At 38.6% G+C, this 144,179-nt stretch overlaps 1 pseudogene; it reads left to right on the top strand.

Moving 5' to 3' along the window:
• The first annotated feature begins 43,010 nt into the window (after positions 1-43,010).
• On the top strand, positions 43,011-103,709 carry LOC122164605 (annotated as a pseudogene).
• Positions 103,710-144,179: the final 40,470 nt, after the last annotated feature.

The following is a 144,179-nucleotide window of genomic DNA, read 5'->3' as shown; positions in this document are numbered from 1 at the left end:
AAGTGCCTTAATTTAGGTGAATGCGGGTTTCCAGGTCTCAACATGTGTGTTGCTGTTGTTTTTTAAAGGGGTGCCTTGGGGTGAAAGGAGGTGTTCAAAGAAGAACAGAACTGTTTCTGTTCATTACGCTGATGTTCACTAGTGAAACAATGGTCTCCATTGACTGTATTTAGCTGCAGTAAAAGCTGCCAAAACCAGCACACATTGCTGTGAACGGACAAGCAAGGAAACAGGACTGGGGCAGGCGTAAAAGCTTTATTTTCCCATAACTGACAAACCAAGAACTGCGGCACTGTGAAGCTGGAACTGTATCAATTGTAAGCAGCTGTCTATTCAATTTTCAAAAACTCTCTGATCAGGTAATTACTGAAGTTTCAAGAAACAAACCGTGCCCTCAGTTAGACCCCAGAAATGTCTCTCAATTCAGTAAGGTCACCCAAGGGTAAGTGAGGGCTTTAGTACTTAAACACTTTTCAGACACAATTCTGGTTGTAAAACACCTTTTTCCTAAATTATTTGAGATTGAAATATTTCCCTTCGAGTATTTTTCTGCAGCAGTATATTGAAAAATGTCACAGTTACTTAAAGGATTTCTTTCAGAGATCAGAAAACCTGTGAAAAACCTTTAGAAATTGAGTATATTTTTCTGTTTCTCAGTGATAATAACACAAAGGTCAGGGTTTGGGGTTTTATTTATTTTGTTTTAATTTGGGTCATTTTTTTTTTATTTTTTATTTTTTTAAGTAGATTCATCTTTCTGCCCACCTTTTCAAATAACATGATATTAGAATTCACTTTGTATGTAATGAGCTGAGGTAAATTAATGTCCTAAGTATGTTTTTCCACAGGTCTGACTTTTGGTGCAGAGTTTTATATCCACATAACATCCTTGACCAACATCTGAGTCACAGCTGTGCTTTGCATGTTGTGATTGGCCAAGACTCTGCCGCAGAGCTAAGAATTTGCATACACCCAAAATAGTACTGTGTGGACTGAGGATGAGGTAAGGCACTTCAGAGGATGGGGAAGTGAGTTAAGCTTGTAATGTAGTTAAAAGTATTTGAAATAAGATGGTTAGTTGTTTGTACATCTTTGATAAGCATCTTGTAGGCATCCTACACAAGCATCACATCAGCCTGAACGTCCTGTTGTGTCTATGAAGCCTGCCCAAGAACATTCAGCAGTAAGAGCCAGACAGTGTCAGCAAACTCAGGCTATGGTATCATTAAGAAGTTTTGACAGCACGTGCTGTGGATGGTGTGTTTCTCTAGGCTTGTGCCATTCAATCTTTGGTCAAGAAACCCTGAGATCTCTGGATAATTACTGTAGGCACCATGAAAGGCAACTGAGGAAAGCATGCTTACTGTCAACAGGCTTCAACTCACTATGTGACTTCCATTAGAAAATTTTCAGGTGTCCATACACTGGAAGAAAAGTTATTTCCACGCATTCATAAAATGGAGAGTGGAACAAGGAAGTTAAACAAAATGACACCATGTTAGCCTTCGGGCACCTAGAAATATTTTATTTTTCTATCACACCGTTAATCTTTTGAAGGAGATGTGGGAGACTCCTTTGGAGCATTTATTGCAGTTTATTAAACTTATGTTCAGGCCTGTGAAGTTTCATGTTGAGATGCAATATGAGAAATAGCAAGATCTGCTATCTTAAATAAATTTATGTTATTTTCCTGTAATAGATGTGGAGATTCACAGGAAGAGGATACTGGGGCAAAAGAGAAGGAGTCTTGCTCTGTGGCTAAGGTGGACATTTTCAGAAGCCTGACTATGCGCCTTGCCATCATTAAAACTTTCTGATCTGAAAGATTAGTGTTTTGTGGGATGAGATAAGTGTTTCTTTCTAGTAAAAAAGATGTGACCTTTACTGAGTTTACCTTCCTCGCTGACTCCATGGGATCAGTCCTTCACCTTAGGAAGCTTGCAGTGAGCACAAGCTTTGTTTCCTCCATACGGCTATCCTGCCAGGAGCACCAATACACCTTGGGATGAGTCCTGGAGCTGCTCATGTGTCTGTGGAAAGAACATCAATTCCCAAAGTAAGGCAGTTGTTTTGTGTATCCCATATATGTCCATGCCATGGATCGTGAGGGGCATTTGACTGGCAGGGTTGCACCCAAGACAGCCCTGGGATTGTTTGGAAGTCCCCCAGAAGATGCACGGGTCCAAGCTGCAGTGTAATTTACATTATCGACTGACATAGCAGGAAAAGTATAGGTAGAATTACAGGTAGCTCACTTGGATAAATGAGAGTTTAACTAACTTAATTTTCTTTTATGGCGAGATCACCCACCTAGCTGGCCAGCTTCACCCACCCAGCTGATGTTATGATTTTGGATTTCAGTAAAGCTTTTGATACTATTTCTCACAGTATTCTTCTGGACATTATGTCCAGCATACAGCTAGTCAAAAACATAATGTGGTGGGTGAACAACTAGCTGATGGGTCAGGCTCAAAGTGTTATTGTAATAAAAGGAGTTATATCAGGGTGACAGTCACTAGTGGGATTTCCCAGGGCTCCAGTTTGGGGCCAGTTCTCCTTAATTTCTTCATAAAAGAATTAGATATAGGAGTAGAAGGTGTTTTGATTAAGTTTACAGATGATATTGAATTGGGAGGAGCTGTTGATTCCATTGAGGGTGGAGAGGCCTTGCAGAGAGATCTAGACAAATTAGAGAGATGGGCAATCACCAACTGCATGAGGTTTAACAAGGGCAAAGGCTGGATTCTGTACCTGGGAAATGGAAAACCTGGCTGTACATACAGACTGGGAGATTTGACACTGGAGAGCAGCCCTACTGAAAGAATTTGGGGGTCTTGGTTGACAGCAAGTTGGCTGTGAGTCAAAAGTGTGCCCAGGTGTCCATGAAGGCCAGCTGTATCCTAAGGTGCATGAAGCATGGTATTCCTAGCTGGCTGAAATAACTGTTCCACTCTGATCTGTGCTGTGCAGCCTCTTGTTGAGTACTGTGTGTAGTTTGGGATACCACAGTACAAAAAGAACACAAAACTATTCCTGAGTGTCCAAAGGAGGGCTACAAAGATGATGATCTAGAGGGAAAGATATGTGAGGAGAGGCTGAGGTTCTTGGTTTTATTCAGCCTGGAGAAGAGAGGGCTGAGGGGAGGCTTCATGGCAGCTGCAGCTCCTCACAGGGAATGGAAGGGCAGCACTGAACTCTACCCCCTGTGACAACGATAGGACCTGCAGGAATGTCATGGAGCTTTGCAAGGAGAAAGACAGGTTGGATATCAGGAAAAGATTCTTTGCAAGATGTTGGTCGGGCATTGGAATTGCCTCCCCAGGATGGTGGTCATGGCATCGAACTTGCTAGAGTTCAAGAAGCATCTGGACAATGTTCTTAGACGTATGGCCTGAGTTCTGGGTCGTTTTGTGTGGAGCCAGGCATTGGACACAATGGTCTGTATGGGCTCCTTCCAATTTAGGCTGTTCTATGTTTCTATGACACTATAAACTCTGTATTCTTGGGAGAGACAGACAGTGAAGATATTCAAACTCACAGCTGACTTTGTAAACCTCACCTCTGGGAGATGCTGGAGTCAAATCACTCTGCCCCAAGAGGGCAGGTGGCATGTGATGGGTCAGCAAAACCTGGAAGCAATGAGCAGGTGTGCATTCTGTAGGGTTTTTTTAGTGATGTTGGACTCAAAAATGACAACAGATTTTTAAAAGGGCTTTATGTCCATCACCAAAGGCTTAGCTGGGAGTCCTCTCAGCACAGTCAATCTGTTAAAAGCTGATTCCCAACCATAATTTTCAAAATAAAATTCTGTAGACCAAAAGAGGGAATAAATAGCTTAGACTTCAGCATTCCTAAACCTTGGTTTCTGTGTGGTCAAATTTAGTAACAGCACTTCTTTGTATGGTCTACATATTTAGCTGATGAGAAGATTAGCAGGTGACTGTAGAACCCTTGGTCTACGCTGATGTTTCTGGATGTTCTTATTAACATGAATAATAAACTATTATTTTATATTATTTTTATTATTATATATATATTTTATTTATAAGTTTATTAAAAACTTAATCCACATTTCTAGAAGAAGTACTTTTGGGGTCCTTCTAAAACAAGTCTGACCAGTGCCTTCTCTACACAGAAACCATCTGACCACATGAAAAGCTGCACCCCTGTTCCTTCAAAATAAAGTATTTTAGCCTGAATAAAGGAATCAAACCTCTTATTAGACAAGCCAAGCTTCCTTGCAAGGAAGTAAAGAATTCCCCCAATTGCTTTAGCTCTTATTACTAGTCTGCTTGGATGTTACTTTACATGTAGAATAATATTGCTTCCTGCAACTTGTCTTTATTAAGTAGAAGGTCTGCCCTGGCTATGAAATTAATATAGGGATATGATTTCCAGTGGTGTCATCACTTCAGCAGTCAGAAGAAGAAATATTCATCTTTGACCTCCAGGGGAAATATTGATGGTCTTGCACCATAACCAGAGGTTATAAACATTGAATCACTAAAATACTGGATTACATTTTAGTGCTGAAGCTGCATCTCCAGAGAGGAACTTGAGGGAGAATGGAGATAACTTGAAGATAACCTGAGCTGACTTACTTAACATGCTTGATACTTACAGCGAAGATGAAAATACATCTAAAAATTTATTACTCAATATATGGATTCTGTACCTGGAAGTGGGGGTGAAATGTTTGATTCATTATAAATGGCTTGCTGCCTCTGCAGTACAGAACTGAACAAACTGAACTCCGTGCCATGGAATGACTGCAGAATAAAGAAAAATTCCCAGAGGTAAGGTTTTACTTACAATTAGTTGACACTCTTTTGATCTACTGTTTCTCACCTTTTATATTAAATTTATTTCCCTCCAGCTCTGTCACTGTTGTTGATGCAGTAATAGAAGAAATATTAATCAGACACAGGAAATATCAAATCATGTGATTGTTACTTTTTCATCACACATTTTTGATCATCGTTCTCTTACCATTTTGAAAGCATGTTCAGAACCAGATTGAATGCCTTCACTCATTTGTAGTAACTCTGCACTGAAATATAGCATAATGAAAAACAATTCTAAAGTAGAGATTCATTGAAAGTCATTAGTGTAAAAAAGCTAAAAAGTTGTACATTTGTCTGGCAAGGTAAGTCACAAGCAACTGGGAACTAACTTCAAACTAGAAAAGCATCCTGCAAATTGGTATTGTGTATTGAAGCTGAATAGGTGTTTCAAGATGCCGTGGTAGTAACTTAATGTTAATACTAAGAGAAATAATAAGTCTGTGTTGTCTCTGTAGGACAAACTCTGTAAGGGCAAGATATCTGTTGATGTTAAAAAAACAAAAAACAAAGAACAAATCTGGAACATGGTTGGTTTACCATTTGCAGAGAACAAGGAAGGCAGAGGGAACACTCTTGTCTGATGCTTCTCCATTATTTCTTGCTGTCAGGAACTGTACACGAGATACCCACATTTGTCAGATAGCCCTTCTGCTGCCATTCACTGCACAACAACTAGAAGTAATGGAATATTGGTGGGAAGGTTCAACCTTTACTGACATACCACTAACATCTGCCTATGACATCATGGGCCAACATAATAAAATAGGAGGCATTACTTTGAAACAGTCCTTGTACCATTAATTTGAGTTGCAAGTTCTGTTGCTGTGTAGCTGTGACCAGGTCTGGCCACTTGATCTCTGTAAGTCATAGAATCATAGTATGGCTTGCGTTGAAAGGTGCTCTAAGTACCATCACGTTCCAAACTCTGCCACTGGCAGGGCTGCCAGCCACTAGATGAAGTACTAGATCAGGTTGCCCAGGGCCCCATCCAGCCTGGCCTTACATCTCCACGGACATGACATCCAAAACCTGTCTGGGCAACCTGTTCCAGCACCTCCCCACTCTCAGTAAAAAGCTTCCCCCTAACATCTAATCAAAGTCTCCCCTCCTTTAGTTTGAAATCATTCTCCATTTCTCTATTATTATCTACTCTTGTAAAAAGTTGATTTATCTCATATTTATAAACTCCATTTAAATACTGGAAGGTTATAATGAGGTCTCCCAATGGCCTTCTCTTTTCCAAGCTCAACAAGCCCAGTTCCTTCAGCCTGTCTTCATGGGAGAAGTGCTCCAGCCCTCTTCAGCTGGGGCCTCATGAGGGCAAAGGGCAATTACCTCCCTCACCCTGCTGGCCACTTCTCTTCGGATGGAACCCAGGATACCATTGGCTTTTTAGGCTGCAAGTGCACACTGCTGGCTCATGTTAAATTTTTCATCAACCAGGAGCCCTAAGTCATCCATCAAATGCAACAATTACATTCATATCAAAACAGGAATACCTGGATAAGGCAAGTAACAAATAATTGGAGTTCAAGCCAAACTGATGTCACAGTGCATTACTTGGCACCTCTGGCTGATGTCTGTAAACAAGTAGTGTTCAAATTCCTTATACTGTTGTCTTCCTGTGTTTATGCTGAGAATGATCTGACTTTTTGATAAGACAATACAAATTAAGAGGCAAAGATAGTAATGTTGGAAGTAGTAGAAGCAGGAATTATGTGTAGATTTAATTTCTGGACCTTTTACTTCTACGTGCAAATGAAATCATTCTTAACACTGAAATTAAAGAGACGGAAGGGTACTGAACACTATCTTTCATTTTCAAAATGAAATGTACTCTTCATTCAAAATTTGCTTTAAAGTATTGATTTCTATTTGAGAGGTTTCCACAGCTTTTATCTTAAACTTTGATTCATTTTTATATTTGGTTGTTTCAATCATGTAAAGAAGTACTTTCTGAATCCTACTTGAGCTTAATTTTCTCCAAAGATAATTCTTTTTTTCTTTCCCATTAGGCTATTCACACTTCAGGTGAAATTTCTGTGTCTATGTGTGTATGCTGCATGGAACCTTACAAAACTCATTATCACATTTTCTAGATCATCTAGACCTGGCTGTTTGAAATCCCTTATTTCCAATCTGAAGGTGTTGTGGTGGTTTTCTCTCAACTCACTTGAAAACTTGATTGCTCCTTCAGTATTTGCAGCGTGTTGACTGTGGCTGGATGCCAGACCCTACCTTGCTCTTCTCCCACTTCCCCTCCTTGGAAGGACAGGAGAGCCTCTGTTTTGAACTCTGACTTTTCCCATGCTTAACTTCAGAACTTTACTCTTGGTTCTGCCATTATGCTGAGCATAAGGAAAGGGAAGGGAAGATGTGGAGCTGGAGCTGTGGTCAGTCCATAGCAGCTCTTCTCTCCACTTCCACAAAGGCACCCACTTGTGGCTGCTGGGCCAAGCGTGGCCCATGGTGGGGCCTCTGAAAACAGCTTGGGGCAGCATGGGGCAGCCCTGGTCCTGCAGCCGCTGTCTACACCTGGTCGGGGTCACCTGGTATTTTTTCCATTTTTCTACATCTGGTCTATTTTTGGGATTAAAAGCAGTGTGGCTGTGCTTTTTCACTTCTGAAAGAAGGCTGAAATGCCCTTATTACTGTATTGCTCAGTAACTGTAGCAGATATTACTTGTGGCACAGCTTTTGCCAAGTTCTTTCTGCTGTTGGCATCCTTGTTGTTTTTTCTGAAAAGTGATTTCTTTCTCTGAATGAAGTCACAGATGAAGTGATGAGCTTTTCAATGTCAGTGCTGGAAAGGGAGGATTATTCCATACAGAAAACATACAGGTATGGGATTTGTGTAGTATTTTTACATGGTGTTCCCAGAAAATCCCGCTTTCTCAGGGGATTAACAAGAATGTCCTTTGAAATACTAGAATATATTCCAGGTATATCCTTGTTATACTGTCTTCTATGTTATGTTTCCAGCTGAAACCTCAAAAGTCTGTGAAGAAAGGGGAAAAAATGATGGTGTAAAAGTCCTAACTGAACTGCAACATTGCCACATACTTCATATGCTTAGGTTACCCTATTTAACTCAGCCCAGACCATGATTCATGTCCTGGGGTATTGGCTAACACAAGAACAATGTCCCCATTCGTAACCAGGACCCCTTTCTCATCAGGAGTCTGAAATGGAGCGTGATGGAGCTGGCTGAAGACAGGGGCTGGGAGCTAGCCTGCTGCTGTGGGATTCCTTCCATAATGAATTTGAAGTAACTTTTCTCCTTATAAACTGCCAAAGCAAGACACATGACAATTTCCTTTGAAAAGGCTCTAGTAACAGTGAGGGAAAATGGCCCAGCAGTTCCTTGAAGTGGAAAACTGGATGTAGGCAGACAATACCGTAGCTGTGCGAATGTGGAGGGAAGAGGCAGTAGAAGGTCTTGTGACTGATTCATTGCATGGAAATGAAGACTATGCAGCGGTATGTAAAGTTTATGCATCAGCTCAACTGATAAATTGCCCCACACTTTTTAGTTTCCATGAAACAGCTGGACTCTTTTCTATTCCTAAGGATAAAGGAATAAGTGAACTTTCTCTTCTAAGTTCTGGCTGACAGCACAGATTCTAATGGCTGCACATGTGTTATCACTGAAGAGAATTTGAGTAATTACTATTCTTCACTTTGTGTACAGTGAATTGAATGCTGACCCAAGCTACAAGAGGCTGTCACTGTATCTTCACACTGTTCCCAGTGATGAGGAAAAATAAGCGGGATCTTGAATTCAACATAAGTCGTGCAGATGCTAGCACAGTCCTTCTGGTGGTTAAGAAGAACAATGATGGAAAGGGTTTTGACCCTTTCAGATTTCTTTTAGCATCCATAAGAGGGAGTTTGCTCTGGTCATGAGGATGTGGAGAGAACATGCAAGCCAAATTCACAGTACTAACTGAGCAGTACCAGAGTAAAAGTAAATTCAGTAGTTTTATCTGGCCAAATACCAGGCATATCTTCTTGATATTCTTCTTGATGGATGTGGGATCGTCTTGTCCCACAACCACAATTTCAGAGCAAAGGGAAGCACACAGATGTGATGCAGCATCCCTGTTACAGACGTTCCTACAGGAGGCACAGGTAGTGGAAAAATGGCACATTGTTTTGGTACAGCTGAAAGTTCGACTTCTGTTAGAGTACCTCAAATATTTCAGGATCTGGGACCTAAATTAGGGTATAGATCACAGTTAGACTTTTCTTAAGCTAACATTCCCATAATGCCTGCCCATTGTGTTAATTCTCATGTCATGAGCTACTCAGACCTTGTGGTACTGCATGCTTGATGAAAATTAGCACAAAAAAATTATTTTGTGTATGTATGTTCTGAAGAATTCCTAATACTTTTCTCCTATTAAGAATGCACAAAATGTTACTTCAGTGGAATTTTGAAAGTTTTACCTTGTGACTGAGATAACAGCTTCATAACTGCATCTTGGAATAGCTAAAATCCTTTACCTTTTCTTGCTGGACTATATTTTAAATTGCAATTCAGTCAGATGTTGGGGTTCATAGGCATACTATGAGATTTCACAAAGCAGAAGGAAGTTCAGGTTCTGGGTACATGCAAAATAAAGAAACTTGCCATCTGAGGGATATAAACCAAGAAAAACACTTTTTATGGTTTTGATTTAAGAACAGCTATAAAGCTCTCACAGTCTTACGGAATTAACATCTTTTTTAAAAAGCTGATGTAGCAAAGCAGTACAACGAACTATAAAAATGTACCATGTAAGACAGTGGCATGTATATTATTATGTCTCCATTTACTGAAAATACTATAGGCATCCTTCCCAAAGATTTGCGAAGCATTGTTATCTCCCAACAGGGAGTTTTTGAACACTCAAGGGGAAGACTTGCTGTTTTATTAATTTGTTTAAACTGAAACATTGTGTTCATTCAAACTCTTCGAATGGCTCTTCTTGAATCACAGTCTTGATTCAAGTATTGTTACTTCAGGAATAAAAATGCTTTTTGTGTAAATTGGATAACAGCTCTCGTAGCAAAAGTGTCATAAAGAGGTGCATTTAATCTACAGGAACATGTAGAAGCCAATAAATAAGAACACAGTTTAAACATTTTCAGAAATATTTCTGAACCAGATAATTTTTCCCTTCTTGAGCAGATTTCATGAATCACAATAAACTAAACTACTACTACTACTACTGAACTTCTACTTCTATTAACATAGAAAAATTAAGGGATGTGTTATTTTACTGTATTTTTGCTTTTGTTTTTGTTTTTTAATTATTATTTTTTGTTTTGCTTCTCCCCCTCTCCCTCCACCACTATGCATTCAGGTAAACTTTCAGTAGTACAAACTTGGGTTGTCAGGTTGTCTGTATTCTAGAAGAAGAGATAAATGAACTATTCTATTCTTGAGGTCTCCCCCCCTTTTTTTTTTTTAATAGACTTTTATGACCTCCTCTCAAGAAACACCATACACAACTTTCTTATGAAAACTGTCAGTGTCTCTTGGGGTAACCTACAAAAATGTCATACCTACTGCTAATCCAACTGATACTGCTTGGCACAGCTGGCAATGGATGCTCAGTAAATACAAGAAACTGAAGGAAGATGGAGATTAAATTCACGCTTCATCACATCCCATAAAAGGCAATTTTTCAAGGTCAGTGCCTAGATTAACAAGTGGAAGAGCATAGGGCAATGTTCCATGCAGCTTATGCACCCTGCAAACAGTTGTTTCCCTGGCATGATGAATGTGGCATTATGTATTTTCCCAGAGATATGAGAACAAAAGTCCCTTCCTCCAAATACACCTCTTGAACTTTACAAAGTCAGACTAGTTTTGACCTGATGCAACACTTTGGATGGAAAGCATTAAAACAGAGCTGATAATGAAGAAGCTAAGAAGAACAGATCTGCTTATCAAGACCTCCCATCAAAAACTGTATAGCAAAGATACATCCAGTGACTGCACCTCTGTATTTCTTGTGCTGAGTTATGGCAATGGTTATAGTGTAAGTCATGTGGAAAACTCTGGGATAGGAAACATCACATCTTCAGGAGAAGCGGATCATTCACTGTAGCTGAAAGACAAACTTTGGGTTCCACCAGAAAGCTGCTTCTAAAATGTGACCAGGCAGTAAATACAGAATAGATACTTCCTTATTTGAAGAAAGGCTAGATAAGTTAACCTTGTAGAGGATAACTTTGTGTTTTGTTAGAGGAGATCTAAAGAGAAAGACTTTATCATAGAGAATTTTAGCTAAAGCAAGCTTTAAGGATGATACAGTGTGATTTTTGGAGGCTTTTAGGAGGAATTTATTTATGTGCTCCAATAATAACTTCTCCAAGTTTTCACTGCCCCAGTTGAATACAAATGATGGGTGAATGTCAGCACTCATTGGATGTTTTGAATACTATCTTGGTAGTTTATGAGATGTGAAATGTAGCTGATCATCCACACTCCATTTGTAGCATGTGTTCAAAGTGAATGCATAAAAACTGGAAATATTACCAGCATAGGAAAGATTAGCAGTTAATTTTAAGAGCAACTTGTGTCAGTAGGTAGAAAGCTATCTCTTCTCATGAATAACATCCAATGGTGTATCCTTAAAGTTTTCCTTTTAAGTGTTAAATTCTGTGGCAAATGCATGCAAAACAGGGCACTGAAATGTAACCTGAGTTTCTGTACCAGAACTTCAAATTTGGGCCAGCCAAGATGGCAGTGTTTTTTAATATATAGGCCTTGTGTCTGAACACACAGCCTCATTCTTTTGATGAATCATTGTATTCCTGCATGCTAAATCACAAAATGCCCTAATATAGATTCTGTCTACTTGTTGTTAAAAATTGCTTTTACTTCTGCCAGACCTGTCCACCCCTTGCTACACTAATCCAGCATTTCCTTACAAGTGATTACTTGCTGATTTTGTGGGAACTAGCTTTATTATCTATTTACCAGAGGCGAACCAAAAGTGCTGATAGAATAGCATTATCAGAAAGATGCTCTTCTTTATCATTCCTTCCATTCCCTAGTCTCCTGTCACTTTCTACTTTAAACCATCTGGCATATCTATGATGAGATTCCCCCAAGTCTGGCCATCAGTTTAGTTACAGCAGCCCGCTCTTTGGTGAAAATGTCTGCCCTGTGCTCTGCTGTTGTTACCATTTCAGAGTGACCTGGAGATCTGAAGCTAAAAACAGATGTCTCAATAAATTTTTTGTCAAAAAGTAATTACCTTGGGAGCAAGAAAACAAATGGTGGGAAGAGGCAGGACCAGATACATGGCTTCAAAATTCACAATAATAATTGTAGGTAAATTCTGGATTACCAACTGGAGAAGCCAGTGACTGCACTAGAAAAAAAATCCTCATCGACTGCATATGATTTTGATTCCAAATGAATCACTGGAATTCAGTTTCTACTAGTGGTACTCAGAGTTTGAGCAGTAAGGACTGAGAAAAGGTATCATCCTTAGTGCATTTTCACGAATAAATCTCAGCCAATATGACACACTACTCTTCCCTCAGGAATCTGGCCAAGCCACTTCTTCCGTTTCAGCAAATAAAGCTTGATGAACTGTGGATTTCACTAGTATCCATAAGGAGTTTGTGTTTCCACTGTGTAGAAAGTTGGCTGTATGTTAATACAGGGTGCCGAGAACACAGGAGTGATTTGGGAAAAAATTCTTGTGTTTCCACTGTATAAAAATAGAGAGAGATTGCTGGTTGCTTTGTCAGCTGAATAGAAGAGTTTCTTCCGAGAGTTTAAAAAGCAATCCAAAACTAAAGGCACGATCCAGATCAGGTTCCAAAGCCTGGGTGATTGGATGCAGAGAACACAGAGTATTCCAAATCTGCAAGATGAATACCATGAGTATTATTTCTAGTATTGATTCTACAAGCAGACTTCTAATTGTTGCTTAAATAGTCATTTATACATTTAGTAATGTAAAGAACTAATTTCCTGTGGTGTAGAATGGAGCCTCTACTTTTTATTATAGGCTGCTTGCCACTACTTTCTGTATCTTAGCAAACACCTTACACTGCTACTTATGGAGTCCTTGTGGTGGCAATCTTGTGGTGCCTGGCCATAGATACCTTTATTTTAGAGAAAGTTATGTTTAGAATTTTGTGTTCGTTTCTCTTTAAAGACTAATTCCATAAATAGTATTCATATATATGTGCTGTTCAGTGCTATGGCAACATCTGCAGTACTGTTTTTGAAAATTCATGGTGAGTAATAAGGAGAGATCATCCTTCTAAAACAGTAGCAAAGAAAATAATTCTACAGGTAGATAGAACTAATCTACTCATCCAGTGTTGAGCAGCAAGAATGAGAAATACCTTTAGTCTTCCTTTGAATCAGACAAGGCTGTTCTACAGCAGCATTTTAAGAAAATGTTGTGGATAATGAAGGAAGCCATTTCTAACTGTTGGAGTGATGTTGCAGTAATTCCAAACTGCTCTCCATCATATTTGAAAAATCAAGGCTGTCAAGTGAAATCCCTGGTGACTGGAAAAAGGGAAACATCACTCCAATTTTTAAGGAAGTGAGAAAGGATGACCTGGGGAACTGTAGTTCAGTGAGCCTCACCTCCGTACCTTTGAATATCATGGGGCAGATCATCCTGGTTATCATCTTATGGCACATATGAGCCGAAAAGGTGATCCTAGGCAGCCATCATGGCTTCACCAAGGGCAGATCTTGTCTCAACAATCTCGTGGCCTTCTGTGATGGAGTGGCAGCATCAGTGGACAGAGGAAAAGTGATAGATGTCATCTACATGGACTTCTACAAAGCCTTTAACATGGTCCCTCACTACATCTTTCTCTCAGTGGAGAAGTATGGATTTGAAAGATGGACTGTTCTATGGATCAGGAATTGGTTGGCTGGTAGCAGCTGAAGGGTTGTGATTAATCATCCTGTGTCTGGGTGGAAGCCGGTCACATGTGGTGTCCCCCGAGGGTTGATCTTGGGACTGGTGCTCTTCAACGTCTTTATCAATGATACAGATGATGCCATCGAGTGCACCCTCAGCAAATTTGCAGATGACACCAAGCTGAGCAGTGCAGTTGATACACCGGGGGGAAAGGAAACCATCCAGAGGGACCTGGGCAGGATGGAGAAGTGGGCCCATGTGAACCTGATGAGGTTCAACAAGGCTGAATGCAAGGTGTTGAACTTGAGCTGGGGCAATCCCAGGTATTTATACAGACTAGGGGAAGATGTCGTTGGGAGCAGACCTGTGAAGAAATACTTGGGATTCCTGGTGGATGAGAAGCTGGACATGAGCCAGCAGTATGTACTTGCAGCCCGACTATATCCAGGGCTGCATTAAAAAAGGGATGGACAGCAGGGAGAGGGAAGTGATCGTCCTCCTCTACTCAGCTCTTGGAAGGCCCCATCTGAAGTACTGCATCCAGGCCTGGGGCGCCTCCAGTACAGGAGGATCTTGAAGCAGGTCCAGAGGAGGGACACTACGATGATAAGAGGACTGGAGCACCTCTCCTATGAAGAAAGGCTGGGGGAACTGGACCTGTTTCACTTGGAGAAGAGGAGGCTCCAGGGAGATCTCATTGTGGCCTTCCAGTACTTGAAGAGAGCATATAAACAGGAGGGGGAACAACTGTTTACATGGGTGGATAGTGATAGGATAAGGGGGAATGGTTTTAAACTAAGACAGGGGAGATTTAGGTTGGATATTAGGAGGAATTTTTTCACACAGAGGGAAAGGTTGCCCAGAGAGGTTGTGGATGCCCCATCCCTGGAAGCATTAAAGGCCAGGCTGGATGTGGCTCTGGGCAGCCTGGTCTGGTGGCTGGCGACTGCCCATGGCAGGGGGACTGAAACTAGATGATATTTGAGGTCCTTTTCAACCCAGGCCATTCTGTGATTGTATGATTCTACGATTCTGTGACATGATAGAAGTTTATTTTAGAGCTCTTGCAAGTCTGTCAGTTTTTTCCTTATGTATGGCCTGTTTGGGAATTAATAGTGAATATTCCCCTCAAAATCTGAAATCTATTTTTGTCATCATGACTACTTTATAAGAGACAAAGGAAGATTATTAAACACTTTGAATGCCTCTCTTCTGCTAATAAACTTCCTTTCCACTTCTTTTTCACCAATATATTTTCAAATATTTCTGGTTACAGAATTACAGAATCGCAGAGATTGAAAGAGACCTCATTGCAGCTGTTCAGTACCTAAAGGAAGCCTATGAACAGAAGGGAAATCAACTCTTTGAAAGGGTAGATTATAGCAAGACAAGGGGAAATGGTTTTAAGTTGAAGGAAGGAAGGTTTAGGTTGGATGTCAGGGGGAAGTTCTTTGTTATGAGAGTGGTGAGGTGCTGGAACAGGCTGCCCAGAGAGGCTATGGATGCCCCGTCACTGGTGGTGTTCAAGGCCAGGCTGGATAGGGCCCTGGGCAGCCTGGTCTAGTATTAAATGTGGAGGTTGTTGGGGGGGTTGGAGATTCATGATCCTTGAGGTCCCTTCCAACTTGGGCCATTTTGTGATTCTGTGAATGCCACTTTGGCAGAAGAAGGATAAAAAAGGGACCAACAACCATGAGGGTAGGTGTCTGAAATCAGATACCTCATGACATGATGCCTGCCTGCTGATGGACTCTCTTGGGCTTGCTCTGTCTGTACCTGCTTGCTACCTAAGGCTGGCCACGCTTCTGCTGCTCTCCCCTGGTCTTTTGCCTCAGACCATTGGAATGGCATGCAATGGGAACACTGGTGGATCTTGGTGGTGACTATCCTCACTTTATGTAATTCTTCATCTTTTCCTATCTTTCTGTGGCCCACTTTCCCTTCTCCATCACCCTAATTCATAATAGTTGCTGGTCTCCCCTTCCCCATCTCCCTGATTAAGATTTGTAATAAACTTTTGAACATTTGAACCATTGTTTCTTACTATCATGTCAGGTAGGCATATATCAAAGAACCTCATCAGGCTCCTCCCTGCCCAACTCTCCAGTCTGTCCAGGTCTAGTTGAATGGCAGCATAGCCTTCCAGTGTGCCAGCCACTCCTTCCAGTTTTGTATCATCAGCAAACTTGCTGAGGATGGACTCTGTCCATTCATCCAGTAATTGACGATGATGCTGAATGTGTCTGGATCCATCACATATGTCTGGGGAATATTGCCAATTACAGGCTCCCACCAGACTTAGTGCTGCTGATGACAACCCGCTGAGCTCTCGCAGTCAGCCAGTTTGATATCCACTTCACTGTCCACTCATCTGTGCCACACATTCTAAATTTCATAATAAAGATGCTGTGGGAGATGGTGTCAAGTGCCTTGCCGGAGTCAAGGAACACAGCATCTACTGCTCTCCTGGTATCTACCCAGACAGTTTTGACATCACAGAACACTACCAGGTTGGACAAGCATGATTTTTCTTTGGTGAGTCTATGTTGTCTACTCCTGGTAACCTTCTTCTCTTCCAACTTCTTGGAGAGGGTATCCAAAACAAGTTATTCCATCACCTTTCTGGAAACAGAGGTAAGGCTGACTGGCATGTAGTTTCCTGGATCTGCCTCCTTGCCCTTTTTGAAGACTGGAGTGACATTGGATATGCTCCAGTCTTTAGACACCTCTCCTGCTCACCAAGATCTTTCAAAGATGACAGGGAGTGGTTCAGCAGTCACCTCTACCATCTCCCTCACTTTTACTGCTGACATACTTAAAAAATACCTTTCTTGTTATCTTTTTATCCCACCTTTGCATGGTGAGCGTCAGCCTTCCTCACTGCATCTCTACAGGCCCTGAAAATATTCCTGTATTCTTCCCAGATGGACATCCCCCATTTTCCCACATTTCATCTTTCCCACACCTCCATCTTTCTTTTTAGTTTATCCATGAGTTCCTTACTCATCCACACAGGCCTCCTAACACCTTTCCCTGATTTCCTACTGTTAGTGATGCACTAATCTTGAGTTTGGAAGAAGGGGTGTTTAAGTGTCAACCAGATTCCATGGTTTCCTCATTGTATTGTATTGTATTGTATTGTATTGTTCCATATTGTATTTATTTTTCCCTATAACAAGCAACAGCCCCAGAAGGCTTGCTTGAAGGCTTGCTTGAAAGGAAACTATTCAAAGATACCTTAGGAAAATGACATTTTGCTCTGCGTTAGACTGAAGCTGAAGATGCATCTGAAAGATCAATCTCAGTTATAAATTTATTCAGCAGAACAAGGCTAGCATTTTCAAAGATGCCTGCAAGACTTAGATACTGGACTTAGTGAATCTATGTCACAACGAACATTTAATCTCAGTCTTAGGGGTAAGTTTATAGAAGTTTTCTTAAGATTCAAGCATGAGCATAAAATAGAGCAAGAAGTTGCTTGAAATCTAAGACACAGGAGAAAAAAAAGGTCAAATGAAATCTTTAATGTGCCTAGCTAGAGCTGCCTCAAGATAGAGCTGCCTCAAGATAGAGCTGCCTCAATCTCCCAGGCAACAAACAGTACCTGAGGAAATGGCCACAAGTTGTGCCAGGAAAGATTTAGATTAGACAAAAGGAAGAACTTCTCTCAGAGAGTGGTCAGACACTGGAATGGCACTTGGAGGTGGTGGAGTCACCGTCCTTGGCAGTGTTCTGGAGGCATCTGGATGAGGTGCTAAAATATGGGTTAGTAGCTTATGTAATCTCAGCATCGATACTAATGCAAAGGCAGACATTAACACAGTGTGGATTTGATACATAATAAAGTAAACACGACATGCTGCCATGTTTTTATTCCTATCCAATAGTAACGTGAGGTATGGAAATCTGGTGTCACACATTATTCTTGTGCCATCCTTTTGTTGTTCACTTGTATGTAATTTCTGATCAGTAAATTAAGTAACATATCTTCTGAAACACCAATCCATGTAATGCTTTAAGTCCACCAGGACAAGTACCAGTTACACTATTTCTAGCAACAGCATTATGGGTAGACCATTCACTCAAGATATAAGAAAATAAAGCTCCTGTACAGTCCAGTTGTGAAGAGTATAGTATATATGAGCTATTTTGTGCCCATTTGAACTCATGATTTCTGCCAGTGTACAAGTAACTCTGTATTTGATCCCTTTGCTTAATGACTTTAGGGAGTACTTGCAGAAATAAAGGGCCATTACGGAGGCAAAAGCAGTGAGTCTAATACTGAGGATACTGTCATCTTCCATCAGTGTCCAACACTGGATGAGTTTTGGCACAGTATGCAATATTTTCGTGTATCAAAATGTGAATTCCTCATACATTTGTTTGTGTAATGTATTAATTTATTAATATCTGGACATAAAAACAAACACATAGTCAGAACATTTTGAAAATCACCAAAAAAATTTTTGTTTATGTGTACAAATTCTTTTGCAAACTGTCAAAATCATTATGCTGATTTTCATGGTGTTTAATATGGTTTTTAACTACACTTAACTACATAACTGCATTTAACTACATTTAACTACTGTATGCAATAGCTCTATGTGTCTACAACTTTATATTGTGTTGTAACTATGATATTAATTAGTAGTGAGTTAAACTAATATTGTTAACATGAGTGTTGGAAGTCTGGATTTAAAGAACTGACAAGTCTATAGTCTGCATCTTATTATTATTATATTTTTTAATGATATCTTATTTCTGAGAGAGTACATCATAGCTTATATACATGCATATATGCAGTTATGCAACATAAAAGACTCTGTAGGAAGTCCTGAGGTCCGCAAAGGCAGAGCATGGTCTTCTTGACCTGTTAAGTGATAATAGTCTCTTCCAGGTATAAAGCAAGACTGTGAAGTTCTGCAGTCTGTTTCAAGGCTGAAAAATGGAAAAACAGAAAGTTTCATAGGTACTGGAAAATAAAGTTAGAATAGAGATCACCATATGTCCTTTATAGCATGCTATTTTAGGTCTGAGTAGAGAAGTTTGTCCATAAGCAAACAGCAAAAAAAAGTCAATAATTTAGCCTCTGAGTTGAAGAAGCATCAAGGACATGCATTACTGAAACTTCTCATTTCCTGATGCTTCAAACATCCTGCTGCCTGCTCAGATAATTTTCTCCATTCTTAATAAAGACTGTTCCCTGCATTGTAGTCTGCTGGTATTCAGATTATGAGTGACACTATCAAACATAAATAACAAGAAAACATCATTGTTTCATGTCATAATATTGGCCATTTTGGGAATGTGTGATGTAGTATTGCCTGTCAAATTTTCTGTGATTAACTTAAAAAAAAGAACTTCTAAGGAAAGGGCTAATATGCAAGACATTTACTTAAATTTTGGCAGTTTAAGATCAAAATGCTCTGGACTGTTTGTCCTTGGGTTATAGTTTTTTAACCAAATAGTGGTTGGTTTAAGCATAAAGGATTCTCACTATGAAAAATCTGTTCATCTAAGCTGACTGAATTATTGTTTTCCATAGTTCCGTTTTAAATTAAAAAAAAAAATAAATTGCAAAAGTGTGGCATAAATAAAAGTGGCCTAACGTAATTTGAGAAAAAAATTCTAAGTGCAATTTTGTTTGCAGTCTCAATAAGATTAGAGCTTAAATAAATTAATAAATAAATCTATTTAGAAATGCACGCTTAGTTCTTTGAAAAACTCATAAATACCTAATTTCACTTTAACTTGCTCTGGATTTTTGCAGCAGCTTTCTTTTGTTCTTCATGCGTTACTGCTCCTTTCAATCCAACCCCCCATACCACATGCTCTGCATTTTCCCCGTTTCCATTTCAACCTTCTAAGAACTGCTCTAAGTACATTGAGAACACTGCAACACGTTCCAAAAACACAAAGTTAACCCCCAAGTGTCCTGCACCATACTACATGAACTCAGAAAAACAGTTATTTCATAATATTATCAATTGATACATGTTTCCCAGCTGTTGCCTCTGCCCTGAAGTTAATAGAATTATGGTAAATTCCTCAGTGGACCAGTGACACACTGCAATGAAGGCATTAATTACCATGATTTTTGTACTCTATTTCATACCATTTCTGCCATCTGCTAACTCTCTCCCTTTCATTTCATCTCAGAACAGTTCATAATAACTGGCATGATAGAAAAACTTGATTAAATGCTTCATATCGAAGCCACCGAAACTATGGATTTATGTGCTTAAGTACATTTAAATCCTTGTCTTTCAAGGCAATGAAGCAGTTAAGATCTCTAAAAGATGAAAAATAGATTCTGGTAGTTCTTTGCTATTTCGTTGTTATAAGGGTTAACTGTAATCCTGCTCCTTGATTTACTTTTCATTTTCATTCCATTGAATCAACCCTGCAGGTTTATAGTTCCACGGCTTATTATATGCATATATGAATGTATGTATGTATGCATTATTCAGAACCTGAAACCATATGGAGAATTCTGCTTTCTTGTTGCTTTTTTTTTTTTTTTCTTTTTTTTTTTTTTTTTTTTTTATTTTTTGAACCAGGAAGTAGTAAGCTGTTTTGAGATGCTATTAAGTCTTTAAGTTACAAAATCTAGATTCCACCTTAAAAATGTTCCATACTGTACGTTACAGAGCCTGTGGTGCTGACTAGCTGCCAAATATCTATCAGGGAATGATTTATGATATATGATACGTTCCTCAGCCCAAGTGGAGACTGTTTAGTTGAAACATGAGAAAGGAGAGGCCTTGTGCTCTCAAAACCATGATGACAAGTTTCTGTTTGGCTTTCTTAGGGAACATACAGTACAAAACATGCCATATTTTACAATGCCAAAACTTATGTAAGGAACAAAACTAAATTCCTTAACTCTTGTTTTAATTAGATTTTAGTTTTTCTTTCTTTTTTCTTCTTTTTGGTGAGGTCTGCTTCTTCATGTAAATGCAGCAGTTTAAATTTTCCTTGCACTTTCCCTTCAACCCTGACTAAAGCCTGTTATGATTTCTGATGCTGTCTGTACTGAAAGGCATTTTTTTCCTGCAGCTGTGAAAAAGTACCTCTTCCATACGGCTTTTGGGAGCTACATTTAACATCCTGTGTTATGCACCATGAACTTCACAGTCATGAACAAGAAAATTCCTGAAGGTCTTGTGATAGTATTCATGGACAGTAACAGCCAGGGAAAATAAATTAAAAAATAAATAATCCCTGCCTGTATTATCCAATGGATGTATCTCTTTTAAACAGACATTAGGATACCACGGTACCTAAATGCCAAAAGCACAGAACAGAAACAAACTCAAAGGCTCATTATCTGAAGTGGACTGTATTTACCTCTTCATATCATTATATTTTCCTTCGTTGCATGTTGTTGTCCTACATTTGTTCTTCATCAGATTTTACTGTGGGAGAATGGCTGGTCTGAAAATCTGTCTTTGCACAGGGCAGTGAAAGTGATAAGCCTATAGCACACTCTGATTTCAAGTAAATCTATCATACCTGCATGGTAAGTACATATCATTTGCATCACTTTGTATCTGGAGGTGAATTCCTGAATTCAGAAGATGTAGCAAGAATATATTAAGAAAGTACATAAGCCGTTGCTCCTCAGTGCCTGGAAAAATATGTCTGATAAAAATCTGGAATCTAAGGTGGTAAACTACAGAAGGGAAGTCATACACAATCTAGTGGATCTAGGGATACTTTCTTCTCCAAGACTGGTCAGGAGCTGGAATGGGCACATCTGGGGATGTGATGGAGTCACCATCCCTGGAGGTGTTTGAGAAATGTTTAGATGAACTGAAGGTCATGGTTTAGTAAGAAATATTGGTTACAGGAGGAAGATTGGACTGATGATCCTGGAGATCTTTTCAAACCTTGGTGATTCTATGATTCTATGATTCTTTGCTGGCCTTGTATAACATTGTCCTAGATCCATATTCAAGTAGACCCAGAAAGGATGGCACTATTGGTTTGGAGGAGAAAAATTACCTCCCATTGTAAGATAAGTAGTTCAGTGCCACTTGGTAAGACTGAATGTGGACAATTCTATGGAACCTGATATGCATCCAAGGGTCCTGAAGGAACTGTCTAATGTGATTGCCAACCCACTCTCCATCAAACGTGAAAAGTTATGGCTGTCAAATGAAGACCCTGTTGACTGGAAAAAAGGTAGAAAAAGAGACCTGGGAAACTACAGGCTTTACCTCTGTGCTAGGGAATATCACAGAACAGACTATTCTGGAATCTGTGTTAAAGCATGTGAAAGAGAAAGAGGTAATCCAAGACAGCCATCATGGATTCACTAAGGGCAGATCTTGCCACACCAACCTGGAGGCCTTCTCCAGTGGAGTGACCACATCAGTAAACAAAGGAGGAGCAGCTGATGTCATCTACCTGAATTTCTGCAAGGCTTTTGACATGATTCCACACCATATACTTATCTCTAATTTGGAGAGATGGATTTGAAGGATGGATTGTTCAGTGGATAAGAAATTGGGTGATGGTCACAGCAAGAAAGTTGTTGTCAGCAGCTCTATTGTCCACATTGATTCCACAATGATTCTATGATGATTCTATAATTCTATATGTGGTGCTACATGACTAAATTCTGTGTGGATTTCTTGGAAAGGTATGATCCCCTAGGATCAGGGAGTACTTTGGCCATTTGCCTGCAGCAGCAGGGAGCACAGAACTGTGGCAAGTGCAATTGTGATCAATCTCCATTCAGCTCAGATATAGCCAGTAAGACAAAGTAATATACTCTATGACATAACAGGAAACTTTTCAGAAAAAAAGAAGCTTTGCCTCTTCTGAATCCCTCTAGGGTCCTTAAACACAATGTCTTATTTTTTATAAGATTAATTGAGAACATAGATAATTTCCACATTTGTGATTAGCACAGTTATATGGAGAAGCTGTAAATCATAATTTAGACATTAGAGGTCACTTTGGCTTCAGTCCGTTGAGGCTGTTGGGCTGAAATTTCAGGCTTTTATGTGAAACACACCGAGAACAGAGACTATAGAGAATTAATAGAGATACCATTAAAGCAGAGAAGAAAGAGAGTGCTGAAGGGTCTGGCTAAATAAACTGCCACACAGATATGTTTACATAGATCATTCTTCTTGGTCAGTCAGAATTAAATCCCTGGGAAGTCAATTTGAGTAATCAATCAATAATGGGGAAAAAAAAAACAGTCAACCCTGGCTATTGAAGATTGTTATCCTTTTAGGTTCTTGGATCAATATGCTGTTGCCTTTGAACTCAATTATTGGCCCATTTCAGGTATGTGCAAGTTGAAAACTGAAGAAAACCTCTCTCTGATGGCATCTTGAAAGCACTGTATTTTCTTTTTCACCCTTGGTAAGTTTGCAGATGATACCAAGTTGGCAGGAAGCGTTGATCTGTCTGGGGGTAGCATGGCCCTACAGAGTGATCTGGACAGGCTGGATCACTGGGCTTCAGCCAATGGGATAAGGTTTCACAAGACTACATGCTGGGTCCTGCAATTTGGCCACAACAACCCCAGGAAATGCCACAGGCTTGGAGCAGAGTGGCTGGAAGACTGTGTAGTAGAAATGGACCTGGCACTACTGGTTGATGCTTGGCCATGAACATGAGCCAGCAGTGTGCCCAGGTAGCCAAGAAGGCCAATGGCATCCTGGCTTGTTTCAGAAACAGTGCTGCCAGCAGGAACAGAAAAGCAATTGTCCCTCTATACTCAGCACTGGTCAAACTGCATCTCGAGTACTGTGTCCAATTTTAGGCCCCTCACTGCAAGAAAGACAGCGAGGCCCTGGAACGTGTTCAGAGAATGGCACTGAAGTTGGTGAGGGGTCTGGAGCACAGACCTTGCGAGGAACAGCTGAGGAGCTGGGATTGTTCAGTTTGAAGAAGAGGAGGCTCAAGGGAGACGTTATTGCTTTCTATGATTACCTGAAAGGAGGTTGTAATGAGCTGGGAGTCAGCCTCTTGTGTAAATGCTTATACGACCAGAGGAAATGGCCTCAAGTTGTGCCAGGGAAGATTTAGGCTGGACATTAGGAAATACTGTTTTTCTGAAGGAGTGGTCAGGTGCTGGAATGGGTTGCCCAGGGAAGAGATGGAGTCCTCAATCCTGGAGGTGTTCAAGGAAATGTTTAGGTGTTGCGTTGAGGAACATGGTTTTGTGGGAATTGTTGGTGGTAGGTGGATGATTGGACTGAATGATCCTGTAGGTCTTTTCCAACCTTGGTGATTCTATGATTCTATGATTCTTGTGTTAATCAGAAGTTCAGTTATAGCAAGTTGCTGTGGAATGATGCAACTGACTGTTGTGATAAAAGATGCAAGGTGGAAACTGGACTAAAAAGTGCTTACATGACTAGGAGATGAGCAAGCATTAGTTTGGGAATGGAGACGCTGCATTTCTAAGATCTGTGCATCTCTGTATCTTCACTGAATATACATCTTCCAAAACTGATATTTAATGTGACTCTTTCTTAAATTAAATAAAATCTTGATGCATTCTGAGATACATCTTCAGGAATGTCTGGCTTTTCATACTTCTGCCTTTTATATCAGCTTAATTGTTCTCAATAATTGCATGTTCATCCTGTCCAAGAAGTCAACACCCACTGCAATACTTGTGAGACATGAGGAGGCACAGAATATGGCAAGGAAAATAAACAGAAACTTCCCAACATTAGAGAATGGGCTGAGAGACGGAGACACGATTCTCTGAGAAGACAAATTCTCTGTCCTGTGATCAGTGTGAACTTTTAGTTATGTTCTGAATTAATCCCCCGTCCTGGATGGCTATATTTTTAATGCATTGGCTTTATCTTAATGCATCTGTGTAATGATATTACACAAAACTTAAGCTCTTGCCAGAATGTTGTATGTTTTGAAATCCTTACTTCTGTCCAGGCAGACACAACTATCATTGTTTTGTGTTAAGTGACCACAGGGATCTAAATAAACCTGAGCTGGTTTTTCTATGGAGTATACAAGAGCAGCTTAACAACAGAATGTGGAGAGGCAGCAGACAAAATGCATAACAAGCTACAGAGATTCATGACAGGCCAATGTGATTGCCTTTCACAATAGGGAATGTTAATATTATTTGTTTCTTTGCAGACAATACTGAGAAGATCTAGTTCTGTTTGAGAAAACATTTTAAGTCACCCGTTCTGCAAAACTTCTAGAAAACTTTTCAAGATTATGGGTTCTCTACAACCTTCCCTCACCTATAATGCTATTTTAGAATACAAATAACTTTATTAATGTTAAAATAATTGTTCAAGATATTTTCTTACACTTCAGTATAAGTAATTGCTGGGATTTGCAGCTTGGCCAGAGGCTGCAGCAAACATCCTGTTGAAGTGCCTGGCACTCTGCGTTCCAGCATGATTGGCAGGAAACAGCATGTTTGGGGAAAGGGAAGATGGACATTACAGGACTATATGTTTGTTTTCCCAAAACAATAGTACAATATGAAACTAAAGCAACCCTTTATTAAACTATTTGCTGCTAGATTAGTGTGTTGAATGAGTAAGTGGGGGTAGGGATAGAGAGAGAGTGTTGATTGCTTATTGCGTAACTGATATACTGATATACTTGACTCATAATATGTATGTTCCCTTTCTTCTAGGATATGCATCATCCACATTTTGTTAAACATGGAACTGAAATGTCAGCATGCATCCACCCTTTTCATTTAAAGTACACCACATTAGCATTAGTTGCTACATTAACTTGATCTGACTAGATCCTTCCTCACTAGCACTGGATAAAGCAGATGTCTGTTTGCTTGTTTCATTATAGCTCACACCACAAGAAGGAACAGGTGTTTCTGTCCATGTAGTTTCACTCTAACATTGTGTGGAATGAGGTTGGCTTTAGTCTCTGTGGAACACTGCATGCAAGACAGCTGGCTAAAGCTGCAATATGGATGCTTTGAACAAACATGTTCCCCAGATGGGCAAAACATTCCAATGTTCATCGTCAAAATCTCAGTGCCATTCTGAATGCTCAAAGGTCCTAAGATGGAAGAAAGTGAGGGAGGTCCTAAGATGGAGGAAAGTGAAGGAGCTCTTTAAAGCCTACTGCTTGTTTCTAATGTCATCCCCCTGAAAAGCTTTCTGAAGCAATTTATGGTGTTTATGCATCTTTGTAGGCAATAATTTTGATGTACACAAGGCAGCCAAGCATATAAGGCTTCTCAGATGGCATACGGAAGGGACTGCTTAATCAGATTCTTTTTCAAGGACATTAAGAACTGGAAATAGGAATGGGGAATTTGCCTTTTTCTTATCTCCTCCCAGTTGGCCTGTCTAGGCACGTGCTTGTTTGTCTGTGATACTCAAAAAGAATTTTTTGTTAACTTCTGAGTGAACTGCAGCTAGATTTCAAAAAAAAAGAAAAATGATGACCAAGAGTTTCATTTGAAGGCGCAAACTAGCTACCTTGCACGGGACAGGCAAAAATCTGCAAAAACTGGTTTGGTGTTGTCTTTGGTCCTGAATTCATTGACTGTAAGTGAAATAAAAGGAATATAAATATTAAAACTTGTATATCTGATTGCTACAAACATTAGATTAAGAAATGGAAAGAAGTTTCCAACAACCTTGGGATGAAAAATAAGCTACCGGTGAATTTGTTGTTTATTGGTCAACTGCAAAAGAATTTCTGCTACTGTGAAAGATTCTTGAACTAAGCAATGTTTATAAAATCAGTGAAACAGCCCTGCATTGGTGTGCAATACCATCTGGCACATTTGCAGCGCCAATTGCTTGGTATTAAGGATGGCTCCAACAGTGAGCATACTCAGTTCTGGCAGCAAATTTGAATATCAGTGAGAAAGTGGATTTTCAGTTTGTTCTTTTTGGTCAGAAATAAGAATATTTGTACTGCCTAACAAGTAGACTCAATGCAAAGCAGAATTTGTAGGAGCATAGGACAGTAGTATCTCTGAAGTTACATTCCTTTCAGCTACTGAATATATGACCATCCATACAAAAGTTATTACACTGCAAAAATGACATAGATTTGTTGAAGTTGAAGAGGTTAAAAGAAAATACTGAGGAAAGCCAACAGTTTGAAATTTATGAAAGTTGCTGGAACACATAATCCCATTGGACATTAGCATGTTGACATAATGTAGTAAAACTTGAAAAGAATTTTCTGGCATATTTCATGTGCAGTCCTTTCTTTCCTGTGTGGATGAAGTGTCTACATGTCTGTAGATCACTGTAGATGACTATTCACTTAACTGTAGGCAGATGTCTGATATATTGTAGGTCAATTACAGGGGATAAGGAGACTCTAAATGGACTCCAGTATGGTGAGTTCTCTCAATAAGTAATACGTCTTCACAGTTATAATCTTAGATGGTGCACAGAAGTCTTGGAGAGCCTTCCATGTCTACAGACTCACTCCTGCAGAAAAGCAGAGCACACATTAAATGGAAAGCTGAAGAGAGGAATATGACAAAACCATGCCAGTATCACTGCATACAGAGGCAATTTTTAATTGGGAAATACCTATGTGTTTTCATTCAATTCTGTGTAAATGGTGTGATTTGCTTTGCATTTATAATGTGAAAGGAAAGAGCCTACTGAGAGATGAAGATACTGTGTGTGTGCATTGCACGCACTGTACTTGAGCCACACTTGCCCACTCCTTCCTAGGAGTTTTTCATGAAACAACAGGGTTCCCTTGAAAACATGTTAAATGAGCAGTTTAAACAAAAGTTACATATATTTCCTGATGATATAAAAATATTTCCCTAGAGTTCTGAACTCAATTTAGACAAAGGGCATATCTTTCCAGCTAGCTACTCTGAAAGTGGAACTCAGTGTATAGTAAAGAAACATGCTACAGGAGGAAAGAGCAGTGTCATTTTTGTTCTGAAAACCTCAGTTGGCATGGTAGTTCTTCCTCCAGCATTGTTGCTCCTTTTTACTGCAGCAGCTAGTGGATGTTTGGACAAGGATGACTTGCTGAGGATAGAGCAGTAAGACTAGCTCAATTCATCTGCAATACTTTGTGGCCATGGTATGGTACAGTGCTGAGTGTGGCAGACCACTGTGCTCTCAGAACATGCTAGTAAGGTTGCAGTAGCCTGGGCTCCAGCTTGCTGTCTAGTGGAGAAACTGAGTCTAATGCAACTGTACAGCTCCATTTGGTTAGAGCTGGCTGAAATTTCTTTACATCATGCTACATAGACTTAGACTTAGATTTTGTTTCTCATTCAAGCTTATAGAGATTTGCAATTCATTCATGGTAAACACCTGGCCTTTGAATTTGCAGCCATTTTGGTTTGTTTTGATCAAATACAGCTTTTTTACAAGCTTTCACCAGCATTAATTAAAAGTCTTGTTTGTAGCTTGAGACCCCCTTCCAGGTGAACTAATTAATTGTCGTATATGTTGAGTGAAAACAAGAAAAGTGGAAGAAAACCAACAGCAAATTATTTTTATATAGGAACAAACATCTGAAGAAATAACTGAATGCAGTTATTGTCAGTCATAATGAAGAGACGTCTCTGTGAGAGGCATTTGATTTAATGATTTCACAAATATGTGGGGGTAACTTCATCAATTTTGACCTGACAGACTTGTTACATCTAAAATAGCTTGAATACGATCCTGAAAACCTTACTCACGAGAAATAAAAATCAAAAATGCTTTGTTTGGTTGTTTTTTTTTTTTAATTCACTTTCAGCAGAATATTTCTGAACTTGATGAAAAAATGCTTGTTTATGTCTAATCTGAAAAAAGGTATAGTTTTTACCATGTATATCTGGAGAAAAAGAAATATGATAATAATAGCAAAACTCACTGGATAAAGAGATCATTAGTTATGCCGTATGGTATTAGAAAGTGATAATGTGAAGATTACACTGTCTTGTTACAAATATTTCAGAAGTCTTGGTTTTATTTTTTTTATTGCCTACTTTTTAGGACAATAGAATAAGACTTAGGCATTATCCTTGAATTAAGTATGTCAGAATTTTTTAAGAATTTAATACCTTCTTTGGTAGATACAGAAGATACAGATGCAATCCCATTGCTAAAGTAGGTTCCGTGCAGTAGGTCTCATGGGTAGGAGTCCAGACAAGTCTTGAAAATCTTCTCAGATGGCATTCCACAACCTCTCTAGGCAACCTGTTCCAGTGCTCTGTCACCTTTAAAGTAAAGAAGTTCTTCCACAAGTCAGTGTGGAGCTTTCCATGTTCAAGTTTTAGGTCATTGCCCCTTGTCCTCTCAGTGCACATCACCGAGAAGAGCTTGGCCTCATCTATTTGCCTCCTACTTTCCTTCACATATTAATGAGCATTAAAGAGATTCCCCCTCAGTCTGCTTTTCCCCAGACTGAATAGACCCAGGTTGCTCAGCCTTTCCTCAGACAAAAAATGCTCCAGGCCCTTTATCATCTTTGTGGCTCTCTGCTGGATTCCTTCTAGAAGATTCTTGTCTTTTTTGGACTGGGGATCCTAGAACTGGACACAGTATTCTAAATGTGGCCTCACTAGAGCAGAGAAGAAGGGGAGGGCCACCTCACTTGACCTGCTGGCCACATTCTTATTAATGCACTCCAGGATCCCATTGGCCTTCTTGGTCACAAGGGCACACTGCCGGCTCATGGCCAACCTGCTGTCCACCAGAATCCCCAAATCCTTCTCTGCAGAGCTCCTCACAGCAGTTCATCGCTAACCTTTACTGATGTATGTGGTTACTCCAACCGAGTTGCAATACTCTACTCTTGCCCTTGTTAAACCTCATCAGGTTCATAATGTAAGCAAAAAGCAGAAACCAACAATAATTTTAATTTCTTCTGAACTAAAGAGCATTTAAAAAAATTTTCATCTTAAAGTAAATAAATTTTTTTTGCTTCACTGAGAATAGGCCTCTACAAAGAGGTTCTAGTTGTAGGAAAATTGAGAAGAAAGGTGGCATAGCCACTCAGATCATCAGTCTTGCTAAAAAGTCCATCAGAATCTTAAATGAAAAATACACCAGTTTCTATATTTTGTACTGAAGACTAGTGGTGAAAAAAATAATGTTACTCTGTGAACCAACAAATGATGTAATATGGAGCATACTGTAGGGTTCCCACTGCCCAATAAAATGCTTTCCTGTCTGCACTCAGTGTAAGAAAGATACACAGCGACAAAGGCTGCCTTCTACAATATTTTATGGGAAATCCTTCTTTACAGAGAGATTAGAAGGGCTGATTTACTTGTAGGAGTTACTTCTACCCCGATTAGCAATCACTTCATCACTTAAAATGCTACAGAAAGGGGGAATTACAAGGGAGGGAATTGCTATCCTAGTAGTCTTTAAAATAAAAGGCATTGGACACCTGGCACTCTATAAATACTGTGACACTGTAACACAGCAAACATGGGCACAATACAGTACTTATTCTCAATTGAAATCCATCTGTACTGTACAGTAGTAAGACAAAAGAGGATTGTTAGCACTTAAAGGCACCTTTACTCAGTCATTCCACTTGACTGTTTTGTTAATTGCTCCATCTGTTAAGTGAGAACTTTCTGGCATAGGTTGGTACATGCTCTTAAACCCCTTGGTCTGCTTCCTATTGGTTCCACATGTGTTTGTATTTGTTCTCAGTAGGCAGAGATTCCAGAGAGAAAATGAACCGCTGCAGATCGATTGCAGTATCAGGCATGCAGAAGATATGGTAAAACATGCCACTGCAGTCTGGTTTACTGTTAACCCTTTAAATACAAAAAAGCAGAGGATGGCAGGGGAAAACAGCTTCTCCTGGATAAAATGGAATTGGTGCCAAATATTTTACTATTGCCAAACCAAACAGTATTAGAATGATAGGGAAGATTACACTGCTGTGCTGCATATTCACACACACAATCACACACATAGAATGGTTGAGACTGGAAGAGACCTCTGGAGAACACCTTAGTTCAGCCCTCATGCTCAAGCAGTATCACTTACAGCAAGTGGCTGCACAGGATTCAGGACCCTTTTGAAAATCTCTAGAGAAGACTCCATAATCTCTCTGGGCAGCCTTTCCAGTACGCTGTCACCTGCACAGTAAAGTTTTTCCTCATGTTCAAAACGAATTTGCTGTGTTCCTGTTACCTCTTATACTGCATCTGGGCACCACCGAAAACTATTCCTTGGACACTTTCCCTTAAATTTTTTGTATACACTGTTAAGATCCCCTCTCAGTTTTTCTCCAGGATAAAGAGACCCTTCTAGAAGACTGGACTGACAGTTTTTCTACCTGTCAGTCCAGTCTTCATGGCCTTTCAAAAATGACGCATAGTGGCCTGGTAATAACATCTGCCAGCTCCATCAGCGTTCATGGGTGCATCCTACTGGGGCCCATGTATTTGTGGGTGTAAGGTTTGCCTAAATGATGTCTACAACAATTCTCAACCAAGAGAGAGTCTATGTTTCTCTCAGACTTTCTCTTTTGTATTCAGGTATGGGATTTCTGAGGACTGGCCTTAACAGTGAAGACTAAAACGAAGAAGACATCCAGTAACTCTGCCTTCTCTGTATCCTTCATTAATAGGGCATCCATCTAATTCAGCAGCAGGCCCATATTCTCCTAAGTCTTCCTTTTGACTCTAATGTATTTGAAGAAGTCCTTGTCTTTGACATCTCCCAAAAGTTTTAATTTCAAATGGGACTTAGACCTTCTCATCACAACTCCGCACACACTCTGACAGCATTCTTATATTCCTCCTGGAAGTGGCCTGCCTCTCTTCCAACATTCTGCGTTTTACTATGAACTCCTTCTGCATCCACATAGGTCTTCGGCTCCTTTTGCTTGACTTCTTACAGGAAAGCGCCAATCTCCAATGGAGGAAGTGATATTTGAAAACTTACCAGCTTTCATGCTCTTCCCACCATAGGGCTCAAAACTGTGGAATTCCTCTAAATAGGTCTTTGAAGAGGTCAGACTTAATTCTCCTGAGGTCCTGAATCTTGCAGTCTTATTTATTGCCCTGTAGCTCAGTACTGGGCTATGCCATTTTGCATGGCCTGGAAATGGGAACTCATATGATAAATAAGCAGAGAGCAAAAGGTTTGTCTATCAAGAATCTAAGAATTTGTTAGCCACAGTGGTTTGATTAACCCATCATCTCTCACCTAGATAATTTTCCATCCCAAAAGAAGTGTCAGGTTACTAGATGTCTTGTAACAAAACCATGGATTTTAAAGACAATCAGATTTTATTTTTGTTTTCCAATGTGTTTTTAGGTTGTGATTTGGCAACTTCAACTTCCAGATGTTATCTGGAATGTCATATAGCAGATATGAAAAAGTTCAGAAAATTTGTAAAGTACATTGAAGATAGACTTTTTATATAGGTAATGAGGGAACAAACAGGGAAAGGTATCTTCCTAGATCTGTTGCCTGTAAATAGAGTCTTGTAAGTGAAGTCATGATTAGTGGCTATCATGGCCACAGCAATCATGAAATATGTAAGTTTTAAATCTTTTGTGACATGCAAAAAACATGCATCTTTCTCTCACTTGAGTCTAATAAAGAGAATGTGGCAGTTTCCTAGCTTTGGAGTTTTGAGTTGTATCACTGTTTTACAATGGTGTAATTTCTTTTCTTTTTGTGTTGAAATTATTTGGCATGATAGCACATGCCATAATGATTTAAAAATGGTTCCATGGGAATTGATTCCTGCCCAGTGTTCTTTTTTATAGCCCCTCAGTTGTAGCTGCAAACCATCTCATTGTATAGCGCTGGATGATAGGCTTCTGGAGGCTGTCATCTTTAGTTTTAGCCTTTTATTTTCAGTTGAGAGAATGAGAGTGGTGAACACTGGCACATATTTAGAAAAGTACTTCTAATATTCTGCTTTCATTTTCCAAGCCTGGAAAAAGTCTTGAGTAATAAAATGTTCATATTTAATTGTATGTAAATTGTTCTTTTCTAAGCTATTACTTTAAAACAGTAATTAATATTAATAAAAAAAAAATAGAAGGATGTGGTCTGTTCTGTTGCTGAGGAAATGAAATGCAGCACAACTACATTTATTATCATTAACCTAAAAAGCAAACTGTGTTCCAACTCTATTAAAAATTGGACACAGTCTTTGAAAAGAAGATACTTATACAAGTAAAGAGAGGTAGCAAGTAGACTTCAGATCTAGAGTATTATATGGTAGTGAGAATTAATATTGTGATCATTTGTGAATCACAATAAGAGTGTGGATTTGGGAATCACAAAAAGAGGCTGTTTGGGAGACATGGAATGTATCTGCACTGTATTAAGCCAGGCACCATATTCTAGCATTCCTAGTTCGTGTTTTTTGCCTCTGTAACCTCATTCTATGAAAACAGAATGTTGTAGGTTTGCAACAGGAGTATGTTGATTAAAAAAATCCTTTATAAACCCTGTATTTCCAGAAAAAATTATTTGACAGAATCACTTATTTGGTAGAGCATTTCAAAATAAGGAGTTAAAGCCCATGGAATAGAATATTGTCACAGGTTAATGGTTTCATGCTACTGCATGAGAGCAGAAGCGTTTATTTTCCAATCAGCAGGCATTGATTCTCTGACAGAATTCTATTACAACAACTTTTTTTTTCTGTTATATAAAATGAGTAGTGTAGATTAACTGTTTTATCTGATGGATGCTTGTGTATCAAAGTGACAAATAATTAATGTACCATGTTTGACCGAGTGCACTTTCAGAGAGTGAAAGTCTTCTATTTAGACCGAAGGTTAATTACTGACTTGGAAGAGACTTTGTTATTTGCTTGGGCTATCTGGAGAGTACTTGTTTTGATATATTTTATTCCATAAAAGTTTCCTCAAGACAAAACAAACAAATGAAACCACCAACACTCCCTTCTACCCTTCTACAGCAAAACTTAAGCCTCTAACAGTTTGTAAGCATTTCAATAAAAACGTTCAGTCTCTTCCTGGAGAGTGTCAGGGAGCAGGAGAGGAAAATAGGAAGTACATCTCTTACAAAGCAAATAGAGATTGATAAAACTATTAGCTACTGGGATTCATTTAAGGGAAAATGTGGTTCCAGCAGCCTGTGTGTGATTTGGGTTGTACTTTAAATCTCAACCTCCTAATGATTCCCAACACTCATCAGTAACACTGTAATTGGAGTCAAGACAGGGAAGTTGACTGTGGACTCCTCTTTTTTTTTTTCTTTTTTTTTTTTTTTTTTGGTATGGTTACATGCCTGGGACTCAAGCATGAGGAAGGAATTGATGAGTGAAAAATATGTTTTTACTCAATAATGAGACTGAGAGGCAGGTTTATATATCTTCTAATCCAAGCCATGTAACCAGCTCCTTCTGTCACCTAGAGCACTCAATTGCCCTGTCTCTCTATTAGGACAGTGGCTGCAGGGTCATTAACATTTGCACAAGGCTTCTAAATGCAAATGTATATTTTTATATATATATTCATTATATATATATTCATAATGTATATATGTATGTACACACACATATATATACACAAGTAGTGAAAGTTCTGAGGGATCTGTTAGAAAAAAAGGAACTGGGTGGTAGCTGTGAAGGATGGAAGTTACCCTTCTTTGACATCTGAGACTGGAAGCTCAACAAGGAAACAAATTATCTCAGAAGGCACATTTGAAAAAAAAGACCACTCATATTTTCTGAATCTCACAGAACAGGAAGCCTGTAAGTATAAACTGACAAGGCAAGTGACTTAAAAAAATTCAGAGCTAATGGACATGCTTTATGTCTTTTAAATGTCAGTGCTGTTGAAGATGCTGCAAAACCCCTTTTGGTAATAAAGAGTTAAACTGAACAGCTGCTGAGTATCCTGTTGATTCTGAAATACTGTCCCTCCCTGTTGAACTCCTTCATTCTTTAGCTCGGCTTCTACTAGTTTCCTTTAGAAGGTATTTCTGAGCATCTTTCTAAATTCTTTATCAAAATATAGGTGATATGCTAGTTTTGTAGTTCAGCACACGATTCAGTCTGCATTAAATTAATTAAAGAAATATTTAGAGCAAGAAAGTTTAAGAAAGCAGGAAATGATATTTACACATCAGTCTCTCCTAGGGAATAATTGAATGCCAAGACTGCTGACCAGGCTGAAGCTATAATGAGTTTTCATTAATTTTTCTACTAGTGTTTCCATTCTTTGTCTACCAAGATCTCCTCCCTACTCTGCATGGCAGCACTCCCAGGTGGATGACAGTGCAGTAAAAAGAGGATTCTGCTCATCTAATAAGTGTGGAAATAAGCAAATGAGAATATGTTTTCCTTAAAGCTTAGCAGCATTGTCTGGTAATGTATCCTTTGTACATAGTAAGTCCAAGTATCTGAGAACAATGCAGAATTCAAGTTTGTGTTACTCAAAGTTTAAGCATGTTTTAGAGATGCAGAAGGACCTAGCCCAATACTATGGGAGTTCACTATTAGTTTTGTTGCAGCACTGTTTGTCTTGGGTAACTGCATCCCCCTCTCCATGTTGTGGGTCTAATGGCTTAGTGAGATCTCATGCCAAAGTTACTCTGGTGCAATAATATTGCTAAAGAGCTACTCCAAATTTAGCTAGCGAAAACATAAGCATGACTGAACGAGGCCTCTAAGTGTAACAACAACTTTCTCTTCCTGAATTTCCATGGAAAATAATTCCACCACTTTATATGGTCTGAAAGGCTGAAGGCAGGAGATAAATTCAGTGAGGGGGTGGGGAAGAACTGATTTGTTCCTGAAAACATAATGAATATTATTTAAGGGTTATTCCAATCGAAGGTATTTTGTCTTTTGTACAGCAAATTGCAGAGAAAAAATATGCATTAAAAATCCTAGGATGCTACCTGGATGTTCTCCGAGGAATAATTACGTAATCATACTTAATGAGAAGATAAGATGAGCCAAAGGGGGTGCAGGCTGCACAAGAGGAAGAGCACGTAGAAATAGAGGGGCCAGTTTAACTGAAAGAAGCTTTCCTGGTGAGATCTCAGCCACATCTCTGGCACTCCCTGAGCAGATAACCTAAGCTGACATTCACCTTGGCTGCATTACAGAAGTAATATTTTCACCAGGACAAACTGTTATTGAACAACAGCCCCATTGAATTACTCATGCTTTCCTTTAACAGGAATGCATGTTTTCTTTTCCATAGCAGGATTTTTTTTATTATTTTTTTTTTCCCCTTCAGTGCATACTAAGAGTTTACCAGTTCATTTTCACTTCTTGGAGTGGCTGGGTTTGCTTCCACAGAGTGTATGTGTGTCATCCTCTATCACTCCTTACTGAAATCTGTTTTCAGAAAGCAAAAATTGGCTTTGATAAATTTTGCAAAGCAGTTTTTAAGCATGTAGAAAGCATTTGCAGGGGAAGAGTTATTTCTCTTAATACCATTGCTTTCTAATTCTTCTACTTTTGTGAAAAATTGAGGCTTTCAAGGCTGAAGATGGAACTCTGATGGACAAGGTTCTGTCCATCATGGCCTACAGTAGACAAGAACCTAACAATAAAGAAGAACTGCAATTTTTTAGTACAATGGGAACTTTACTCAGAATAGCATCAAGATGATTACATTGGATAAATAATCATGCAGCTGCTCAGCTGTCTCTGGAAAAAAAGTTAAGTAGAAAGGGTGGGATGATTTACAGTAACACTTATCCACCCAAGAAACTGTCAGTCAACTATATTTTTCACTCTTCTCCTGAGAAACAGGATTTGTCAGACTTCCTGAGCCAGTGGTGTTTAAAATATAAATCAGTTAAAACCAAAAAGCAATAGGTGTTTTTGGTTTTTTTTTTTTTTCCTTCAAAGGAGCTATTCATTTGTGCTTGGTTTTTCATAAGAACAAGTTTTTACAGAAAGACTAAGTACAAGCCTATCTTAAAAAGACTTTTGTGTAGGGGAACATTTTTTTTTTATTTTTATTTTTTTTCCTTCTGGTCAATATTCATCTTTTTATTAGTATGCCTCTCAGTAATGTTAATAACCAGGGATGTCCTGGTGGACTGGAGACTGGCAAATGTGATACCCATCTTCAGAAAGGGCCAAAAAGATGATTCTGGTAGCTACAGACATATCAGTCTCACCTTGGTGCAGGGGAAGATTATGGAACAGATAATCTCAGGAGCCATCATGGACCAGCTAAAGGTCAACCAGGGGATCAGGCCCAGTCAGCATGGGCTCACAAATAATAGATCCTGTTTGACAAACCTGATTTCATTCTACAACAGGGTGACCCGCTTAGGATGAAGGCAAGACTGTCCATGTGATCTGCCTGGATTTCAGTAAAGCCTTTGACTCTGTCCCCCAGAGCATTCTCATGAAGAAGCTGGCTGCCCACAGTTTGGATGGGCATATGCTCCACTCGCTGAAACACTGGCTTGATGGCCAGGCCCAATGAAGTTAAATCAAGTTGGCAGCTGGTCACAAGCAGTGTCTCCCAGGGCTCGGTACTGGGGCTGCTTCTATTTAATATCTTTATTAACAATCTTGATGAGGGGATTGAGTACACTCAGTGAATTTGCAGACAACACCAAGACGGGAATAATGCTGATCTGCCTGAGTGGAGAAGAATACTACAGAGGGACCTGGATAGACTGGATAGATGGGTCAAGGTTAACTGCTTGAATTTCAATAGGGCCAAGTGTTGGGTCCTGCATTTTGGTCACAACTAGCCCAGGTAATCCTACAGACTTGGGGAAGAGTGGCTGGAAAGCTACATGATGGAAAGTGACCTTGTACTGATGGACAGTCGGATGAATATGAGCCAGCAGTATGCCCAGGTGGCCAACAAGGCGAGTGGCATCCTAGCTTATATCAGGAATGGTGTGGTGAGCAGGACTAGGGAAGTCATCCTGCCCCTGTACTCGGCATTGGTGAGGCCTCACCTCGAGTACTGTGTTCAGTTTTGGGCACCTCAGTACAGAAAGGACATAGAGGTGATGGAGCAGGTCCAAAGAAGGGCAACAAGGCTGGTGAAGGGCCTGGAGAATGTGCCCTGTGAGGAGAGACTGAAGGAACTGGGGCTGTTCAGTCTGGGGAAAAGGAGGCTGATGGGAGACCTTATTGCTCTCTTCACATACCTGAAAGGTGATTGCAGCGAGAGTGGGGTTGGTCTCTTCTCACTGGTGACAAGACGAGGGGAAATGTCCTCAAGCTGCACCAGGGTAGGTTTAGGATGGGTATCAGGAAAAACTTTGTTATAGAAAGGGTTGTTAAGGACTGGAATAGGCTCCCCAGGGAGGTGGATGAGTGACCATCTCTGGATGTGTTTAAAAACCGTTTGGATGTGATGCTCAGGAACATGATTTAGCAGCGAGTTGTTAGAGTTAGGGTAGTATGGTTGGATTGTGGTTGGACTTGATGATCTTTAAGGTGTTTTCCAACCTGAGCGATTCTATGATTCTATTCTATGATTCTGATCAGTAAAATAACATGCTACATAACTGGCTACTTCATTGCACTCCCTGTTTTCTGTGAGACTTCCTGCTTTTGATCAGCATTTTAATATAGGATTAGCCTAAAACTGGGACTTATAACACTTGTTAAGATTTGTTCTCTGTCAGTGCTGTCTGCTGCAGGCAAGCATTGGTTTAACAGTGAACAATGTCTTATCTGAAACATCTTTCCCAAATACAACCATTTGATAACACAGGAACAGAATTGTAACAATCTACACAGCTAATAAGAGGCAATACCAAGAATGATATTGTTCTTGCAAACATAAGATTATGCTCACATCCATCCGAAAGAAGCCCAGTTCTTGTAAACGTTGAAGAATAATGTAATGCACTTCTATTTTCATGCATTAGGGATTATGTGATAAAGCTTGTTCTAGGCTTTGTTTTGCTACTTCTGTTTTATGAGGTCACCTCTTGGTCATTTCAATGATAAATATCCATCATTCTTCCACTAGGTCATAAATGTTAAAAAAAAAAAAAAAAAAAAAAAGCCAAGAAACAAACTAGAGCTAGTCCATGCTTTTGGACTGATGCCTTGAATTTTCATACAGTTAGCAGAAAAAATCATAATACATTTTTCAGTTCTCCTCTTTCTAACAGGAAGCTTGAACCCTGCCAACTTGCTGTGTAGCTTCAGTTCCATGATGTGAGAGGCTGTTAACAGGAAGACAAACAGGTCTTGGTGTATTGCTCTGGAAACAGGGGAAATATCCCCTTGTTTCATATATCATGGACCCTGTGCCAGATGTGTATTTGATCAGTGCTGGCTATGTTGTCTTCCTACTGATTTCCATTTCTAGACAAGGAGCTCTGTCTGTGTGTATGTGTGTGTGGAGTCCCATTGTTGGCCATGGGAGTAGAACTGCTACTCACTGAAAGCATGTTGGGGTGCCAGTAACTGGAATGATGAGGGTGCCTACGTATTGTCTGGGTATGTATATGTCATTGTGTGCAATCAACAGAGAACTTCAAGCCAGAGTAGTAGCAAGGAGGAAAGGGATTCTGAGTGCTACATATAAGAGTGGTCCTAAATCTGGGCTAAACAATTTTGAGACCAAAGGTCTGAGAATTGGCTATTGGAGCAGCTGTAGGTTCAAACCTGCTACTGCAGAGACTAAAGGTGTGAGTTGGCTACAGGTAACTTCCATGCCTCTGGACCAGCTCCCAAATATTTGTTTGTGTGTTTATGTGTATAAAAGTTTGCACATGAAAAGGAACTGGGAAACAATAGAAGATATGTCTAACATCACATACTTGGGGGATACATACTGAACATATATACAAGCATGTTTTACACTAACCCACTTTCACCCTGATTAGCCAGAGAGAGAATAGGATGAGGGTATTGGCGCTGTCTGTATTTACGTGCGCGTCATTTCTTCTGTTTGCATGGATCTATTCAGCTGGCTGTGTGTACTTATATTCATATAGTGTCTGTACATCTCTATGTCTACCTATTGGGTAGGTAGGTTTCATATATTGAGCCTTGGAACTTTATAGTCCTGAAGACATCAACCTACAGCAGCCTTATCACTGTTGGTCTGATGGATTCAGCAGCAACAAGTACATGTAAATGAGACCTTCCATTGTTTAGAACAGTAACACCTGGACCTCGAAACATCATCCTCACTATCTTACCCTTACACTTGGGAAAGCTGAGTCATAGAAAAAAAAGACATCACTGAATTTACTCAGAAGGCCGAAGACAGATCATTGGTGTTTTTTTGCCTGCGAGAAAAGTGAGGATCACTCCTCAAGGGCAGTAAGCAAATCAGAGAAGCATTGAGAAGAGGATATTGTAGGCAAAGAATAGATAGGAACAAAAGCTCCCTAGTTCAACTAGGAAAGTATCTGGGGCAGGGAAAAGTTGTCTCTCATACCTTACCTCAGCAGGCAGAGGTTACTATTTTGAGAAATAATAAAAGTGAAGACATTGCGAGTTTTATAATACTTGTCCTAAATCAAATCAAGGAAATAAACAGAACTAGAATACTGTCGTTTAAGGGAGCATCATATCTTAGACTGGTAAGGTACACATGAAGTGCAGTAACTTCTAAAATAACATGTGCCTTATCATGCCTTATTCTTTAAATAATTGTCACACCAGATAGTTTACAGTTCTGTTCTTTGTTTTGCTCCAAACCACACAGTAAGGAAAACATTTCTCACATTTAGCATTAAAGTCATTATGACAGACCACAATGCAATTAAACTATTGTGCTGCTGGAGGTGCATAACATTTTGGCATGTGGTTTTCTTATGCTTCACACTTGGGTTGTTTCAAGTAACAGTGCCAAGCAACATGTGAAGTCTGTAAATAGTGGCTAAATATATCTTACTGTGGCTAGTCTGCAGATCCCAACTTTTGCTTCAAGCACAGCAAAGAAAGCAGAGACAATGCAAAGGCAGGATGCCTGGCTTGGCTTCCTCTTGGCTGACAGTTCCAGAGAAATCTGCTCCCTGAGTTTCTTGTTGAAGGGAAAATTGTCAAGGCTTTTGAATGGGCACATATGGGGGGCCAATGGAAGAGAAAGGAGATGAAACCTGTAGTTAACCTCTTTATTGTTAAAGAAAAATACTGGAAGTATTTGAAGAGTACCCTGCTGGGCATGTCTGGATTGCTTTATTTTGTATCAAAGCCACCCAGAAAATCTTCTTGATTCAGCTAGAGTATGAAAACAGCTCGCCAAAAGATCAGCTCAAACTCAAATAATTGGAGAACTCACTATTAAACTGCTATTGGGCTGAAGTATCTCTTAGAACCACAGATGAGTGAAGTGAATATGTAAGGAATAGAAAGGCAAGGGAAGAAGATGCTGCCTTCCCTTTCTTTCAAGCCAAAGAGATATTGTCATAACTTACAGTGTTGCAGCTCAGCATGTGTGTATTTGTATATCCACAACAAGATTTGTTATATGTGTATGTATATGACTACATATATGACAAAAGTGCATTCACCTACCTGCACATAAATTTGTATGCGTATGCTATTCATGTGTCTGCATGAGAACTAAATCCTATGAACTGCTCAAAGTCCTTTTCGCAATTGCTTCCATTTTGGAATCATTATGGCGTTCTACAATTCAATCACAACAAAATGCTGTTTGATTTTTTTCTATCACTCATGCCTGCCTTGACGGGTACTGGCTGAAACAGGTATTCTCTGTGGAGGGAGATCTGGCCTATTCCATCTTATGTATCAATATCCAGTGACTTGAAAAAGGGCCATTGATTTGATGGCAGTACACCAGTTTTCTAGTGGATATTTTTAATGATTAAATGGCCAAGGTCTCATTCCATACTTTAGTAATGCCAAAACCAAGTCATCATTACAGGGAGAAAAAATAAAAATAGCTGGACAAGACCCCTAATTGGCAGTGCTGTATTGATCTTAAGTTTTTCTGGTACTGGTTAGGCAGGTCTTTGACAAGCATCCAATAGCTTTGCCAGGATTGTTTCAGAGCAAGTGAATTCTTCCTATCAGGCTATATTGTTTATTGCAGTTATTAAGATCTATGTGTGAAAGTATCTAATTCTCATAAAAGGCTGAGAAGTAATGATCCTCAACTACTAGCAAACCAAGAGTAAAAATTGCAGTACTGAAAATATTACATCAAAAGATTCCTCAGTATTTATTTACACATACATCTTTTTTTTTCTTTCCTTTTTTCTTTTAAACAAACAAACAAACAAACAAAAAAAGATAAAGAGAAATACGATTATGTTGACCTGGGCTATTTCTACCAGCTTATTCCATTTATAATAATTTACTGTGATGTACTATATGGACATATAAATGCACATGCACACACATACACACACAGAGAGTAATTAATTCACTTAGGAAGCATATGCATTTCATTATAACTAAAATGGATTCCTTTCATATCACCTTAAAGTGTTTATCTACAACTTTATTATAAAATGTGAAAAATGGCATTTGGGAGATGGTCAATCAAGATTAATTTAGGATCATTAAATAATACTGTCAAGGATAGAGTGTGAATTAAAAAGAACATCAAGTAAGGCGTGTAAGTAAGAAATTGTATGAACCGTTTTTTGTTTTTTGTTTGTTTGTTTTTGTGAATTTGAGTCAAATTTCAAATTCCATCATAAACCCCATATAAATTCTATTGCCTCTCTTAAAACTACTAGTACCTCCAATTCCTTTTGCAATGGCAGCATCCTTGGGACATATATTTGCCTGAATCTCCACCTGACTGGAGGGGAGTGAGCAAAAGGCAAGAAATGTCAGTCAGAAGCTGCTGGAATTATCAGAAAAACTAAGAGACAATAAAGGGCTATACTGTCTGAAAAAGGGAAGTGTTTCATCTACTGATTGTTAAAGTTTTCTCTGCAGCAATACACACTACAGTAGTAAAGCAAACTTGGTAGTTCCATTAGGACTTTGTCAATGGGTTTATTTGAGATACGCACAACAATAGGTAGGGTACTCCTTTGACATGGGAAGAAGGGAATGAATTCTCTGTAGATGACTACCTTGAGAGATGTCTATAGTCTTGGATTCCTGTGCTGCCAAGAAATTTGTTAGAGTAACCTGCTTTGTGGTACTTCAAGACCTCTGTTCTGAGGCTGGACCAGAGTGAAACTGTTCTTTGAATTTGCTCTAGAGCAGGGAATTTGTAAGATGGAAGCAGCTGGCCATGCACCAGTTGGCTAATCCACAAATATTGATGGTCAGTAGGAAAAATGACTAATGGCTTGCCTACTAGTAGGTCGTAGAGTGTAAGAAAACAGAGCGAAATTTTCCATGAACAGAGTTAAAACTGCTTGATAATAACTGCGCACAGAACAGTGCAGATATGACGGATGCTTTAGAGCATTCCTGTCCCACCGAGTCTACTATATATCATACTGTCTTCGGAAATAACCTTGAACCAGCTTCATGGTTTGGTGTTGTAGTAGGAAAGGAATCGGTGAGTCTTACTGGCAACTTATAAAGCTCAATTGCTTACCAGAGGCCTTTAAATAAAAGTTGTTTTGTATATGCTACTGGCGTACTTTTTTCCTTGCTTCTCTTCTACCACCTGCTCAAAGAAGCACAATTTGTACATGCTCTGAATATAAACACTATCAAAATACTGCAGGTCAGCATATTTACAAGCTTTGGAGTTCTGTTGCTGCATTAAGAAGGAAAAATTCTTATTTGGATAAAAATCCGAAAAGCTAATAGAAAGGACATTTTTTTGCTCAGTGGCAAGCATATTGAAAGTTTGCTATACAAAGAAGATTAGATGTTGAAAATATTACATCTTCTAAAGCAGGACAGTCACAGCACAATGAAGACACATTTTAAAAACAAAAATTGCTACCAACATTCAGGTAGCAGGTAGGGTATGATCATCGTAGCTTAGGAGACTTTTTGGGTTCAGCTATCACACAGTTTTGATACATACAAGGGAATATGATCCTGCATTGGAAGCTTTAAATAAGAAGCGAATGTTTTCATTAAAGAAACCATGAAAACTGATTTATGGCACACTGTTTGCATCTCATACTTGAAAAAGGAAACCCCATAAATGTAATTGCTTAGGGGGAGTACAGTATACATTCCATCAAGCCTTCTAAAAAGTTCTTTCTTTTAAAATAAGTACTGAACAATAAAATATCAAGTCTATTACTCGCTGTCATTCCGTGTTTTAACTGTTTTGTGACTGTATTCCTTTAAGGTTCTCAGAGAACTTTCTGAAGATTCAAACTCACAAGAAAAGAACAGATCCTAAAAGTGATATATCAGATCTCTGAGGAAACACCTAGATGTATGAGGATTGTTTGTATTCAAGTAATGCCTAAAGGCCAGTGCATGACTGAGATCCTATTCTATGATGTTTAAACACTATTTCTCACAACCTTCTTAAAAAAAAAAAAAAAAAAAAAAAAAAAAAGGAAGGAAAAAGAAAGAATGTCTGTGAATCAGTGAATACACTGACATTGTCTTCACTGCACAACACATCTATGGGGAGGAAAAAAGCTGCTACTATGCACAAATTACTTAAAATTTAGTTTTTGTTACTAGTCTTTGGATAGATGCTATTGTATAATTATTATTGAATTATTTAGCTATCTTATAAATAAATGTATTTAAAGATATCTGCTAAATGGCAGTGACTGGCAGAAGAAGTTAAAGTAGTAAAACCATTTATCATGTTCGTCTTTCAGGAAGAGGTCTATCATATCCAAAGACAGGCAATGATAAAGCAACAAATTATGTGTCTTTGGGGAAAGGTTTCTCTCACAAATAAACAAAGTGAACTAGGTTTCACTTCACCTTTATAAATTAGATTTGTAGAACTGTAGATTTGTAGAACCATAAAATCATAGGACAATAGAATAATTTGAAAGGTTTGAGTTGGGTTGCACCCAGAGCCTACTCAGTTCCAACCCCCCTTCCATGGGCAGGGGTATCACCCATCAAATCAAGCTGCCCAAGATCCCACCCACTCTGGACTTGAGCACCTTCAGGGATGGGGCGCCCACAGCTTCCCAGAGCAGCCTGTCCCAGGGCCTCATTATCCTCTGAGTAAAACATTTCCACTTAATATCTGATCTAAGTTGAAGTTGATAATGCAAATAGTAAAGAATGAGAGAGTTGCTTGTGTCAATAAATGTGTCATTCAAAAATACAGATTAATTAAGCAAGGCCTGTAAGCTGTGTTTTCACTTCCTGGGGTAGAACAATTTGATATAAGCTCAGAAGCTTTCTTTAAATTGTGGATGAAGGAAGAGTGTTCAGTGAACAATGGACAGATGATTCCTTTTTGATCAAGACAAACAATATGACATTAAGCTTATAATTGTAAGGAAATCAAGGCAATTTTCAAAGATTATAATTTGAAAAGATAGCATATGCAAAAACATGCTGCCAAATTCAGTGCATATCAAGGTATGCTTTATGAAGACAGAATAGTGGAACTGAAAAAAGTCTGTCATCTCAACAAATGTTTTTTTGAAAAGCTAAAATGCAGACTGCTATAAAAGCTAGTTATGCATTAGTAAATCTGATTGCAAAAAAATCAAAGCCATTTACTGATGGTGAGTTTATAAAATATATATATAAAATATATAAAATAAGTTTTGCTACTTACATACACTGTGTTCAATTTTAGGCACCTCGATACAGAAAAGATATTGAGGTGCTGGAGCAGTCCAAAGAAGGGCAACAAGGCTGGTGAAGGGCTTGGAGAATATATCCGATGAGCAGAGGGTTGTTAGAGTTAGGGTAGTATGGTTAGGTCGTAGTTGGACTTGATAATCTTTAAGATCTTTTCCAAGCTGAGCAATTCTATGATTCTATGATTCTATATTATATTTTATATGTGGCCCAGGACAATTCCTCTTAGTTTACTGTGGCTCAGGCAAGAGAGCAGATTGGACACGCATGTTGTAAATGATCTCCATATTTGAAGAATTTCAGAGATATTATACAAACTCCTCTGCTTTTTTCATCTTTATAATGGACTGAACCATAACATCAAATGTAAACACTTCTGACTTAAATGTGAAGGAAAAATTGAAAGTTCTTAGGGAATGAAATGATCCAGCATTCGATAAAATATCATCTATGGCACATGTCCAGATCCCAGTTAGTAACCACAGATCTAGCTGCAGCTATTTATTGTGCCTGGTTGTGCAGTTTGATAGTGTGTAATCATATTTGCATAAAGATAAAAAGGAAGGTGTTATAGAATATAGTTTAGCCATGGTTTTACTATTATTAAATGTAATTTCAGAGTAATTAGGTGTAATTTTTCATAGAATTCTTCCCAGCTCCTGATGAGTCTGATTTCATAATTACAGGACAAGGCCTACTCTGCCTTTCAAGGCAGGATAAAATAGACTGGAGGGGATAGTGTCCCACACTAGACAAGATCTAATGATGCAATGAAAGACAGGTGTTTCATCAGATTTCAGCCACACACTTTCACACCTGTAATTCATTAACCACAGCAGTGATTTTAATGAAGACCAGGTGTTTCTTCCATACTCTGAAGTGAGGAACTGGCATGTGCGCTATGTAGGAGTATCCCAATTATCTGTGCAAATAGTCTGTGATGCCTGCCAGAAAGTGTTCTTCAAAATTTTTGACGCTGGAAGAAAGTGCAATGGAGCAAACTAAGAACAAAATAGCTACAAAGGTGAGAAAGAACATAATTACCAACAGCTGCCAGTTACAATCCAATCGAAGGGCCCTTATTCCTTTAAAATGTGAAAGTTTGCAGTCTAATCTGGAAATGAGTAATGGATGTCTTGTTTTAGGGATTCTTTTCAATAAAACGCAGAAGTTTAAATTGTGATTGAGCCTACACAGTCTACTTTAATGTTCTGTCATGGAATATGTAAAATTTTTAAAGAAGAATTCCTCTTTATAGAGTAATCTTTCCACCTTCGATTTGCATTTTCATGTGTTAGATTTGAGATTGTGCACTCCCTCCAATTTACAGCAGTTAAGGAAAAATTAATAATGGCCCCGTGAAGTGCGGGAAAGAAACCTACTGAAAGGGAAACAAAGGGGAGAAGATCTGCATTCTCAGCAAGCACCTAGAATTACCTCACCACCTCCCACAGACTTCTGGCACATGACAGTACCTCAGTCAAACAATTAGCCTGTTCATGGTGATGGCTAAAATATCAGGAATATCAGAATGTGTGACCCATTAAAATTCTAATTATGTTAGAATAACACTGCTGTTAAAAGGGTTGTTTTTACTTTGCTTTTCAATATGACATCCTTTAATAGAAAATATAAAGAGAGATGAGGTAGGAAAACTGTAGATAAGGTAGTATTTTAAGAGGCTAAATGGTGGTACAGTATAGGTAATGAAACCAATTATACTGTCCAGTTAATAAACCCTCCCGTGTTGAACCCCTGTACAGCAAATAAGTGGAATCACTTGGTATGTTTTATGTTACCTGTTTAACTCAGAGACTGGGATATCTTTGGAATCTTTTAAAAAAATTACTTGGGCAACAATTCATTTCAACAATCTTCAGGCAAAATATCGATTTGTATACATAATTTGGCCGTACTGCATAACTACCTGTTCTTTATCTCATACAAACCTCATACAGAAGCCACTGTCCTCCCAGCTGCAGAAAAAAATGAATGCAAGATTCGATACTGGCCATGTTATTGAATTTAGGGACAACAGCTTTACCCTGTAATCTTAGGTCTACACAAATGCTGTGTGCATTTGCTAAAGTGGTTTCTCAGTCAAACATTTTTGCTTAGCCTTTGCAACACTTTAAGCACCAGTCTGCATTGCAGCTAATTTAAGTGCAAGTAAAAAAAAAGCAAATTATTAAAGTAATGAATATTAACATTTGTATTATTCACCAATATTTGTGTCCCCTAGCTCATGTTCTCATAAAGCTTTCATAAAGTATTTCAACTGCTGTCTTTTATAAAAAAGAGTTTTCTTTCCCAGTCCATAAGTAAAATTGACATTCCCAGAAGAGATTCAAGAACACACATATCCTAACTTCTGTTTCTAAAAAAATTACAACTTTGGGATGAGTCTGTCTTTCTGGCAAAACATGAAAGTGGACAAGTATTGAAAATCAAATATTTGCCCACATTAATATTAAATAACTGGCATCAAGCTGATTATTGTAAGAAATAAATCAGACAATCACACTGACCACAGTCTGCTTTATTCTATGGTATATAGCAGTTGCAGGAAGAGTGAGCTATATATCTATAAGTGGGATAGCTTAGTGAAATCAGTTATGCTTTGCTGATCATTTTTTTCTGAATTTTCAAGGTATTTTATGATAACAAACTGAAATGTTGTGGTATAGACACTGTTTGGACACAATTTGAAATTAAGAAAATAGTTTATTAATGGGAAAATCGGGACATAGAAATGTTTAAGACTATGTTTTTCTTGATATGATGATGTTTAAACATTTATCTGTGTATTTAGGCAACAAACAGGGTATTTTTGAAATATCTCTGGTTGTCCTAACATTTATTATTGGCATTTACTTACCCTTAAGAATTGATCCATAAGATCTACCCAGAAGATTACATGAGAGGCAGATTACATGATCTGGGAAGAAGACTACCTAACAATTCTTGCAGTTCCTTCTCTCCTATTGCTTCTCAAACTGCCTGTTTGCACCGCTGCCTTAAGAAAGTTCTTTCACAGATCTTTGCAGAAAGCAACAGTGACTTAACATTGGTGACAGTGAAACAAGACCTGTGTAGGTCCATCTTCCCTGTATCATAATTTCTAAGTCCCTCAGTGGATGGCATTCATTATAAGGCACAACATCATGGATCAATTTAATCAAGTCTTTCCCTAATATCAACTGATCATCAGAGTTTTTCCTCAGTCAGAAAGTCTGCTTATTCCAGTTACTGAATGAGGGAGTGTCTTGCCAACACTACTCAGTGTTTGGTGCCTGTGGGACATCTGTTTTATTCTCCACTGGCTGCTAATAGCCCTGGTTTTCTGTCCTGGAGAAGTAGTCTCTGTTATCACGCCTTTCTCCTTCAGCCAAAGCTTAACTCTCCAACATATATAAACAGCATAAAACGTGATTACAGATATTCATGCTGAGCCTAATAGCTGACTTTCATAAGAATCCCAGTTAGGCCCTGAGGTATCCTACGTGATTGCCTTCAAGGATTTCCTTCTAAAACTCAGGGTGCTGTTTTTAAGAATAAGTTCCAGTTGTTCTGAGTGAACTGCACCTTGGAGTTCTCTCTCCTTGCTACATCATACATTTTTTAACTGCCTGTGATCTGTTTGGAAGAAGGGATATATATGTGAAGCCTTTTACCCTTGGGTCTCTGGATACAGTGAAGAGGAATACATCACATTGCACATCTTTGTCTCTCAGTTTTAATCTCCTTGACTAACAATGAAAATATTTCAGTTTGCAATTAGTACCACTCATAAAAGAGATGAGCAATTTTTTTTTTTTTTTTTTTTTTTTTTTTTAGATGGAGTGATAGATCTTTTTTTTCTTTGTGTAGCACTGAAATCTCTGTATAACATTTATTCTATCTCCTGTTTTTTACTACAAGTTTGGTAACTGATTACGTCTAAGGATGTAGCTAGCATTCCTTGTCCTCACATTTTGCTCTCCAACATGTGGTTTTCCTTTGATTACTAACACCATTATTTTGCACTGTTGGTTTTGTATGTCTCTCCAGCTTAAATCAATGTGCAACATTTGCATTTAAAGTGACATTTCAAATGATAATTCCTACTACAGTTTCCATTACTCTTCTGAAAAAAATTATGTTAACTAGTGGTGCTTTCATTAAATTGGTCTACTTTGGCAGTTCTCACAAAATTGTGTAAGGTTTTGCATTTCTTCCCATGTACTAATTATGGTGTTAACTTGTGCTGTTTCCAATAGTGTGTGAAGCTCTATTTCATTAATATGTGGAGTATATAGTATCATATATATTCTGTGATGTGGAGTTCCTAAGGACATTCCCTGTTACAATATTGTTCATTTCCTAAGATGTATTCAGTGCCACTGTTGGCCTTCGCTGAGCTTTGGCCTCAGACAGCTGATTGCTTGCAGGGGTTAACTCCAGTTATTCCAGGAGTTATTTCAGATCTAATTCTCTTTACAATGCACTATTTAACCCTTCAGCTTCATCTACTGCTGCAAAATAGGTTTTTCTCTTCATATCCTCTGGTTGACAGCATCTCTCAAAAACTTCATATAATACTTCTGATATACTTATTTGTTACAGTTTCATGCTTCATCTTCTCATACTTAGTTCTAGCTAAGTCAAATAAAGCCCTAGGCAAAAAATCAGATTAAGAGTCTCAAATATGTACATCAGTTCAAGCTAGCTCTGAATGGATATTGTCAGAAGAGAGATCATATTGCAACCATTCTTGCTTTTACTGGGACTCTCATTTCAGATAAAGACCAGAGCGCTATTTATGTTTATACATACTTGGCAATTCTGGTTCCTTGTAGAATGATCCGAGATACTTGCATGTGATACATTTTATTCTGTGACAGACTTCAACTGTCTGTGAATAACGAAAAGTGCCTTGCAGCGTCTTGATTCTACTTTTTCTGTGAGAAGCCTAATTGTTAGTCTGCATTGCCATTTTGGAAGAGATAAAAACAATTTCCAGTCAAAAAAAAAACTTTACGCAAGAGGGCTTAGCCTGTAAGATCAGAATCCTTGATGTGTGACAGGAACAGATTTAAACACAGATTTGAGACGAATATGCTTAGATTATTTCCCATGTGAGAATAAAAGACTTTCAAAGTGAAAAAAAAGTCAGATTTTATAAAAATAAACAGTAGGGCATTTAACTTTTGAAAGAGAAACACAAAATATCAGAAGGAGACAGAATAGACTTTTTCTTAAGTAATGTTTATACATAGCTTTCCTACTTCCCACTGTGGCCTATTAGGCAGGACTCATTCTTGTTTTCAACTGGTTTCCATAACCTTCAGAGTGTTGGCGGCACTGCAGCCTCATCCAGCCGCCAAGACATTCTTTCTGTCACATCTGGCTTATGTGGCTGCTCACTCAGCCTGTTGCTGGACAAGCTTCTTTCCTCCATAGCCCCCAGCTCTCTCCCTTCTCCCCATCTCTGGGAGGGCTCACCCTAATACATCTGAAAGGAACATGATGCAAACCAAGAGCTAAGCAAAACCAATCTAACATCCACCAGAGGACCACCAACTCTACTTGAGTGAGGAGAGGTGTGAAATCCACAGACATGGTAAATTCCAGCAATGTTTCATTGTGGAATGGCCATCCAGAAACCTGGTGTTGTTTAATCTGCTTTCTACCTGTGCTACTATATTTTATAAATGATTCACTATAGATTTGATGCGGCCTTCAAGCCACGTGCTGGATTAAAAGTGTTATCTTTCCCAGTGTACAACAGTTTTTAATAACCTCACTAACGAAGCTGAACAAATGACAGTCAGGTCACATCCTCCAACACAGCCCATAAGTTTTATGAGTCACATTGCATAGCACAACAACGTGCAACCATCTCTCACAAAACAGCACATTGTAATTCATCCAGATACTACTTTTACACTAGGTAGTTCCAACTACTTGATATCTTTCATGCCTGTGCATATACCTTCAATATCCAGTACTCAAATTGTTGAGAACAAACTTACACTCCTGTTAGCCTGGCTTTGGCTTGAATTTCAAAGAGTTTCTCACACTTTTTACCCTGAGCATACATGCACTGTGTCATTCTGAATGACTTAACACTGTCCATGAAAGAAGTAGTCCAGTCAACATACTGAGGAACCGAGGAAGCATCCCATCCATCTGGCTCCACTCTGAAGGCAATACAGACTTAGGACCTCATATTTTGTTCTCAGTCCTGAGACAGACATTTCACTAGGATGAGTCTCCAATGCTCTTGAAGTTCTCTTTCCTACTCAAAATATTTTCTCCATTTATGTATTTCCATTTTGTCAGGTAAGTTCATAGGTATTTGTTCAGTGCAAACAGCACAGGAGGCGTGTGCTTCCTTGGGTCCCCCAGGCATAATTGATAGTTGAGCTGTCCATAGAAATATATAACTCTCATGAGGAGTGTTTAACCACTACAGGCAAGAAGTGTTGCCAAAGGTCATTACCTTCCTATCCAGATTTCTGTTAGAGAAGTGGTTTCTCAAAGTGTTTATCTGTTTTTCATGTAAGAATTTGTAATAGTGAAATTACTGTTCCATAGCAAACATCCAGCCAGTTAGATCTGGGGAGGAGGGTGAAAATTTTCCAGTTCTGCTTTCTTGAAAAAAAAAAAAAAAAAAAAAAAAAAAGCAGAAAAAAGGAAAAAAAAGGAAAAGAAGGGAGTTTCATTTCCTGCTAATTCTCACAGCAAGTCTGAATATGATTTGATAGTATGATGACAGAGTCCAGAGTCCACTGCTGCTGGGCCTGTCCGAGGAGTGCAGATATGGCAGTGCCAGTCTTCTACAGGGCTCTAGTCTCTCAGTTTAGAAACCAGGCTGCTCTGAGTTCTAATTTAGCTGTCCTGGTTCATACCTGGAGGTGCTGGGAGTCAGCCGGCGTGCACATCCAGTGTCAAGGGGTGAATGATGTCACATCAGCCTCAATCCCAGAGGGCTAGTAAAAATAAAAACAGCATTTCTATTCATGAGACTGATGGGGGAGAAAGGTGTGGAACAGACAGGGAAGAGAGATGCATTGAATTAATTTGCTTTTGGGAGCTTTGCCCAATGTTTATAGAGAAGGTAAGGAAGTTAGGGAAAAAATGCTGTAGAGATCAGCTCAACAGAGAAATCCAGGGGAGTGCAAGTAGAAGGGAATGGGGAAGACAGTCTGAACCATTTTCCAAATCAATAAATGCAGAGGGCAGCAAGATGCTGACCTTCTACTGTAACCAATGTCAGCTGCAAGTTGTAACTTCATGCTATTAATTACGGCTGAGCATACTTCTGGAATGTTTCTGGTGTGCTTCGACTGTTGGCATTAAAATTCCCCTCTTTCCTCTCCCTGCTCCACACCAATCTCCACCTCCTGAAACAAGATCAAGTTTCAAACTACGCTCTGAGATAGAAAAAAAAAAAAAAAAAAAAAAAAAGAAAGAAGAAGAAAGAAAGGGCCTTGTAAGGGAAAAAGTAGTTTGTACATTTTGTGGGTTTTAGGGCCTCTTAAGGAATTCCTAGTGCAGGCCACCTCCAACTGCAAATACTTTATCTATGAAAGCAAACTTTGTAGTATCAGTGCTCATTTTAGGTCTTTGCAGAAAGCACTAAATCACTAATGAGTTGACAAAATACTGGACAATTCCTGCTTGAATAATTTGTACCTCAGAGCAGTAATGAGCCAAAAGTCTTGGATACAATCAGAAGCAACCTGTAGTTTTAACACACTGAATCAAAACCAGAGTTCAGTCTGAGGTTTGGGTTAGACTTGTACCCAAACCACCTCCTTCACTATAAATAACTGCACATTTTAGAGATGTTTGATGTAGGCTTGGATCTGACTTTGGGGTTTGGACTTATTCCAGGTTTGGATATTTATCACGTCAAACATGTTGGTTTGCTGGAAAAGTAGAGAACATTACTTCTGTAAGTGGGCAAGTTTACTTACACCTGCAAGTATATAAATTAGCAGCAGGTATAATTTTTTCTCTGATTCATTCCCAGAGTCAATAACACCGCTGTGATTCTGAGGAGGAGACGAAGGACGCCTGATTGTATTAATGTGAGAACTTCAGAATCAATAACATTTACACATCAGTATAGCATCTTCCAATTAACTCCTACATTCAGTAGTTACTTTACAGGAATAGGATGTAAGCCAGTCTGTTCTACATCCTGCTGAAGTAAAGGAATTCTGATTTTAATGAATATGAAGACTACATATCCGTCAACATAGTTTTACAAGAAATAGGGGAATGTAAGTTTGCATTAATGGAGAGCTAAATCATGGGGAACATGCAACCCTTCATTTTAATATTCAGGTAGAAGAAAAACCCAGGCTGGGGAGGCCTCTGCCGTGTCATATTTCCACCTCAGGTTTGATTCTTACTGATTCTGATACACTCAGTTGAAACATCAAATATTTTTTGATTCTTCACTTTCTAGGCAGAAAATAAAGGTCATTTTGTGAGACTTGAAGATATAACTCTTTCAAAGTGCTTGGTCCTTGCATTTTCATTTGGTCTTTTGCTCCTTAAGCATGTGCGAAGAGTCTGTCCCCAGCTATCCTAAGGAAAGCACTCTTGGGACATGCTAATCTTTCAAACACTTTGTGTTAGAAGAAGTGCATGTTATGTGGAGATGCACTTATTTATAAGGCATTTCCTCAGGTAGCTTGCTTTTTACTGTAGGAAAAGAACCTCTTGAGACTAAAATCCACCACACAGTTTTGTATCTCTGTCTTTCTAGCCACAAGTTGCTACTGTAACAGCTAACAACACAAAAAGTGAAAAAAGTAAATACACATATTTTTTGTCTTTGTGTGAGGCGACCCGAGGAACTGTCTGCACAATCTAAATGACGAGAGAACCCCACAAAGTGTAATATCCCTTCTAAACACTTAACATCTGTTCATTCTGTTTGCTTGTTTGTTTAACACAGAAAAAATAAGCTCTTTTTGCATAAAAAATATCTCTATCAGAAGCTAGCATATAGAAAATCAGTAGCTTCTGAGCTCGCATACCTGCTAGCAGTGCCTCAAAGCTGCTACTCCCAGCAATAGCTGGACAAGCAAAATGCACACACTCCCTTTTTCCAGTCCCATTCCTGCATGGCTGATTTAATATGGAGGATTTCTGGAGGGATGTTTTTAATGGCAGAATTTTGCATGTTAAGAAAGCCATACAGGAAACGAAATTTGGCATGTTGGCGTCTAGTGAACGCCTTCAGCCCATCTTGTTGTGTGAAAGTCTGAAATGACCACAACGATGCTGTCTCTTATAATTTTATCTTAGCAACTTAAACTTGTCTGTTATGAACGTTTCTAGGGATACAAATCTCTTTTCCATGCTCTAAACCAAAGCTGAAAGTGGCAACTAACAATGATGTAAGTGTTCATTTTAGGTAGATCACAGTCCCTCCTGACAACCTAAAATAGTTTTCCTGTACTGAACATCTAAAATAAAATAAAATAAAATAAAATAAAAAACTAAAGGAATTCCAGATCCCAAACCAAACTGTGAAGCTTCCTGCACATGCTTGAAATACTGTATTCAAACTTGTACTGCAAAGACCTGCTTAGAAAAATGCTGTTTGGATTTTAATACATAGTTTATAACTACTGTGTAACTGTTACCAGCATACTAGTTCTTTGTACATATTGTTCTGGGGAGATGTTTTCACTCATGACTACTTTACATGCTAATATTTTTGTTCAACTTTTTAACTGATTTTTGCTTTTTGGGTGTCAAGCAATATCAACAGTGTACATTCAAAGGCAGCCACATATGCATCTTTTGTACTTAGATTGCAATTAGACAGATTTCTGATCAGAAATAAATTCTTCTTTGCCGGTGCAGAATTACAAACTTATATAACCTCTTTTCATTCATTCCATCAGTATTTTTATTGCCTGTTACTGCTGTTGATCTACAGGAGGATAACACACTTCATATAATGTTTCAGTTTTTTGCCTACTGTTACAGAGCAATCTTGAAATTCCAAAATAAGCTTATTGACATGTCTCAGGATAATCACAGATAATGAACTTTAAATCTTCTTTCATTCTTCATGTTGCCATGTTCATTCCTGAAAGGATCTTAGTGTGATCAGCTTGTGTATAAAAGAAAAGCCTTTAAGAAAAGCCCCAAACCTGTTTTATTTTTCTCCATTTCTGAGGAGTGAAATTGGAAAGGCTGAAGTGAACAGGCTGCTTGCAGTGCTAATCTGCTGCTTTCTTCTCAGCTGTAAAGTTGCAATGTTGGTACACCACAGAAAGCAACAGAATTTCTGTACAGTTTCATGGATGCACTGATGTATTCTGCTTTGCCAGCAATCTGCTGTAAAGAGGGATATTTACATGGCTTACATAGTTTCTGTATTACACCCAAACTTGTAGAGGCTGTACAGATGTTGAATCAGGAAATTACTTTAAAATCAGAAAACCTAAAATAAGAAAGTAGAGTGTGTTAAGATACAAGGAAGATGTTGAGATAAAGTATGAAAATGAGAATGCACTTCCATTTTTTTTCCTGTGCTCCATTTCACAAGTTATTAAACGACATTGCTTAAAAGCATTTAAAAGAATAAGAATGTCTCTCTTTACATGTGTTTTATTATTAGTAAAATATATAGCTAAGGCTCAGTTTGTAGCCAGAAAATTATTAGTAAATGCTCACTGCACATATCCTGTCCATATCAATAAACACAAACAGATGAAGTTGAATTTGATCCATTTCCAAAGATTCATTTTGTGTATCCTTTTCACAATGCTAGTAAGGTCGATCAATTAGGTAGGTTGCTTGTAGCAATTCTACAACTGAAAAAAAAACCAACCATTTTTCCTTAATATCAGAAAATTTTCTTGTGATGGAAATTATTAGATTGTTTAGATTCTTAACCAGCTTCAGCTTTTATACAATATTACAACATCTTCAAATCAGGATTGGCTATACTGGAAGACAGATGTTTGGATGTTTCCAAACAGAGAAATTTTAATTTGCACTGCATTTAAAATTATCAATTAATTTTTTGTTCTAATTTGGAATGTGAGTGTATTTAGGCATGTTGGAATTCTAAGTGGTGTGAAACTGCTTTTTTCATTTGTGCTAATGATGCAAACCCTGGATCAGGTCTGGCATCCTCTCACCTTGAGTAGTACTGTCACATCCCTTGGAATGCTTGAACAATCTACTCTTACAAATAACCACTTGGATCTATCACATACAGGTGTCGCCAAGTGGTCTGGCAGCTGCAATGCCACCCCACCCCAATCTCTGATTTGAAGTGCCTTAGGGACATCAAACTAGGATAACTCAGATGTATCCACTTATTTACATACATATAAGTGGATAAGTAATGCATAACCTTTGCTGCTGCCATTTTTTTTTAATATGCTGTAGGCTAACTATATGTAAATGACAAAATATTTGTTGATAGTTGGTGTTGAAGATCTTCAGATATCTATAGCAATACTGCTAACTTTCAGATGATTCTGCTTCCAAGTAAACTGAGTGCTTTGACCATTCTCTGCCTTCTAGGAGGTGGGAATGCTGAAATAAGATGAATCTTTGCTTGAATAGTAGCATGTCTGATAAGTTCAATGCTCTGCTGCAGCTCCTTGAAGGGGGTTTCTGTGATATCCAATTAACTGTTTTATTGATGTGTGTCACATTAGTGAGTTAACAAGAAAGAAACCCAAAACAGCCTAGGAATCAACTGTGACGGTAAGCATTCACCATATGGATAACCCGGATTTTTGGCACGCAGACCTAACCTCCACTGACACCTCAAGTTGCAGATATTCCCAAAGAAAGCCCTACTTGTAATATCACAACTCTATTGTTAGTTCTATTCATCTATCTTGGCATGACGATTTCTAAGATTTCTCTCTATACTTCTGGCAGTTCATTCTGGAAGAGTTACAGAAAACGACGTAGATAATCATCACCATTTGAAGTACGGTCATCAATCAACACTTCCTAGCAAAGAAAAGCTTGGACTCTAACCTCCACATCCATATAAGTTACATAGTTCATACTAACAAATCTTCAGATGGAAGTCTGAGTGTTTTATATGTAACTGAAATAGTGATAGGTAACAATCCAATTCAGTCTTTCTCTCTGTCACTCATAAGTGAAGAGAATTGCCAAAAAGATAAATCAGGAGTTGTAAGTCCTATTACTTCCCAGAACCATGCTTGCTATTCTTAAGTGGTGTTTACTGACACAGATCTTTTAAACATGTAAATCAATTTGGATGACTGTTACAGCACCTGAGTCAGCCACAATTTGGCTTAGATTTGGGATTTCCCCCCACTGTTAAATTCTTAAGTTGTAAGAAATATTTTTATTGCCTACAGCATGGGGTCAGAGAAGAGCTATGGCAGATGGTGAGGTGCAGAAAATTGGTCTGAGAAAATATCCTCTCTGAAAAGAAAAGCAGGAACTGAACTGGAATGCAGTGCAGAAATTGGTGATTTTGGAGGACAGTCTAGATGTAACTTTTTGCACAACAGTGCAAGGCAAGGAAGATCAAACAATTGTGCATGGAAACTGAGAAGCATATTTGCGCAACGGTACTTCTAGTTACAGCAGTTTTTAAGTTTCTAATGTGATTAAAGTGGTAAAACGTATTTGATATAGTGAAAATAAGCCTATTTGAACGTTTTGCGTGAGAACTGAATGACTCACAGAGTTGCCAGAAAGCTTTCCTATCTCTTGAGTGAATATAGGTTAACTTCAGTAACTGGGCAGTACTGAACAGCTGGTTGCAGATATGAAGTTGCATGAGCTCATTTGGTGGGATAATTGAATGCTGTATATTACTGTTTTTTCTACATTTGTTTTTGTTTTTTGTTTTCTTAAAAATTGCCCATTATAAATGAAAATAAAATTACATAGTTAATAATCCTAGAAGAATGTTTTGGCTAAACACTGCAGTAATTTCTCCTAGAAGAAAGAAGTTATGTTGAAATATTTATCTGTGGGAGTTAGCTTGTTCTGCTACAAAGTGGGAAAATGAATTTTAAATTTTTCATTCTCAATTAATTATCTATAAGATAATTGTATTGGGTATCATTTCTTCTACTAATTCTCTGGATGATGATACAAAATATATGAAGCTTTTCTTGGATTTTCTTTCTGTTTTCTAGGAACCACCAATACAGCGTGAGCTTTATTTCTCTGCTAGTTCTGTACTACTGTCTAGGATACTACAATCTAGGAATGGATAATAAATCTTCTTTCTTATACTTGTTTTTGCAAATTTACTTCTGAATTGCATGATTATGTGATCTGGGGGGACTCTCATCTTAGTGGCCTAACTCTTGTAAATGTAAAAACACTGATATAAGCTTGATCACATTTTCATTTTCATCCCTCCAATCCTCATCTCAAATTGAAACACAGTATCAAACTGAAATAAGGACAACCAGGTTTACATCTTTCTTGTTTTCACAGGCAGTTATTGAGTTGTGTAGTTCTGTATGGAGTGTTATGCTAGCCTATGACAACTTACAGATATCTGTAAAAAGACCATGCTGACCAGTCTGCCATTTCTTCTTCATGGATGGACTTTTTGGGCAATCTCAAAAGTTTTCAGAAAAAGGGCTTGGTTTCTTCTATCCTTTCTACTGGCCTGTCTCTTTTCAGTTCCCACTCTGTCTAAACTGTAAACCCCTCAAATTCAACTCACATTTCATTTTTGTGATAAATCTTTCTGATGCATTTTTATTGCAAAAGATGGAAATGGAAACCCACTTCCCAGAGAGTGCCACACAATCTCATCTTGCATTTATATAATGCCTTTTATTCAGAAAGACTTATACTGCTTTTACATTCCAGTCCTCCTTTGGGCAAAAGCCCGTGCCTCTTAAGCCTCATGGATCCCTCGGAGAGGGACTTTTTATAATGGCAGATAGTGACAAGAAGGGGGAAATGGCTTTAAACTGGAAGAGGGTAGATTTAGACTAAATACTCTGAAGAAATTCTTTGCTGTGAGGATGGTGAAACACTGGAACAGGTTGCCCAGAGAGGCTGTGGATGCCCCCTTCCTGGAAGCATTCAAGGCCGGGCTGGATGGGGCTTTGAGCAACCTGGTCTAGAGGGAGGTGTCCCTGTCTATAGAGGGGGCTGGGACTAGGTGATCTTAAAGGTCCCATCCAATTGTAGCCACCTGATGATTCTATGATTCTCATGAACTTAATACTTAACCACCACTAAAACGCAGCAACCATCAGGATGGAATTTCACTGCATTGATCCCACTGCAAGAGGATGATTTCAAATGCACAGTCTGTTACTCTTTCACAAAGCGATGCCAGGTTTTAAATTCATGTGGAAGAAGGCATATCTCTTGCTTTCTTTAACTGTCCATAGAAGGATAACATAAGCTTTTCTAGAATTCAACTAGTTTATCTTGAATTTAATATATTACAAGACATTATAGTAATGTACTAATATCAGTGAACATGTGGAACTATATAGCCTTCAGCATAAACTGTCAGTGAAGGTTCATGGTCACTGAAATATCAGACTGTAAGAGAATGTTGACATTTGTGTATTTTTTTTTTTTTTTTTTTTTGTGCTCCTGCTAATATGATAAATACCCATATGTAGATACAGTCATTTTTCTTTTGCAGTCTAGGCATCTCCTATAGTGCATAAGATTGATTGTTCAGTTTCACTCAGGGACAAAGAGTTGAGGGCCATCAGTACTGCAGTTTTGTTGAAGAGAAGCTGTTCTAACCATTTGCACTCTCAGTTTGTTTTGACACTGTTGCACTGTAGGTTGTACAAGAAATAATTATGGAATTCATATAAATCCAAGATTCTTTTAGCGAAGAAACATCTTTTGCTAAGCATTGTGCATCAAGCTTCAGGGAGCTTGGTATTTACTGATATATGGCCTCCACAAAATTAAAACAACTTTAGCCATCAATTTGTCTTTTTCTGACTATTGTGCAGTTCTCATCTTTCCATGCAAATCCTGACTGTGATACATAAACAGACGATTTTGTCATTCTTCAGCCTTAGAGATTTTGCAAATTGCAGTTGTAACTTGCTTGTAATACGCTTGTAAGTTGCAGTGGGTGTACTTCTAGTCATACAAGAAATCTCTTTGGGTTCCTTGAATGACTGAATTGAAGACTAAACAGATTTTCATGATTTATGCTAGTCCACTTATGAAACAAAGGGGGCATAACATCTATATTTTTTCCCTCATGAGCTGCTAAATGCAACAGTTAATGCTGAACTATATTACCATATGTAGCTGAAATCCACATAATCAGTGTGAATATAATTAAAGAAATCCCTCATCACTGAGGATTCTTAGTGAGTTGGTTTCATTTTACTGACTGATAAGGGTTGTCATATTTGATCTAATATGAAAAGCAAGAAGAGGGAAAGCAAAAAGCACACCAAAACTCTTTTTTGCTTTTTTCAAGTTGAGTAGGAAAGTGTTAAGTTACGTGAGACAAAACAATTGTGCCTTTTCACACTGTACTCATTGAGATGTGGAAGTGTTTTATTCTTGGGGGATTTTGAACAAACAGCTGCCACCATTGAGTTTGATTGCTTCAATGGGTGGCCCAATTCAATGCAAAGCACATAGCCTATAGGTAAAACTGCAAGGAGCAGAAACATTTACTGATTTATCTTAATTACAAGATACATCCGTTTTCCCTGCTTGGCTGTGTTTAACAGTTATTTCTAAGCACAGTAAACAGTACGTCTAGACATTTCTTCGGGAGGCTGCAAAAAGATGTTAGGAGTTTTCCCTCATATACAAATTTTCCCTAATACACAAAAAGGAGAACGTTTATTTGCTTTTTCTTTGGTCAGTCTTTTAAATTGTGGTTAGGGATGAATGTTAGGGGGATAATAACCATTTAAAATATATGGCCCAGATTTTCTCATGGTAGCACTTTGCATTAATTTATCTCAGTACAGGATCTGACTATTATGCTATTAAATTAATTGAAGGTAGAGGAAATATCTAGCCTGATCAAGAGTTTGCACGGTAATTCTTCTGGAAAGAAAGCAAAATACACAAACAGAAGAAGCAAAGAAAATTTTATTACTAGCTTGAGGTAGATGGTCTATCTATATGTAAAACTGCATTGAAAAAAGAGGGTGATTTTAACACAAGACTGGAAAGAAGGGATTCCTAATCTTGGCTGCTGTCTCCTTGCATAAATGTAATAACTTTTTTTATAATGATAGAGCCTATGGATTAAAACAAAAAGAGCTTGTCATAGAATTGCTCTGAAGAGTCTGTTGCAGAGATGGGGAACAACAGGACAGTGAGAGAACTCAAATGCAGAGAGCAATGCAACACGAACCTATACCATACTTGTCCAAATGAATATGGGGAGGGAAAATTTGAGAAGTTGAAGATTAGTTGAAGTAAATGGCATGAAGAAAAGGAAGAATGAAACAGTGAGTCTAAACTAAGGAAAATAAGGAAAGAATAGAAGCACAAGTGTAGTTAAGGTGGACAGAATAGGGGAGCTGTGTCAAGCAGGTCACTTTTTTTTAATTACCGAAAGATCTTGTTTTGGCTACATTTGCAGTCAGTATTCTTAGTTTTTCCCCAATGGGTTCGACAAGAACAAAGAAAACTCTACAAGATATGAAGGCTTCTGGGGGTTGAAGTCAAATCTTGCCTTAACTACTTCCCATTTAATCTTCTTTCCTCCCTTATTTGGCTGTTGCTTCTTGTAACTTGGCAGTTTATCTAATCATGAGTCTCAGTTTCTCCAGGTGTGAAAGTACCTATCAACTGAAGATGAAAAGTGTTATAAAAATTCTCAGTAATTCTTGTTCATGTCAGGGTTTGCAGTGAGACCAGTTTCTAGCTTGTCACCTGTCTGTGCTTGCTTTCCATAATCTTTCTTAATGAATCTGTTATCATCAAACTGCTCTGAGATGAGCTCAGGAATATATATCAATTTTAAAGAACTGGATGTAAGGATCACCGTGCAGATGGAATGTTCTTAACATCTGTTATTTTTGAGGGGCTTTTAAGGCTAATAATGTGGTGAACTAACCACTATGTGGATGCTGCCCTGCCATCTAAGCTTATCTGAAACTGCACAGCTGTTCATCTCAAAAAGGAACTTAGTAATCTTGAGACTGACGCACAGTTCCAAAGACTTTGTAAAGTTTTTAGATAAGTGCTTGTAGTAAAAAAATTTTTTGGTCTTCTCACCCAAAAATAAAATGAGAAATCTTTTTTTTTTTTTTTTAAGGTAAAGACTTGTGGCAAAAATTTAAATTAGCATTTGACCTGTAAGCTGAACCTATGATGAATTTCTAAGCTGACACTTGAAAACTACAAAAGCACAGTCCATCATTAACTTTAAGCAAATCTGCATTTCAAGGCTTTTACCCTGGAAACGTTTGGCAAAGCCTCCATTCTCATTGCAGGATGGTGTGAACACGAGGTCCTCATTAATGAGGTTAAATTTAAAAGCCCAAGACAATGAAAAGTAATAGTGATGGGGGAGCATTTTGACTGCTATGGTTGTTGAAATTCTTTTATTCCTTGAGTATATTTTCCTTCATGAAAATAAATGTCACTGCTTAAAAATCAGCATAAGATTTGACTGTGCTTGCCAACACATGTTTTATTGGTGGTTCCTTTCAATTTTATTGAAAAGAAATTTTATATTATTTTATCATTATTTATATGATTTATTTTATCTATTTTAATTTAGCTCTTTTCTATTTAACTTATACATTTTCATGTAGTGAATAACAAGTTTTATCTGCCAGAAGGGAAACTTCTGGAAAAGCAGCTCTACTGATTATTTTAAAAAGATTCAATATCTTGAAATTTATCAACAATGCACTTTAATATCATTTTAGAAGGATCCCACATAAGCTCAGTTTCACTGTCCTTTTGATCCTTGGCTGCCCTAGAAAGATTATTGGCTAAGCTGGTTATCAATTAAATGTTTTAGTGTGATGTATTAGGAACTGAAGGCACCAGACATTACAAACCGAGGGGATTCTCCACAAAGAGCAATCAGTTGCATGAACTGTGTATGCACACCCCTCCTTTGCACCACAAATGTCTTGTGCTGGCTACACCCCAATATTATAAAAAGATATGAATGAACACTAGTGCTAAACAGCAAAGGCAAAGTGTTCAATGAAACTAGGCTGAAAGCAGCCTGGTACATGGAGTTTGAAGAACCTGCACATCTCACAGAAGTTATATATGCATATAAGATACTTATATAAACATATATGAATTTCATATTAAGTTTGGGTATTATTAAAATCTCAGAATCGCTGAAATACAAAATGGCTGAGGATGGAAGGGACTTCTGGAAGCTGTCTGGCCAAAACTATCCTTAAGCAGGACTACCAGTCCTGCTCAGTTTACCTCCTTCCATTAAAAATCAATTTACCTAATTGCCCTGTCCTCTCCTTTTCTTTTCTTAAGATATTTTTGGTTAAATTTAGTGGTTTTCTAACACCTAGTTTGCATCAGAGTTTAGTAGTCTGAATAATCCCAGACCTTTTCTCCATATATATTTTTCACATTCTAAACGAACTCATAGCAAGTTTTGACAGAAAAAAAACACATGAAAAACTTGAAACTTCTATTATGTTTTATCAATTATGTCTATTTACTTATCTTAAACACACACCCAGCTGACTAAACCCTAAACTGTGGATGCTTCTTACTTAGCATAACTATTTATTCTGACATGGAAACTAGTGATGCTTTAATAGGAAATGCTTTGGTGACTTAGAAAAGAGACAGAGTTAAGCACTCTGCATTATTCAGTTTGTTAGAGATAGTGCCAATAATCTTCAGTTTTCTGGGATAGTGAGGCACATTTATCATCCTCGATCTTCAACGTACAGTCAACAGCTCAGAAATTCAGAAGTTTTAATATTTAAGCCTTTCAAATGTGCCTTCTAGCTGGACCTGTAATACTGTCCAGTTCAGGTCACTGACTCTGAAGCAGCATGAATAGTTTTCTGACACTATAAATAGCAACTCTCCCTCTTCTCCTTTCCATCTTTTTCTGTGCTGGCTGTCTTACTTAGGTGATATAATCCATGCTTTTGATCAAGATACATCATTTTAACTTTTGTAGCACATTTCATATTGACTGGATTTGTATGACTAAGCTTAGTGTTTCACTTCTGCTGTTATTTGAACAGTAGGTCATTCTCTGCTTACAAAGAAGCAAGGAAAACATGATAAACTGCACTCTCTTCACTCTCTTCTAGATGATGCTCATCACCATGTCCTTCAGCCACTTTGCTTTCATTAAACAATGAAATGTGATAGAGCATGAGCATTGGCAGTACTGTGAAATGCTGGAAGCAGAGCAAGACTGGTCCAGGCTTCGAGCACTGTCCCAGCATACAAGCACGACTTATCAGGCTTAGAGCCCTGAAGTGATTTATTGCAGACAGAGAAAGAAGTAACAGCATATTTGATCATCCCTAAATGTATTGTTTTTCAATTTGAACAAAGTTCATGAGCTAAGTCCTAAGGAGGTTTTTTGTTTGTTTGTTGGTTTGTTTTTTAAATTTACTACAGTAAACATAGTTGCCATGTGGAGAAGCAGGTCCATCCATTACTGCACAAACACAAAGAGCATTTCTGAGTTAAGATCTTGCCATGGACTTCAAATATGCAGCTTGACTCTCTTTAGTTTAGAATTTCTTAAGTTAGAATTAGTGATCCTGGCTTGACCTGAAGACTATTTTTGTTCTGTACATGCTGTAAAATACTCTTACTGATCTGTATTTAATGGACAGACTGTTTTGTATTTCAAACTGCTCTGGCTTGTATTTCTGTTGAATAATAGACTGCTGTTAAATGCATGAAAATCTCAGTATCCAGCAACATGATTTCAGCCTAGCGAACTAAAAAGAATCAAAATAACCTTTGAATAGCAGGATTATGTCCCTTTCTCCCCAGAAAATAGCTGGAATCTCCAGGACCATGACTGAGCAGCCTCATACAGATCCAGAGACTTAACCGTATCAGACAGGAAAGTCACAAGATCAAAAATCCATGAAATTATAGAATCATAGAATCGCCAAGATTGGAAAAGACCTCCTATATCATCCAGTCCAACTGTCCAATTACCACCAACATTTCCCCACTAAACAACATCCCTTAGTACAATATCTGAAAATTTTTTCTACACCTACAGAGATGGTGACTTCACCACCTCCCTGGGTGGCCCATTGCAGAGCCTGTGTACTCTATTGGAGACAAAATTTTTCCTAATATCCAATCTGAATCTCCTCTGGTGCAACTTAACGCCATTCCCTCTTGTCCTATCACCAGATAGGACACATGGGAGAAGAGGCTGCTCTCCACCTCACTACAACCTCCTTTCAGGTAATTACAGAAACCTTCCCTCCAGACTAAACACTCCCAGTTCTCTCAGCTAGTCTTCAAAGGACTTACTCTCCAGACCCTTCACTATTCTCCAGACATGCTCCAAGGACTTGGTGACTTTATTATAGTGAGGTTCCAAAATGAACTCAGTACTTGAAATGTGCCCTTACCAGTACAGCAGGATATTCACCTCCCTGCTCCTGCTGGCAGCACTATTTCTGATACAAGCCAGAATGCCACTGGCCTTCTTGGCTAACTGAGCACATTTCTGGCTCATATTCAGACAAGCATTAACCAGCACCCCCATGTCCATTTCTTCTGTAGTTTTCCAGGTGCTCCGCCCCAAGCCTGTAGCAATGCATGGAGTTGTGACCCAGCTCTTGGTCTTGTTGAACTTTGTCCCACTGGCTTCAGCGCAGTGATGCAGGCTGTCCAGGTCCCCCAGGCATATCAGTACTTCCTCTCGCTGTGGTGTCATCTGCAAGCTTACTGGGGGAGCACTCAATCCCCAATCCAGATCACCAGTAAAGATACTGAACAGGACAGCCCCAATACCAAACCACTGGGAACATCTCTTGTGATCTGTCACCAGCTGGGTTTAACTCCATTCACCTCTGCTCTCTGGGCCCAGTCTTCCAGACAGTTCTTTGCTCAACAGAGTGTATCTGCCCAAGCCATGGGCTGCTAGCTTTCCCAAGAGAATACCATGGGTGTCAAAGGCTTTGCTGAAGCCTGGGTAGACTACATCAACAGACTTTCCCTCATCCACCAGGCAAAGCCCTTGATTGTAAAAGGAGATCAGATTGGTCAAGCAGGATCTGCCTTTTGTGAACCCATGCTGTCTGGGCCTAATCCCTGGGTTGTTCTGCACATGCCGCATGATCTTACCCAGTGTGATCTGTTCCGTATCCTTTCCTGGCACTGAGGTCAGGCTGACAGGCCTGTAGCTCCCCAGATCCTCCTTACTACCCTTCTTGTAGATCCAAGTCCCACTGGCAAGCCTCCAATCCTCTGGGACTTCTCTAGTTGGCCAGGAATGCTAATAGATGATGGAAAATGGCTTGACTATTACCTTCATCAGCTCTCTGAGCACCCTGAGGTGGATGCCATTTGGTGCCATGGATTCTGGCAGCCCGAGTGGAGTAGTAGGTCTCTGTTTCCATCTGAATTGAGGGGATTTTATTCCACTCCTTATGCCAGATTTCCATATCAGGGTGTAGAGTACCCTGAGGATAACTGGTCTGATTTTTAAAGACAGATGTAAAAATGCATTGAGAAGACTTTTCCTTACCCTAAATGCTCATGTTCACTTTTTCATCTATTAAAGGATGGAGATTCTCCTTAGCCTTCCTCTAACTGCTAATATATTGGTAAAGAGGTTTTTTGTTCTCTTCTACCACGGTGGCCAGATTATATTCAAGATGGACTTTTGCCTTTCTAATTTTCTCTCTGTTTATCATAAAAACCTCTTTGTATTTTCCCAAAACTGCCTGTCCTTTCTTCCGCAGTTGTTAGACTCTCTTTTTCTGCTGTATCCTCAGAAACAGTTTCCTGTCTATCCATGGTGGTCTTCTTTCCTGCCAGCTCATGACATAGGGTGATAGCCTAGTCCTGTGCCTCTAAGACTTCCTTCTTAAAGAGCATCTAGTGTTCCTGGGCCCCTTTGCCTCCTAGGACTAAATCCCAAAGGACCCTCGCTACCAGTGCCTTGAGTAGTTCAGAATTCCAAATTCCAATCCAAATTAGGATTTAGCTGACACTACCCTCCTGCCCCCCAGCTTCATTAGGAATCGAGAATTGTACCATTTCGTGGTCACTCTGTCCAAGACAGCTCCCAGCTTTCACATCTCCCACCCAGTTTTTTCTCTGTTTATGAATAGCAGATCTAGTAGGGCACCTCCCTTGATAGGCTCTCTTACCAACTGCGTCAGGAATTTATCTTACAGATACTTCAGAAACCTCCTAGACTGCTTCTTCTGCACTGTATTATATTTCCAGTATATATCAGGGAAGATGAAGTTCCCCATGAGGACAAGGACTGGCAATCACACAACTTCTGTGACCTGCTCATACCTCCTTCTTTGCCTATCCCTTCTGAGCCATCCACAGCAGCATTTTTCAGCTATGGGAGTGATCCCACCATGCTTCAGTAATGGCAGTTAAGTCAGTTTGCCTGCAGCATGATGGCTTCCAACTCCCCTTTTTTGTTTCCCATGCTTTAAAAAACTTCTTAAAAAGTTACTCCAGATAAAGTCAAGCTCTACTCCTATCAAATTGATCATGAAAAAACTACAGACTGAACTGTAGTAAATATACTGTATACTAACATTTTATATTTTCCTGACTATTACACTGAGGTTAACCTTTATGAGAATCTGAAGAAAGAAATTAAACATAAATGCCTGCTTAATGTCAGCATTGAAATAAAAATATATGTTACTCTATTTAAAATACCCATCAAGGTGATAGCTGAAGTGGTAATGGTGAATGTGTGTTGGTTCGGAGGACAAGATCAGTACATGAGTCCTCAATTTCAAAGGTTTATTTTCTTGTGTTCCCAGTTTCCCCTTTTTACCAGTTAGTACTTAACTGTCAGACTGATTTTCCATGCCAGGGAGAGAGTTTTGCGCCATTTTTTAGACCAAGGATATTGACTGTATACAGAAAGCTTGCATAAGTTTGTTCAAATAAGTTTGCATCTATTTAAATATTCAAGTTTCTCATCAATACATGATGTATGGTATCTCCAGCCATTAATGCTGAGCTGTAATGTGCCAAAATATATTTACTTTAAAAATAGCTGTAACACTTAGCTGTAGCAGTTCTGCAACAGAACTTTTGGAAGCTGTGTTTCCACATATGAATAAAACTTAATGACCACAGTTCAATTCACTGAGGGTTATTTATACCTCAGAACTTACTGTCCTAAAAGTGCCTGTCCCACTGGAAATATGATTCAGATGCCCTGAACTAAAGAAATATTTTCCATTTTCCTGTATAAAATATGAAACAAAAGACAACTAAAAACACCTCATTAAAACAGTTCCATTGTCCTTCTCTGACAAAGTAAATTGCAAAGAAGCATGGCAATTTCCCTAGGTAGGTGGTCTATTTTATGTACTCACCTCACAGTGACCTTGGAAATACGTTGAAAGATACTTGATGAGTTCTGTAGAAAATCTACATGTTGTGCAATAAGAGATTTCAGGCTTTCAGTCTCTTAGAGGCTAAATTTCCAAATGGAAATATTGCTTGTCTTTGGTCAGTTCCATTTATATCCAGTCTCGGTAAATGTTTTAGCCTGGATGGCTCCTTATTAGACGAGGCTTCTCTACCTGGCTAAATTCCATAATCCTTTAAGGGAGGTGCAAATAGATTTTCACGGTCACTTGCAGGGAATTGAGATCATCAATATGTGCATGCATGATCTTTAATTATACTCCCAGGGTGACTACCACAGGTACTTCTTCTCATGTTTAGTAGACCTGGTGCAGTTTACCATTCTTTTCTAATTTACTGAATATCTGTGAAGATACAGAGACAGTGAGGAAAAATGGATAGTGTGGGCTTCATTCACTGCTGGAATAAATAACATCTGCTCTGCTGAAGCCACTAGAGACATACCAGCTTACTTCATTAGAGGAAAGAGCCATGTGTTCTTTGTGACTTTCTTTTTTAGAAGCTCCTTTATAGAGTTGCAAATGTGTTTCATATCCTTGGTCTTGGAGGAAAGCAAGCCAACACTTGAGTACACTGCAATATTTAAAATGCAGTAGTTTAATGATGCCTGTTAATCAATCAGCTAACTCTGCATGGAAAGTCTTTACAAATGAGAAAATACAACTTTCAGTTGTTACTGTTAAACTGAAATTCATTTGTGTGTTTTTTTCCCCCAATAAATGTAATTGGTCTCATTTTTTTCAGTGCCAAGTAAAAGCAGAGGCATTTGCCGCTCTTTAAATCTTCCAAACTGTCACTACCCATAGTCTGAGACAGTTGTGGGAGAGGAGCTGAACTGCTTCAGGGTTTAATGCCATCTCTGTGAAGAGTTGGGTCTGTCATTCCTCGGTGATGTAATTTCATCAGTTTGTAACAAAATGGTTGGGCAGGGACAGCTTGTTTGTAGACTCTTTATATTCCTATTACTTGTATAAGGAACTAATATTTAACAGCAAGTAGAGTGGAAATGATCTTGCTTTAGCTGGTGATTACATCAGTTCATTTAGGGGTAACCAGTGATACAAGCTCCAAAGGCTTTTGATAGACTGGTATACTTATTGGTGCATAGAAGTACTGCCAAATTAGCAATAAAAGGGAAGAAAAAATATCCCTGAAGGTGTACTTACAAAATTTGTTTTCCTGAGTCTTATTTAAAAGGCCAAAGAGGACAAGTAGGTCATCCTGGCTCACATTCTGAACATCACAGACCAATATCATTTCTGTACATGTAGCCCCAAAGCTGTCAACTGGATTGGATACCTCTGTAATCAGAAAGCAACTAAGATGTTCAGAGAAGGACCAAGAAGAACCATGGCACTGTCAATCTGAGCTCTAAAGTTTGCATGGTACTGCATATGTAAACTTTGTCCAGATGATTACAGATAAACCAAACTCTCTACCATAAATTAGGGTTTAAAAATCCAAGTGAAAATAGATCTGTCGGTCTTTGTGAATCTACCATTACAAGAGCTGACAGTTGTGATGAAGCTATGGATATGATTGAAGATGTTCTAACTGGGTGCCTAAAGGAAAGGACCATACATTATTGATTTTTCATTTGTGCCAGGAAAAGATTGGACTTCTACAATGCACCTGTAATGAAACATGCTTTGGATCATCACTGTGTCTTTGACAAGAGTTAATATAATCTTCATAGTATTTAAGGAAAAGTTCTAGAACATGGCACCCAGTGCACCCAATGCTCCAATGACTGCATGGTTCAAGTCCTGCTGAGGGAGTGATAGATGTTCTGATTTGCACTGGGGAGTGCAGTCAGATTACATGTCTCTGTGTTGGCTCAGTCTTTACTAACATACTCTTTTCATTTATATGTTGTGTTTTTACTCGCCTTTTTTCCCTTTCCTTTCTTCTCCCTGATTTTACAGCCAGGTCCGACTGTTTCCAGCAAGCTACAAGTCATTTGTTTGGAGAGAAAGTACTGGAATAGCGTGGGAGAGATTAGTTCAGGCATCTCCAACACCTGGCCTATGGGCCATGTGCAGCTGGCACAGCTCGCACTGCAGCCACCCCCTGCCCTGTGCCATCATGGGGGACTCTGCCTCAGGTGCACAACTATCATTCAGCAGCAGTCAAACTGTCTGTGTGCCATCAGCACTACCTAGGCTGGAAACTGGGAGATGGTTGGGCACAGCACAGTGCTGACTCTTGACTTTCACATCCATCACACACAGTCAATTGCATCAAACCCCACGTGTACTGCATGTGTGTTGTGCATCCCCACTTGCTGAGAACAGCGCAGTAATTGCCAATACTAATATTTCAACCTACTTCATCATAGTGTGGATGAAGAAAGAGTGTTCAACAAAAAATGGAGAGATGAGTACTTTTTTTATCAAGACAAGCAATATGGCACTTATAAGCTTATAATTGTAAGGAAATCAAAACAATTTTCAAAGAGTACAATTAGAAAAGACATCATATGCGAAAACATGCTGCCAAATTCAGTGCATATCAAGGTATGCTTTATAAAGACAAAATAGTGGAACTGAAAAAAGTCTGTCATCTCAACAAATGTTTTTTTGAAAAGCTTAAATGCAGACTGCTATAAAAGCTAGTTATGCAGTAGTAAATCTGATTGCAAAAAAATCAAAGCCATTTACTGATGGTGAGTTTATTAAGCAATATTTGGAAAGCATGGCAGATATAAATTGCCTTGATTAAAAAAAATAAAAAGGGGGGGAGGGTTCTGAAATCACTTTTTTTCACCATGCTGTAGCCAGGTGAACTGAAGAAACAGGAAGGTCTCTCGAAAGAAGTGTGGAGGGTAAAGCTAGTAATCTCAAATTTTATGCTTTGGCAATAGATGAAAGCACTGATGCTACAGATAGGTCTCAACATGCCATTTTTAGTACAGGTAGGGATAATGAATGTAATGTCACTGAAGAAGTGGCTTCCTTTGGCGGTGCCATTAAAAGACACAACTAAATCTCTAGGTTTGTATGAAGCAGTAACAGCTACATGAAAGCAATGTTTTTTAACTCTTGTCAACATATCTGGTATAGCAAGTGATGGTGCTGCGGTGATGTTGGTTTAACAGAGGGACTTGCTAAATTAATAGAAGACAATGCAGTTGCCACTGGTGGCTCAAATTTGATAACATTTCACTGCATCGTACATCAAGAAAATTTATGTGCAAAAGGTTTAAAAATGATTAATGTGATGCAACTCTTCATCAAAATGGTGAATTTCATAACGTGCCATGGACTGAATCATCACCATTTCCAGGAGTTTCTTCAAAGCGTGGATGCTGACTATGGGGATGACATTTATGTAATTGAAGGAATGTGGCTAAGTTGGGATAAAATGCTAAAAATATTTTATGATTTGTGAAACAAAATCAAGGCATTATAATAGAATCAAAAGGAAAGCTTGTGCCAGATGATGAGGATGAGAAATTAGAAATGGCTCATAGATGTAACATTTTTGGTGGATTTGACCACTCATTTAAATGAGTTAGACATACATATGCAAGGTGAAAATGAACTTCTGTATGCTATGTTTGAGACTGTAACAACATTTGAAATGAAACTTAAGTTATAGCAAGATATGGCAAATACTTTCATGCATTTGGATGTGCTGGCTAACAACAGTGAGAAGTATGAATCTTTTCAATTTTGAGAAAGGAATTAGAGAATTGTTTTCAAGATCTCTGAAATCAACTTTTTTTTATGTTTTTTTTTTTTATATTCACAACTCTGTTTTCAGTTGACATGTGTACATTACCTGCACATTTTCAAATTGGATGAATAGCATTGTGAACATGCATTTCATTCAAAGAAAAATCCGATCATGTCTCCATACTAGAATTCTATAAGATAATACAGAAATACATCTTTTGCTTCATCATGTCTTCTTAATGTCGTCACTTACTGGATGTACAAACATTTGTGAACCACTGTTTTCAAAGATGAATCACAGGACATGTAGTATGTCATCAACTGTATCTGATGAGCACCTTCAGAACTCCTTAAGAATTCCAAGTGCTTCCACTGAACGAGTCAAAAAAAAGATGAAATATCTCATTTGTTTTATGTTTCTGTTTTTTACATTAAAAAAAATATGTTAAAAATAAGTTTTGTTACTTACATATACATATATTATATATATATATGCACCTATAGAAATATATAGATACATTTATATTGTTATTCTATACGTGGAACAAGATAATTCCTCGTAACTCAATGTGACCTTGGCAGCCAAATGTTGGACACCCATGCATTAATTACAGATATGGATATAACAGAAAATAAAATTAAGTAAGTAAGTAAGTAAATAAATAAATAAATAAATAAATAAAGGAGGAATCCCACGCTTTTTCACTTTCAATTACACAATGCCTACATTGCTGGATTTGAGAATGGTTGTGTCCTATGGAAATATAAACAAGTCCTCTGTCTAGGATGGTGTAATGAAACAATGACCACTGCATAAAGAGAAAGAGGTACTACAAAGTATTAGGCTGCTAAAAGATAGCAGGAAAAACACTGAGTATAGTGTGGCACGGTAGAAAGCTGACCAGGATAAAGAAGAGCTCATATGTGATTATCATCTAGTGAACTAAGTGATCCTTATTTGAGAACTTTTTTCAGGCAGCAGTGACTGAGTAGCTGCTTCATAGCTGCTCCACACCCCTTTCATGGATGTGAGGTCAGACTGCCCTTGCTTCCTGTTGTACTGGTCACATAACCACACTTACGACGATGCATGCAGCACCCTACACCTGTGCTCAGCAGAATCAAGTCTACAGCATTACATTTTGGAGTACCAGATGTTGTTTTCAGGATGCTTCACTATTTCATGTCATCTAAATTGGAGCTTTTCCTTGTAAAATGTGTTCCCATGTCAAAAGTTAAAAAAAGATGGAGAAAAAAAGAAAAAATGCGTTTGTTCTATTCCGTGGAATGGGAATGTTATAGCTGTTATGCTAGGCCCAATATGATTCTTCATCCTCTGAAATGGCCAGTGGGCAGTTTTTTTGTTCTCAAAAGAGCATAAAATTTGAGTTAATTAAGATGGCCATTTCTCATAATGCAGATAACTAAATATTATTAAAATATCTCTAATGAGGATAAAACAGATGCATAACATTCAAAGCCATGACAGCACTCTATAAGATTAATGAATAAATGCCAACTGATTACAAAGAACATAATTATAGAGGGTTAACAGCCATGCAATTAATAATGCTTGTTAATCCTTAGGTAAGGTTTAATAATCACTTGATAATTATTTAGCTTACAATAACACTCCATATTAAATCTAAATGAAGGGTTATGTTCCCGATTTGATATTAGTGGCTTTAACCATGCTATTGGGAGTTGGGCAGCTAAAGCCTTGTTCTTGAGACTATATGATATGAATAGGAACGTTAATTAAGTGTTACCAAATATATTTTACTTGGCAGTGGAAGGAGAAAGACAAAGTCTTGGATCTGAACAGAAGCCTCGAATTTATTGGCAAGTGGATGTGTGTGTTCAGGGGGAGGAAGGGCTATTACCCATGCTTCATTTGTTTTGTTGGAATGAGGTACAGCAGCTAAGATTAGCTATCTGTAACTTGGGCCAGATTTTTAAGAAGTTGGGGGATGGGGTAAGGAGAAAGAAACAGAAAGGGAGAGAAAGGAGAGAGAAATGTTAGCAGTTGACTTAAGTGCCGTTTTCTTGCCTCTATCTTGCTTCTTAACCATTCACTATGGCTGGTTTCTGGTTGCACATGGGGTTTCCTTTTTCCACCTATTGAAATACTAAATGCTCAGCAGTGGTATTAAGAGGGTTAATGAACAAACAATGTTCATTTTCAATTGAAGAGTGGAGAGTTTAAAAAAAGAATATAAAATCTAACATCTAACCTAAATATCCTCGTGGTTGGGTATGCTATTTCCTTGCTGTCCTTACCTATTCCATCCTCAGTTTTGGTATAACCAGAAAAGAAAGGGGTCACAATTCAGTGCAATGAAAGTTCTCCTTTACAGTGCCAGAACATTTGAGTACTCCTTTCTCTATCTTAGCACTTCAAGTCCTGCTGCAGTCAAGAGCACAGTATGGAAATAGCAATTGGATTCTCTACTGCTACTTGCCAGCCCATCTCAATCTGATAGTAGAAGAGGTATTTCAAAGTGCAGAACACAAAGTTTGACTTTCTAATCTCGTAAATTCTGTGAAGACTGAAGTTAAGTTTGTAATTTGCAGATAAATACAACACAACTGAAAAGAATGGGTTCCAGTAACCATAGCACACACGTATATTTTCTGCCTTGGCTTTTGTTAAGTATTAAAAACCAAAACCTATCAAAACTGTTGTGTTGCACAGAAGAAGATATGCCAAAAGCAGAAATGTGAAAAGCAGCTGAAATTAGTGAGAAGTTTTAGTAATTAAGAAAAAGTAATAAAAATACCCTACAGTAAATTGTTAAATTATTCTAGGCTAATAAGAAAGGCACACCCTTTTAATTTCATTTCAAAAAACCTCAACATTAATGCCATTAAAATTCTTACAGAATTTTATTGAATAAAATAAAATTTTATTTTAAATTTATTTATTAAATTTAATTAATAAATTAATAAATAAATTAAATTTATTAATTTCAATTTTATTTAAATAAAATTGAATAAGAATTTCATTTGGAAGCTCAGTAACTAAATTTGGAGTACAATATATAGGATAAAAATTTCTTAGAAATTTCTCTTAAATAATATAATTGTTCTTTTAAAGAAATCTTTAAATGCAAAACAAACAAACATGTTTTGCTATTATGATTTTTTTTTTAAGTGGTCTTTACAAAAGCGTACATTTATAATATCTCTCCAGAACTTTTGATCTGAAAATCTTGAAACATTTTGCAGACTAATTGAATCAAATGTCATAGTACTGTAAAACAGGACACAGATACCATTAAACTACTTTATGGATAAGGAAAGTCGTTTAGCTGGGATTGCAGTTTGTACAAGGCAGCTCTGTGTTAAAACTACAGCCATTTTTTAGGTTTTGACCACTTGACAACATTATTCTTAATATCATCATAATGATTCTGGTAGATAAGGTAACAAGCAAATATAGAAAAAGACATAATTTTCCATGTGGAAAGTGATAAGAGCTGTGGTTTGAGGTAAAGAATGTGATAATTGGGTCAAGGAGCATTATTTTCAAACTTTGAAAACAACAGATAAAAAAGCTGTCTGGAAATTTGTATTTAATAATGTTCTTAAGATCTGTGCACAAACACAGTGCTTATTCTGCCAGTCATTGCAGTGGGTTACTTGAGCACATCACAGAAGCTCTGTTTTCACACTGAAGAACTGTTCCCAAACAATTTCAGCAGCATAACATGCTAAAGAAACTCTTCTGCTACTGTTATATTGTCTTTGCATGCTTTTTTCTCTATAGTTGTAGTTATTAAGGAACTATAGAAAAAAATATGTTCTTTAAATGTGTTTGATTTATGCTGTTCATCCTGTAATCACCCAGACTAATAAGCAGCATATGGCAATATCTGAAGAAAGAAAAGATGTTTACAAATGTGACAGTCTTTCTTCCATTTCTTGACTGAAAGAGGACTAGACTGTAAATTAGCTAAATTAATACACCTGCTACATATTCAGTGAGATTTAAAAACAACATCTGAGAAACACGTAACTACTTTTTTTTTTTTTTTTGGTGGAAATATTTTGAATATACTTGACTTCAAGTAGGAAATAATTTTTTCTCTTCTGACATCCAGGATACTATGCAAGACACAACTGTTTATTCAGACATCAGATACAACAGAAATGTGAGAAATGTAGAGTACCCTGAGTAACCTAAGGGTTGATTAACAGTTTTCTCTCTTCAGTTGTTGTGGTTTTTAAAATTTTATTATGTTATTATTATTATTATTGGTACTTTTTGGCATTTACTTAGAAGATTGTTTGTGTCTTGTGAGCTTGTTGGTAACTGTCTTAATTAATTTTTTTTTTTAAGAAATATTTATGCTTGGAGACCAGGGGGTAAGTTAAGTTCGGGCACTATACATGGCAAAGAATGCCAGCTGCCAATTTTTGAATTGGATCTGAACCTCCCAAAGTCTTGGGTTGGTTAGATTTTTCTTATTATAAGGAATATGTCAGGCTGAATCTATGGAAGATTTAAAATTTCTCAGTGTTTTCAGTGATTCTGACATACAGTTTTGTATTCCAGCATACCCATTCATCACAATAAATACATCTTATGCTAACACAGAATGGCTTGAGTTGGAAGGAACCTTAAAGATCACTCAGTTGCCTCCTTGCCCTGGGCAAGGCTGCTCTGTCCCTGGAGATGTGACAGGCTCCGTGGCAAAGCGCTGAGGCAGGGACTGCCCTACTGCAGGACTCTGGTCCTGTGTTGCTGCATTAACCCAGTGGCAGCCATTTCCAAAGTATCATTTGAGATTAGGGTGATTCATGCTAAACCTTTACTCCTTCAGCCTTAGCCGTGCATGTCTTCCCACAGGAGCAATCCCAAGATGAAAGGAAGAGGCGTTCTTCTCTTGGTCTTGCTATAAGCTCTGGGAGTTCATGCGCAAGAGATGTTCTTCCTGTCCTGGCCTGCTTATGAGCTGATATTAACAATAATGCCAGAAAAACAAGGATGATATTATTACTATCATTAAATTAATGTGATTTGTAAAGGAAAGGTTGTCAGCTTTCACATGACAAAAAGAACAGGAAGTATGCAGGATTTTAGGACATGTCTGAACTTTTCTAGGCTGCTCTGTCATCTCACTCATCAGGTGGGAAACAAAAAATTAAAGAGCATTCTTTGTTTCCAAATTCCAGTCTGGCAGCTTGGCTTTTAGGCATGTTTCTATCTCCAGTTGTCTGGAAGTAATTTTTTTTCCCCATTTTAATTTATAATTTTCCATAGCAATGTAAGTAAATGTTTTGTAAGCTCAATGTATACTTCAAATTTTAACTCTGGTGAGGTATTAAAAAAAAATAAAAAAAAAATCCCTGGCTGAAGGAAAAGAAAAAGTTTGAAGTTCACCTTATAATCATAAGCAGCCATCTCTCTCCCTTAACTCTCTCTCCCTCTTTCTTTCTCTATTTTTTTTTTTAATTTGTTCAAGAGGTCAAAATTAAATATCCCCTTTTTCTCTTTCTCTGGATGAGCTGTAATTTCTTAATATGATGGTTTTATCCAGAGCTAACAACTCTGGTTTGGCGTAGAACAATATAATCTTAGAAAATACAAAGTAATAGTTTAAAAGCTCAGACTATGAAAGAAAGGAATATTGCGGCTTAGTAAAAGCATATGTTGCTTGTGAGGACCTCACAACCACATTCAAATTCATCTCTTGCCAAATCACGTTACATTGCTAGAGCTCCTTTAGATTTCCCCAGTGAGGCTCGTATGGCAGGATCTGTGTTCCTGCTATACAGTATTAAGGAGGGTCATGGGTCTCTCTTTATCTTTTTTCCTTTCTTTCTTTTATAAAATGATTATGCTGTGTAGAAAAATCACGAGTTGAATTTTCTTGTTGTATATTTTTTTGTTTTTTCTTTGACAACATGATTCTTGACTATGCAGTTTTTGAAAGACATAAAAACATGGCAGACTGTGTCTCATACACAGATAATTTTCACTTGAAACAGCTCTGCTTTGCTCTGCGAGCTGATGTTTTTGTTTTATAGTGAGGTACATGTGGTGCATCCAAAGAATATTTGACTGCAATGTAGTTTGAAATCTGAGTATGGCTGCTAGAGAGAGCTAGAGCTGTGCAAAAGAACCTAAGCTTAGTTCAGAAAACGTTTGTAAGTTTTGCAAAACACATACTTAAATATTGTTCTGGGGATATTTTTCCACTTTTTTTTTTTTTTTTTTTTTTTTTTTGGCAGATACCAACCAGCTTATTTAAAAACTGAAGGGAAAAGGAATTACAAACTACATCGTTATTGTTTTATTAGGGAAAACCTGCAAAAAGTATAGAAATCCTTGCTTTTTTCAAGGAGCCACAAACAATTCTGAAGAATTTGGTTTTCAGGGATGATTTTATATACATATTTTATTTTTCCCACATTAACAGTAGAGGACATATAAAACAAAATTAACTAACACCTCAGAGACCAAATTTTTTGGTAGAATAATGTTCAAGGGTCATACCAGCAGACTTAGACTAGAGATACATTTGGTTCCATAACTGTTCTTTTTAGACATGGGCTAGCATGGCAGAAGTAAAATGATCATTCCACATGATGAAAGTGAGGTAATTTCAGAGCATGAACCTTTAAAATGTTTAATGCAGCATAAGCTTTTTTGTTCCTGGACTTCCACATCAAAACAGTGGAAAATTACATGCAACAAAACTTCATGCCAGCTTGTGAACACTCCTGAAGGCAATTCCTGCAATATTTTATAAAGTTTGGTAAAATATTGACTAAAGATCTATCTTAGGTCACAATTTCTGCATGTCATCAAGTGATACCTAATGTGCTTTTAGTTGAAGAGCAGATGCTTGTTCAAGTTCTTCTCCTTCACTGCACAGCAGATTAGAAATACCGAAAATGCAAAACTAAATGTTTTCTGCAAACGCATACTGTAAATGCTTTTATTCTTTTCATGAAAAATTAAGAGGGAAAAAACAGACTTTCTGGGCTCATGTTCCAGAGAAGGAATTTAATTTGGTCAATCCAGGAGAAGTCCAAAGTCTTCAAGCTCCATAAATCTGACAACTTGTAAGTGTCCTTGATTTGCTGAGGTAAAAAATACTTTCAAGTTAAAAGTTTCAATCTATCCTATCCTTTGTCTTTTTCTTTATTTAGAAATGCAGATGAACATGTGAATTCACCATTGTGAAATTTGTCAACTTAAAATCTCTTTTTTACAAAGACGTACCAGAAGTGCTGACATTTTATTTTGTGTCTCAGTATCCTGGTAAAACATAGAATGAGGCAAAGCAATGTTCTTGGGAAACAATCAAAAAGAAGGCACATTTGGAAAAGTGGGAGATTCACTGGATCATGCGGATTGGTGATGCATAGGGGAAATTATCTTCAAAATTCACTAACCTCTGGCTGTTACTAAATGTGAACATTACTGCGGGACATTAGGCACAGGACAGGAGTGGGGAAGGCTTTCACTGTTTAAATTCTCTAACACCACAAACAACATCCTTGCCTTTATTCCTATGTGTATGTGTGTTGGCACTTTTGTACATTTTATATTTCTGCAAGTTGAGTTATGATAGTAGTAAGAAATAAATATTCATATAAGAATTAAATTAATTCCCTGAATTAGACTGAGGTAGTCAGAATTTCAGACTTTAAAGTGCTACTTGTATAGATTATCTTAAAATTTAGTCCAATTGTATTCATAAAGTCAGTATATATCATAGTTTCATCTTTACAAGGTCTTCATTCTTCTGAAGTTCCTGCTTTTGCAGCACTTGCCATCTTAAATAAGGTTTTAAGATCTCATATTTCTAAACTGAAATGAAAGATCATCTCTTATGTGCAGCTTTCCAATTCATAAGTAAGTTTCATGATCCTTGTAAGGAAATAGAAATACATAAAAGATCAAGTGCTGGAAAAATATCTAGTTATCAGACAAATTTGTCATATATTGGTGGGATTAACTTCTGACATTTTAGATTTTCACCAAATGTGAATCAGTAGAAGTGCAAAGCACCTCTGAAGACTCACTGAGCTCAATGATCTGTGTTTTTGAAGAGAAGATACCAGATTCACTAAAAATACGTACTATATGCCCTGTATATTCAGCAAGAATGGAAGTGGTGAATTTTTAATGAAAGTTTCCTAGCAATTCTAATATCAACTATGTTCTATTAAAAAAGAATTATGATACTACAAAACAAATTTCAAAATTCTATATTTTGCCCCCTAATTTAATTCTCTGGAAACTCAACCAGGATTCGGAAAGCAAGGCTTTTCTAGTTTACTCTTATATCCCCAGATACAAACTGGTCTGCTGCTTAGTTTAAGTCTAAACACTGTGTTACTGATGTTTTCACTAGAATAAGGTTAATTCTCTCAAATCTAGATGTGAGACATAGCTCACAGAAGTACACTTCTGTTGATACTGATAATGTAATTAATATCAAAGATAGGTGCAGTGTGACAGCAGAATGGTGCACTGCTCCTCATTCAGGGAAGGTGTTCTGGCTGACCTTGAGTCCAAGGAAAGTATTTATCAGAAAATATGAGAAGACAAGACTATGCAGATGCTTTTTCTCTACACATACAAAACAAAACAAACCACAAATCAGACCAGAAAAACAACCATGGTTAAAAAGATTGTTTAACCAGGTAAACATCAGTAAGAGTGCTACAGTGTATTTAGCTACAATTGCTTAGTAAAGAGTAAACTATGATGTAAATAAATATTTCTTACTTTGGATATTTTCAACTGACTTCCAAGTGATAATAGAAATATTCCAAATATGACTTGCTATCAGCAGAGATGCATTCATAGAATCATAGGCCACAGAATCATAGAATCACCAAATCACAGAATGGCTTGGGTTGAAAAGAGCTTAACGATCCCCATTGATCAGGCTGCACAGGGGCCCATCCAACCTGACCTTGAAATGCCTCCAAGAATGGGGCATCCACAACTTCTCCGGGCAACACGTTCCAGCACCTCACCACTCCCAGAGGAAATAATTTCTTCCTAACATCTAATCTAAATCTTCCCTCTTTTAGTTTAAAGCTGTTCCCCCTTGTCCCATCACTATTAGACTATGTAAAATAGTTGATCCCCCTTCTGCTTGTAAGCTCCCTTCAAATACACAGCCTATGTTTTCTACTTGATGACAACATAAAATTCTCATTAATTTTTAAGCTAGTAGGCTGTTTAAAACTGTGACATTTTTATCAGTTTCTAACATAATTTCTTTTGATATATGCCTGTTGCTAAAAATAAAAATGATAAAATTTGAGAAATTGAAAGGGATTTCAAAGGAGATTCAGACCTCACTTCTGATGTCTGGTGCAATTGATGTCTGAGGCTTGTTAGAGACTGTTAGCTTCATAACATTATGAGAAGGGAGAATGTGTTTTCTAATATTCTAGAGACTAAATACTGTTGGAGCATTAGCACACTCTGGGGAAGGTTACCCCATAGTGGATTGGTTCTACTTATTAAAAACCTGTCTAACTGTGTTGTAAAATGATTGTAACAATGAATGACGTTCTTTGCTGGGTGGCAAAACTGATAGCATGAATTCACAACAAATGTCCAAAAGATACTTTTAGTGCTTTGACTTTCTCAGTGGCTATTTTTCCATGAAAAATTGCAGTGCTCTCTACTGAGCTCTTGAAGTTACTGACCACAATGGACTTGGCACTAAGAACCTGCTTAACTTTGTGAGCAGCTCCAAACCACTACTACTCCCATGCACCTCCTGTCTAAGAGATTGGTTGCAGTTCATCTGCAATCTCTTTAACAGGAGATGGTCTGAAGAAATAAGGCAGGATCTGGAACAAAGCCATGGTGACTCTGGATGTTACTACTGATAAGCCATGTACTCCCACCTCCCAACTGGCAGTCAGTTGTAGAGCAAATCAGCTACTCTACACTTGTAGTTATTAACTGCTGCTGTTTAAACACTGCGTATTGATGTGACAGAGAAATAGAAATGAGTCAGTGAATGTCTGCAAATATGGATAAGTATGAATATGAATATGTGAACAACTTGCAAAGATCAGAGGCATGTGAATACTCAGTTGTAGCAAAAAGGATAGGAAAATCTTACAGCTTGTTTTTATATTTTAGCCAGCTACTACAAAAACTACAGCACATGGTAACATTGTAACATTGTGACCCTTATCTTTCTTAATGGGGTGTCTGTTCTTCACTGGGATCTGCTAGGCGTGCAGCCATGGAGTTCTATATTAAAACTGGCTAGTATCAGTGAAACTTGTACAAATAGACTGAATTTTCCAAGCTCACTCTGCTGCAAAGAGACAGATCTGGCACTTCGCAAGCAGTCATCAGAGTAAGCTTTTTAATCTTCAGTACTTAGAAAGATGAATTAAGAGCTAAAACTTCATACTAAAACTGTGGAGAATCTTTAAGGCCAGTTTCATTTGGCTCTAAGAAGATCAATGAACTCTAATGCTTCAAAGAATTGTTATTTCAATTTACAACTGATTTCCTTATCTTTTTTGAAACTAGTCTTATTTCACATACATTAATGTCAAAGCTGTTAACTTAACACCTTAATGACCATAGCTCCATCACTCTTCCTGGGTTTTCTGCAAGAAATTAACTTTCTACTAAGAAAATTGTGCATTGAATCTCAGTAAGGTACAATGTATTTCCATGTGCACCATAGGAATTGAAATAAGCTGAATATTCACTAATTAATTGGTTTAATAAAAAAAGACTTTATTTTTCAGGATTTTGTAGAGAATTCTACCTCAGATAGGGAGCAGGACAAGAAGTGGAACCGAAGACCTCAACCAATGTTACCTATGTCTATGTCCCAGATGGTAAGAGCATAAAACTCCTGGTAGGTCTGGCTATGAAAGTCTATATAGCGCTCCCAAAAGTCCATAATCAAAATTCACAACAAAAAACCTCTCCCAAAAAAATCCCACTCTGTTCCAGTTTTCAGATGCTGAAGACTTCATTTAGCACAAGCACTGTGTTTCTAAAATATCATGCCATTTTGCATTATGTTTTAGTTCAAGTGCATTGAAATGCTAATATTCACACAGATTATTCATAGGCAAAAGTGCTTGTAGCTCTTCCAGAACAGCTCACAGTGCAATTAACTTTGTCCAATTGAGGGCTTCTGAAATCTGGTCACTTATATAGCCCGTATGATATTAAAGTATATTTGATGTGAAACAGTGCATATGAAGGTATAGAAGATTGTGTAAAAATTATTCCTGGTATTATTGGTATCAAAATTTGGTTCTTACACAAGAACATTTGAATTTCTTTGAGAGAATTTATGTCACCGAATTTGCACTGAACAGGAAATGTAGAGCATGCTGAAGACTGCAGGTAATTTTTCATTTGGAAATTACACGGTGGGCAGTTTATGTCTACTGCAGATTGCAAAAGGTAAGAATTTTCAGCTGGAAAATTTCAGTAGTATTTGAGTTGCATACTTTTAATTTGTGAAACTTTACAGTTTCAGAGCAGTGGTTGTTACTTGCTAGCAACTGATATTATCTGCTAGTTTTGCATAGATTTCCCTCCGTTTTCTGCCACAAGCCACGGATGTCTATCCTCTGAACCACACCTGCAGAACTTAAAACAGATCTTTTAAGAGAAGTGGAAGATGTGTTCAAACATGAACATGTAATAGGAATGCTCAAAAAAATATGCCTTTTCTTCTTTTAAAGTTTTGGAAAGTCCTTTTTCACCATCACAGCTGACTAAATGCATATTTTAGTAGTCTTTTCATTATGTTATATTTTTAAGAATTCTCACCTGAGCAATGTGTATAAATACTTTGATTACTTGGCTGTACGCTGTAAACACTACATTTGTATATATGTGTTTATCTATAAATATAATAGTCTGAAAATAAAAAATAAAAAGGCTGAATGCATCTTGTCTACAGTTTCAGTTGCACCCTACTGAGCCTTCTATACCTACTTCTATACCTAGTCTACCCTTCACACTATCATGTGTAAAATTAAGTGCTGCCAAAAAATACCGGTCTGTCTTTAGGAGTGTATAACTGTCTGAAGCATTTTTGAACCCAAATCAATTTTTCTGTCCTCATCTGAACTTAATAAAAAAGAAATGACCATTTTAACTTAGAAATGACAATGTACATATCTATTTTTTTTTTCTTTTTAAAGCAAAATAAAAATATTTATCTTTAATGTAGCCATGGCTACAAAAAAGATGGCCAGGATTTTGAGGTATAGATTTCATTGGTAATAAACATGATTAAATGTGTCTGGTAGCAGAAATTGGATTAAAGATACCACAGGCTTTATATTTTACCTACTCTCTCTCTTCATCTTGATCATATTATGAAGCGGCCTATATGGGTAAAGATGTCCGTCCATGATATGTGGCACACCTGCCTTGATACTCAGCATTTGAATGCAGATGCTCTATTCAGTTGTATTTTAGGAACAACAAATAAGTTAACAACTGCCTGCTTGGCAGGATTGTCTCTCACTTTCATGATGCTTACTTCAAAGATGTATAGATTATCTCAAGCAAGTAATATGATACAATGGATAGAAAACTGAAAATTTCCTGTAAAGAAATATAGCTAAGGTTTGTAAACTTTAAGAAGTACATCTAAGTTAATGTGAGGCTATTTACTCTAATGTAAACTCTGCTGATTATGCTTGGATTTACATTATGCCTTTGAAAAAATTTTTGACAATTAAATTAAGTAGGTACTTGTATTCCATAAAGTGGAGCTCTCGTTACCACAGGGATAAAGTTATGAGTGTAAGAACTCAAAAACAAAGTCTCCAAAGTTCAAGTCTCTTTGGTCGCATCAGTGCAGCCAAGTTACGAATATCTGTATTAAATTCTTCTTTCTCCAGAAATATGTGATACATAAGTGAGAACTGATAATGCTTAAAATGCATGGATTAGGTTAGGCTTGCTCAAACATTTATACTGAGATTTCACTTTAAATTTAATCGTAGGAATTACATTTTCTTGCCATTTTTCTCAACCTTTATTAGGAATTATTCTAATGCATTTTATGCTTCAGGAATTCTATTTGTTGATTTAAAATAAAATAAAATATTGCTACCTGTAAGTCAATTAAACAACAAGATATAGATTAGTAAGCAGTAATTCCCGGTGTGCTCCTCAGCACAAAGCTGAAGGCCAAATTGTGTCACAGTACCTATGCTTATGTTTACTGTGCTGCAATTCCAGTCACAAACTGTCTCATTACAGGGTTTTTTAGACATCATAGATGAAATCTTTAAACTATAATATGCATTGTTTTGTTTGAAAAGCATCTCAGTATAAAATCAAATTAGCACTGAAATGAGAACATACGATTTTATTTGAGTCATCCATATCAGTGTTCTTTATTCAGACTGATGAATTTTGAGACTTTAAGGCCAAAAGCCCACTTTGTGGAGAGCCATGGTAGGTTGTAGCTAGTATGAGGAAAAGCTGCTATTATGCAGGATACCTGTGTGTTTAGACAATGTTCTTTTATTTTTTTCCTAGAATTTTAGAATTTGATATTAGGATCTAAAACAAAACTTAAAAAGAATAAAGATCTCTGTTATGTTTAAGGAGAACATCTTGAATCCTTGGATAAGAACTGCTTATGGATTGTTTAAGCTGATTAGTTACTTCCATGATTTCGGGAATTCAATAAAACTTTCTGAGTAACTGATGCTTAGATATAGCTTCTTTTTAAAATAAGATTTACTGATACATTTCAAAGGCAGTTTAAAAACATGCAACATTTTGATGAATAGTCACTTGTTATCAGTAGTACATGAAGAAACAAGAGACTAGTGAAACAGTCTTGTTTTGTTGTAGCTTGCAAAATAAGGTTGGTCAGAGTTTCTTCAGTCTCTGCAGAAAAGTTGTGCTTTTCTTTCAGAGTACACCCGGCAACTTCAACATCAAGCCAATTTGGTAGTCACTGCAATAAAATAACCAACAGTAGGATTTATTATTGAAGATGGTAGTGAGCTTAAAGGGGAGTAACTTTGACTTCTGCTATCAGTTCTTCTTCTTTAACCTGCAGCTCGGCCTGCAATCACATGAGCAATTCAGAAACCGGAGAGAAGTGAAACCTTGAGAGTTTGCTGGGAAAACTCCAGAATTCGTAAAGTTAAACTGTGCCTCCCTCAATATGACTAACATATGGTCTTAACAAATTCCACCAAACCTGTATAAAGAGAACAGCTCCAGAAAATATTTCTGCAGTTTTTTTCAGTTCCTCTGTTGACTTTCGGCGTGGCACTGACTGCTAGGATTTGGTTCTGTCTGAATTATTGGCATAATGTTTGCAATTATTATTTCTACAAAAAAAGATCTTTTTGATGCATTACTTCACTGCTATATTTGCAGCACTGTTTTCCCACAATTAGCATTGCACCTCTTTTTAGTGATGGTAGGAAATGAAGTTTTCTGTTTGTGGCAAGGAGATACAATACATTATTGGCTTTATTTTTCTTTAAAAAAACATTTTGTAGTAAAAAAATATTATATCAACATTCACTGACAAGGACTAAAATTCTATTTCACCCTAAACTCTGCACAATTCCAAAAGCTCTAATGTACCCTGGCTAAGCCATTTTTGTTTGTTTAGAGAGTTACAGTTCTTACAAAAATGAGTCTAAAATGTTATTATTACACAATTTCTAGATTAAGTTGTTAAATATATAGGATATATTCTCTTGCAGTGTCATCAAAACAAACAAACAAACAAACAAACAACAACAAAAAAACCAACACAGAATTACATCTTTAACTTTACATACCAGTAGTTCATAAAAGCACTTTTGTTCATTAACTTAAATCCTTGCAGACAGCCTCTGGTTTTAAAAGCCATCTGGTGGCTGATAAGAATACAAATTCTTATCTCCTTTCCTAAGGCAAGTGGATCGCAGCCAAATGCAGGATGAAAGCTCCAAAAATGCCACCATCTTGGCTGTAATCTGCAGCTCTATGAGGTCACTAGATCTGAGATTAACAATGCATTGGGTACTGTGGGGGATGGAGATGAGAGAGGAGATGAGCAAACATTTTTTTAAAGCAATTTTTTCCTTTGCCTCTGTTCAGGACGTCATTTAAACCATTTGTTGTACTACTGGATAAAGGTTAATTGTATCTTCAGAATGAATGCAAAGTGTAACAACTTGAGAATTAAACTATTCAGTTACTACAGATGTATTTTCTAACACTGGATTGCAAAATAAGCATAGTTACGCAATCTTCTATCAAAGAAGATTTTGTGATGCCAGAATTTCTTTGTGTCCTGTTTGTTTTCCTGCATCTGTACATATATTGTCACTACTATCAACGCACGTGATACTAGCTGGTGTATCTGAAAGGAGAGATTTCTGAAAACATTTTATTCAGCTGATCTGAGGAAGCCACAGAGTCAGGGCATAAGATTGTCTTCAATCATATACTGTTCTGGAATAAATCTGAACAACAAAAATTGCTCTGTGGAGTGGTGGTAAAACTTGAAATGAAAATGAAAACTGCTTTATGAAAATAACATGTCGGTTTTGTCTTACCAGTAGGTCTCATAACTAGCTGGAACAAAATAATAACCTTTGAAAAAATGAAACTGTCAATGAAAAAGAACACAGCCACTACAGTGTGCTGATATTTACAAAGTCCCTAAGAATAATAAGCTTTCTATATTCTTTGGGCTCGAAAGAAAAGTGCAAGGTGTAGATGCATCCAAATATTTTTATGAACTCTGTATATAAATCCCAGATGTTAACATAATTTCTGGGAAGCCTATGAGTCAGTGCTGGAGAAAAGTGTCTATATGGAACAAACTGATTTTTATTTTTTTTTTTTTCAGAAATCTAGTTTTCACATTGGTATTGAGCATGTGGCATTCCTTTAGAATTTCAATTCCCAGAAATCCCAGTTAAGCCTTAAGCTTTTTTTTTTTTCTCTCTTTTTTTTTTTTTTTTCCTGAAGTTTTTACCTGCAGTCCATTTAATATTAGCTTGTTCCAGGGTTGCTGGAAAGGGATAGGAGACTTCTCACTTTGGTCCCATTTACTATGGGAGGGTTCTTTGGATGAGATCCTCTGCTGTATATCTTCTCCATTTCCATCAACCATATCTGTCGCAGCTTCTAAGTCTCCTCTTACAGTATCTTTCCCTCATTTCCACCTTCCCCTGTAATTTTGAATCCCTACCCTTTGATTTGAGCATAAAATTTTGGGAGTTTTATGTTGTGGGTTTCTCAACTCTGTGCTCTGTTGTATCCAGTTCCATTTCTAATCAAATTGAATCCAGTTGGTAGGTCACATGCAAAAACTGACTGCTGTCTGGTGCTCTTCAGTGTTGGGTTACATAATGAAAAAAAGTTTATAATTCAGTAGTATGAGGTCTAGCCTCTGTTTCTCACAAAACTCTGTACTAGCCTGATGCAAGTAATGAAGAGAAAAAAAAAAAAAAAAAAGCCAAAAAAAAAAAGGAAAACCAACTGTGTTTTACTCGATTTCAGTGAAGGAGAATTTATGTTTTGAATGCAGTAATCCCTCATTCTTCAAACAGCTCCAGTCAGACAGGTTACATGAAGCAAATGCAGTCTAATAATAGAGACAGACATTCCTCACATTAATTGCTTTGGCCACTTGAGAAAACAGTTTCTACCAGCAGTATTTTTACATACATTCTTCCACGAAATCAACACAAATAATTGGAGACCAAGATAGAGCAAAGAGTGTTTTAATCTTTTTACTTTGACCACCACTGTCTTTAGAAAAAACAGCAGCTCATGCCACAGCATCTTGTCCTCCTTCCAGACACTAAGTTCAGAGCCCAGACGTGTTTCTTACATCCCCTCGTCAGTGCCAGTGCTGCCGCTGCGTACCCCACAAGCCACCCTTCTCCCAGCCTCCCTTCACATGGCAAAGCCTTCAGCCCCACCACTCTGGTGCCTCCCCTCTGCTCCTATCAGCTATTTCTACGTCTGAATATCATTTGATTGTTTAAAACAGAGAGGTTTGGATGTGGTGGTGATAAGGGACATATGATGTCCTAGATAGGATGAGAGGAATCTGCAAGACATTCAAGTAGAAGCAATGTCACAGTTATCACACTCTTCATAGTCTCATAGTCCACAAAAGCTTGTTTAATTATACTATATAGAGAAAGAGAGAAAGACGATACATTTCTCCTAAAATCTATTCAGATAGATTTTGTATTTGGCATTTGATAAGACTTTCTTCCTTCTTGTATCAATACTTTTCTTCAAAGTGGCCTAAGTATAAATAAAAACATATATAAAAAAAAGAAAGGAATAACAATGCTGCAGATGAAAGTTTATTTTTTTTGTAACTGGTTCTTATTAGTATGTTTTCTAATTGATCTTGCATGACAACTAATTCCTTATGGTGAGCCACTGACATATCAGCACTCATACGTAATGAAGGCTAGGGCAGCATATGCAGCACACAGGTACAAAACAAACTTTATTTCAGGAGCTTAACTTGAACTTAATAAGTTTGTAGGCATAGTGGCCCTCAACATTTGGGCTAATCTAATCCTTGGTGCATGGGTAGACTCACAAGCACCTCTGAGGACCTTCCTCAGCTGCCTCTCTCTACCTGCTCCACTGTAAAAATTCTCCCAAACCAACTGACAGCCCCTAGCCCTTCCCCTTCTCTCCCACCTACAGACATAATAAACATTAAGACAGGTTTGAGGAGAGATTTGTTTGCACTGACTGTGTGCTTCTCATTAGAAAGAGGAAACACTTTGCCATCTGGGTTTGGGCTCTGCAGTTAGGGTCTGGAGCTTTTCACTGCTGGAGATGAATGGTAAAGTGTAATTCATGTTGGATATTGCAGCTAAAATGCAAACATTTTTCAGCTACATTTTGAGGAATTTGAGTCCAACCACAGACCCAGAGCACAGCAGTGACAAAACTCTTTTCAGCTGTACTACTGTATGCAGTAACTCAACTGCACAGAGCTTTGATGGCCCTGTTACACTTGCTTTCAATCTTGTGCTGGTGCTGGATGTTTGCCACTGGAAATAAAAATGCAACTTTATCACTTAACTCTAGGAAAATTTTTCCCTGTGCCATATGGGTAAAACATCCAGGAAAACCCCCTTTTTGAAGCAAGAAAATGCCTTGATACAGTATGAGGCGGTTGAGGAACAGAAGCTACAACAGGATAAGCAGCAAGAAAATAAGAACAAAGTGGAAGTGTAACATTATTTCTGAGCACAGTGAAGGGAGAAAGAAGAAAAAGAGAATGATATGAAATTAATAGGCATTCTGAAATGTCCAGGTGTAAGTTATCTGACATTAGTTTCTAGAAAGTTTTCTATTTCAAGAATAGAAAGGAATTACAGGAAGAAAATAGAAAATCTCAGTAATAGACCTATAGAAACTGCAGGTTACAGATACTGTAGATATTCCCCAGCCTACTATTCTAGGCATTGGAATAGTTCTTTCTTTATTCAGTCATTCCTTGCAGAAATTAAGTGGATTTAACCCACTCATCCCTTTTCCTTTGCCCTTTCTAAAATCAGGAGGGTGATACATCTGGAGAGTCCTCAGGAAAAGTGGCACAATTCCACCTCATGTTGCTTCTTGTTAAATTTAACGGGGGGTCCCAGGAGCTGTTAATAGATAAATTTGTTCTGGATCTCCTTTTCTCAAGCAGCGCTATTATACTTCCACAGTGTTACGCAGAAATAAAGAGGTGGAAAAAGAGAGGAGCTCTGGAAAAAGGTTAGGGTTTAAGTCCTTCAGGAATACATAATCTCTGAAATGTGATGATATAACAGGCTATCCTGGTGCTATATTCTTTGATTCCTTTCTCTCTGCTCCCAATTTTCAACATTCTTCAAAGTATTCCTTCTGTGCTCGAATACTCCTGCCAGCTGTTTTCATCATCTGCCTCTTATTTGGCTTCCTATGATGAGGCAGATGTTAGCTCCTCTGTGGTTAGGCTCAGCTGGTCCCAGACACACCAAAGCTGAATGCTGAGGAAGCTGGTGCCCATCTCTAGGAAGTGTAACTCTATGACTATTCATGAAGCTGCAAAGTAGAAAGAACATCTTAAATGTGGCCTCATTAACAGCAACAGACCATGGCTGACATTTTGAATAAAGGAAAATTAGGACATGCAAAGTCAATAATTATAGTATCATATCAAACATTAATTAAGAAGAGATATTGCAATATTCATAACAAACCTGTGGGAGGCAAGTCAAGGTTGGTAGGATTAATTCTACCAGCAGCTTATATCCTTCTCAACATAGTAGTTCATTGCAAATGGAGAAGCATAGAACAGGACACATTAGCTTCTGAAGCACTGAGGCTGTGCATAGTAGATTGCTGAGGAATTTTCTGGGCCTGAAAGCTTATTAAGAACTCAATGGTCAAACACTAGATCAAGGAGTTCGTTTGTCTCATTCAGCTTTTATTTTGATTCTGTACATTGGTTTTAGGAGAAATACTCTTGTTTTACAAGAGGTTGAAAGACTGGTAATTCAAACACCTGAATGCTAATTTTCATAGATTTCAGTTTTTTAGTTTCTTCAGGCTCCATTCAGCAGATATTTTTCAGCAAGTTCAAAGTGCTTCACACACAAAAAGATTAAAAATGTATTGGTGTGCTTGCACTGCTGATCATAATGGGTCATGCTTACAGATTTTCACCTATCGACATACAAGAGTATTTGGTTGTATAAACAGAGATTATTCCTAATACAAAGTTTCTGGAATTCACAGTAGCCACTAAAAAAAATTAGCCTACCTAAAGGAATTTGAATAGAAACAATTAATATGAAGGGAAAAAAAAAAAAAAGATAATATTGAGCAGAAATGAATTATAGGCTTACTTAAGGCATATGCACACAATCTAGAGGATGAAACTTTTGTAATTTTTCAGTTTATTTAATCTGAAAGGCCCACATACTGAGTTACATTGCTAGAGTTAACATCTGCAGTTTGGTTGGTACATGCCCTTGGTGCTGGCATTAGCCCTGTGACCACAGTGGCTTCTATTGCTCAGCTCTTTTAGTGGCTTGGCAACTTTCATATTCCCTCAGGCTGTATGGTAGAGTGAGCGGACACCCACACTGGATGCCAGCAGAGTCATCTTAATGAATGACATCTTACGAGCCTTGTGAAAGTAATTTGCTTTGCTCCATGGCGTAGTTGGCTAACTTCCTATTACTAAGAGTTCGGGCTAAATCCAGCACTAAAACAATGCAGATTCTTGCCTTTTGGGCAACATATCACAGAATTCGGTCTTATTCAAAGTAATTCCTACCTTTGTTTGTCTTCTGAAAGGAAACTTAAATGTTACACTGACCTGAGGAGCATTTATCTGCTATCCCATTTTAAGGGTAATGAATTAACATCTAAAGACTTGGCATTTTTACAGCAAGGTATACCTAATGTAAAACATACAACAAAGGTAATGATAAAAATCTCTTGCTGGACTGTGGTTTGATGAGGACTACTATTAGCTGTTGGGTGCTGAAATTAAAAAGTTGAGAGCACAGGGAAGAGAAAGGAAGGGAAAGGGAAGGAAATTGAAAGGAAGGGAAAAGAAAGTGAAAGGAAAGGGAATTTTTTTCTTCCTCAAAACTGCCTATTGCCTTTGCTCCCCAGATTCTGGTTCTTCTGAAAAGATTCATCAACAGAGAGAGCTGCATGTGCATTGGGGAAATTACATTTTTCTGCCACAAACATTTGGCATGAAAACTGTTTCAGTGGAAGGGACAGTGGGGGCTTGAAAAGAAAAATGGTCTTTGATTTGACTGAACTCGGAAGCTCTAAGAATAGCATCCAGCACTGCTGTTTGTACAGATAGTTCCCAGTCAGCTCATACTGTGTGCACGTGGAGAGTGCTGAGCTGTGTGTACATGTGAAGCTAATTTATCTGGATAGTGAAAGTGTGAGGAAGTTCTGTGAGGTGAAGCCAGGTCCTACATCTTGTTCATTCCCAAGGGTATGGTGTGAAAGACTGCTGCACTCTTCAGGCAAAATTGTGCTCAGGTTATGACTTGAAGGCATGATGCAAAATACAATCCTTTTCCTTTACTTTGGAGTAAACTGGTTGTCAAACATAGTATTGCTATCCCACTGCTACAGTCACAGCAGTTATTGCAAGATTGTTGAAGATCATGCACAGTTAAAATTTATTTATTTCCATGGTTGTGAAGATTTTTCAGGGGCACACTTCCCTCTTCCCTGTCCCACAGCAGACTTTCTGAAGCATGTTTATTCAAAATGATGCCAAATAACATGTTCACTCTCTGGAATCCAACTTAATGGGAACAGAACTTATCCTTGAACTTCTGAGCAGAAGTGTACAGAATGAGGAACAAGAAAGGCATAGATTTATCAGCACCCATAGAATAGTATGGGGACACCACATTTCGGCCACTTAGAGATTAGTGTTCTGGAGGAAGCACTGATGTAGGAGTGATGTTGACTGCAAGCTGGACAAAATGATCCTGCCATAGTGCTGTGACACTTCTTAATTACTCAGGTAATTAAAGTAAGAACTCATTTCTGAAGAAGGGAAGTTAGCCAGTTTTCAAGAACAACAGGAAGTGACAGAGACTGTGCCATGACTTTGGTTGCCTGCAAGAATTTCAACACATGAAGTACTACAGAAAGGCATTATATACACTTTAGTAAGATAATTTAATAAAATAACTTGTGTAATCAGTGAGGAACCCAAAAAAAGGATATCAGCAGGTACAAAATTTGTGAACAAGTGCAGGACAGTGAAAGACACTGCTTTTCATGCATTTCAAGAAGTTTATTTTTCTAGTCTGGTTCAGCTTTGACCCACTTTTGAATATGGATACAATAACATTATAAGAGGTTAAAAGTCAAAACAAAGAAAATATTAGCATTTTGTCCTCAGAGCTGCCTGTAGTTTAGCTGTATCACTGATATGTAAGGGTCTGAATGGGGACATATGGTCACCATCAGCTTGGATATTTAATTTTGAGATGACACTTCTATTAATCCATCTGTAAAGGAGGAAGCTACCATGTAACTGGTTACAATTAGTGAACCACAATTTTCTCTAACCACTTCACTCTAAACCAAAAGCCAAAATGGCTTTTTTGAATTACAATATCACTCCCAGATTTGCATGTACTGACGAATTCCCAAGGTTAAGATTCAAGTCATACTGTAAAACCAACCCTCAATTATAAGTTTTTAGAGAGGAAGATTGGTGGCAGTTGGTGCCTGCTATAAAAGCCTCATTAAAGCACCTTCTGTTTGAATATTATGAAAGGGAATCACCAGATGGAGGCACAGATCCATGTGGTAGCCCTACCTTAAATATGAGTTTTACCTGACACTTTGAGGGCAGTAGAGTTGTTTTCTATTTTTTTCTTTTCCTCCCTCTAACTAACAAGTTACTGAGGTTCAAGAGAGGAGATATTAGGTTTAATTGCTCCTGACCACTAATCCACTGTAATGCCATATGCTAAATATGTTGTTCATTGCTAAGCCTAGAGACAGGTTGGGCCTCTCTGGTAATGTAAACCATCTCCCATTTTCCATGCAGCTAATCTAATTTCACCTCCTTACAGACCTCAGATTCCAGTAAAGATACTTAACTCTTCCTGCTTTGTATCCTGATGCATTTCTGAATGGTAGCAAATCTGATATAGTAGCTAATGATGCTGAAACCTGCTGACTAATTGGTAAATTATTTTTTCTGGTGCTGCTTGCTAAAATGAGTAAGATATTGAAGGCGAACTTACTGTATCGTGTGCTCAGCCTATTGGTTTAAAGAGACAGCTCTCTCCTCATCAGCCACAAAGTTTAACTTTTCACACCTCTTCCCCCTGCTAGTCCCAAAGCACATTTGAAGAATATGTGATTTACTAGATGAGAGCTACTGGCAGGCCAAGCCATGTGAGTAAAATTTATGTTTTTCGAGGAGGCGTTGTCACCTTGTGCAGCCTTTGGAGTGCGAGGATTTTTTCGTGGCGTGGCTTTGGGATGGATCCAAACCATTAAGTGCCAAACAGTATAACCAGAGCACTTTTTGTAGTTATGTTGTGTTTTGTGCTAAGCTACTTTAGAAACTGCCACCCACCAAGTCTGTTTCTTAAATCAAAGAGGTCATTCTTACTTAATACAAAATGTGTGCATTTGTGAGAGGCAGGAGGAAGGCAGATAAGATGTATTTTGTGCAGATAAGAGTGAGTACTGAATTGAAACACTTTTTATAAAGTGAAATGTAGCATCTTCACTCACAGGAGAAAAAAAAAAAAAAAACTTCATGGGAAATTGTAGTATCTGTTCAGAGCCAAAATACGTTTTTATACTAATATAATTCAGCAGATGGTCTACTCAAATTAAGAGGATATGAATTGAGTCAGGATATTGATGTATAACATCATGTCTTGGTCTACCTTCTTAAGACTACTCTATAGTTAAAAAATGAATTCTAGTCCAGAGAGGACTCCAGATGTCATGCTAGCCGAATGCACTTAAGGATCCATTCTACCAGCACTGGGATGCACCATCTCTGAGGTGGAACTCAGTGACTCCTCTATTCCAGAAAAAAACAAAACACGGTATTTAGGAGGAGGAAAAGTAACAGCTCCAACTGCAGTTCAAGGGAAATTGTGTTGGCACAGTGTAATTAACTATGTTGAAAGCTGGCCAGGATACCGTAGCTAACATTCTTCATTCCTGGAATAGATGCTAGAGGATTTTAGCAATCAGAGGTGCTCAAAACCTCAAATTTGTATTGAGTTCAGAAATTACAGGATGATGGGTCTTTATTAATGACATCGATGACGATGTCTTTATTAATGACATCGATGAGGGAATTGAGTGCACCCTCAGCAAGTTTGCTGACGACACCAAGCTGAGTGGTGCGGTTGATACGGTGGAAGGAAGGGATGCCATTCAGAGGGACCTCGACAGGCTGGAGGGCTGGGCTCGGGTGAACCTAATGAGGTTCAACACGGCAAAGTGCAAGGTTTTGCATTTGGGCCGGAAGAACCCCAGGCACCCGTACAGGCTGGGAGGAGTGGTCCTTGAGAGCAGCTCGGCAGAGAAGGACCTGGGGGTCCTGATGGACGAGAGACTGAACATGAGCCAGCAGTGTGCTCTGGCAGCTCGAAAGGCAAATGGGATCCTGGGCTCCATCAGGAGAGGGGTGGTCAGCAGGGACAGGGAGGTGATCGTCCCTCTCTACTCGGCTCTTGTGAGGCCCCATCTGGAGTACTGTGTCCAGGTGTGGAGCCCTCAGTACAAGAAAGACATAGAGATTTTGGAAAGGGTCCAGAGGAGGGCGACTAAGATGATCAGGGGGCTGGAGCACCTCCCCTATGAGGACAGGCTGAGGGAGTTGGGCTTGTTCAGCCTGGAGAAGAGAAGGCTGCGGGGTGACCTCATTGCAGCCTATCAATACCTGAAGGGAACCTACACCCACGAGGGGAGTAAACTCTTCAAAAGGGCTGACAACAGCAGGACTAGGGGAAATGGATCGAAGTTGAAGGAGGGAAGATTTAGGTTGGATGTTAGGGGGAAGTTCTATACAAGGAGAGTGGTTAGGCCCTGGAACGGGCTGCCCAGGGAGGTTGTGGATGCCCCGTCCTTGGATGTGTTTAAGGCCAGGTTGGACGGGGTCCTGGGCAACCTGATCTGAATGTGTGTGTTTGGTGGCCCTGCTAGGCAGGGGGGTTGGAACTACATGATCCTTGAGGTCCCTTCCAACCCGGGTGATTCTGTGTGTGATTCTGTGTATGGGTGTGACAAAATATCTTCTCTATTTCAAACAGAACATGAAGTCTTTCTGGTCTTTTGAGCATTATGTATACTACTGTGGTGGTTTCACCCAATGTGCAGCTAAACCACCACACTGCTCTCTTGCTCCTCCTCAAAGAAACATGGAGATAATACAGTGAAAATGGACTGAAAAACTGAGATAAGGACAAAGAGGTCACCTACCATTTATCATCATGGGCAAAAAAGACTCATTATAAAGGAGTTAAATATAATTTATTGACTGTTACTAACAGACTAGAGCAGTGAGAACTAAGAGCAAACTAAACATACCTTCCTCCCATTTGCCTTCCATCTCCTTCCCCCAAACCAAATGAAGGAAATGGGAATGGGGGCTGTGGTTAGTCCCTAATGCTTCATCTCTACCCCATGGTTACTCTGCCCCTGCTCCATGTGGGGTTCCTCTCACAGGATGCCATCCTTGACAAACTGATCCTGCTTGGGCTTCCCTGAGGCTGCAGCTCCCCAGGAGCTGCTCTAGCATGGCTCCAGATCACAGGGTCCACCCTTCAGACACTGCTCCACATGGGTCCACATGGGCAGCAGCTCCCTTGGTCCTCCAGCCCCTACAGCAGACTGCTTCTCATGGGCAGCTCTGGCCCGGGGTGCTCCTTGCAAGGATTCTTCATGGGCTGTACCTCCTTTACGCATCATTCACAGATGCACTGTGGGCTTCTCCGTGGATACACATGGAGATCTGCTCCACATGATGCCCATGGGCTGCAGGGGGACAGCCTGCTCCCTCAGATCCTCGTCTTGGCTGCAGGGAGCTCCTGCTCTGCAACTGGAATACCTCCTGCCTCCTCCTGAACTGACCTTGGGGTCTGCAGTTTCTTACTCCTTTCTCCCAGCTGCTGTTTTACAGCATATTTTCTTTGTCTTACAGCTGCCTTTCACATAGGTGCAACTACTGTCTCACTGTTTTTGCTTTGGCCAGCAGCAGGTTCCACTTGGAGCCTGCTGGAGATGCTTCTGATCTGACATGTGGTAAATGTTGTGCTGTGTTCACTGAGGCTACTCCTGCCCTCCATCACTGCCCCTCGTCTCCCTCTTCTCCCGAACATTGCTACATAAACCCAACATAAGCAACACATAGCGCAAGGCCAGGTGATGGACCCTTGTTCCTACCAATGCAAAGTCCCTGGTAAGAATTATACAGCTATTACTAGCTGAGAAACATCAACAATAAGACAAATGAGACCAAGCCCACCTAGTCTGCTTCCAACATCTTACACGTTTAATGTTAATTTGGCTTCCTTGTATATCTGAATCGTTTCTACAAAACAGTGCAAAATTGTAATTGCGATTCACGCAGTATCTCCTAAAGAAATCTGTTCTATGATTCTGTGATTCTAAAGGAATCCCTTCCAGTCAATTTTATGTGAGGTAATTTGTGTTAATCAAACCTGGTTAAAAAAGATAATTGGGTTTGAATGCTGATTTTATGCTTCAGTTTGTACTTTCTGGTCCTCATTTTGTGCTGAGACTTTCTTCTCCAGAACCTCATGTGATAAATATCTTTCTTGATATGCTTTCTCTCTAAGCAGAGCTACTTATTATCCTACTCCAGGTGAGGTAACCTCCCCAATAACACCTTTTCCCAGGCATTTTTTAAACTCTGTTTCTGAAGGCTAAGTTCTATCATGAGGAGAGACAGGCACTAACTGAAGATTCAGAAGGGCTGGTGAAGGTCTGCAAAGAGAGACTTCTGTCTCCAGGATTGGTCAAGAAGAAGAGAAGTCTCTAGGGAGACCTCACTGCAGCTTCCAGTACTTGAGGGAAGCTTTTAAATAAGAGAGAGATCAACTTTCTATGTGGTCTGATAGTGTTAGTAGAAGTGGGAATGGGTTTAAACTAATCCAGAGATGATTTCAGTTAGATGTGAGGTAGAAATTCTTTTCTCAGAGGGTGGTGAGGCACTTACACATGTTGCCTAGATTAGATAAGTTGTGTATGCCCCATTTCTAGAGGCATTCAAGTCCAAGTTTAATGGCGAACATGATCTAGTGAGTAGCAGCGCCGCCTGTGACAGGGAGGTTGGCTCCTTCCAGCTCAAGCCATTCTATGATTCTATTATTTTATAACTTTCTGCACATCTGCATAATTCAGGAGTTCTAATCATGCATAAGATGCTTCACAACAAGAAAACATCATTTTTTCTATTCACTGACTTTTTCCTCTTTTTTTTTTTTTTTTTTTTTTATTGAAGACTGGACCACAATGTAGGAATAAGGAAAGAAAAACTAAATATGGTGACTGAAAGAGGAGTTATGTAAAGTGCATTAGCCACATATTCTCATTTGTTTTCCATCCTGCCTGGGCTTGGTCTCAGCAATTGTTTGTGTTATGAATTAACAGTAAGCTAGTTCATGTTCTCTACTATGCATAATGCACACATATGGGTCTTGATAAGATGTGTGTGCCATTATATCCATCCATCCAGATAGATGTTTTTTTCTGATCAGAGATTACTGGATCTGGCAGAATTGTAACAAATGATCTCCACAACTAAAACCAGAACAACAATTGTTTTCATGAATAAAAGTGCTGAGTTCAGTTTATTCTAGTTAAGTGAGGCATGCTATTGAAGGGAGTAGAGACTATCCTAACTAATTTATTTATTCCTTCTTCCAATATAACAATGTCTTCTGCTAATATGTCCACATGGGATATGACTTAGATTGTATTTAGCCTTTGATATCTACAGGGCTGCACACCATTTTACTTGCACTACATCTGAATAAAAGCTCTAGTGTCTAGTGAGTCTCAGCCTTTATGCTACGGTTTTTGGACAAGTATCCAAAAAAGCTATGTAAGGCTGTACAGAAAATGTCATCTTTCTTTTCCATCTTCACCTATTCTTTTATATAGACATATTTTTTTGGGATGACTGAAGCACAGCTTATAGCATCTTTATGGCAGTCTTTGAAAACTCTCTTTGTTGTTTATGTTTTCAGTGATTGTGTGAAAGATGCAGTTGTTTTTGCAATACTACCATCAGTAGAATATTCTATGTCCCTAAGTAATGATGAATTCATTAGCATACTTGAAGTTACTGATGTGTATTTCCCAGTAAGAAGCAGTTCTGAAGCCATTTCCTGAGTGTGGATCGGCTACCATGTCACTTTCTTGCAGAATTTAATTCTATTGCGCTCAATCTGATTGCTGTTTTTGTTTTTATTTTTAATCTTTTTTTTTCTTTTTTTTTCTGCAGTGCTCCCGTTGTCATAGAGATTCACACTGTCTGCTCTCTCAGTTTACGGGTTACATACGCTCATTAGTCTGCAAGTCATTCTTCACAGTTCAAAGAACCACCACATCACAAAATGGCTGAGGTTGAAAGAGCTCGGGCAGTCATCTGGACCCAGCTCCTATCTTCAAGCCAGGATACTTACAGCTACTTGCCCAGGACCTTGTCCAAATGAATAATTCCAAGCAGGGAGATTCCACAATCTCTTTGAGCAACCTAGTGCCAGTTCTCAGTCACCTGCAGATAACGGATGTTCAGATGGGACTGTGCTTCAGTTTGCACCTATTCTTGGCTAGACACAACTGAAACAAAGAATTTGTCTCTTGCCTTTTTACACAGATATTGATAACAGAATCTTAAGCCTTTTCTTACTTAGATTGAAGAGTCCTGGTTCTCTCAGTCTTTTCTCATAGGAAAGTTGTCTCAGTACTTCAATAATCTTTGTGACACTTTTTGGACTGTTTCCAGTATGTCTGTTTTTCTCTTGTCCTGAAAAGCCCTGAAAAGTAGTAGTAGCCTCACAAGCACTGAGCAAAGAGGGAGAGTATTACCTCCTTTGACTTGCTGACAATCTTTTGCTTAATGCCCAGGATACTATTTATCTTCTTTGCTGCAAGGGCACATTGCTAGCTTATGTTCAACTTACTGTCCTCCAAGACTCTAAGGTTACTTCCTACTGGTTACCTTTCCACCTCAGTAGCTCCTGTGTGAGGCTATTTCTGACCAAGTGCAGACCTTTGCACTTCCTGTTGCTGAACTTCATCAGCCCATTTTTGTTCATATTGTGATTCCCCTGCAACATGATTCTCTGGCATTTCAATAACTCCTCCCATTTCTGTATCATCTACAAATTTGTGTAGGGTGAGCTCTACTCCATCATCCAGACCAATAATGAAGATAATAATCTGGACTGGAGCCAGTATTAACCTTTGGGATACCAAGCTATTTTCTAGCCACAAGCTAGACCTTCTGCAGCTAATCAATAACTGGTTATGCTCAGCAGTAAAAGCTAGGGGAGAAAGAAGGCAGGGCTAGGATAGGATGTTCAGAGTAATGGCATTTATCTTTCCAAGAAACTGTTACAAATAAGCTCTACTTTCCTGGAAATGGTTGAAAATCTGTCTGCTGATGAAAAGCAATGAATGAATTCCTTGTTTTGCTTTCTTCCATTTGCAGCTTGTGCTTTCTCTATTAAACTGTCTTTATCTCAACACATATTTTTTCACATTTTTACTCAAGTTCTCTTCCTGATCCTACTCAGAGAAAGCAAGCAAACTTCTTGTGGTACTTAATTGTCTACTATGATTAAACCACGAAAAGAGGGAATTTCCTGTGCCCACTGCCTCTTGTCCTGGGATTTGACACCACTGAAAAGCGCTTGATTCCACCTTGTTTGCAACCTCCCATCAGGTATTTATATACACTGATAAGATCCCCCTTGGAGACTTATGCATGCTAAACAGTCTCAGCTGTTCCAGCCTTTCCCCATATGAGAGTTCCTCCATCATCTTCATGGCATTTTGCTGGATTCATTCCAGCATGTCCATGTCTCCCTTGTCTTGGAGAGAACAGGCATAATGCTTCAGATGTGTCCTCACGCATGCTGAGTAGAGAAGAATTGCCTCTCTTGACTTGCTGATAACTCCTTGTCTAATGCAGTCCAGGATAGCATTAACTTTATTTGTCAATAAGGCACACTGACTTGTGTTCAACCTGGTGTCCACCAGGATCCCAGAATCCTCTTCTGCCAAAGTGCTTTCCATCTGGGTGACCTCCAATATGAACTGGTACCTGGGAAGGAAATCTTCCCAGGGGAAGGAAATCTTCAACATAGAAGACTATCATGTAGGACAAGCAACATCAGAATTCATGCCACACTACCTCACATGTAAATGCTAGGAGAATAAATCACTCAAAGAGATAAATTAACTTCACATGTTTGCAGGAAAAAAAAAAAAAAAAAAAAAACAATTCGAGTTGAGGTGGCAATGTTCTCTGGCCTTCTCCCCATACCAGTAAAAAGAGTTCTGTGTCATTGTTTTAGATCAGCAATGAGAATGAAATAAATAATTACACATAAACACATGGTGAAAGCCAGTTTATTTGTATGACAGCTTCTCTGAAAGGGTATGGGACAAGGTGCTGTCACTGTTGGAGTGTTGACTGAGATGGCCTCGGCCGCAGCTATAGCCTTCTGGCTGTGGTGTGAGTCATTGCACCTAATGTGCTTTCTAAAGAGTATGGGGAATATTTTTCAACTGGGATGAAACATTATCTCTCTTCCAACCAGAAAATAGTAGAAAGGTCAAGATAGATATATAGATATGGTTACAGAATGTCAAGAATACACTGTATTTTGCTGCAATTACAGCTCTCAAAGTGGGTACAAAATTAACTTATGTATGTTGTATCAAAGATGCAGCGATCATATTCAGATCATATTGTTCAGAGCTGATTATTCAGCCATTTCTTGATAGTTCCACCCATGTCCACGAAGTGGATAAGTGGTTACCATGACCACACTCAACTGACATAGGACCTATCATAGGCACAGATGAAATTCTTCCTCAGAATGCCAAGGATAGACTGTGGCTTATTTCCCTGCAGCTTTCTCTTATTCAAGGCTGCCAGTCTGCTATTCTTACCCAAAACTATATGGAGTTTAGTAGACTATATGAGGCCATACTTAAAGACCCCATATACAGTAGTGATTGTCATAGATGTGTTTTAAGACTCAGCCAAGCCATAGGAAATTTGACAGCTATTCAAAAGAGAGAATGAAATCTTATTTCGAAAGGAGAGAAAGTACTTGTATGCAGTCACTGTGGAAGTAACCAAAGATATGGGGACCTCTCTTCTTTTTCTCTTGGAGTCTTAGTGCACTGGGAATTTCTGGGTGAAGTAGAAAGAAAAAATGGTCAAAATCCCTTTGTAGAGGCTGCATTTTGAACTTGATTTCTCACAAGGGAGTGTAACAAAAAAGCTTTTCAAAAATTTGGACATTCAATGACTATCTCTGATATAGATTCAGAAACTGAAACAGCTTTTAGCAAATGTTTTGAAACCTGAAGTCAAAGTAGCAAAGAAAAGGAAGAAAGTGACTGCAAGAGTAACTGCATTTACAATAGAATTTAAGTAAGTAATGCATCTTTTCAAGTGCTGTAGCAGCATTGGTATGATAGGCAATTTTTTAATTTTTATTTTTAAGAATAGCAAAATGCAATTAATGTAGAAGTTTTTCATGAGCTTGAAATAGAAAAAATATTTTGGCTGAAATAACCTGCAATTGTAGATCTGTTGCAATATAATAAAACTAATCGAAGGTATTCCTCTGTTGGCTTGTTTTGTTTTGTTTTAATAGATATTGAACAATAACTGAAGTATAAACAGACAAAAAAATGCATTTGATAGTTATGAGTAAAACTCTTCCACCAGCTCAAAAGAATTTCCTGTGTTGCACAAAGATTGTCCTGATTTCATCCATAAACTCTCTGTCTAGAGTTAACTATTGCACTTCATGTTTTGCCATGCTAGCATATGCACTTTTAGAAGCAAAAACTATGCTCCTTTGGAAAGGGAATGCATGAGCATTGCCTTAGATTTTGAATGTAACTAGTTGCCTTTTTATATTCCCAGTCCCAGAGGCAGCATTCCTTTTGACAACTCACAACTTCCTGCGAGGTCTCATTTTTCGGGAAAAGATTTCCTTACCACAGAATAAGGACATGCTGTAGGTATGTTAGTATTAAATAGTAATTATAATAACCAGAAAAAGGAACTCTTTTACAGCCCTCTAGCAGGTCTCAGCCATCTAGAATTTGGTATGTTGAACTGTGTGAGATCATCATTTGGAGAAGTACTAGGCGGCATAAGGATGTGGTAACTCTGAAATGATCTGCTCAGACTCTCGGACATAATGGCAGAGTGAAGTGCTTATGAAATTCAAATTGCTTGCTGAATTGGAGCTCTGAGAACATGAGTGTATGTATATACAGGTGGCTATCTATTAACCATCAAGAATATGAGTTGAAGGAACAAAAGGAAGCACACATCTGTGTGCTCACTGTACACTGCAGGTCGAAGGCAGGAACAGGAAAATACTGGCAGCTGTTGGAGCTGAGTGCAGCAGCTGAATGTAGAGACAATTTGCTCTGGAGTGACCAAGATAGGTCTTCTCCTGTCACAGACATACCTGAGAGTATTGCTGGCAATACAGATCAGCTCTAAGACAGAGGGTTTGAATTTTACATGGTGCTGTGTGGAGCCAGAAGTTGGATTAAGTGATCTGTGCGGGCTTCTTCCAGTTTAGGATATTCAGTGACTCAGTGGAATGAAACCTAGAAGCTCACAAACTGAAGCTACTTTGTAAAAGTTTAGGTCTAGCCTACACTGGTCTAGTGTTCTGAAAAATGCCTGCTTCTAAATATGCAGCGAACAAATCACTGGAATGGATCAGTGTTCATCTAACTACTGCATCATAAGCCCTGCAGTATTACTGGAAACAGATCACTTGTCTGTACTGTGCCTTGGATATTCTGTTTTTTTTTTTGTTGTTGTTGTTGTTTTCTTTTGCCACTATAGTAATGAGAAAGTAGAGAATTGCATTCTGGCTACAGGAGTTTTGGTTCCTGACAATACTTAGTTATGGTACTACATGAGTATAAGTAGAATGATTATTTTCTCTACTGTTCAAGAGTAATATTTGCAAATATGCGTCTGGCATAAATAAACTTCATATACTGTTACATAAATGATAAGCAAAATACATTGTTTTTTTCTAAATTCTTTCCCCATATTCTCTTTTCATGTTCTTTTATGCCTTAGATGAAATTATATATACTAGTTGATTTTTACAGTAGCCTTATGGCCTCTCCTTGCTCTCCAAATTGTCCCTCTTGTGGTTTGTTTTGTGTGCTCTTGTTAGGGTTGTTGTTAGCTACGTTCTGATGTTTGCAATTTTTAGAAATCTAAATCTTTTTTATTTACATTATCAGTAATCTGACCTGGGTTGCCCACAGCAATGTTCCAACTGTTCTCAGGTCCTCAGTTACTAATTATGCAGATGAACAGATTGTGTAAACTCTTTCCTTATGGCCACATTCTGGAGGAGCTGTTTTTACTAAATTGCTGTTGCACTTGAATTTTAAATAGGTGCTGGCCAATACTTATTTTAGATGTCCCATACACATTTGTTATAGTTATTTATTAGTTACACACACAAATTAAATCCAAATGTGCAGGGAAGCAGCTTCTTCTTGCAGATCTCTAGGAAGGTGGACAATCTACCAGTAGAATAGTTTATGCTGTCAAAATCAGTGAAACAAATCAATTGCTGATGATCATTTGTTAATATCATTACACTGGGGATGTTCCGATATGATTAACTTTTGAGGTGAAAGAATTTTACTACTTATATAATGTTTTACCCATTAGGTAATACTCTAGTTTTTTGAGTGACAATTGACTGCATGAGATTTTGTGCAAGAAAATTATATTTCGTTTACAGATAAGAACACACCAACAACACAGTACTGAACCCAGTTTAAGTGACAACATTGCATTACAGGACTATGGTCATACCCTATCTCTCATCTTCTGCCTTACTACAGTGGTGTCCAGAAGGTACATTGGTTCTACTTGAATAGCATATGTGTTTGTGATACGTCTTTGCCCTCTAGATTGTCATTTAAAATCAATTAGCGACTCCAATGAGCACAGCACCTTCAACCACCTCTTTACAGTGTCACAGTGCCTTTCTATGTTCCATGAGCAACAATTTCCGTTTGAAAGATAGATGATGCCATCCAGGTAGCATACCAGAACAGTGATTACTATCTTCACTGAAAAGTCATTTGGAAATTGTAACATAGAGCTTGTTTTTGTCTTTCTTCCCTCCCACAGAACTGCGCAGGGCAAAAAAAAGGTAGGATGCAGGCATAAAAAGAAATAAGTTGCAGATAGAAGAATGGAAAATGTGCCCACCTGAAATCAGAAATAAATTCTATGCCTGTGAAATCTGAAATATGTCTGTAAAATCTGAGTAGCCAAGATTTTCAGGCAGTACTTCAAAAGTAAAATTCATATTTACAGTAAAGTCAGTACAAATTTTCATTTATAGATAAATGAAATTGCTATTTCAGCAAGGGCAGATTGAAGGCTTAAGTATTCAGTTGCATATCTAGATAGCCACTTAAGATTGTTATATATATATATATAACAATATCTATAATATGTAATTATGGAGTAAATATGTGAAAATGACAATTAGCAGGGAATCAAGTTGGATGGGAGGTTCTAGGGATGGGGAACAAAGTGAAAAACAAAGAGGAAACTTTCATATAACCAATGGGCATGGGACTAGACGTGGGAATCGGTGATTACCACGTGAACCATCAAAGACACAAAGATGCTGTCTGGACCAATAAGAAGTAAAAAGGTTCAGACAAAAGATGATCCATAAAGCAGCACATATTACCAGCTATTAGTGAAAATAATTTCTATCAGAAGCATAATACTGCCAGATAGATAATTATTAACAATAGTTACCAAAATATGCTACAAAGTCTTATCAGCAACGAATCACAAAGGAAAAATGTTATATTTGGCAAAATGGTTTGGCTAGCTAGGTTAAAGATGAAGCGTTAGGTCTAAGCGTTGAAAAGACAAAAGGCACAGCTGAAATATTTATACTATGCTCCTGTAAAGCTGCACCTCAGTAATAGTCATGTATTCAGCTTGGGAACCCTCTGTGTAGGAAACCAGGTAAACTGGTGAGTGGCAGCTATAAAAAACTTTTAGACAAAGAAGGATGTAAGGAACAAAGATTTCATGGAAAGAAGAGGCAGCAAAATGTTTTTCCCTTGCTCTGAAAATGTATTTTTTCCTCAATTGTTATGTCATGTAATCATGACCTGGAGTTACCAGAGGGTGTGATGTGAGGAAGACAGAGAAATATTTTTCCTTCTGCACTTTTTTCAGTGAAATGATTCCAAAACCAAACCTTGATTTTATGTAGAAAATATAAAAAGATACTCCTTACTGCCTCTAGAACAGCCACATGTGAGTATGTAGCATTTTCTAAAAAGATGAGAACTTGCCATGCTATCAATGATTTTGTAGATGACATTGTTAATCTTAAGTGACAGACTACGCAAATGTGTACATGCACATACCTTTACAAACATGTTAAATATATTAAACACAGGTCTGAACAGCTGCTTCTTTCAGATAGAAAATATAGACAAGCTTGTTTCATTATGTTGGCAGATTAGTTGGGTATACCTCAATTTTTAAGACATTCAAATAATGTTTCTGTCTTTTCAGAAAACGTGTTTCAGACTATTTTTCTGAAAAGACAAGATTTTCAGGTGGAACAGACCTTGTACAGTCACCTTGAATAAAACTTATTTCACATTCCTGTCAAGTTATAGATACCTGTCTTGCACCTGAATGTTGCACATAAAAAAACATGGACCAAGGTGAGATCCTCCTTCATGCTAAATGCACAGACTTAAATAGTCTGCACCCAAGGACACTGATTTGGTCTTCAGGACTGAGACAGGAATTGAGGAATTTCCAGGAATTGAAATGAAAACTACCTCTCTCTGTCTTCTGCACTGTTTTTGTCATTTTTTTTGTGTGTGTGTCCAGAAATGTATAGTTATTTCTGCTTCTTAGGCATAGTTCCCAGAGAAGAATTCCTCTTTAGGGAGATGAGTGAGAGCTGTTGATTCAAGAAATCCATGCTATGAGAAAAGATGACAATTCAGTCTGGATTCCATGAACAGGTTGAGAGGGAAAGCAAACAAACTCTTCTTTCAGCACAATCCTTTTGCTCAGCATACACCTATAAACTCTTATTATGAGGTATTTTGATACAATACCAAAATCCAGACATCAGATTGACAAAACATGATGATCTCCTCTCAGTTTTAGTTGGCATAAAACCAAAACCATTCTTATTTCCTTCTTTATTTTTTCCTCCTAAAAGATTCAGAGTTCCCAAAAAGTAACAGATAAGCAAAGAGCAAGGTAACAAATACTGTGATGATATGTCAGGAGTAAGAATGGGAGGAATAAAATGTGTTGAGAGTAGGATTATTATGCAAAAAAAGCAGTCTTGGTGGAAGATAATTTGAGAACTCTTTAAAACACTGCTCAACTAATACAGATTGCTGTACTTAATTTATATTTGATGCTATTATTTAATGAAAGGTAAGCACTATACAACATCAAGTCAGGCGAGATGGAAGGTTGTATTTTTCTTTCATTTTTTAATTTCTTCTTGCAGATGTTTCGGCATTCAAAAAACTATCACAGTTCCTGTTGGACAAAAAGACAAAATATCAGCTGTTGGGTTTTTTTTTGCTTTTTTTTTTTTTTTGCTTGTTTATTTGTTTGTTTTACCATTCAGAAAGGCAGAAGTTTGAAGTTCCCAGGAGCAGAACCTGGTGCCTCCCTCAGCAGGCAGCAGTGAGGTTGCTTCTCGTTCTCTTGTCCAGACTCAGACTCCTGAGTGCACTCAGCCTCCCCTCACCGGACATGCCATCCTGCCCTGGTACCAGCTTTGATGCCCTTCTCTGGATGCTTTTAAGTACCTTAACATCATTTTTACATCATGGAGTCTAGAACTGTACATAATACTCAAGGTGAATCAACAACAATACTAAGCATACCAGAGGAAACAGCACCTGACTGGCTACGTCTTGTATAATTTGAAACAGGACTAGAATTTTCCTGGCTATATTCATCCCAATCTGACAGCCTAGCTCTTCATATCTTGAAGTAGTACCATATAAATTTAACCAATTCCCTACACATATGTGTTATGGTATTGTTAATTGCTAAGTGAAAGTTGTACAATCATTTTATGATAAAGCAGAATAGAATGAGGAATTAGTTTGAATCCAAATTGCTGGAAAAGAGAAAAGATCTTAGAAACAAGTAATGTACTATATGCATGCACTTTGCACATATTGCAAAGTACAATTTTTATTGCATCAGAGACCAAAGGAATGCAGCCTTAAACAGAAGTGTCTTTAATGTTCTGTCCTCTTCCTTATTTTATTCTCTGGCTTGCATTGGATCTCTAATTTAAGTGTCAAAGTCCTTTGAAGAAAATTTTGTTCTCTTCATGTCATCGTACTACTCAGGAAGTAGCAAAAGTCTCTATCTTATTCCCAGACTTTCTGGCTCATTTTTTTTCTGGTGTAGAAACCTAGCTAGGTTTAATAATAAGGATAAGTTAGGTGAACCTCTTTGACTTTGAGATTCTATTTAGATATTTACAATTAGGCAAGTGAAATTGCAGACTTCCCAACAATTATTCCAGAAAGAACACACAAACTTATATTTGGGGAATGGTTTTAAACTGAGACAGGTAAGGTTTAGCTTAGGTATTAGGAGGAATTTCTTCTCTCAGAGGGTGCTGGTGCACTGGAACAAGTTGCCCAGAGGGGCTGTGGATGCCCCATCCCTGGAGGCATTCAAAGCCAGGCAGGATGTGGCTCAGGGCAGACTGGTCTAGTGGCTGCTCTAGACTCTGCCTGTGGCAGGGGAGTTGAAACTAGATGATCTTTGAGATCCTTTTCAACCCAGATCATTCAATGATTCTATGATTTTGACTTGTGATTTTTAGAACCTTGAATTTTGATGTGATGTTTCGTAGTTTCAAGCATACTCAATTATCGAACAGCATAATGGCTGCCAGTAAGGACACTTGTTATACATTAGTTCATATTTTGTATCACAGCTGAAAAACACTATTGTCTTTATTCAAGAAATCCTACATAACAAAAAATCCCATGGATAGCCCTTAATTAAAAGTTGGATTCCACAGCACTTGTGGCATTGCTTCTAAAAACACCATGTTCTTAAACAGCTTCTCTAGGGAGAAAATCCTGTGGTATATGCAGGCATGCCAGAAGTTTCCCTCTGCAGTTTTGCAGCCAGCCAGCATTCCTGAAACATCCTGGAATAAAATGCTTCAGGCTACCCTAGGGACAACAGCAGGTTTCCAAAATGTTTTGATTAATAGTGAATTTTATAAACAACTTAATAGTAATATACTAATCTTGATGAGAAAATATGCTTTTCATTTAAAACAGCAGTATGGTTTGGAATGAAATTTCAAGGGTGGGTGGTGGGGATCAAAATATATTCCCAGTCCTTATTTCTCTGAATTTTGCTACATGACCAATTTAAAACTATACTGACATTCCCTTCAATTCCATTTTTCTCTCACAACATATTTGCCTCTGTCTAACACAGGAAGTAACATTTTGCAGAGCTCATTAGAACAGAATTTTTGTTTAATCTCCACTTCTTAGTGGACGAAAAGCTGAATTATAAAATTGCTATATTTAATACAGAGCAACAAAACTAAATGAGCTAATGTCTCCCACTCCCAGAGAAATGGTGTGGACATGTGCAATGATCTACTGTAAAATTTGATTCATACGCAAGGCCAAGTGACAAAACTTATTTTACAACTGACAGTACCATACCTGAAGCTCTGGATGCAAAGCAGAGAATGCAGTTATATGATGCTGAAACTCACAGCTTGGAGCAACAATACGTATTTGGGAACACACACCCAAGCATAATTTTGTGTTTATTATATGTTTAATCTACAAGGAAAATGCAAAAACATGAAAATTTGCATTTGTTGTGCATACTCTATCTAAATTGAATATTTTTCAAGATATTTCTACAGTGCAAGGAAAAATAAATGTAGCCATTAAATGTAACTGAGCACTTAAGTTTTAAATATGACATGAATGCGAAATGAAGTTTAAATACTTGCATTACAGCACTGAAAAGACTTAGATGTTTTTTATTTAGAAATAGTGCTCAGTGAAGTGATTTCCACTTGTAGCATATTTTCCTCATAATAAGGAGATTTATTGCCCACTTATACTTTTTCATAAACCATTCAAACTTTTTTGTTACAGTGGAAACTAATCAAACTTTTTTTTTTTTTTTTTTTTTTTTTTGTACAGTGCCTCTTCTGGAGATAACATAAGAGTATATAAGAGAAAGAGAAAGGGATCTCTTGAGATCATCTAGTCCAACTCCCTTGCTAAATCACGTTCCCTAGAACAGATTACACAGGAAGGCGTTCATGTGGATCTTCATTATCTCCAGAGAAGAAAACTCCACAACCTCTTTGGCAGTTTGTTCCAGTCTCTGTCACTCTTGAAGTAAACAAGTTATTTCTCACATTCAGATGGAACTTCCTGTGTTACAATTCGTGCTCATTGCCCCTTGCCCTGTCACAGAGTACCACCAAAAAGAGTCTGGCCTCATCCTGCTGATACTTGCCCTTTAGATATTTGTAAATGTTCATAAGATCCCCTTTCAATCTTCCCCAGGCTAAAGAGTTCCAAGTCTCTCAGCCTTTCCTTGTACTGGAGATTCTCCAGGCCCTTGATGATCTTTGCAGGCTTTCACTGTACTCTCTCTAGATGTTTCGTGTCTTTCTTGCACTGGGGAACTCAGAAGAGGACACAATACTCTGAAATTGGACACAATACTTAACCAGGACAACTTAGAGTGGGAGGATGTGCAGGATTCTTTCAATGTGCAGGGTGCATTTTTCTTGATGCTCTCCACTGGCTTTCTGAAGGATCAAAAGGGAACACTGCTGACTCATGGTCAACCTGCTGTCCACCAAGACTCCTAGGTCCATCTCTGCATAACTCCTTTCATGCAGGTTAGCCCATGAGCTGTACTGGTCATGCAGTTATTCCTCTCCACGTTCAGGACCTTACCGTTGCCCTTGTTGAAGCTCGTTAGGTTCCTCAGCACCTAACACCACTGTCCCAGACTTCCTGAATGGCAGCACAGGCTTGCGATATGCGTCAGATGCTCCTCCTGGCTTTGAATCTCAGCAAACTTGCTGACGGTGGTCTCTATTCCTTTCTCCAGATTACTGATGAGGATCTTGAACAATACTCAGTGCTCACTCCTGGGGAGCATCACTTGTTACAGGACAATCATCTCTTCAATTGTTACTGTCATAAATGGACATAACTAAGCCCATACTGAGTTAAACACACCTACACAGACTTTTTGAGTCGGGCATGTCTAATGACTAAACTAAAGGAGTAGATGCACTTTTTTACAACATAATTTGTTATAATGTAGTAACGTAGTATTGAATCATAGAACTACCACAGTTGGAAAAGATCTTCAAGATCAGCTAGTTCAACTATCAACTTACCCATTAAACCATGTCCCTCAATGCCACATCTACATGTTTCTTGAAAATGCTCAGGGACAGTGATTCCACCACTTCCCTAGGCAGCCTTTTTCTATATCTCACCACTATTCTTAGAAGACATTTGTCATAATATTCAATCTAAGCCTTTTCTGGTACAACTTAAGACTATTATCTTTTGTCCTGTCACCAGTTAGCTGGGACAAGAGGCTGACATTCATCTCACTACAGCCTCTTTCAAGTGGTTACAGAGAGGTATGAAGTGTCCCCTGAGCCTCCTCTCCTCCAGAATGAACAAACTCAGCTCCCTCAGCTGGTCCTCATAACTTCTTAGTTATGACCCTTCATAGTTTTGTTGACCTTCTCTGGATGTGCTCTATGGCCTCCATATCTTTTTGGGTGAGGAGCCCAAAATTGAATACATTACTGGAGGTATAGCCATCTGGCCACGCTGATGGTTTATGTTCAGCCAAGAGTTGACCAGCATCCCGGATCCATCTTCTGCACAGCTTTCAAGCAACTCTGCCCCAGGCCTGAGGTAATACATGGGGTTGTTGTGCAGGACCTGGCATTTGGTCTTGCTAAAGCTCATACAGCAGCCCATTGATGCAGCCTGTCTGGATCACTCTGTGGGACCTTCCTAATCCCAGGCAGATCAACGCTTCCTCCCAATTTGGTATTAGCTGCAAACTTCCTGAAGGTGCACTCAATCCCCTTGATCAGATTATCAATAAAAATATTAAACAGGAAAGGCCCCACTACTGACTCCCGAGGAACACCACAGTGACTGATCACCAACTGGATTTAACTCCACTCACTAACACTCTCTGGACTTGGCCATCCAGCCAGTTTATCATGCAGTGAAGAGTACACCTATTTATGCCACAGGCTGACAGCTTCTCCAGAATACTGTGAGAGGCAGTCAAACGCTTTATTAAGGTCCAGGCTGATTCCATCCACAACCTTTCCAGATGGGGCCTCACAAGAGCAGAGTAGAGGGGGACAATCACCTCCCTGTCCCTGCTGGGCACGCTTCTTCTGATGGAGCCCAGGATACCATTTGCTTTTTGAGCTGCAAGGGCACATTGCTGACTCATGTTAAGCCTTTCATCTATCAAGACCCCCAGGTCCTTCTCCACAGGGCTGCTCTCAAGGACCACTCCTTCCAGTCTGTATGGATGCCTGGGATTCCTCTGGCCCAAGTGCAAAACCTTGCACTTTCCTGTGCTGAATCTCATCAGGTTCACCCAGGCCCACCTTTCAAGCCTGTTGAGATCCCTCTGAATAGCATCCCTTCCTTCTACCATGTCAATAGCATCACTCAGCTTGGTGCCATCAGCAAACTTGCTGAAGGTGCACTCAATTCGCTCATCGACGTCATTAATAAAGATGCTAAAGTTCACTGGTCCCAAGACAGACCCTGGGGGATTTTGCTCGTTACTGGCCTCCACCTGGACACAGAGCCATTGATGACCACCTTCTGTCTGCAGCCTTTCAACCAATTTCTTATCCATCAATTTGTCCACCCATCAAATCCACATCCCTCCAATTTGGAGATAAGGATGTGGTGGGGGACCATGTCAAAGGCCTTGCTCAAGTCCAGGTAAATGACAATGGTCCCCTTTCCCTTGCCCACCGATGCCATCACTCCATAATACAAGGCCACCAGATTGGTCAATCATTACTTCCCCTGGTGAAGCCGTGCTGGCTGTCTTGGATCACACACTCATTCCACACATGATCAAGCATGTCGTCCAGGAGGATCTGTTCCATGATCTTCCCAGGTACAGAGGTGAGACTAACCGGCCTCTAGTTCCCCGGATCTTCTTTGCTCCCTTTCTTGTAAATGGGAGTGACATGATCCTTCCTCCAGTCATCTGGGATCTCACCTGACAATCACAATTTTTCAAATATGATGGAGAGAGGCTCAGCAACCACCTCAGCCAGCTCCTTCAGAACCCTGGGATGCACTCCATTTGGCCCCATATACTTTTGCACATACAGTCTCATGTGGCGGTCTTGGACCTGCTCTGTCCTTACAGTGGGGAGGATTTATCGCCCTGGTCTCCACCTAGAGATTTAGAGATGCAGGGCTCAGGGATGTGAGAAATACTGTAATCCTGGCCACCAGCGAAGATCGAGGCAAAGAACTCATTCAGTACCTCAGCCTTCTCTTCGTCTGATGAGGCCAATTCTTCTTTTGCAGTTACCAAAGGAGGTACACTCTCTTCGGCCTGTCTCTTCTGGCCAATGTACCTGTAGATAGTCTTCCTATTGTTTTTCACGTCCCTCTGTCCTAACAGACAGATGTTGATAGACTGGAGCACTGAGAATGTACCAATGGTATGAAATTTGAGAAGAACAAATACCAAATTCTGCAGCTGGAACACTGCAATCCTGGATATTGTGTTTTACTTATAATTCAAGGTTTTGGTAACAAAGGGCAAAGAGAGGGGAGAGCTACAGAGGTGACCTATGTGAGAAGAATCCAGCAGCACCAGCATATCAGATCAGAGTCAGTTCCAGCTGCTCCAAAAAGGAGAGCCTGATGGCATGGGCTGAGCCATGAGCAACAGTGGTTGCACCTCTGAGAAAGGCCCATGGTAGAGCAGTGTGCTTCTCTGCAGCACGTGACACATCACATGGATCAGATGCCCATGTGCAGCCTATGGAGGACCTTGTGCGTCCCTTCCAACAGAAGATATTCTATGGTTCTATGACTCTAACGCTGTCTGAGAATTTAAGTGGAAAATGTGAAGTTCACTTTTTATGTGCAGTTTCCAATATAAGAATAAATGGTTATTAAAAAAAAAAAAAAAAAAAAAAAAAAAAATGGAGGAAGGAAGAAAAAGACTAGTATAAATATCTGGAATATATTACGGGTTAATTTAGGTATTTATAAACATGGAGAATATCCCCCTGAGACTTCTCTTCTCCAGTTTGAACAGCTCCAGCTGTCTCAGCCTCTATGTGTATGAAAGATGCTCCAGTTCATCATCAACATCTGTCCACGTCTTTCACATGATGAAGATCTCAGCTGAAAACAGTACTCCACATGCTGTCTCATTAGCATTGAGCAGTGCTAAACAAAGACTTAGGTAGGAGGAATATTTGAAGAATTACAGGAAAAATAAAGTAAATAATGAGTTAAATTGAGAGTTAACATACGCAGAATAGAAAAATAAAAGATTGAAGGAAGCAGTTCTAGGACAAGAAATAGAACCTTATGGAATTCTGTGTGTTCTGCAGGTTCTGTATGATATGGTAAAGAAAAGAAAGGAAAACCTGACAGTATGGGAGAATTTTCAGCTGGGCATATTTCTTGTTTTTATATCTAGAAATTTTGTTTATAACCTATGTAACTACATAATTAACTTACCTACGTAAGTAGATTACAAAAACTTCTGTAACCTCAGGTAATGGACTGAGTCCCATGGTCAAGAAATGCTGAAGCTAGGATTCCAAGATTAACACTGGTTTCTCTATTTTATTTGTGGTACAGATTATAGATCACAAAACATAACAACAATATGCTGGTACAGCTGAGTACATGTGAACATCTGAATGTCTTTGGGGAAGACTCGCAGTTCGGCGAATCTTACATATTAACTCTAATCTCTACGTATTTTTTGAAAATACAGCCAAGTCAGCTGCAATGTGTATTTTATAATTAATTAATCCACTGGCTTATCTCCGAATGGAAGAAATAGTATTTGGAGCAATAATCTGAGTAGAATAACTAACTTTGAGAAATCCTATTGGTTTCTAGTAAAATTACAGAAAAAGAAATGAGAGCTTAGGTGGAACTGAAGGTACCCCTTATTCTACAGGATTGGGCCTGCTAAGACATATAATGAGCATTTTAGTCAAAAAGATTCCTAAATATCTTGACTTTACATTTTCAGTAGCAAAGCTTATTCCAATAAGTTACTGCCAAACTGGAATTTTATTGGACAGAGGCTTTGGATCTATAACACTGGGTTGTAATTCCTATGCTCCCCCAGTTAAACTCATTGAACTTGTGAAATATACACAGTATATATTTAAACAAAAGGGTAAGTGATTTTCATCTTTAAATCTCTCCCTGTCCTCCTCCCTATTTTTATCTCTGCCCTGCCCTCTTTGCCACCACCACTCCAAAAAGAAGGAGTCTGGGGTGGAGGCGACTTTTTGTACCAGTTGACAATCATGAGAGATAAATATTCCCCAATATATGTCTGTTCTTCAAATAAGCACAGTTGACAGCAGTACCACAGCACAAACTTTCTTATTTCATGTCTCTTTAAGGTCTCTGTAAATAAACAGATGGAAATTATGGTGCTGAGAGAGGTCAGAATAACAGCATTTTCGAGTTTAATAGCCTTCTATTTTCTTTTGAGTTGGCTGGAATCCACATTGTTGTTAACCACTTTTTAATAATTTCCAAGTTTTGCACTGTTCATTTCTATGCAGATTGCAAGCCTGCAACTGGATCAAAACAGACTTACAATGGCTGAAGGTAATTCAGCAATTTTAAGTTTTTGGTTTTTGTGTTTTTTTGTTTTTTTTTTTTTAAATGAGGATAATGAAGTGAGAGTTTCTGAAAAAAATATATGTATATATAGGTGTGAACTCCTTAGTTTCCAGAACCTTTTTCTTAGAACCTCTTCTTCTTTTTTTATTAGACTGATTGATTGTTGTTTCTAAAATACATAAATGAGTAAGTAAAACTTTAAAACTGTTTCCCAGTTGCATTTCTTCACTGTTGATTAGATATTACACGGCAGTCTAAATTACTTTGACAGCTGTACAGTGACAGCAGACCCAGGCCAGGGCTTTTCCATGTGCAAAGGTTTGCTTTTATTTGTCTTTTGTACTTACAGTTTCTAAAAAGACAAGTACTTTTGCATCCTTTTGTTCTCTGTGTATTCTGCTGATCACAGTTTGTGTTTTTCTGGTAAGATACAATGTCTGTTAGACTCAAAGTCTTCCTTCAAACTCTTTGAGGAAAAGAGAATTCAGTGTTTTTATTGAGTCTGAATTACGGAGGAATTGCTCTGCTTTTTTTCTACTGAGTATTACAGGTAGGAGACGATTGTCCCTCTCTACTCTGCCCTTGTGAGATCCCATCTGGAATACTGTGTTCAGACCTGAGGCCCCTCAGGACAGGAAGGAGATGGAGCTGTTGGAGTGGGTCCAGATGAGGGTCACAAGGATTAGAGCGTTGGAGCACTTCTATGAAGAAAGATTGATGGATTGGGCTTGTTTAGCTTGGAGAAGAGGTGGCGGTGGGCTGACCACATTCAGCCTTACAGTAGTTGTAGTTTACAGGCAGGAGGGGGATTGACTTTTTTACACAATCTGATAGTGATAGAACAAGTGGGAATGGTTTTAAAATAGGGGAGATTTAGGTTAGACATTATAAGAAATTTTTTACATGTGGGATGGTGAGGTCCTGGCTGCTGAGAAAAGCTGTGGAGCCCCATCCCGGGAGGAATTCAAGGCCAAGTTGGATGAGGCCCAGGGCAGCTTTCGTCAGCTACCCATCTTTTGACAGGTACAGCTTGTTTTCCGTAAAGCTTCTGGTCAGGCAGGAGCAGGCACTGTCAGGTCAGGGAGGGCTGTCGGCATCTTTCTCTCAGCATGTTGGGACCTCTGTTGGCTCTGAGCTGATGGGGAAGAGAGGAGAAATGCTGGTGTCTTCTTAGCAGCACCTGCCTGTGGCAAAACTGAATCTTTCTCTAGGCTGAGCTAGAGAGAGTCAGGAGCGGAGAGGAGGCTGTTGGGCCTTGATCCATACCCACAACCTTGCCATATAAACAGATGTTCTTGACAGATCCTTTATTTTCTTGTCAGAATGCTGTGAGTCTTTCTGCTCTTTGAACAAGGCTTGCTTGGGTTTTTGTGACATGGGCTTCTTCCTTTGCTCACTGTTCACATGGTTGTTTCCTTCCTTCATTTCTGTCTTTCCCAGGAAATTCAGGACGTGTGAGAAGCAGTGTCAGAGGGCCTTTATTTTATAATGAAAATTATATCATTATGCCTGACTTGGCTTTGAGCTGTGGGGTGTAGAAACAGGCCAGCAGCTCTCACAGTGTTGGGTTCATGCTTGGCCCTCCCAAAAGGAAGCTGCACTGAGGAGTCAGATCTCTGAGGTCAAATGTATGAGACAAAATCACAGGGCCAAACAGCACAACTGTGGCAGAGAAATTCCCTTGGCTCAGCTCTATAAGGTCCTCGGACTCCTTGCTGATGCTTCCACCATGCTCCTGTGAGTGTTCCCAAATTCTTACCTCTGTTGAATTTTTGTGGGTACCAAACATCAGTCGCTAAGTTGTCCTTCACTGTTCACCCAATGAGAGCTCAGATAGAGTCTGCTGCACTCTTCACAGAGGCTTGCTGCCTGTCCATGCCCACTTTCCTGATCTTTATGTGACTTTGAGGCAGACACCATTGTGGCAGTTGGGGTTCACCTCTTTTCCTGGGGCACCTACCAGGTTGCAGGGTTGGGTGCAGGGCTGGCTTCAAAGTTGCCTGCAGATAGCAGTCTTCTACTCTCCTGCACACATCCAAGTGACTGCAGCCTCCATACACCACACCTGAAAGATCAGCTCTGCTCTTTGGAACTTTAGTAACACTCTTCAAAATTTCACTGTCTCTGAAAGTCTCTGTCAGGTCTTTAAGATTGAGGCCCAAATGAGAATCTGTGATGGGGACTTGCTGGTCTCTGCTGTGCCCTGGGGGGAACTTCAAGGGGCGTGCAGATTGCTGTCACCTTTCTCAAGCGTTGTTTGTGCATTTTGGCCCAGCACCTCTGGATACTTGAGCACATGTCAAAGGGACTCTGCTCCATTGCATCTGGGCTGGACTGAAATGGAGCTGATGATGGACCTGAGTTGGTCCACACATTTTCTCACAGTCAGGTGGACCCTGAACTGCTATCCTGTGTTTTATCTCCAAAGGGAATGGATGAGGAAGGAGAAGAGGAAACTCTGCTTGGGATATTTACCTACAATGTGTAGAAGCAGTCTGTCCACCCCTTCCCTTTGCAAGTACAGTTAGAATGCATGGACTGCAGGCCATTCAGGAATGCCATTTTGGCACCAAGTCAGCAGCAGGAGTGGAGGTTCCCTCTCAGGGCAGGGGCCCAACCCCATCTGACAGAGACACGATGGGAAGGGAGGGTGGACACTGCCTGTTATGGCAGAGAAAACAGGGCAAGTTTAACTCACACTTGTGTGGGTCGCTAGAGCTCCCTGGATGTGCCTACTGTGCAGGAGGGGAGTTGGCACCTTGCCCAGATAACAGTGCTTTCCCAGCCCCCACTTTCTGCAGGATTCAAAGAGCCTCAGGCTTGCTTTGCTGCCCATCTTACTCTCAGAGGCTGGGCACTGGCTCTGGCAGGTTGCAGGGGACCTCGGTGTCCCTGATGGGAGAAAGGAAGCAGAGAGAATCTGCATTCTTAGGCAGAGTGGGAGATGGTCCTGGAGCAGGACCATCATTTTACTTTAAATGAAAATACTTTTACTGCTCACGCAATATATAAACCTTGTGGGTTTTTTTTTGTTGTTGTTGTTTTTGTTTCTTCTTTTTCCCTGTCTCCCCCAAAAAAGAAAAAAAGAAGATTGAATGTATACTCATTTCACCACCCACCCTCTCTGCTTACACTTCACAAATCTTTCGGCATTTCTAGCTTCATTAGCTTTTATTTTTTTCACTTACATTTCCATATTGTAAACCAGACAGTGCTGGAGTTCATTGGCCATGGGAAAAAAGGAATAGTGATGCTTGCTATGATGCCCTGAGCCAGTAGCTCATGTTTTGTCATCTTGTCTGAGTTCAGAGCAACTTCAAGGCCACTGTCAGCTACTAATGGCTCCCAAGGACTCATCAGCCTGATTGAGCTGATATTTCCCTTCTGCAATAATATTTAAGCAGATTTGGGCCTCTGCCCTATACTTCATTGTTTTGAAAGTCTGTTTTGATAGGGCTGCCTCTCAGTAATGTTCCACAGGTTTGGTGGTGTTGCTACAACAAAGGAAGGGCATCCTGAATATTTTTATTTTAGAGTTTGGGCATTTTTTGGAATTTTGCCAAATCATATAGCTGAGTATCATTTCAGAATCGTCCCACAATCAGGTCAGAAGAGCTTTTTTCTCCTCACTACTCAGCTCTGAAAGAGCTAAAAGAATTTTTTTGGCAACGGAATTTAGGAAACACAAAACAAAAATTAAAAAACTATTTCTCTTTGAATTCTGCAGTGTTCTTAAAGTGGAGTACAATCCAATTTTCTTTTTTCTTTTCTTTTCTTTTCTTTTCTTTTCTTTTCTTTTCTTTTCTTTTCTTTTCTTTTCTTTTCTTTTCTTTTCTTTTCTTTTCTTTTCTTTTCTTTTCTTTTTTTTTATTTTCCCTTTTTAATTTTTGTTTTTTTTTGTCTATGATAAGACAGAATTGAAACCTGTTTTGTTACTTTATTTTTTATTAATTTAATCTTCATAGACCGCTGAAAACAATAGGCATATGTATAAAATTTTGGAAAAATTCTGGGTTTGTTACTCCCACTGCACTGTGTAATGATTTAATACTGTAAAATCATAAAAATTTTTGTTTTCACTTTTCTTTTATCTGTTAGATTGGTTACCGTTATCAAAATTAGGAATAAGAACATAAAATAAGGCAAACAAACCTCTTACCCTGTGCAAAGTTATTGTTATTGTATGTCTGTTTTGTAGAAATCATAAGATTGAAGGATTACAAGGAATACAGCAAAGGTAAAGCAGTGCAAAGCGAGATACAAATGTGATTCTAAGCCAGTGGCTTTACTCTGCAAATTTATATCACTTTATGGTCATTCCTGACTGATTGCATCAAAAAGGACGCATGATCCCATACAGGCCCTGTTGCAGATGGAATGACACTGTTTATGCATATCCTGCTCTTGATAACTGAACTGTTCTATATTTTCTTAGCACTTCTTTAGCATGGCTGCCATCTTATTTACTTTTTGTTCCACTAAATTTAACTGTTATAGAGCTAAGGAGCTATCAGTCTCCCTGATGAACTGTTCTCTAGTAGCCTCTTGGTTGAATCCTAAAACACGAAAACTCCATTTTAAGCCAAAGATTAATGAAATCAATGTGTCATTGACAATAAAAATAGGAGTTCATACCAGTAACTACGTTTTCAATCAGTAATAGTGACCAGGAAGACCTGAAGCAATAGAGCACCTTCTTCTGAGCTGTAATCACCGTTTTAGCAACTAGCCAGGGAGTTTGCTACTGGATGGATTTAGTTGCATGTTAACCACAGACTTCTAGTTTACTTAACTGCAAAGTCTACCAAGTATGTAACTCTGAAGAAAATTGAGTATTTATAGTAGTTCAGGAAGATGAAAAGAATGCCAGGGAAAGTCACTGTGATTTTAAAATTCAGGCATGTATGTACATGATATGTACTTCCATTTCTTTATTGATTTCCTCCTGAAGTCTAATTTCAATCTCTTATCTTTTAATTTAAAACCATTCCTCCTTGTCCTACCACTACCAGTCTGTGTAAAAAGTTGGTCTCCCTGGTACTTATAATCACCCTTTAAATATTAGAAGCCTGCAATGGGGTCTCCTGGGCCTTCTCTTCTTCAGGTTTCTCCATTAGGAGACCATCTGTAAGCTGTCCCCATCAATAAGTTGGCAGAGTATACTTTGACAAATCATTAAACTGGATTATACTGAGAGGTATATTAGCTTGAGAGATGTTCAGGTTTGTGGTGGTGAAGACCATATTGTCTCCTTTGAGTCCAGTTTGAGTTTAGAAAGGTCACAATTTTTAACTGCATGTTTTAAATACACGGGGAGTTCTGGGATAAAGGAGCTCAAAAAGGGTAAGAGTAAGCAAAGAAAAAGCACTTTGAATAGGCATAAGCATTATGTGGGGGAAAAAAAATGCAGTTTCTCTGGATGGAAGTGAGGAAATGCTTTATGAACATATCAGACACAAAATTGGACATAATACTTTTATTATATGCTGGGACAGTAGCTGAAATTTTTCAGACCCTTTCTCTGCTTTAAGGAGACTTTTAAAATGAGTGCTAGGATTCAAGCAAATTAGTTTTACCTAAGTACAACACCTCAAAAAAAGAAAAAAAAAAAAAGAAAAAAAAGAAAAAAGAAACAAATAAATAAATCAGAATGAGAATTGTTTTAGTGGATTACATCTTCATAGTCATTCTACAAAGCAATCAGCTCCACTGCAGGCATGTTCTATGGCAAAGCAGGGGATCACAATGTGCAGGGGAATTCTGAAATCAGTGAGGCCCCAGAGCCTGGAGAGAGATACCTGAAGCTGCCATGGGACCCAGGCCCTTGTGAGAGCTGCTGAGGAGGCATGGACAGGACCAGAAGCAGTGCCAGGACAACCCCACAGGTACACAGGTAGACCCTAGAGAACATGAGCAACCAAGAACAGGGGAAGAGAGTGGGAAAAATACAGAGATGCTGTCTGGATTGGCAGAGAAAAACCAAGGAAGAGACGGAAATGAACTTGGCAAGGGATGTGAAAAATAATAAAAAGGGACTCTTTAGACATAGTGGTCAGAAGAGACACACTAAGGAGAGTGTACTCCCTCTTATAAATGAGAAGGGAGAAATAGCAATAAGACATGGAGAAGGCTGAGGTACTCAAGAACTTCTTTGCCCCAGTCTTCATCGGCAGTCAGGCTTCCCAAGTCTCATATCCCTGTCTCATGTCCCTGAATATCTAGACAGGAATAGGGAAAGCAAAATTCCTCTCACTGTAAGTAAAGAGCAATTTTGAGGCTGCCTCATAAAGTTGACTGTGTACAAATCCATGGGGCCTAATGACATGTATCCCAGGGTCCTGAAGGATGTGACTGATGTTGCCAATCTACCCACCATCGTATTTGAAAAGTTATGTCTGTCAGGTGAAGTCCACAGTGAGTGGAGAAAAGAAATCTTCACTTGCATTTTTTTGAAAGATAGAAAGGAAGATAAGGGAAACTACAGATAGGTTAACCTTATGTCTGTTCTTGAGAAGGTCGTGGGTTATCCTACAAGCTATGTTAAGACTCTGTCATGGTTTCATGATTTTTAGTTATCGTTATTCCACATCATATTCAGTAAATTAGTTTGTTTCCCCTCAGATTGTTGCCGCTTTTAATTATTTAGGGTCCCCTGTTTCCTTTTCTGTAGGCATGGATTCACGAAATCCCTCCACCTCACTAGTCACGGATCTGGGCTGAACCAGCCCATAAACTGTTGACATTCTCACGCAAGACAAGAGGGGGATCCAAAACAGTCAGCACAGCTTCACCAAGAACACTGTACCTGACTAGTCTAGTGGCCCTCTATGGTGGAGTGACAGCATCAATAGATACAGGAAGAATAAATAATGTAATCTTCCTAGACTTCTGAAAAGCCTTTGATACAGTCCCATACAATATCTTTATCTCTAAGTTGGAGAGGTATGTGTATGAAGGGTGGACTACTCAGTGGGTAAGGAATTGGGTGGATGATCCCTGACAGGATCGTGGTAAGCAGCTCTATGTCTAGTGTGATGCTAATGAGTGGATTTCCTTAGGCATCAGTCTTGAGAGCAGTGCTCTTTAACATCTTTATCAATGATTTAGACAGTGGAATTGAGTGAATCCTCAGCAAGTTTGCAGATGACACCGAGCTGAGTGGTGCAGTTGATATAATAAAATGAAGGGACGCCATCCAGAGAACCCCTGAAGGCTTGAAGTGAGCCCATGTGAACATAATGATGTTCAAAAAGCCCAACTGCAAAGAGCCCAGGAGTTCTGGTGGACAAAAAACATAGCATGAGCCAACAGTGTACACTTGCAGCCTGGAAGGCCAACTATAATTTGGGCTACATCAAATGAGAGGTGGCCAGCAGGGCAAGAAGTGACTGTCCTCTTCTTCTCTGCCCTTGCAAGTCCCCATCTGGACTAATGCATCCAGGCTTGGGGCTGTCAGCACAAGAGGTGGGGCTGTTGAGGTGGGTGTGGAGAATGGCCATGAAGAAGATCAACAGGCTGAAGCACTTCCCTTATGAAGAAAAGTGGAGGGAGTTGGGCTTGTTCAGTTTGGAGAAGGCTTTGGGAAAACATAATTGCAGCCTTCCAGTATGTAAAGGGAGCTTATAAAAAGATGGAGAGTTACTTTTTACATGAGCAGGTAGTGACAGGACAAGGGAGAACAGTTTTAAACAAATAGAGGGGAGATTTAGATTAGATATCAAGGGTACATTTTGTGATGAGGCACTGGCATGTACTGTTCAGAGAAGCTGTGGATGGCCCATTCCTACAGCAATTGAAGGCTGGGTTCAGTGGGATCCTGAACAGCCTGGTCTCTGAGTGGCAACCCTGCTCATGGCAGGGTAGGAACTGGATGATTTTTAAGGTCCATTTCAACCCAAGATGTTCTATGCTTCTCTGGTAGGATAGCATAGAGAAAGATACTGTTAGGGGAGAGAGGGAGCCATGATTCTGAAAAGAAAACATCTCCAGACAACCGAGCAACTGGCCTGAGATAGTGTACTGTAAGTTGGCTGCACAGAGATATGCATGAAGAAAGTGCTAGGAATGAGTATACAAGGGATAAAGTATCTACAAAGATTAAAAAATTAGATGGCCCTTGAACAGGAAGCTTTGTGATGTGTTTAAATGAAGCAGACTAGAAGACCAGAGTAGAAGGATCTTCAGTCTCATGTGTATTTGCTGCAGAGGAAACTGTGATGTAGTGTGGTTATGGCTAACAATATGCTTACTGAGATCAGACTTCAGCCTTACTTTTGAGGGATACACCCTGGATGCCTAAATAATTGCAGACTGCTGGATTCATAGTTCTTTCTTCCAAAAACAATGGCACTGCTTATTTGTGGCACTTGAAGTAAGGTAGTATCATCATTATTCAACATAGACACTTAATACTTCTCAATTTTTGCTAAACAAAAGTGGCAACGACCTGTAGTGGAGTAAAAGGCATAGACTCTATGGGGAAGAATATATCTTCTGGTTTTATGGATGTGTTTGCAAAGTCATTTCATCATGTGCTGCAAAGCAAACCACTGAAATGAACAAACGTTTACTAAAGAGATTGTATCTGCACTGTAAGTACTGTCTGAGGACACTCACTGTGTGCTCAGGAGTTGCCTTTACACTCAAGATCTTGTCCTTCATACTTGTCTGAGCCACGATGACAGGCAGTATCCATATCAGACTCATGTCTTTTTGGATCTAACTTAAACTTTTGAATCTGTGATTAAACAACTTCATATGAAAAAATGCCCTTGCCCTGTATATACAGGGAAATTTTGCTTAAACATTAACGAGAGCTTATTTAAAGAATAACAACAGAAACCACAGAAAATATATGTAGGAGACCTAATATTAACATTTCCTTGGACTAATACATTTTGGGCTGGGGTGTGTTTCACAGAGAATTTGTTGTTAATGTTGAGAATGGAAGACTTAGGAAAGAGCTCAGTCTAGCAGAAGCGAGTGCATCTGAATTATGTCTAAAGAGTTTGATCTGACATGCCCTTACATTGAGAGTGTACTTGCTGCATGTGCAGTGGAGAGTCAAAGACCACTTGCCATTTTCATTTTTGAAAACCTATAAAAGGCCCTTTAACCGAGAGTCAGTGTAATATACCATTGGCTAAAGACAGCATTTGCATCGACCATAGAAGTTCCATTTTCCCAACTGTATCTCTGTACATGAACACTGAAGCTTTTTCTTACATGGACTTTTGGAATTATTCGTATAAAGTGAAATCTTTATATCTAAAGAAAGTAACTGTTCCGTTCCATCCTGCCATTAATAGCTCTGCTTAGGAGCATTAAGGGTATGATAAAGGATGGCTGAAGCCAGGAAATCAAGATACAATAGCTACATTCTCCTTAAATTGTCCTACTGTGCTTTTACTTGTCTTTCAAAATGATTTTATTGGAGGTGAAGTTCTAATCTTAACTTTGGATGTCCTAGGCATTCTCAGTACAAGCCAGTCCTTGAAGGTTTTTGTGTTTTTTTTTTTGTTTTGTTTTTTTGGTTTTTTTAATAATATTGAATTCCTCCTAGCCCCACTTTGTATATAAGGTTATTTTTAGATGAACTGTCTTGTTAACCTTGGGAACACATGTAGCTGAAAACCATTCAAGTAATAATAGCTCGACAACTGGCTCCCCTGTGGACAGCTCTGCAGAGTCTGTCTGGAAAGCTCATACTCAAAGTAAAGAAACTGACTAGACCCTTTTCTTTGAGTTCTTTGGAATTTTCTTTTTAGCACTTCTAGCAAAGGGAGTTGCAAACAATTAAAGCAAAAGTCAAAAAACAAGTGTTGCTGCCACTCTCATTAAAGCAGAACTTGTTTGTATAAATGCGGTATTCTCCTATAAAAGAGAATTTTTAAAAAAAAAAAAAAAAAAAAGAACAAATAGCCTCTAATAGCCTCTTTCCCCGAAGCATCTTTTAATCTTCAGGGATTTATATTTTTAAATATGATGAAAAATAATGCCACTTTGTTTAGTACAGCATGCTTGCCAAGCTTGAGCCTTGCAGAACCTGCCAAATGTTAACTTTAAATTTAGTAATCTGAGCTGCTTTCCAAATGTCATATGCTCAGAGGAGAGCACGGGCTGTGAATTGTCTTGCATGGGAGATATTAGCAATCTGCTACTACAGCTTTTCAGATGAACAATTCTAGGGAATATGTGATGAAACAGAAGTATTATGTCACTAACCTTCAGGAAGAAAATTTGTTTTTATTTGACTTGTAAACTGTTTTAATGGAAGAATGAGGTGACTGAAGTCTTGTGTTGTTGGTTTTTTGGTTTTTTTATTTTTTTTTTTACCTATTACATTCTTGCTCATGCATGAAAATAATGGATATATAGCACAGTAATAATTCAAGAAGTAATATCGAGCAAATCAAGAATGTATAAACTTGCCTGTGGAATGTCTCCTCCAATTTTAATAGCATATACTATTACAGAGTGCAGGTGAGATTATACAGCTTTTGTCTCCTGTTTTACTCTGCTGTGATTTACTGGTGTTCATGTTTACATCTAATTAATGAATAACCCTTTTGGTGTGAGTTATTTTAGTAGAACCCACATCTTTTGTGTATTTTGTCTGTATGAGGAGGGTGTCCTGTATTGAAGGTGGTCACTGCTTCTGTCTTTACTGCTAAGATTATCCCTTCAAAAGATCCAGTCAGTAAGAGAAAGAGTCTGAAGAAAGGAAGATATACACCTTTAGTAGAACCCACACACATTTTGTATTTTATCTTTTTAAGACATCAGTTCTACTTCTGGTGAATGGTTAGAAGAATAACTAATCACAAAGCAAGAAAAGAAACAGGGGGCAAGAGCTGTAATTAAGTTACAAAATAAAGCACAAAATTTCTTCTTGAATTTGAACAAGATCTTCATTTACATTAAGGAAAAAAGGTCTTTTTTTTTGTTTTCTTTTTTTTTTTTTAGAGGCTATTGACATACTTAAAGAAACTCCTCTTATTTCCTTTGAACCTCCCTTGCCAGATATAATTCCAAGTGGGACTTCGCCTTCCTCATGCCATATCTGTATGCCTTGAAATCTATTTTCTTCACAAGCAGCAAAACCTTATTTCCACATTCCATAAATTTCTTCTTCCATTTGAGTTTCTTCCTGATCTCTTTGCTCTTTGCTCTTCTCTTCTCTTTATAAGATCCCAAATTTCACTGTCTTGTAGTCACTGTGCCCAACGTTGCCTCCCCATCTTCATGTTTCCAAATAGTCATTCCTTTTTTTATACGAACAAGATCCAACAGCATGTCTCTTGTCATTGGCTCCTCCACAGCCTGCATCAGAAAGTTATCTGCAATGCACTTCAGGAACCTCCTGGACTGCGTGAGCCTGGCAGTTGCTTTTCCAGCAAATATTAGGGTGATTGAAGTCTACTATTTCGTTTTGAATAAATCATTTATTTTGCATAAAACAAGAATGCGTGAAAGTCTTTCCAAAAACATATGTAGGTATGTGTAGTCCACCAAGCAAGAAATTATCACCAGCTCAATAAATAAATAAGTACATAATAAAATAAAATTAAAAAATGCTCAAAAATAAGATTTCTCCACAGAGAAGAAGAAAGTAAGTACTGTGTTCAGTATAATCTCTTTGTCTGTTTTATCTTATGTTTTTCACACAGTGTTGGTTGGACTAGGTAGACAGGGAAGAAATGCTTGGTTTGTACATATTTCAGTAGATACTGTGTGACACTAGTGCAAGGGAATTGTAAAATTGTTATATTAAAGCTACACATTACTTTTACATCCATATCAGCCTCTCTTTTAAATTCTTGAAACAAAGCATAGAAAGGAGTATGATTTTGCTATTTAAGATGTTTTGTACTCAGAATCACAGAATCACAGAATCACAAGGTTGGAAACGACCGGCAAGATCATCTAGTCCAATCACCCTCCCATTCCTATTAGTACCACAAGCACTAAACCATGTCTCGTTGCTCCTCATCCAGGCGCCTCTTTTGTACTCTTTCTTTAATGAAAGCATATAAAGAGAGTCGACCATTCAGTGATACCAGTAGAACTGGGACATTTAACTTGGTAATATTTACATCTTGTACGTGTAACCAGTTCACAAACAACTGCTGAATGCAATGTTGGTGAGAAACACTGAGGATAAAAGTATCTTTGGATACTTACCTTGACCTAGCAGTTTAGACACACATTTCAACATTTTCAAAATACGTACTTGTACTGTAACAAGGAATTTGTGTTTAAGTACATTTTTTATGAATTCTCTTGGTGAGGTGATATCCTTTGAAGATGACAGATTTAGTATGCTCTTGCAAGTGATTTTGGTGATAGTTAGGAACAGCAGAGGGCAAAAAATGTCTTTATATTTTAGGAAAAAAATTTAAAAAAAGAAGAAGAAAGGAAAAATTTTGTGAACAAGGATCATGCTCTTGACTGTATCTCTGGACCTAAGCTGAGCTGGGAATATGACTGTTTGTTTATGTCAATATGCTGTTAATACTGTTAGACTGCTTGTATAAACTAATGTGGAATTTTGTTTAAGAATTACTTTTGCCTTACACTGCGTGATTCCAACATCCTACTTCCAGCTTCTTTCCACTGTCTCCTGAGATGGAAAACAATTATTTATTCTAGAAGCTACTATTGCGTCCTGTTTCAGAGTCCTTTAACAGGAAGCCCAAAGTCTAATGTTTCTGTTGACTTCATAGAGATATTCATTAGGACTACTTTATGCTATATATTGAGATAGATATCAGTTATCCAGAACTTCCCCCCGTGGCTGTTTTCAATCTGGAAGTTGAATAGATTGCTAACATTGCAGCATCTTGCCAACCTGTCATTGTCTTTTGCTATTTTTGATGCACCTATATGGATTAGCCACATTATTTCATGGATCAAGTTCAAAAGCAGAACTTCTAAACTCTGCAGTCTATTTCCATTAGTGAGGCTGTCAAGTAAAAGAAAAGTTAAAATGGGAAGTAAAATATTTAATATATCTTTTAAGAGAAAATGTAGCTTATATCTGTTTGTATAGTCTGCCATAAGACTTTAGAAGTTTTATAAGGATAACCTACAGTATTTTTAATTGTATTTCCTGGCAAGTATCAAATATTCTACACAGGTTTCCTAGCATTTAACCATGTTTAAACACTGTTAAATGTTTACCTCAGTGGTATGGACAGGATCAAGTGAGCTTAAGACCTTGTCTGATACAATCAGAGCAATTGTTGAATGAAGCAGCTGTATCTCCACAGTCAAAGTGACAACTTCTGTAGTGTCTAATAGAATAGCTATGCCATCATACCAGCAATAGTAATGATGATAATAATAACAATACTAACAAAGACTGCAATATTTTCCAGCAGTCTTGATTAAGATCATGACCCTGTTTTGCCAGTCATCCAAATAAATAGTGATTTTTTTTTCCTGATGTCTTTAAAGTTTAACAATAAAAGAATAATTTTGTGAGATTAAGTCTGTTACCCACCTCTAGTACAAACAAATGACTAAGATGCAAAGACATCAAGAAATGCATCCAGAACTGCACAAGAATTCTGTGGCATAGGACCAAGAACTACATTTGAGTCTCTCTGAGTCCAAGTCATTCCTTAACTACAAGTTTGTACAGTATCCCACTGCAAAAAGTAATTGAGAAACATAATGCAGGTGTATTTCAGCAGAGGTCTGTTGTGGGAGAGAGGGTAAGGAACTATGTGATACTCATTAGTATTAGCTAGAGAATTTCACCTCTAAAAATGGTCTAGTCTATCCCTGTAGACTTAAAAGTAGAAAATAAAATTGAAAAAAAAAGAGACCTTAAGCAATGAGTTTTTCTATAGTTATTCTGGACATTTATCATGGGAAAAAAAATATTCCTCTATTCCCCTAGAAAATTGGACAAGTACTATTTGTACTCCACATGCTGGACAAGGATTTTGCTTCTGGGAAGCTGCTTAAGTCAGTATTTGTGCATTTATAGTTACATTAATACGTGCATTAATATATATATTAATGCATACAACTTTTTCTCCTAAGTGAATAATTATTTTTCAGGAGAAAATGATTAGAAAATTGCATATATGTTTCATTTTCTTGTATGATAGTGCTCTTTTTTCTTTTTTTACACTCTTTAAATTCTTCCCCTGTTTCATGAAACACCTATGTTTTTGCTGAATAAGCATTTACAGACAAAATGCAGCATCATCTACCTATGATTGCTAGCAAACAGCTTCCAGGCAATGCAGTCATTTCACTGACCTCCAATGATTTCAGGCTCAGAATTATGCTTCTTGGCTGAGTGTTGTGTCAATACTTATTTAGGTGCAGTAATTTATTTAGGAGCAGAGATGCAATGGCTGATGTTAGCATATATCTGAAAGATATTTCTTCCCAGCATAATGCAGAAGGGCCAGTTGAACAGCCTTTACCTCTGCAAATTGGATTGATTCTCCTTTTCCTCAGTGGCCTCTGCAACTTGTCATGGAGGACTCCACACAGCAGTATTCCATCTGCAATGCTTCCCTACAGTATGACATAATCCATCAGTGAACAGGGCATATTTCTTTTCATTTTCTGGTAATTCATAATATGGTGTGGCCTCTTTATTACACAATATCTCTGCTCCCAGTGATGTCCAAACTTTTTGCTTTTGGGCCAGTCTGTGATCACTTCTAAGATTGCTAGATGGCTGAGGTGCCCATCTGAACTCGTTGTGCAATCAACACAATCCACTTACTCCAAGTGGCATCAGTAGCATGATCTGTGCAGGAAAACTTTCCCTTGAATATCCAGTTTAGCATCAGCAGCCAATGTGCTAGAAGGAGCTGTGTTTCAGTACCAATTACTTTGGAAGCATCTGGAACCTCTCTTATATATGGCTAATATCTCCTTTGCAACTGGTTTGTAGCACTCTTCAGACCCCCAGCACACTTTAGTTCGAAATTCAAGGGATCGGCCTCAGGTCAACCCAATGATCTCTATGGAACTTATAGTCTATGAGCTCTTTGCTGAGTACAGATGTGGCTGTTAAACAGGTTCCTCCATGGCTACTTGAATGCGGCTGAAAACAAGTGAATGTTGGTGACAGGGTTTTTCTCTTTTCTGGATGGAGTACTGTCAGTGTAACAGAAATCATCACTTCTTTTATCTCGTAACAGTAAAGAATTATTTGAATCTGTGCTCTTTCATGTAATGAATAATAAAGAAATGGGAAGGTGGAACCAGGTCTTTTCTTCATTACAACTACTATATAAGCCTACTATAGCCAGCAAAATAAAGATACTAATTGATATTTCTACAGCAGAGTCAGATACTGAAAGTATGGTATGTTTTTTAAGAAGGCAAAGGCATTTGTAATGGTCAACACACCGATGTTCATACAGAAGCACATGTTAAAGAGCACCTGTGATCATTTTTTTCCAAATTCTTTTAGGAAAACTGAATCTCTTGCACTAGAAATTCATGTCTCTGGTTAGGAGAAACACAAGGTGTTTGTGATCCCAAGAGAACAGAAATCTGTTTTGATAACTAGTTTATGTACTGTTACCAACATTGCTATAGCTGAAATCATGTCTCTCTATTCCTACATATAGCATCAGTACATTTGCTTTTCTTAGATGAAAAAAAGTCTCTAATTTACCTGCAGGGTGTGACACCTGAAGACAACTGAAATGTTGCGTGGAATCAGGTTTGGCAGAAGAAAGAAAGAAAGTTTAAGAAGTTTAACAAACAAATTGATGAGAAATAATTCTAAATAATGCACTATGGATCTGTTTTAGACTCTTGCAATTCTACTTCTTCATAAATTCATACTTTCACTTAAATTTTTGAAATTCCTGAATATTGCACAAGTTGTTATCATTTTATTTGTACAATATGGAAGAGTCCTCCTCAAATTTCTATTTTTCATTGCAGGGCAGTGTGTGTTTTCTGCTGAGCTTATCACAGTTATCCTGCTTCTAAATTTTGTAATGTCTGTCCTGTATAAATATCCCTTTTTTCTTTTCAGAAAGACAGGCTGGCAAGGCAGTGTGGTAGAGTTATTCTTTATGGGAGAGAGCAGCTAGAATGTATCAACCTCCACCTGGGGGAATGTGATAATTAAGGAGGAGGCTAGAATGGGCAACACTGTTGTGGGTGCGTATTGTAGGCCCCCTGACCAGGAGGAGGAAGTTGACAAGGCCTTCTACAAGCAGCTGGAAGTAGCCTCACAATCCCAGGCACTGGTTCTTATGGGGGACTTCAATTATCCAGATATTTGTTGGGTAAGCAACATAGCCAGGCACGTGCACTCCAGATGTTTCCTGCAATGTGTGGAAGATAACTTTCTGATTCAGGTGGTGGAGAAGCCGGTAAGGGGTGGAGTGCGACTGAACCTTGTTCTTACTAATAAGGATGGACTTGTTAGGAAAGTGAAGGTCGGGGGCAGCTTGGATTGTAGTGATCACGAGATGGTGCAGTTCAAGATCTTGAGTGGAAGAAGCAAAGCAAAAAGTAGGATTACTACCCTACTACTAGCCAACATGATCTCTCTCAGGACCTACTGAAGCTATTCTGTGGGGTAGGGTGTTAGAAGGTAAGGGGGCCTGTACGAGCTAGTCCGCATTTATATAGTGCTTCTTCCAAGCTCGGAATCAGTGCATCCCTATGAGTAAGAAATAAGAAAAGTGTGGCAGAAGACATGTGTGGATGAGCAGGAACCTCATGTGCAAACTCAAAGGAAAGAGGTAGGTCCATAGAATGTGGAAAAAGGGTTGGTCCACTTGGGAAGAATATAGGAATGTTGTTAGGACCTTCAAGGATGCAATGAGGAAGGCTAAAGCCAACCTTTTTTGAATCTGGCATTGAATCTGGCAAAGGAGATAAAGGATAATAAGAAAGACTTTTTGAACTATATCAGCAGTAAAAGGAAGACTAGGGAAAATATGGGTCCCCTACTAAATGAGAAGGGTGTTCAGGTAGTGGGGGATGCCAAGAAAGCAGAGATATTGAATGACTTCTTTTCTTCTGTCTTCATTGCAAAGACTTCCCCTTGGGAATCTTGGACCCTGGAAGTAAGTGAGAGAGTCTGGGGAATAGAAGTTTCACTTTTGGTGAGGAAGGAGATGGTCTGAGGGCATGTAGGCAACATCAATGTGCATAAATCCATGGGCCTTGATGGGATACATCTACGTGTGCTAAGGGAGCTGGCAGAGGTGATTTCTGAACCACTGTCTATCACCTTTGAGAGGTCTTGGAGAATGGGAGATGTGACTGAAGACTGGAGCATAGCCTGTGTCACTCTGGTCTTCAAAAAGGGCAAGAAGGAAAAAACTGCAGGCCAATCAGCCTCATCTCCAGCCCTGGAAAGGTGATGGAACAAGTGGTTCCTTCTGGTTGCCAGTTCTTCTCCAGGCAATTGGAAGAGAAGAAGGTTATCAGGAGTACTCAGCATGGGTTCACCAGGGGAGGTCATGCTCAACCAACCTGGTTGGTAGTCTTCTATGATGTCATATCTGGCTGGATGGATGGGGGAGAACAGTGGGTGTAGTCTACCTTGATTTCAGCAAGGCATTTGACACTGCCTCCTACAGCATCCTTGTAACAATGCTTAGGAAGCGTGGAATAGTCAAGTGGGTGGTGAGGTGGGTTGGGAACTGGCTGACTGGCAGAGCTCAGAGGGTTGTGATCGGCAGCGCAGAGTCCAGTTGGAGGCCTGTATTTAGTGGTATTCCTCAGGGGTATTCCTCATGTGCTGGGCTTGGTCTTGTGTTTAACATCTTCATCAATGATCTTGTTGAGGGAATAGTGTCCACCCTCAGCAAGTTTGTTCATGATATGAAGCTGGTAGGAATGGCTGATGCACCAGAAGGCTGTGCTGCCATTCAATGAGACCTGGACAGACTGGAGAGTTGTGCAGAGAAGAGCCTGATGAGTTTTAACAAGAGTAAGTGTGGAGTTTTACACCTAGGGAGGAATAACTGCATGCATCAGTACAGGTTAGGGGATGAACTGCTGGAAAGCAGCTCTGTGGAGAGGGACCTCCAGGTTGTCCATGAGCCAGTAGTGTGCCCTGGTGGCCAGGAAGGCCAATGGTATCCTGGGGTGCATTAAAAAGAGCATGGCCAACAGGTAATCCTGTTGGGATTGCCAACATGGCCAACAGGTAATCCTCCTACTCTACTCTGCCCTGGTGAGGCTTCACCTGGAGTAGTGTCCAGTTCTGGACTCCCCGGTACAAACAAGACAGGAATCTTCTGGAAAGATTACAGTGGAGGGGTACAGAGATGATGAAGGGCCTGAAGCACCTTTTTTAGGAGGTAAGGTTGAGCAACCTGGGTCTGTTCACCCTTGAGAAAAGAAGACTCAGAGGGGATCTGATCAATGTCTATAAATATCTAAGGTGTGGGATGCTAGGGGATAAGACCAGACTCTTTTTGGTGATGCGTGATGGCAATGGGACAAGGGAAAATGTCTACAAACTGAAGCATAGGAAGTTCTGCACAAATGTAAGAACTTCACAGTAGGGGAGATAGAGCACTGGAACAGACTGCACAGAGAGGTTGTGGAGTCTCCTTCGCCAGAGACATTCAAAACCCACTTGGACTCTTACCTGTGCAACCTGATCTAGGGAGCTTGCTTTGGCAGATGGTCTCTAGAAGAGCCTTCCAGCTCCTATAATTCTGTATTCTGTGATCCTGTTGTGAATTAGAATTCTAAGCTATACTGCACTATGCATATATTTGAGCATGAATCATTGTCCAGTAGTCTGAGTAAACAAAAGACTGAATTTATAGTCTCAAAGAGAAAACAAATACAGTCTGGATTAGAATAGTTCCTACTTTATTGATGGGAAATTGAGTCAATACAAGATTAAATGATTTGACGTGCCCAGGGTCATGCAGGGAACATGTGGCAGCTATTGGCACTGAATTGTGGCCTCCTGGCTGCCAGCCTTAACTGCAGAACCATCATTCTTTTCATGATAGCTTTTCTCTTCTTAACTCTTTCATGTAAGTGGATGTCATAGAGTGGCAGAGTGCATGCTTTATCAAGTACTTTTCGTTAACAAAATGTGTCAGAGATAGAGTTTATGTACATACCTCCCACACAGCTGTTCTAGATGATAGTTTAGCACAAAACAGACCCCTCATTTTTCTCCCTACTATTTTCTTAGATGTCCTGGTCTTTCCTAGATGTCTTGGTGTGGTAGTAGATCTAGCTTTCAGACTTTGTCCTTCAGTGGGTATATGCTAAAACTGTAAGGTAGGCTTCCTCTGTGCAACAATGGATTATTATCTTTTTTTTTTTTTTTTTTAAGAGAGAGATGAAGACGACAGTATATTAAATGAATCACTCTTCAGATTTAATAGGAAATTACTGTAGAAGCAATTGCTCAAAATTATTCCTTCTGAATTACAGTGTGAAAAGTTTTACAGGGTTTTTACACTGTGCTGTGTATTTGGAAAGCAGAGCCTTTCCACAAATAGTTATGCTGTATTTTGGCTCTATAAAGATGCTACAGTGATCAGAAAGATGAATGCAATGCTAAACAGTGTTATCACCAATGCTCTGGAGGAATGCTTTCACTTCCTATAGTGTTATGGATGGGGTGACCTCAGATGGTATGCAGCAGTGCACAGCATACAGTTACATTAAACTTTTTATAGCTGCTAAACTTTTTTGACCCTTTGTCTACAGTGAAATAGTTTTCTTCAGTGCTGCTGAGAAAGATGAAAACTTCCTTCTCATCTGTTTAGTCACTCTTGTGGAGTTAATGTTATTGTGCTACATAGGCTATTTATACCCTTACACTATATAGTTTATATTGCAATTGTCCAAATATATCCAACAAGCAAGAAGGAAGAAAATAGCCTCTTTCTGAAGGCACACTCTCTCTTTCTTGAACTGTGCATATAAATGTAAAGTGTGCCGCAAGATCAAAGTACAGCCTGTGTGAAAGCATATAGGAGACAATAGAAAGAAACATCCCCCTGCAATTGCAAAGATTCAGCTTCCCAGGGAGTGCTGATATCAGTCTGGACAATTTGATGTAACCATACTGATGTAGCTGAAGCTATCTGGGCTCAAGGATTTATTAGTTGTGAATGTCCATTTTTGCTTTTGCTGGAGTAGTGCCAGTAAATAAGTCACCAAAACCACTAGCTGAGTGTCTTTTGATAGGAAAAGGCTGGGATCATAAGTAAGCTTTCTGCCTTTTAACAAAAAAAGTGCTGAGGTAAGCAGTGTCAAACCCAGCTGCATCAACACGATGGTGGGAAGACAAATGAGAGCTTTCACTGCTGGATACACGGGATAGAGAGCCCACAGTTCTAAAAAACCTCTTCACATCCCAGAAACAGCTGTCATAACTGAAACTGCAAGGGTTTGCTTTTTAAACTACTGGCTTTGATAAGGAGAATTCTCTCACCAGCCCTTTCTCTACCAGATAAACACAATTCTAGTGGCACAGCTCATCTGCAAGGTGACTGGAGATTTAAGTATCTTCAAAGGTTTCCAAAACCCTCTTCTTATAACCTCTCTCAAATACTGATGCTGAGTCTCCATCTAGCATTTCAGAAGAATTTATGGCTATAGCCTCTGGCTGCTTGATCATATGAGCTCCACAATTACCATGTAATGTAAAACTTCTTAGATTTTTCCTATGGGAGATTGAACTTTACAAAGTTGGGTCCTGTTACTGGAAACAGCGTACACTGAAGCAGCCACAATAGAAGGGATGTGGGAACACTTCAGAATAAATGCAGGGGTGATGGCTGTTTTGAAATGTTCTGTCAGACTCTTCAGGTGCCAGTTTGGGACAGGAGGTCAGGCGAAGTCAAGGGTGATGATGTGTGTGTGCTCATGTCCTGCCCTGCCTTGCTGGGGAAGGCCCAGATGAGATGCCCAGGCCTGCATGCTGTGTGCCAGCCTGCACATGCTGGCCATGCCTGAGTACAGGCAAAGGGAGCAGAAAGTCTGTGGAGGGGAAGGGAGGTGCCTGCAGCTGGTGATGCGATGCTCCAGACAGGCAAGGCTTTCTCCCCACAGAGCCCGCCAACTCCTGGTGGCTGTTGCCTGGGAAATGGCTAAGGAAATATAAGGAATGCTTGGAGACTATATCCTTCTTTTGGGCTCCTGGATGGAGCAGAAAGGGGGGTGGATGGCTTTTCTTTTTGTTTCTTTCTTTTTTTTTTTTTTTTTTCAATATGTATTCAGCAGATTAGATGGGCAGGATGCTGTGATGACAACAGGGAGGTCTCCTGCACACCTGCACCACAAACAAGGAGCCCTGCCAACATAAACATAGGGAATCCTGGAGGCATCTGTTCTCTTTCTCTTTTCTTCCCTTCTCTCCCCATCCTTTTCCTCCTTCCCAATATTTACGGAGCTCTGTGTGCCAAATATTGATAGTCCCAGCCTTCCTCCAAAGAAAGGAATAACAGTGTTCTCCTTGTATGCTGTCTGAGTTAGGTTTGGCAAGGTGTCTTTGTGAGTCCAGAAACCTGGGGAAGTAAACATGGCAGCAACCAAATAGTATAAGGAAGGGAGGTGGATAATTCCTTTAAGAATTGTTTATTTTCCTCACTTTGAGATATGAATTCATTTATTACCTGCAATCAAGATCTGCATATTGTTTTGTTTCTTGCATACTATCCTTAAAAGTGAAGTTTTTGTTCTAGATGGAGAGGATTAAAACACTTAATTTTGTATCCAGTAATTCACTCCCAGCCATGGAAAGACTCTTACCAATTTCAGCCAATTGAAAGTGAGTTGAAATTCAGACACCACTTGCTGAATATTTATGAAGATCAAACAGTGGATGTGAGCATAGTGAGGTGGTGGGTGATGCATTTCAGTAGTGGTGATAGCAATAGTGGATCACCTCCACTGGTGAGGATGTTTACAAGCACTGCGCGCTCTTCTTCAAAAATGCATTGCTATTGATGATGACATTGTTGAAAAATAACATTCTGTAGCTGAGAATGTTATCTATCAAATAGCATTGTTGTGCTCTTTGTATCTGTTGCAGATTTTGTTGAAGTAAATATGAAACATTACTTTTGGAGTAACCTATGTATTTCTGTATATTGTAGAAGTCAAGCCTTCCTATTGGGCAGTATACATTTGTATGTATTCTGTGTGTGTATATGTATATAAATACATATATTTTAACATGAGTGCAAGATCGTTTTTTTCTTCAGCGGACAGTGCTGCATCAGAAGATATCAGTAGCAAACAAGACACTCTAGAATCTAACTTATCTGAAGTTCTCAGATGCAAAAGGGTTAGAATAAATAATAGTATGTGTTAACTGCATGCTGTAAACACAGAAGAGACAATACACTTGCAGAAAGATGGAGATCTTGATTAAAGGAGCATTTATTCAGTAAGCATTACTTTGTTTTAGTTACATGAAAAATGATGGATTGTTTGTTTATAACTGAACCAAGCTGAATTTCCAACTGTGTTTGAAAGTTAAATTTAAAAGAAAAAGATGTGGAATGGTCAGTTCCTAACACAGAAATACAAGAATTCACCAAGCTAAATAGAATATATACAAAAAGAATATTATTTTTGGACCCTAGTAAAATGAGTGATACATTCTTCTTTTAAAACACACATCAGAAGAAATGACATTTTTGCAGCCTCTGTTGACGTCCTGGAGGAGAAAAACAGAGGAAATGCAAATTGCTTGAGAATCCAGTCATTTGCAAAGTGAGATTTCACAGAAGCCATGGGACACTGCTATACACTGTTTAGTCTAAAAGTTTTTATAATGCCAGATTTGTGCTCCATCATTTTTTTGAAGGTTACAGCCAGTGGTCTGGAAAACCAATAACATCCAGCTGGAGAAGGTATATAAGCGGGGGATCTAGGAAGTTTCTACTCAAAGACCATTTTTGTATCTCTAGATGCATTCCCAGAAAACATGCAAGGGTGAAAATGGCCCTGTTTGTATTCAGGAGTGCCCACCTTTCTGGAAGTGCATCTGGGGGATGTTCTATGCTCTACTGTTGCCAGCGTAAGGGAATCCTGGCTGTTCTCATCTACTATCCTAGTCAGAAAATAAATGCAAAAAGAAGCACTGAGTGCCAAAAAAAAAAAAAAAAAAGAAGGGACATGAGATAAAAGTCAGGGCAGATCTTGCATCTAAAGCCCCAGGTAGACTAAGTGACAGCAAAAGTGGATATTATTGGAACAGGATACAGGTTCTCATTGCACTCTGGCTAAGTGTGGCCCGTTAAAAGCAGTATACTGGTTTCTTCAAAGAGGAAAAGCAGCATTTCACGTCCAGATGAAATCCTTTGCCATCCTTCTCTGTGCAGAAAATGGGAGATTGATTTGGAGGTTTCCGTCACAATGAGTTGTTCCATAATTTGCAAAGTACTTCAAAGTCCTTCTAGATTAAGTACTATGTAAATGTGGGATAGTTATCAATTAAATACCATGAATGTGTTTAGAATGAAACCAACATGTTCTTGCTTGAAATTGTAGGATGTGTTTAATCAACATGCTCTGAACAACTTTCCAAAGATCAGGCATATATCTATTGCCAAACTATTCAAGCAATTTCATATCTGTTTAAGACACTCAGCTAGGTAAAGGCAAGGCATCTCGCTACTGTGTGGTGCTTATGAGCCTTCTTCTACAGTACTTTAAAAATAAATATTGCATTAAGCAGTACGTTCCCCTTTTAAGCCAACTGCCGCATTCACAGACTCCAAATTGTAAGGTTTGGAAGGGACCTCTGGAGATCACATAGTCCAACCCCTTGCTAAAGCAGGTTCCGTCAGCAGGCTGCGTGAGGTTATGAGCCTCTGGACTGAAATATGCCAGCTGCTTAGAAATGCCTAGTTAACCTTTCCTTCTGTATTAGGAGAGGTTAACAGCACAACATGTTGATTTATACTGTACTAGGATTTTAGATTAAATATTGCTATTTATGATAGAATTTGACCAAGAAATAAGAAATGAGCCCTTATTCTATTGTTATCACTGAAATGTGGGTTTTAGTTCAGAAATCAGTAACTTCACTGCAGATCTAAATTGTAGTAAACATTCTGTATCGGTTTAGTTTTTCCTTCCACGTGAAAGCCTTGTTTTCAAAACAGTGTTTTATATTACAAAATATTAAAGACCAGGTTTGAGGATTTTCTGATCTTGTAAAATGATGCTGCTGTTCTCAGAGATTATTTAAGGCTTCATTGTTCCTTCCCAATATCCCTGGTTTCCACCTGCATGAAGGCATCTGACTTTGAATAGACAGAGAGAAATGATTATTTGTATATGTGCACATTCCTTTAAATTCCGCTCTTCTAGCACATTTCCTCTCAGATGTAAAGTGTTATTATCAGTTAAGGATAACTGTTACTATGGATTCTATCCTTTTCTAAGCATTCTGAGATCTCAGTATTTCTCTGGACGCTGCTCCCACTTAACCTCTCTTTTTAATTCAGTCTAGCACTTGAGGATTACAGGCTCAACATTTCTCCCAAAGTTTTCATTGCATTCAAAACTATGCCTATGAATTTGTTTTATAATTTCTGTGTATTAGCTGAAGTGAATACATAGAAGCCCTGGAGAACTGATTTACCCAGTGCAGTAATAACCTGAGTAACAAAAGAGATAAGATTGTTTTTTGGTGAAGATGTTTGAAAGTTTTTCAGAACTTTTGTCCAGTGTTTGTACATACACATACTTATGCATGCATTTTTCTGATTTTTGTTTTCCCATTAATCAGTTCTACTGAGTTGTACGACATGACACCAAAATCAAGACAGTGGATAATAACATTCAATTTCTATGCCATTTGTACATGGATTGTGCCTGTGTAGTCTCACTATTTTTTCCATAATTTTTTCTTTCTTAAAGTTGTTTTCTTCTGTAGCCTATCACATATACTGGAATGAACTCTCTCCTCCCTTTTGGCTTTTCAATTTCAGAGGATTTTCTATCAGGTGAATTATTCCTAGTTTCATTAAGACTAATTAGTATTAATAAAAATCCAGCATTCTATCTATCTGAGATATTTTTACCTCTGTTTTACTGCAGTAAAAGCTTTCAGGTTACATACTAAGTAGGAAAGACTGTATTTTTATCTATCTAGACAGTATGGCTATTTTAGATTAGGATAGGGGCAGAAGAGTTAATAATATGAATTTGTGGAATGCAAAGTTTGCTCAAGTTGTTTTTAATAATCTGCTCACTAGGTTTCAAAGTCCTGTAATTTTCACTCAGCGTTTGAAGCTGCTCCTGCTCTTTAGGACAAAAGCAGTATTTGTTAAAAAAAAAAAAAACAAAAAAAAAACCAAAAAAAAACAAAAAAAAACCAGACAGTTCTTTCAGTTTTTTCATTATGCCTCTGGTTTTGAAAAGGTTTTGAGAAACTCTAGAATGATCTGTTATATCAAAGACATTCGATATATAATCAAGTACTTCTGAAAGAAAGCCAAATTTGAGCCAAGCTCATATTTTACAGGGAAATCAATTCCTCCATTTCAAGCAAAAGAGGTATCCACTTTCTATATCTTACAAGAGCAGCTTTACATAACCTGGTCTGTATTATTCCACTGTTATTGGCAGCTGCAGCTCTAGAACAGATGTAAGTGAAAGGGGTGCTTGAGCACTTCTACTCCATGCTGTTTAATTAAAGGGGTATAAAGTTTCCCAGTGTTTGTAGATTTTCCCTCCTTTTTCTCAGTTACCTGGCAATCTCAGGGTTAATGAAAGAAAGATTTAGATTCCAATTCAAAGTTACAAGCAAAAGTATGTCTAATGATATTATGCTAATCTCCATCCCTTTTAGACCCAAGCACGTAGCTAAAAAATCAGGTTACTGGAAGTCAGTCCGTGGTTTAGAGCCATGTATCTTTGATGCAGTGTTTATTTACAAAGAAAGGATAATTTACCTTCCCCTGAACGTAGAGGAATCAAACAGAAGATAGTTAACTTTTTCGCAACTTAAAATCTCTTTCATCTCATACTATATAATGCTTGAATTTGTCATTTCCACTCTCTCAGTATTTCTATGGATCAGATTTGCATGTGGGCATTCTTTTCCAAGCCAGAACATTTGGATTCTAAGCATCATTCTCAGAGCCACAATTTCTCAAACACAAACTAGGTATTAAGATGCAATTGTTTTATATGTCCACAGACAGAGGCATCCTCAGAGGCTTGAAATGTGTCTGTTCTTGACCTACAGTTTGTGGATTGCATCTAAGCTTTTCACAGTTAAGAAACAAAATCTAGCAACACATCTGGAACTGGGTACTGCTCCTACTGGCTCTCTCTGAGCTGTGTATTCTCCAAAACTCAATACCGCTTTCTACCCTGGCTTTACTGTAGCTGTTCTGAAATATCCCTTTCCTCTACTCCAGAGAGACAGTGTGCAGTGACCTTACTAAAGTTTTTGTCCCACACTGTTCCTTGCCTCCATGAACAGCGCAGCTTTCAGCAAGGAAGAGCATGGTTCAACCTTGGTTATAGTCAATAGAAATATTCAAATTAACAGGAATATGGAGATAGGCTTAGGGTTTATTGAAAGAGGAGCAGAGGCGAGTAGACCTGTAATGCTTCTGATACATGCCTCATGATAAACTGCTGCTGCAGAAAAAAAAGGAAAAAAAGGAAGAAAAAAAAAAAAACCAAAAAAAATTATCTGTACTGGGAGCAGTGGAGCAATCCTTTCCCACCCAGCATTATCTACAGAGAGTCTGAGATACAGCAAGAAACGCTGGAAGTTCAGACTGTGAAAATCACATTCTTTATCATCTCCCCAGATGGCCTACAAAGAGAATTCAGACAA

The sequence above is a fragment of the Centrocercus urophasianus genome, unplaced genomic scaffold (assembly GCF_019232065.1).
Source record: "Centrocercus urophasianus isolate 14NV4802_14NV808 unplaced genomic scaffold, USGS_Curo_1.0 seq_27, whole genome shotgun sequence".
NCBI lineage: Eukaryota > Metazoa > Chordata > Aves > Galliformes > Phasianidae > Centrocercus > Centrocercus urophasianus.
Note: the sequence above shows the minus strand (reverse complement) of the source record. Positions and strands in the feature narration are given on the sequence as shown.